Consider the following 144,179-nt stretch of genomic DNA (forward strand, 5'->3'; position numbering starts at 1 on the left):
GACTCTTTGACTTGATTTGTACCCTCGTGGGTAACTTCAAGCCTATCCCATATTTCCTTAGCGGAACTACATGTGGAGACTCTATTAAACTCATTTACATCTAAAGAACAAAATAATGAGTTCATGGCTCTCGAATTGAGTTGAGCCATCCTATCATCATTCTCATCCCAATCCTCCTCAGGTTTGGGAACTCGAATGCCATTAACCACGTGTGATGGTTCTTGTGGTCCCTTGACTATAACCCTCCACAAGGCATAGTCTTGTGCTTGAATGAAAATTCTCATTCTAGTCTTCCAATAGGTATAATTTGTCCCATTGAAGAGTGGAGGTCTATTGGTTGCTTGCCCCTCGGCAGGAACATTGTTAAAGGGTGTTGCCATCTAGATCTTTGGCTAAGACGGTTAGGTCTTTCAAGAAATACACAGAGCACCTGCTCTGATACCACTTGTTGCCCAGAGATGGTCACCCAAGAGGGGGGTGAATTGGGTGTTTTAAAACTTTTCGCCTAATTAAAAATAAAACACACAAATATATGCACTAAAGTAAAGAAGGAGGAATGAGAAAGGTCAATCGCAAACACAAGGTTTTATAGTGGTTCGGAGCTTCCACTGCTCCTACATCCACTCCCCAAATCACCTTTGGGAATTTCCACTATAATCCAAGATTACAGTACGGTAGTTTTGCGAGTTCACTACCTAACTCGTTGTTTTATACCGGGCTCACAACAAACCCTAACACCCCCAATTTCACTTAGGCTTGGGACGCCTTTCCCTTGTTCCAAGTCCCTTGACTGGAACAAGCACCACAATGAAAGAGTTTACACAGAAAAGAAAAGCTCTAGAAAAGCAAATATGGCAATGATGAACAATAGAACCCGGAAGAATCCTTTTGCCATTGGAAGCGTGGGAAATGGTGATTCTTCCGATGTGGATCACGTAGATTTGAGTGTGAGCTTTGAATGCACGAGCGGAAGAGAGTGGTTGAGCTTGAAATCACTTGGGAAGCTTGAAAGCACTTGATTTCTTCACTTGAATGCACTCACTCCCTTGAACTTCTCTCTCTTGCTTCTCTCTTAAATGATCTAGCTTTTGGGTTGGTGAAAAGTTGTTTTGAAGCACTTAAGAGCTCCCTTTTATAGCCCAAAAAGCAAATAGCCGTTAGAGATAAAGTAAAAGAGATTTGAAATTCGAACCAAACCTGTAAAAGTTGTCAGTCGCGTCCCAGGCGTTCCGTGGACGTCTCCGCTTCAACGCGAGACGTCTCGGCTACAAGATTTTACTTTTTACGTTGTCTGGGGTCGACTCGGCACTTTACGGGGACGACTCTGCTTGTTTGCACTTTTTGAATGGGGACGACTCCGCTGTCTCGGGGTCGACTCCGCTTCTTTATCTCCGAAAAACATGTCCTCTGGAATTCCCAGAGAGAGCCGACTCCGCTCTTTCAGGGGACGTCTCCGCTGCCTTATCACCGAAAAAATCATTCTTTGGAAAACCCTGAGAGAGCCGTCTCCGCTATCTTGGGGACGACTCGGGAAGTCTCCTTTTTACTTGTGGGGACGACTCTGCTTGCGGTGGGGACGTCTCGCGCATATCTCTTGAAAACTGCCTTTCTGCCGCCACTGAGAGAGTCGACTCCGCTATTGAGAGAGTCGACTCCGCTATCGTGGGGACGACTCGGCAGGTGCCGGGGACGTCTCCAAGTGTGCCAGTTCTTCCTGTTTGTGCCAGAGACGTCTCTGAGACTATCAGGAGACGTCTCGGCTGTCCCTGAACTTTTTCTTTCATCTCAAAAAATTCTTCAATAAATTCATAAAAATTATGGGAACTTGCCTAGACATTTCTTAACAATATTCTTAATAAAACACATGAATTTCTCAATTAAATTGTTAAGATAAATAGAATTATACTCTAGTGTTTTGTATTCATCAAAATCCATTAGGGGGTCAACAAATTAAATTAGAGTCCTACTTGGAATAGGATTTCTAAAGTCCTTATTGTCTTAGGGCTGAAATTTGAACAAGTTGTGATTAGATTAGGATTTTCTTAAGTCCTAATTAATTCTAAATTTAATCTAATTAATTTCATGACTCCTAATTGGATTAGGATTGAAGAGTTCAATAGAGTCATGGTTCAATTAAATCCTAATTAGATTAGGATTTGGAGGAAATTGAAATGGGTTCTGTTGCTGGGAGTCCAAACCGAGAACGATTGGCACAGCGGTGTGAACGGGGTTCCCTTGGAATTGCTTTGGTTGCGCTCCACCTTCCGCCGGAAAACCTGCAAGCAAGCCTCGCACCACCACTGGGGTAGTGGGGGCCCTCCGACGATCAAGTTAGAGGGAATCGAAGGAGAAGGAGAGGTAGCAGGTAAGATGATGCTACGGAGAATCTTGCTTACCCCCCCTTTCCCCCCAGCCCCATATATATCAGGCTGGGGGGTTTTTCTGGGGATTGGTCATCGTGTGGCACGATGGGGTTGCCACTGACGTGGCCGTTACAGGGCGTCGTGGGGCAGCGCCGGGTACGGCCATGGCAGGGCGTAGTGGAGCTCCGCTTTGTACGGTTGTTACAGGGGATCGTGGGGCAGTGCCGGATTCGGCCGTTGCAGGGAGTAGTGGAGCAGGGGGCCGCGGCGTGCCTCAGGAGAACAGTCTGTTGTTGTCAAGAGATTGCCGATCCGAGGTCGGATTGCTGGATCAAGGGGCAACCGACTCGGGGTCGGACTGCTGGATCAAGGGGCAGCCGACTCGGGGTCGGGCTGCGGAGCCGAAGATATCCGACCCGAGGTCGGATTGCTGGATCAAGGGGCAGCCGACTCGGGGTCGGACTGCGGAGCCGAAGGTATCCGACCCGAGGTCGGATTGCTGGATCAAGGGGCAGCCGACTCGGGGTCGGACTGCGGAGCCGAAGATATCCGACCCGAGGTCGGATTGCTGGATCAAGGGGCAGCTGTAGTCTTCCTAGGCGCGCGTGCCGGTCACGTGGGGCATGGTGGCTAAGTTCCCCCGTAACAGTAGCCCCCCACTTCCGAGCCTGGAACCAGGAGGGGAACGGGTGAAGGGAGTGATGCTTCGAGATTGCCGCCATCCCTCGGAAAGGCGCGCGCGCTCCGAGCTCCCCGCTCTTTTTTTTATGGCGTATGGCGGTTGTCGCTGATCTGGCGGTCTGCGGATTTCGGCGGACATCCTTCCTTAACGGCGTCGATTCGCCTTTGGGGCGAGAACGATCCTTCGGTAGCCAGGCGTCCTCTGGCGTCACCGAGGCGTCACCCGCCTTTCTGCCTATTTAACCGGGGGCTCTCCCCCGTCCGCCTTTCTCTTCACAGGCATCCTCGAGTTTCTCCCTTGTGCTGTTGCCGTTGCCGTCGGACTGTTCGTTCGCTCCTCCTTTGACGCTCTCGGAGCCGTTCTTCCTTCCCTTCCGGTGAGTTGCCCCACTCTTCAATTTAGGGCTCTCCGTACTTTCTCCTTTCGTATTAGTGTACCCCAGTCGTTCCGGTCCCTTCTCCCCTCTTGACCCCGTCCTGACCGTAGATTCTCTGGCCATTAGGGATGGACGAAGTAAGAGCGGACCGCATTCAGTCGGAGCTGGTCCCCGAAGACCTAGATAGGTTCGTGGCCCGGTACCACCTTCCCGAAGCCTGCAACGTTACGCTCCCGGGGCCTGAGGAGAGGATGTCCCATCCTCCTCCAGGGAAGGTCGCCATTAATGAGGACATCCTTCGGGCTGGGTTCCGCTTTCCCCCCTCGGACTTAGTCGTGCAGGTGCTTCGAGGTTTAAGAGTGGCGCCGACGCAACTGGTGCCGAACTCATGGCGTACCCTGACGGCCTTCCAGGTTCTCTGCCGCATGCACGAGGTTCCCGCCACCCTGAATGTCTTTTGGGAATGCTACGGCCTGAACGGCCACCCCCGGGACAGAGGGTGGTGGTGCTTTGCGGCGCGGCGAGGGTGCGGCCTCGTCAGGGAGGCTCCTTCCTCCATTCATGGCTGGAAGGAGCGTTTCTTTTTCATCGACGTAGATCCCTCTTGGGGAATCGGGACAACCTGGGAGACGCCGATGAAGTCCCCGATCGGCCTATCGAGGTTGTCAAGGGAGGAGTCTGATGGCGTCGCCGTTTTGAGGGGGTTGGTTGCCGAGGGCCGGCTCCCCCCGGTGGCTCGCCTTATTTCCGAGGATGCCTTGGTGAACGTCGGTCTAAGCTCGGTCCCCGCCGACCGTGAGCCCGCCATCACTTCTTCTTTTTTAGCTCTTTTCTCCTCTTTCGTTTCTTCTTTCCATCAGCTTCTCAGTTTCTAACCATCTCGTTCTTTTTGCAGAAATCGACGACGTCATGCAGTCGGACAGGACAATGGCTGTTAGTAGGGCGTCCCTGCTGGAAGCGGTCCGGAGGAAGAAACGGACTCCTCCGAGCGGGGTCCCACCGGCGAAGAAGCCCCGCCAGCAGGCGACTCCGACGCCGACAGACGGGTCCGGGCCCACCGATCAGGGGGACGCCGCGGGCTCGGACCGACAGTTGACGCCGTATCAGCCCTCCGGTGATGAGACTACCGCTTTTCCGGAGGTGTCATCCGGGCGCGCCCGAGACGGCCGGGTCGGACGCGGTCGGTCCCCAGCCCGGCCTTCGACTCGGTCGGCCTCGGATGATACGAGGAGGGGCGCGCCGAGGCCTCGGCCGAGCGGGACCCTGTCGATTTCTGGCGCGGGCCCCGCCCCGAGCACGGTCGGCATGACTCTCCCTCAAGCAATGGGTAAGGGTAAGGCCGCAGAACTACCGTCCGGCTCCGGGGCGAAGTCGGGGTCGGCCTTCACTTTCGCCGGCGCCCGAAATCTCATCGAGACGGTGCTGCTGGAGGGTGACCGTAGGCAGGTCCGGCAGATGAGGATCCCTGAAGTCGGAGCTGCCAGCTGCGTCTGCCTCATGTCGGTGAGTGTTCTTTTGGCTGCTTTCGCCATTTATAGGCTCTATTGATCCCCGTTTGACGCTCTCGTTTTTCCTGTCTCTTAGCTCGCCCAGTACATGATCCGTCTGGAGGAGAGCCACGAGGAACAGGCGAGGCTCCTGGCGAAGGCCGAGAGCCGACTGAAAGCTGTAGAGGAGGGAGGCCAGGCTGCGGCGGGGAGAACGACCAGGGACCTCGAGACGAGGCTCCAGGTGGCCGAAGAGCGGGCACTCGGCTTCGCCGCCCTCGAGAGGCAACTGTTGGAGGCTCAGGAGCAACTCAAGGTTGCCTCGGGTCTCGAAAGCGAGATCAGGAAGGCGGAGGAGCGAGCCGAAAAGCAGTCCCGGAAGGCTGCCGACTTCCGGGAGAGGTGGGAGAAGGCCCAGCAGTCGGCCGACAACGCCCGCAACCGAACCCGATCTCTTGAAGCCAAGATGGCCGAATTAGAGTCGGCCTTGGAGGGGACTCGTGCGAGCAACCAGGAGCTTCATTCGCGCCTGGAGGAGGCTGAGGCTGCTCGCGTCGCTGCCGAGGCGAAGCACATGGAGGCTCGGGCCGATCTGCTGAGGGTCTCCTCCGAGGCGGACGAGCGGATTGTGGCGAAGGTCATGGAAGCGAAAGCTCAGATTACGGAGCGAGCGGAGGCGGCGCTCGCCGAGAAGAGCACAGAAATCGGGCGTCAGGCGGTACAGGCCTATCGTCAGTCCGCCGAGTTCATCCGTGACATGTCGGATGCGGGGTCCGACTCCTTTGCCTTAGGCTTCGATGAAGGCCTGGCAAGGGTGTCCACTAAATACCCCGGAATTGACCTGAGTGGGGTCTCCCTCCTCGACTCCCCTCCGATGCCATTGCCTGCCGGTTCTCCAACCGTCTCCCTACCCTTCGCGGACGTGCTCGCCGTTCCCGATCCAGGGGTTCCTCCAAGCTGACCCTCTGTACTTTTTCTTTGTTCTTTTCTTTGTATGTTGGCGTTTTGCCATGTTGTATGGGTCTCGGCCCTGATGCAACGAAAGTTAATGCAAACAAAGTGTTTCCTCATTTCACTTTCGTCCTTCCTCTTTTTAACTCTTGATAGCGTCTCGCCGACTCCTGACTCTTGAAGTTCCTCCGGCACTAGGCCAGGCATCCGAGGGTTAGGCCTCAGGAAATCCTTCCGGCGCTAGGCCAGGCATCCGAGGGTTAGGCCTCAGGAAATCCTTCCGGCGCTAGGCCAGGCATCCGAGGGTTAGGCCTCAGGAAATTCTTCCGGCACTAGGCCAGGCATCCGAGGGTTAGGCCTCAGGAAATTCTTCCGGCGCTAGGCCAGGCATCCGAGGGTTAGGCCTCAGAAAATTCTTCCGGCGCTAGGCCAGGCATCCGAGGGTTAGGCCTCAGGAAATTCTTCCGGCACTAGGCCAGGCATCCGAGGGTTAGGCCTCAGGAAATTCTTCCGGCGCTAGGCCAGGCATCCGAGGGTTAGGCCTCAGAAAATTCTTCCGGCGCTAGGCCAGGCATCCGAGGGTTAGGCCTCAGGAAATTCTTCCGGCGCTAGGCCAGGCATCCGAGGGTTAGGCCTCAGGAAATTCTTCCGGCGCTAGGCCAAGCATCCGAGGGTTAGGCCTCAGGAAATTCCGCTCATTGGTCGGCCAAGGCTGGCGCAAGCCGAGGCGACCGGTCGGGGCTTCAGGCTAGTCTGCTCCCGGGATGATCATCGGGTTAGCCTGGCATCCGAGGGCCGAGCCTCGGGAAATTCCGCTCGTTGGTCGGGCATCCGAGGGTTAGGCCTCAGAAAATTCTTCCGGCGCTAGGCCAGGCATCCGAGGGTTAGGCCTCAGGAAATTCCGCTCATTGGTCGGCCAAGGCTGGCGCAAGCCGAGGCGACCGGTCGGGGCTTCAGGCTAGTCTGCTCCCGGGATGATCATCGGGTTAGCCTGGCATCCGAGGACTGAGCCTCGGGGAATTCCGCTCGTTGGTCGGCCAAGGCTGGCGCAAGCCGAGGTGACCGATCGGGGCTTCAGGCTAGTCTGCTCCCGGGATGATCATCGGGTTAGCCTGGCATCCGAGGGCCGAGCCTCGGGGAATTCCGCTCGTTGGTCGGCCAAGGCTGGCGCAAGCCGAGGCGACCGGTCGGGGCTTCAGGCTAGTCTACTCTCGAGATGATCATCGGGTTAGCCTGGCATCCGAGGGCCGAGCCTCGGGGAATTCCGCTCGTTTGTCGGCCGAGGCTGGCGCAAGCCGAGGCGACCGGTCGGGGCTTCAGGCTAGTCTGCTCCCGGGATGATCATCGGGTTAGCCTGGCATCCGAGGGCCGAGCCTCGGAAAATTCCGCTCGTTGGTCGGCCAAGGCTGGCGCAAGCCGAGGCGACCGGTCGGGGCTTCAGGCTAGTCTGCTCCCGGGATGATCATCGGGTTAGCCTGGCATCCGAGGGTTAGGCCTCAGGAAATTCCGCTCATTGGTCGGCCAAGGCTGGCGCAAGCCGAGGCGACCGGTCGAGGCTTCAGGCTAGTCTGCTCCCGGGATGATCATCGGGTTAGCCTGGCATCCGAGGGCCGAGCCTCGGAGAATTCCGCTCGTTGGTCGGCCAAGGCTGGCGCAAGCCGAGGCGTCCGGTCGGGGCTTCAGGCTAGTCTGCTCCCGGGATTATCATCGGGTTAGCCTGGCATCCGAGGGCCGAGCCTCGGGGAATTCCGCTCGTTGGTCGGGCAAGGCTGGCGCAAGCCGAGGCGACCGGTCGGGGCTTCAGGCTAGTCTGCTCTCGGGATGATCATCGGGTTAGCCTGGCATCCGAGGGCCGAGCCTCGAGGAATCCGCTCGTTGGTCGCGCGCCTATCACTTGCCGCTCGACGGGGTTTCTCCGTGGCCAGCTGCGATCGTATTTCTCCTCCTCTCGACGCGTCGCCTGGGGAACACCAGAAGGCTATTAAATGCTAATTGAGGCATTACCTGGGAAATCGGATCGGCCAGTTGCTGCTTGCGAGGAGTGCCAGTTAAGCGGCCGCGATACGCGCGTTCTTCGAGGCGGATGCGGCCTGGGCGCGTGCGGAGATACGTGTGCCGTGGGATACACGCCGCCCGGAGTGTCCTGCATGAAGAATGCAATTAAGGAGAACGACGCTTAGGAGGTCGTGGGAGGATACGCCTCGAGAGCCGGAACGGCTCCGGATTCGATGCGCCCGCATTTATTGGAGCCACCCGCATCGGAACGACCGGAGGGCCACGGTTTGGCTATAAATATAAGTGCAGGTGCGGTGGAGCCTGCCAAGCCGGAGCTGTTCAGGTTGCCATGGATCGTGGACCTCCTCTCCGGTGCGTGGCTGGGAAGCCCCTGCCGGAAGAACGGGAGGTGCGCCCCTCGCGACTTCCGCCAACTAGCCGTTTCATCTGGGATCAACGGGGAGATTCTCCCCGGTGGAACTCCGCTTTAGGCGTTTCATCCGGGATCACATCCCCCCTCTTTTCCGTCCCACCTCCCGATTGAGCTCTGCGCCAGACGCTTCATCCGGGATCGCGCCTCCTCGCGCTCTTCTCCCTTGTATTCCTTCCCTCCCCTTCTCTTGGGGAGGGCCGGAATATCATTTGGAGGTGGCGTTCCTCTAGGAGCAGTGTGAACTCCTTCTTCGTCCACTTCTTCTTCGTCCGCACCGGCTCTTCGTCTTTTGCGTAAGGCGTCGATGGCGCCTCCGGGGAGAAGCACCCACGCCCGGTGGGATTGCAGCTGCTTCGGGTGGAGGGTTTGGGATCCCGAATCTTCAACTCTACGGAGTCCCCACCTCTTCCTTACTTTCTTTACTCCCCAATCCCCCTCTGGGAATTCTTTGTAATCACACGAACACGCCATTGTGACCAGGAATTATTGAAATGAAAAGGACTATACATTTTTTGAACTGTCTTTCTGGCTTTGTCTTTCTACTGGTAATACACCCGTAGGTTAGCGGAATTCCAGCTCCTTGGAATTTCTCGACCATCTAGGGCCTCCAACTGGTAGGAGCCAGGTCGGTTTACCCAGCGAACCCTATACGGGCCTTCCCAATTTGGCGCCAGCTTTCCACCTTCCGCGGGTTGAGATGCTTTGGCTCGCCTTAGCACCAGATCTCCGATTCTGAAAAGTTTTGGTCGGACCTTGGAGTTATAATATCGGGCCACCCTCCGCTGATACATCGCCATCCGAACCTGCGCCATTTCCCTCGCTTCTTCCAAGAGGTCCAAGTTTCCTCGGAGTTGCTCCGAATTGGCCTCGGGTCGGTGCGTAGCCACCCGGGGCGAGGGGAGTCCGAGCTCCACGGGGACAACCGCCTCCGTGCCATAGGTTAGGCTGAAAGGCGTCTCCCCGGTAGGGGTCCGATTCGTGGTCCGATACGCCCAAAGGACGTTCTCGAGTTCTTCGACCCAAGCTTGCCCCGTCCGACCGATTCGCGCCTTAATTCCTTGGAAGATTGTCCGGTTTGTCACCTCGGCCTCACCGTTGGTTTGGGGATGCGACACAGATGTGAACCGATGCTCGATCCCGAATTCCTCGCAGAAGTCACGGAAATGCTTGTTGTCGAACTGTCGACCATTATCCGAGATGAGGACCCGGGGTACCCCAAATCGGACAATGATGTTTTTCTTCACGAACTTCTGGACTTGCGCCTCCGTGATAGTGGCCAGCGGCTCTGCCTCCACCCACTTGGTGAAGTAGTCGATTGCAACAATCAAGAATTTCCGCTGGGCGGAAGCGACGGAGAATGGTCCGAGGATATCCATTCCCCACTGTGCGAAGGGCCAGGGTGCGGTGATTGGTGCCAAGGGGACAGAAGGGGCTCTCTGGACGTTGGCGTGGTGCTGGCAGGCGTCGCATTTCCGTACGTGATCCTTTGAGTCCTCCAACAAGGTAGGCCAATAATAGCCTTGCCTCATGATCTTGTGCGCCAAGGACCTAGCCCCCGAGTGCGATCCGCAGACGCCCTCATGGACTTTCCCAAGGACGTAGGCCGCCTCCGAGGGGCGGAGGCACCTTAAGAGGGGGGCGGTAAACGAGGTCCGATACAGCCTCCCTTCATAGAGTACGTAGTGGGCGGACTTCCTGACAAGTCGCCGAGCTTGATCTTCGTCTTCAGGGAGGATCCCTTCGGCGAGGTAGGCGACGAGCGGGTCCGTCCAAGACGGCTCCGGATCAATCGCCATCACCGCTCCAGCCTCGCCGATGCTCGGGGCATCCAGGGTCTCCAGGTAGATTGCCCTCGACAAGTTGTGCGCCTCTGCGCCCACCAAGCGGGACAACCTGTCGGCCCTGGCATTTTCGCTTCTGGGGATCTGCTGGATGTCGACACTGCCGAGGTCGGAAATGAGTGCTTGCACCTTCCGGACGTAGTTCTGCATGGTCGGGCTCCGGGCCTCGAACTCCCCACGGACCTGCCCGACCACTAGCTGGGAGTCGGTGAAGACCTTCAAACGCCGGATGCCGAGTTCCCCAGTGAGTTTGAGTCCTGCGACTAGGGCCTCGTATTCCGCCTCGTTGTTGGTAACTGGAAATCCAAACCTCAAGGCATACTCGGCTATCACTCCATCAGGACTGGTAAGGACCAGCCCGGCTCCTCCACCCTCGGGGTTCGACGACCCATCGATGTGAAGCGTCCAGGTCGGGAGGTCGAGGCTGGGCGTTTTCGGCGGTCTAGGTTCCGCCTCCTGCACCGTGCACTCAGCGAGAAAGTCCGCGAGCACCTGGGCCTTGATGGCGGGTCGAGGCTGGTAGCGGATGTCGAATTCTCCGAGTTCTACTGCCCACTTCACCAGCCGTCCCGCATTCTCGGAGTTGCTGAGGATCTGTCGTAACGGTTGATCAGTTAAGAGGGTGACAGAATGGGCCTGGAAATAGGGGCGGAGCCTCCGGGTCGCGGTCAGCAGCGCGAAGGCGATCTTCTCAACCTTCGTATACCGCGTCTCGGCGTCCCGTAGGACCCGGCTGATGTAGTACACAGGCTTCTGGAGCTTTGCCTCTTCTCGAACTAGCACCGTACTGACCGCGGTTGGGGAGACCGCCAGATAGAGGTAGAGCATCTCCCCTTCTTGCGGCTTGGACAGTAGGGGAGGAGACGCCAGGTATTCCTTGAGCTGGTCGAATGCTGCTTGACATTCGGCAGTCCAGAGGAAGTCTTTTGGGCGTTTTAACACCTTGAAGAATGGTTGGCAGCGTTCGGCCGATTTTGCCACAAATCGTCCGAGCGCGGCGACGCTTCCAGCGAGCTCCTGAACTTCCTTTACTTTGGTCGGAGGGGACATACCTTAGATGGCCTTGATTTTGTCCGGGTTGGCTTCGATACCCCGCTGGTTGACAATGAAACCAAGGAACCTCCCGGCCGAAGCGCCAAAGGCGCACTTCGCTGGGTTCAGCTTCATGCGAAACTTCCGTAAGGTGGTGAAAGTCTCCTCCAGATCCACGATGTACTGGTCTGCCTGGCGGCTCTTCACCAGCATATCGTCCACGTACACCTCCATGTTCCGGCCAATTTGCTCTTTGAAGATTTTGTTGACGAGGCGCTGGTAAGTGGCGCCAGCGTTCTTCAGACCGAAGGGCACTACCTTGTAGCAGTACAGCCCCCGGTCCGTTATAAAGGCAGTTTTCTCCTCGTCCTATTGGGCCATCATTATCTGGTTGTAACCGGAGAAGGCGTCCATGAAAGACAGCAGCTGATATCCGGAAGTCGCGTCGACCAGTTGGTCTATCCGCGGAAGCGGGAAGCTATCCTTAGGGCACGCCTTGTTCAGGTCGGTATAGTCGACGCACATCCTCCACTTCCCGCTCGCCTTCCGGACAAGTACAACATTTGCCAGCCACTCGGGGTAACTCACCTCCCTTATGAATCCTGCCTCCAAGAGTTTGTCTACCTCCTGGTCGACCACCCGAATCCGATCCGGGGCACAGTGTCTCTTCTTCTGCTTTACTGGCCGGTGGGTCGGGTCGACGTTGAGTGCGTGAGAAATGACCTCCGGGTCGATCTCAGGTACATCGGCTGCCGACCAGGCAAATACATCGGCATTGGCTCGGAGGAATTCCACCAACCGGGCCCGAGCTCTCGGGTCGAGATTGGCGCCGACCCGGACCACCCGGTCCCGGCGGCCTTCCTCGAGGGGAACTTCGACCACACCCTCGGCCGGCTCCCCCTGCCGCAAGGCCACCTCGTCTCTGGCATCAAGGGACTCGACGCTTAGGGCTTCTGCGGGCTTCTTCCCTTTGAGGGTCGCTAGAAAACATTGCCGTGCGGTCGGTTGGTCGCCTCGGACCTCCCCGATCCCGACCGCCGTGGGGAACCGCATGAGCAAGTGGTACGTAGAGACCACCGCGCGAAGGGCGTTCAGTCCGGGTCGTCCGAGGATAGCGTTGTAGGCCGAGGGAACACGGACGACCAAGAACCCGAGTCGCACCGTGGCTTCTGCGGGTGCGACGCCCGCAGTCACAGGCAGCTCAACGACACCTTCCGCCGGGACAGCGTCACCGGTGAATCCTATGAGGGGGTGGATATTTTGTGCAACAATTGTCTGGACAAGCCCATCTTTTGGAAGGCCTCGTAAAACAAGATATCAGCTGAGCTTCCACTATCCACAAGAACACGCCTTACATCATAGTTTGCCATAGTGAGGGAGATCACCATGGCGTCATCGTGGGGGGTCTGAACCCCCTTTACATCCTCATCACAAAAGGTGATTACATTGCCGACCCTCTGCCTCTTTGCGACGGCCGCCCCTAACGCTTCCGTCGAGCCCCCTGCTTTCCTCACGGGCCGGGGGCAGCCCCCAGTGATACTGTGGATCATGCCCGCAACGGGTCGATTCTGCTCCCGAGGCTCCGGAGGGGCCGGGTCGGCCGGACGCGGGTCTGCGGGGGGACGTCGGTCGCTCACATATCGACCGAGACGCCCCCGGCGGATGAGAGCCTCGATCTCGTCCCGAAGCTGGAAGCAGTCCTCCGTGTCGTGGCCGTGGTCTCGATGGTACTCACAGTACGCCCGGGAGGGCCTCTTCCCAGGGATCCTCCGCATCTGTCTCGGGGCCGGGAGGTCCTCCCGCCCCTTGATCTCCATAAGGATCTGGGCCCGGGGAGTCAGGAGAGGGGTGTACCGGTGAAAACGTCGGGGCGGAGAGCGAGGGCGTGGGGCGCCGTGGTTCTTCGCCGGCGACGGGCTTCTGCGCCGACACTGAGGCGTCGGGCTCCTCCTCTGGCGTGCCTCTTTCCGCCTTTTCTTCCCAAGCTTTTGAGGGATCTCGGCGGCCTCCTTGCTCCGGTGGGCGGCCGCCTCCTCGGCGTCCGCATACTGGTTCGCCCGGGACAACAGCTCTGGGAAGCTCCGCGGCAGGCGTTTGTCCAGGGAGAAGGTGAGTCTGCCCTTCCGGAAGCCACGCTTCAGGGCTGAAAGAGCTACCTCCTGACTCAGGTTCCGGACCTCCAGCGTAGCCCTGTTGAAGCGGGTAAGATAATCCCGCAGGCTTTCTCCCTCGTTTCGCCGGACATCAAAGAGAGAGTCGGAGACCAGTCGCCGCCGGCTACTGACGGCGAAATGAGTGATGAAGAGGCGAGTGAACTGGTCGAAGGACCGGATTGAGTCAGCCTCCAGCCCGGCGAACCATGCCCTCGCCGGGCCACGGAGGGTTGCCGGAAAAGCCTTGCAGAGAAGGGGATCTGACGCTCCATGGAGGAATATAAGGGTCCTGAAACTCTCGACGTGATCCCGCGGATCCGCCGCCCCGTCATAGGGCTCGATCGCCAGCATTTTGAACCCCGGCGGATTCGGGGTCCGCAGGATCCTCGAGGCGAGCGCCGGCTGGGAGGAGATCTCTAAGTCAGCGAAGGGATCTTTGGAATGGCCCTTCAGGACCTGGAGTTGTCGGTGGAGATCGTCCACCCGCCGGTCCAGGGAGCGCGACCGATGGGTGGAAGACAAGGAGCGGCGAGAGGGGGACCGACTGGAGCGCGGGTTCCTCGAGGACTGGGGGGTCTGGGAATGCGCTCGGGCCCGCCTCTCGTACCCCGCGCAGCTCCGGTGGGAAGGTCCCGGCAGAATGGAGCGTGCTCGAGAATCCTCCTCGCGCCAGCGCTCCTCCCCATGGGAGAGGAAGGAGCACGGGTTGAGGAGGACAGGCGAACGCTCAGGCAGCGGCGGCTCCTGAGCCTGCTGCGGCGCCCGGGACATCGCACCATGCAGATTCTGCACCGCATCCGCGAGGGTGCGAACCTGCTGGGTTAGCTGGTCGAACTGGGCGGCTTCGACCATCTGAATGGGCGGTGGGGCGGTGGAGTGTTGCTGATAGCGTGTTGGAGATGCAGCGGCCTCCCGGCCAGTGGCGCGAGAGGCCCCGCGACCGGAAGCATTGGAAGCTCCACGACCACCTCGCCGTGCCATTACGATCGCTCTGAGATCCGGGCCCTTCCTCTAGCGCCAACTGTTGCTGGGGGTCCAAACCGAGAACGATTGGCACAGCGGTGTGAACGGGGTTCCCTTGGAATTGCTTTGGTTGCACTCCACCTTCCGCCGGAAAACCTGCAAGCAAGCCTCGCACCACCACTGGGGTAGTGGGGGCCCTCCGACGATCAAGTTAGAGGGAATCGAAGGAGAAGGAGAGGTGGCAGGTAAGATGATGCTACGGAGAATCTTGCTTACCCCCCCTTCCCCCCCAGCCCCATATATATCAGGCTGGGGGGTTTTTCTGGGGATTGGTCATCGTGTGGCACGATGGGGTTGCCACTGACGTGGCCGTTACAGGGCGTCGTGGGGCAGCGCCGGGTACGGCCATGGCAGGGCGTAGTGGAGCTCCGCTTTGTACGGTTGTTACAGGGGATTGTGGGGCAGCACCGGATTCGGCCATTGCAGGGAGTAGTGGAGCAGGGGGCCGCGGCGTGCCTCAGGAGAACAGTCTGTTGTTGTCAACAGATTGCCGACCCGAGGTCGGATTGCTGGATCAAGGGGCAACCGACTCGGGGTCGGACTGCTGGATCAAGGGGCAGCCGACTCGGGGTCGGGCTGCGGACCCGAAGATATCCGACCCGAGGTCGGATTGCTGGATCAAGGGGCAGCCGACTTGTGGTCGGACTGTGGAGCCGAAGGTATCCGACCCGAGGTCGGATTGCTGGATCAAGGGGCAGCTGACTCGGGGTCGGACTGCGGAGCCGAAGATATCCGACCCGAGGTCGGATTGCTGGATCAAGGGGCAGCCGTAGTCTTCCTGGGCGCGCGTGCCGGTCACGTGGGGCATGGTGGCTAAGTTCCCCCGTAACAGCGTCCATGAAAGACAGCAGCTGATATCCGGAAGTCGCGTCGACCAGTTGGTCTATCCGCGGAAGCGGGAAGCTATCCTTAGGGCACGCCTTGTTCAGGTCGGTATAGTCGACGCACATCCTCCACTTCCCGCTCGCCTTCCGGACAAGTACAACATTTGCCAGCCACTCGGGGTAACTCACCTCCCTTATGAATCCTGCCTCCAAGAGTTTGTCTACCTCCTGGTCGACCACCCGGATCCGATCCGGGGCACAGTGTCTCTTCTTCTGCTTTACTGGCTGGTGGGTCGGGCCGACGTTGAGGGCGTGAGAAATGACCTCCGGGTCGATCCCAGGTACATCGGCCGCCGACCAGGCAAATACATCGGCATTGGCTCGGAGGAATTCCACCAACCGGGCCCGAGCTCCCGGGTCGAGATTGGCGCCGACCCGGACCACCCGGTCCCGGCGGCCTTCCTCGAGGGGAACTTCGACCACACCCTCGGCCGGCTCCCCCTGCCGCAAGGCCACCTCGTCTCTGGCATCAAGGGACTCGACGCTTAGGGCATTTGCGGGCTTCTTCCCTTTGAGGGTCGCTAGGAAACATTGCCGTGCGGTCGGTTGGTCGCCTCAGACCTCCCCGATCCCGACCGCCGTGGGGAACTGCATGAGCAAGTGGTACGTAGAGACCACCGCGCGAAGGGCGTTCAGTCCGGGTCGTCCGAGGATAGCGTTGTAGGCCGAGGGAACACGGACGACCAAGAACCCGAGTCGCACCGTGGCTTCTGCGGGTGCGACGCCCGCAGTCACAGGCAGCTCAACGACACCTTCCGCCGGGACAGCGTCACCGGTGAATCCTATGAGCGGGGTGGATATTTTGTGCAACAATTGTCTGGACAAGCCTATCTTTTGGAAGGCCTCGTAAAACAAGATATCAGCTGAGCTTCCACTATCCACAAGAACACGCCTTACATCATAGTTTGCCATAGTGAGGAAGATCACCATGGCGTCATCGTGGGGGGTCTGAACCCCCTTTACATCCTCATCACAAAAGGTGATTACATTGCCGACCCTCTGCCTCTTTGCGACGGCCGCCCCTAACGCTTCCGTCGAGCCCCCTGCTTTCCTCACGGGCCGGGGGCAGCCCCCAGTGATAGTGTGGATCACGCACGCAACGGGTCGATTCTGCTCCCGAGGCTCCGGAGGGGCCGGGTCGGCCGGACGCGGGTCTGCGGGGGGACGTCGGTCGCTCACATATCGACCGAGACGCCCCCGGCGGATGAGAGCCTCGATCTCGTCCCGAAGCTGGAAGCAGTCCTCCGTGTCGTGGCCGTGGTCTCGATGGTACTCACAGTACGCCCGGGAAGGCCTCTTTCCAGGGATCCTCCGCATCTGTCTCGGGGCCGGGAGGTCCTCCCGCCCCTTGATCTCCATAAGGATCTGGGCCCGGGGAGTCAGGAGAGGGGTGTACCGGTGAAAACGTCGGGGCGGAGAACGAGGGCGTGGGGCGCCGTGGTTCTTCGCCGGCGACGGGCTTCTGCGCCGACGCTGAGGCGTCGGGCTCCTCCTCTGGCGTGCCTCTTTCCGCCTTTTCTTTCCAAGCTTTTGAGGGATCTCGGCGGCCTCTTTGCTCCGGTGGGTGGCCGCCTCCTCGGCGTCCGCATACTGGTTCGCCCGGGACAACAGCTCTGGGAAGCTCCGCGGCAGGCGTTTGTCCAGGGAGAAGGTGATTCTGCCCTTTCGGAAGCCACGCATCAGGGCTGAAAGAGCTACCTCCTGACTCAGGTTCCGGACCTCCAGCGTAGCCCTGTTGAAGCGGGTAAGATAATCCCGCAGGCTTTCTCCCTCGTTTTGCCGGACATCAAAGAGGGAGTCGGAGACCAGTCGCCGCCGGCTACTGACGGCGAAATGAGTGATGAAGAGGCGAGTGAACTGGTCGAAGGACCGGATTGAGTCAGCCTCCAGCCCGGCGAACCATGCCCTCGCCGGGCCACGGAGGGTTGCCGGGAAAGCCTTGCAGAGAAGGGGATCTGACGCTCCGTGGAGGAGCATAAGGGTCCTGAAACTCTCGACGTGATTCCGCGGATCCGCCACCCCATCATAGGGCTCGATCGCCGGCATTTTGAACCCCGGCGAATTCGGGGTCCGCAGGATCCTCGAGGCGAGCGCCGGCTGGGAGGAGATCTCTAAGTCAGCGAAGGAATCTTTGGAATGGCCCTTCAGGACCTGGAGTTGTCGGTGGAGATCGTCCACCCGCCGGTCCAGGGAGCGCGACCGGTGGGTGGGAGACAAGGAGCGGCGAGAGGGGGACCGACTGGAGCGCGGGTTCCTCGAGGACTGGGGGGTCTGGGAACGCGCCCGGGCCCGCCTCTCGTACCCCGCGTAGCTCCGGTGGGAAGGTCCCGGCAGAATGGAGCGTGCTCGAGAATCCTCCTCGCGCCGGCGCTCCTCCCCATGGGAGAGGAAGGAGCGCGGGTTGAGGAGGACAGGCGAACGCTCAGGCAGCGGCGGCTCCTGAGCCTGCTGCGGCGCCGGGACATCGCACCCTGCAGATTCTGCACCGCATCCGCGAGGGTGCGAACCTGCTGGGTTAGCTGGTCGAACTGGGCGGCTTCGACCATCTGAATGGGCGGTGGGGCGGTGGAGTGTTGCTGAGAGCGTGTTGGAGATGCAGCGGCCTCCCGCCCAGTGGCGCGAAAGGCCCCGCGACCGGAAGCATTGGAAGCTCCACGACCACCTCGCCGTGCCATTACGATCGCTCTGAGATCCGGGCCCTTCCTCTAGCGCCAACTGTTGCTGGGAGTCCAAACCGAGAACGATTGGCACAGCGGTGTGAACGGAGTTCCCTTGGAATTGCTTTGGTTGCGCTCCACCTTCCGCCGGGAAACCTGCAGGCAAGCCTCGCACCACCACTGGGATAGTGGGGGCCCTCCGATGATCAAGTTAGAGGAAATCGAAGGAGAAGGAGAGGTAGCAGGTAAGATGATGCTACGGAGAATCTTGCTTACCCCCCCTTCCCCCCCAGCCCCATATATATCAGGCTGGGGGGTTTTTCTGGGGATTGGTCATCGTGTGGCACGATGGGGTTGCCACTGACGTGGCCGTTACAGGGCGTCGTGGGGCAGCGCCGGGTACGGCCATGGCAGGGCGTAGTGGAGCTCCGCTTTGTACGGTTGTTACAGGGGATCGTGGGGCAGCGCCGGATTCGGCCGTTGCAGGGAGTAGTGGAGCAGGGGGCCGCGGCGTGCCTCAGGAGAACAGTCTGTTGTTGTCAAGAGATTGCCGACCCGAGGTCGGATTGCTGGATCAAGGGGCAACCGACTCGGGGTCGGACTGTTGGATCAAGGGGCAGCCGACTCGGGGTCGGGCTGCGGAGCCGAAGATATCCGACCCGAGGTCGGATTGCTGGATCAAGGGGCAGCCGACTCGGGGTCGGACTGCAGAGCCGAAGGTATCCGACCCGAGGTCGGATTGCTGGATCAAGGGGCAGCCGACTCGGGGTCGGACTGCGGAGCCGAAGATATCCGACCCGAGGTCGGATTGCTGGATCAAGGGGCAGCTGTAGTCTTCCTGGGCGCGCGTGCCGGTCACGTGGGGCATGGTGGCTAAGTTCCCCCGTAACAGGTTCATATAAATCCTATTTTGAATAGGATTAGATCCATGCATTAGACCCAAACCATCTTACCATTTAATTTGATTAAGTGGTTAATTAAAGGGGTTATGAGGGAGGGGCCCACGCCCCTTCCCTTGGGAAATGCGTGGAAGGAAAAAGGAGGGGCGTAAGCCCCTCCTTGCTGCCGAATGGAAGAGATAAGGGTGAGCTCCTAAAAAATAGGAGCTCATCCTTATCTCATGGAGAAATAAAAGGAGGAGGAGTTTGGCCCCTCCTCTCATCCTTTTCTTTTGGTTTTCACGGCAGCAAACTCCCTTCCTCCTTTCAGCCGCAAGGGAAAAGAAAAGAAAGGGAGGCGTGGGTGGCCCTTCTTCCTCCCATTTCTTGGTTCCAACAAAAACAAAAAGGAAAAGGCTGAAAGTGTTTTGTTCTTTTTCTTTTTGATCCATCCTTCTTCCTCCTCCTCCCTGGGCATTCAAGAGTTGATTGAAAGGGAGGACTTCAGCCATCAAAAGCCATCTCTGCAAGGGAGCTAGCACCCCGGGGAGATACGTAGGCTTCGATCGAATCATTACTTTGTGTGGATACCCGTAGAGGCCGGACGCGTGTGCGGCTTCCATCGAACCTTCTACAAATCCACGTGAATCAGATTTGCAGAGACCATCTTCCCGCACAAGGTGAAGATCTAATCTTCTTAATAATTTTAAAATAGTTTAAAATAATTTAATTCTAATCTATCTACAAACGAATGGTTTTAAAATACGTTCATGCGATGAACGGATCCCGCATAGTTTTTCCGCTGCAATCTGAAAATTATTTCGAATTTTCATGGCATATGTGGGATACTAACAGTGGTATCAGAGCCATGGTTATGTAGATTAAGATTAGAATTAAATTTTTCAAGGCATTTTAGATCTGAAATTTAAGGAATTATGCTTGCTGAAATTTATGTATGCAGAATTTTCAGCTTGCTGATTTTTCTGCATACTAATATTTAAATGCTTAGATTAATGATTCTAATGCTTTGATAATGTGATTACAAGTGTTTAGAGTCAAATCTTGCATGATCAGTAAGTCATGAGATGGAATAATCAATTAAATTACAGATCTGAAAATAATTTTTATGCATGTGATGCGTATGGTGATGATCATGCATGGATGGACCCTTTGAATGTGCTGAAATATTCTGCGATGTTTTGCGATGCATGTAATTTTAATTTTCAGATGCCTGCGTGCATCTTAAATTCATGTATTAGAGACCTGCGTGTCTCATGAAAAGGATTGTAATTTTATTTTTATTTTTATTTAATTTTTAAAGCAATCTGGGATGTAATCTGTGATGTGTGTTGCACGTCGATGGTTGATCAATATGTACATCAACAAGCTCAACATGCACGGATCGAGATCAAGGGTTGATTGAAGATGGATCAAGGAGTTGATCACAATTGGACCTAGAGGATCAAGATCGAGTCAAGAGTTGAAGACGATCAAACCAATTGACGTGCATGTGCTTGTAAAATGACCCCATCCTAGATCCATGATCATCACCATTTAATTTTATTTTTGATAAATGCCTGGATGTTTAATGCTTATGTTTATGCGGGTAGATTTATATTTGCATGAGATGTGAATACGCGATCGAGTGAGACCTAAATCGAAACCTCCCTAATCAGTCGAGAGTGAACCAACATAAGTTAGTCATATTAGATTAATTGATCTAATTGGTGTCTAGGCAAGCCTATAAGGTGGTTACTTAATTAGGACCTTACTCTCTGAGTAAGGGGAGCCTCCCACCTGCTTACCTGGTCAATTGTTCGATTACCTCTTATGAAGAACTCAAGTTGCAAACACTAAGACTTGATTATGCAATATTAAGTCCATAGGTCTTCCACCGTAGTAGAGCTGCTAAGGTCTTTTCGGTGTTGATTTGTCTCGGCTGGACACGGTGGGCAAGTTGCATCGGAGGACTGGACCTCTCTATTAGACATGAGATGTTGTGGGGTAAAGGTGGGGTTGGGCACCAATAACTGTTAGGTGAGGACCCAATGACGACTTTATTTCCGCGGTTATACGGTGGGTCTGACTTAACTAAGTAATGGGACCAATAACTGTTAGGTGAGGTCTTCATCACTTAGAGACCAAGTACCACTGCAATATGCTTGAGAAGCATTGTACAAGAGTTGTACACTCATCCATTTATATGTCACCAATAACTGTTAGGTGAGGCGGCATGTAAATCGGTGAGACCGCAGTACCCACTAAAAATCCTAGTCGCGTAGGGTTTTCGTTTCTCCATCAGGGGAGTATGAGGGATTCGAGAAAATAGTGGGAGCATATTTGTTTTAAAAGTCTCTAGAACAAATTAAGTTCAAGTACAAAGTCTAACTAGAATCTATACTCTCTACAGATCACAATGTCAGCTTCAAACCCTTTGACCCGAATCCTTGAGACCAACAAACTGACCGGAACCAACTATAAAGACTGGCTTAGAAACCTTAAAATTGTTCTAAATTGTGAGAAAATAGGGTATGTGCTCGAGAATGATATCCCTAGGCTACCAGCACGTCCTACTGATGATCAGCATGAGACGCATCAGAAGTGGACTGATGACGACATTAGGGTCAAGTGCTATATCATGGCATCCATGACTAACGAACTTCAATGCCAGCATGAGAACATAAAGACTGCTAGAAAAATACTGGCTCACCTGCAAGAGTTGTATAGTGAGCAGAGCCGCACTGCACGCTTTGAAGTGTCCAAGAGGCTCTTCAAGGCAAAGATGTGCGAGGGGCAGTCTGTCCACGATCACTGTTTGACTATGATCAAGGACCTCGAGGAGCTTGAGAAGCTCGGTATGTCCATGCATAAGGAACTGCAGATAGATCTGATCTTGCAATCCCTTTTTGATTCATTTGGTCAGTTTATAGTAAACTACCATATGAATAAAATTGAATGCACGAAGACCGAGTTGTTGAACATGTTGGTAACTGCTGAAGTGGCCTTGAAAGGTTCAAGGGGCTCTGTTCTGGCTGCTGAGCTGACTTCTAGTTCTAAGAGAAAGTCTACTTGGAAGAAAAAGAAGCCTGCAAAGAAGCACAAGAAAGACAAAAAGCCTAAGAAGGAAGTTCATAAGAAAAGGGCTGATGACAAAGAAAAATGTTTCCACTGCAACGTCGACGGCCACTGGAAAAGGAACTGCCCTTCATACCTCGAGAGCCTGAAGAACAAAAGGGACACACCTTCTGAAGGTATCCTAGACTTGCTCGTGATTGAAACTAACCTTACGGTTTCTTCTACTTCTAGTTGAGTTATAGATTCTGGTTCTAGTGCTCATTTGTGCACTACTATGTAGAGTCTAAAGGAAAGTAGGAGGCTGGCGGAAGGTGCAGTGACCCTTCGGGTTGGCAAGGAAAGAGGAGAAGGAGCAATAAGAAGGAAAGGAGAAGGATGAAAAGGTTATAGAGACGCAATAAGAAGAGAAGAGGAGGAAGAAGAAGAAGAAGAAGAAGAACAAGAAGGAGGCTAGGGTTTTTTCATTCAATCATCAATTGTCTCATACATGAGAGGGGTGATCTTTATATAGACCTTACATCTTAATCAAGTCAAGTAATCAATTGGCCAAATCAATCAATTGACACCGACTAAATTTGGGCCCTTACATCAATTAATCCCTTACCAAAATTGGTCCACTAAATTGACCCAATTACATAAACCCAATTAACTAGTCTAATAATAAAAGAACTAACCAAATTAATTTGACTAAGACAAAAACAAATAATGCAATAAAAAAAAATGACTCGGACTCAAATGGACTCAATCCGAGTCTGACTCAATCTAGGGGCTCAAGATCATTTGAATGAAGGGTTCCGATATCCCCATCAACTCCTTTCAAATGAGAAAAACTCGACCCTATCGAGTACAGGTCGGCCGGTTGCCATACTTCTCCAGGAGATCGGGGTCAAGGCGCTGCAACTGGGCTCTAGAAATCCACGTCATTGTTAGATGTATGCCCTAGAAGCCAATTTTGGCTGACACATTATTAATTCTAGGACATAATTTGTACTTGACTTTATTATTATTGAATAAATGAAAGGCATCTTTTTCATTCATATTGTTATTGTGTCTATGAATCGTCCAAGGAATTAATAAAATAATGATGCATATTCTCAAGAGTTGAGAATTTGAGCCATGTATCATTGATAATTAATTTCTAAAATGCTCCTGATTGATGGATCATCACGAGGACGGTGATCGACACGATGAGATCAGTGCACACATTACTTTCCCTGAGGATGGACGAGACTCGAGTCCACGGTGTTGGGACACTGAAGTAATAGTGCAGGTGCTTGTTAGAGAACAAGGGTATTGAGCGTGACCAATACAAGGTCACTTGGATGTCTATCCACTCGTCAGTGACTTGCTTGATGTTGCAGTAGTGTGACTGGTCCTTTGACCTGCGATGCTTCGGCTACTCACAGTGAGGTTATTGTAGTTTGACTGCACACATACATGGTCTCTAGCCATATGGGTCCATGCAGTGTAGATTGGCTGCAGTAGGTTCACTGTAGGAGTAGGGTATGCACCTATAAGGAATCTATCGACCTTGATAGATAAGGAGAGATCCTATGTGATTTATAAGACTGAGTTCGCAATACCTCGGCTGGGGCAGATTGCACAGTGGAGAAAGAGTTTTCCACTCTCGGACTTAAGTCGAATAAATCTTCACATATGACAGACGATGGGGTTTGACAAGTTGTCCATGACCTCCGTACTGTAGGGATCCACGATAGAAGGACTGTATCACATGATAACTGCACATAGAGGTTCATCATTTTATTTTGTTGGGTAACCACTACATGCTGCTAGGTGTCACTGGTGGATGGTGGGACTCACAGGGATTATCTCGATGATCGATTAACCCTAATGAGTAGAGTTGGAATCGTTCCAATTCATTGAAAGGAGTTTTCAATGATATTGTGATAGAGATCACAATATATCTCACTACCAGTCAGAATAGAACCTATGGGGTCACACACACTAGAGGCATTGACCGATCCGATGGTTGAATCGTGATTAGGAATCACAAGTAATCAATTCGATTGATAATAAGTTGAAGAAGGAACGGAGGCAAATAATTAATTGGACTTAAAACAAGAATCCTACTTGAACTGGGATTCCTGCTTGGACTGGAAATCCTATTTGGAGTAGGACTAGGATTCCTACTTGGAGTAGGATTCCTACAATCCTAATTAGATTAGGAGTTTTTGAATCAAATTTGGATTCCTACTTGGAGTAGGATTCCTAGAGTCCTAATCGGATTAGGACTTCAGATTCAATTAGAGTCCTAATTGGATTAGGACTAAAATTAAATAAGTCCTAATTGGATTAGGGTTTCTTAATTTCTAATTAATCATTAATCTAATGAATCAACATGACTCCTAATTGTGTTAGGATTGAAGAGTTCAATTGAGTCATGGTTCATTCAAGTTCTAATTGGATTAGGACTAGCATAGATTGAACCCAATTGATTCATGATTTGGACTAAACCAAATAGGAGCCCTAGATGCCTTTAAAAGGCTTTGAAAGGAGGTGCCCTAATGATGTGTGAAGCCCTCCTCCTCTCCAACTCGTGGCCACCCTTCTCCCCTCTTGGTTTCAGCCGCCAACAGCAAGAAAAGAAGAGGAGGCGTCTCCCTCCTCTTGGGCTTCCTCCTTGGCTTCAACGCATGAGAAGAGAAGAAGGCTGCCAAGGGCTTTGATCCTCTTCATCTCTTCATCCTTCTTCTTCCTCCTCCTAAGCACAATCAAGGGTTGATTAAGAGGGAGGACATCAGCCATCAAAAGTTATCTCTGCAAGGGAGCTAGCACCCCGGGGAGATAGAGAGCTTGGATCGGTTCCTGCTTCGTGTGGATACCCGTAGAGGCCGGGCACTTGAACGGCTTCAAGCGAACCTTCATCCAAAAACCATGATCATCAGTTTGCGGTGATCATCTACCCGCACAAGGTGAAGATCTGATCTTCTAATGTTTTTAAAAATATTTAATCCTTACCCATCTACGAACGGTTCATGAAACAACATTCATGAGATGAACGTCGATCCCGCTTATGTCGATTCCGCTGCCATCTGAATTTTTTTTGAATTTTGTGCGGCATGGGCGGGTTCCCAACAGTGGTATCAGAGCCTAGGCTTCGTAGATTAAGGTAAGAATTAATTATCTAAAGGCATATTAGATCTGAAAATTGAAGGATTATGTGTGCTGAAAATTTCTGCATGCAGATTTTTCAGGGTTGCTGAATTTTTGCATGCTGATTTTTATGTGATAAGATGATGATTCTAATTGCATTGTTAATGAGATTACAAAGTTTAGAATCATGATTAGCATGATCAGCAACCTATGTCATAACATAATCAATTAATTATCAGATCTGAAAATTATAATTGCTGCATATGGTGATGATCATAGGATTCAAATCCTTTTGGTACTAAATGTAAAGACCTGCGATGTGATCTGCAATCTCATGTAATTTTTCAGATGCTTGCATGCATCTTATTTGATGTTTTGAGAGGCCTGCGTGTCTCCTAAAAGAAGATGTAATTTATTATTATTTTTATTTTATATCTGGTTGTATTTCTGTGATATGATGTACGTCAACGATCAAGTTGAAGACAAGGCATGAGATGAACAGGGGTCTAAGCGGTTGATGGCGATTGGATCAAGAGTTGTGTTGCCCAGAGATGGTCACCCAAGAGGGGGGTGAATTGGGTGTTTTAAAACTTTTTGTCTAATTAAACAAAAACACACAAGTGTATGTGCAAAAGTGAAACTAAAGTTGTAACCACAGTCAATCGCAAACACAAAGGTTTATAGTGGTTCGGAGCTTCCACTGCTCCTACATCCACTCTCCAAACACCTTTGGAAATTTTCCATTATAATCAGCGATTACAGTCCGGTAGTTTTTCGAGTGAACTACCCAACTCGTTGTTTTACCCCGGGCTAACAACGAACCCTACAATCCCCCAATTTAACTTAGGCTTGGGACGCCTAACCCTTGTTCCAAGTCCCTTGACTGGAACAAGCACAATATTTGAGAGTTTTACAAGGATTTAAAAGCTCTTAAGAAAGCAAATATAACAATGAGAAACAACAAAACCGGAAGAACCCTTTTAGCCGTTGAAACGTGGATGATGGTGGTTCTTCCGATGTGGATCACGTTGGCTTGAATGCGAGCTTTGATTGCCGAGTGGGAGTGAGTAGATGAAGAAGACTTGAATGCACTTGATTTCTCCTCTTTAAAGCACCAACTCCCTTGAACCTCTTTTTCTTTCTTCTCTCTTGAATGATCTTGTGTTTGGTTGGTGAGAAGTCGTTTTAAAGGCACTTAAAAGCTCCTTTTTATAGTCATATGAGCAATAGATCCGTTAGACACAAAAATATAACCGTTTGAAATTCAAACAAACCTGCAAAAGTGTGTCAGTCGCGTCCCAGGCGCTCCGGAGACGTCTCCGCTTGAACGAGAGACGTCTCGGCTGTATAGAAATTCTTTTGACGATGTTGGAGTCGACTCGGTGCTTTCTGGGGACGTCTCGGGATGTTTGTGCTTTATGCGTGGGGACGACTCCGCGACGTCGGGGACGACTCCGACGTTTTCTCAATGAAAAAAGCAAGTCCTCTGGAATCCCTGAGAGAGTCGACTTGCATGCTTCGGGGGACGTCTCGGGATATTTGTGCTTTATGCGTGGGGACGACTCCGCGACGTCGGGGACGACTCCGATGTTTTCACAATGAAAAAGCAAGTCCTCTGGAATCCCTGAGAGAGTCGACTCCGCATCCTTCGGAGACGACTCGCGCGCATCCCTTGAAATCGGCCTTTCTGCCGTCTCTGAGAGAGTCGACTCCGGAAAGCCGGGAGTCGACTCCGACCCTGCGAGACGCCTCGGCAGGTGCCGGGGACATCTCCAGACGTGCCAGTTTCTCCTCTACGTGCCAGAGACGTCTCTGGAACAAACCGGAGACGTCTCGGCTGCCCCTGATCCGTTTTCTTTATCTCAAAAAATTTTCAATAAATCCTCAAAAAATATGGCAACATGCCTTGACAATTCTTAACAATATTCTTAGTTAAACACCTGAAATGCTCAAGTAAATTGTTAATATAAAGAGAATTATACTCTAGTATTTTATATTCATCAAAATCCATTAGGAGGTCAACAATCTTCCCCTTTTTGATGATGACAAAACACTGAGTATATACAAAATTTAAAATTTAAACATATACACAGTATTTGATCAGATGTACAAATATTGTATTTTGGTTAGAGCTAGATACTGAAAGTGAATCCTAGGTTCTTCGGTGTTAAGCATGCTGATTTCTTTTTTTTTTAAACCATGGCTGAACCTGATCGGGTTGCCTACGTACCCCTTCATAAGGGGGATCAAGCCATACGTAGTTCTTTTTAAGTTTCAAAAACGCAGTGGAAAAATGAATCAAACAATTTAATTCAAGCATGCTTACAAGATTAAATCTAGAAATCAGCACATTAAGAACACATAGGATTATGCCGGAATCGTTTAAACAATTATGCTAAAACTTTCATGCATGATTAACTATCAGATCTGAAACTTAAGAACTCTATTCCGATTAATCTCCGAATATCCATTGAATGGATTCAGGAGATATCTCCGTGAGGAGCCCCAAAAGAGGGTAAAACCTCGGAGAATCAGACCTAGATCTTGACACCATAATAAAAGATTAATGTAGGATTAATACCTTTTATGATGGATGAAACTTGTGGATCTGATCCTCGACTTCGCAGCCACGCACACGAATGGCCTCTACGAGAAGTCCACGCGAAGTTCCTGAAGAGATCCAATCCTGCGGAAGTGCTAGCTTGCGCAGAATTTCTTGAGGCTGAAATTTGATCTTCCAAATGCTATCAACTTTTGATCCGCCTTCTTGGAAGAACTGTTGGGAACCCGCCCATGCCGCTGATATTTCAAAAATTTTTCAGATGGCAGCGGAATCGGCATGCACGAGTTCGACGTTCATCTCATGAACGTTGTTTCGAGACCTTTCGTAATTAGGTAAGAATTAAATCCTTTTAAAACTAATAGGAAGATCAAATCTTCACCTTGCGCGGGTAGATGATCACCGCGAATCTGAATTCGTGGTTTTGGAAGAGGGTTCGTTTGAAGCCGTTCAGACGTCCGGCCTCTACGGGTATCCACACGAAGTAGAGAACCGATCAAAGCTTTCTTGTCTTCCCGGGGTGCTAGCTCCCTTGCAAAGACTCCTTTGATGGCTGATCTCTTCTCTTTCTTTCAACTCTTGAAAGTGCTTGAGAGGAGGAAGAAGAAGAAGGAACTCAAGGAAGAAGAACACAGCTTCTGCAGCCTTCTTTCTTTTCCCTGCGTTGGAAGAAGGATTGGAGGAAGAGGATGAAGCCAACGCTTGGACTTTGCTCTCCCTTTGCTTGCGGCTGAACCAAGAGAGGAGAGGGGCTGGTGGCGGCAGCAAGAGGAGGAAGAGAGCTCTTGGCTAGGGCGCCGGCCTCATGCCTCCTTATAAAGCCATCTAGGACTCCTACAATCTAGGAGCCCTAGACATATTGCCTAAGAGGGAAGGGGGGCGCCGGCCCTTCTCTTCATGCCGCACTCAAGGAGAGGAGGAGGGGCGTGAACCCTCCTTCTTGTGATGCCCTAATCCTCTTCCAAAGAGGATTGGGTGCCTCTCTTATGGTTTAATCCCAATCCAATTAGGATTAGCCAAATTGGGTTCAATCTATGCTAGTCCTAATCCAATTAGGATTTGAATGAACCATGACTCAATTGAACTCTTCAATCCTAATCCAATTAGGAGTCATGTTGATTCATTAGATTAATCATTAATTTAGACTTAAGGAATCCTAATCTAATTAGGATGTATTTAATTTTAGTCCTAATCCAATTAGGACTCTATTTGAATCCGAAGTCCTAATCCAATTAGGATTTCTAGGAATCCTACTCCAAGTAGGAATCCAATTTTAATTCAAAATTCCTAATCTCATTAGGATTGTAGGAATCCTATTCCAAGTAGGAATTCCAGTCCTACTCCAACTAGGATTCCCAGCCCTAATCCAATTAGGACTCTAGGAATCCCTCCCGAAGTAGGATTTGTGTTTAAGTCTAATTAATTAATTCCCTTTGTTTCTTCTTCAACTTCTTATCAATCAAATTGATTTCTTGTGATTCCTAATCACGATTTCAACCATCGGATCGGTCAATACTTCTAGTGTGTGTGACCCCATAGGTTCTATTCTGACTGGTAGTGAGATATATTGTGATCTCTATCACTATATCATTGAAAACTCCTTTCAATGGGTTGGAACGATTCCAACTCAACTCATTAGGGTTTATCGATCATCAAGATAATCCCTATGAGTCCCACCATCCACCAGTGACACCTAGCAGCATGTAGTGGCTACCCAGCAGAATGGAATGATGAACCTCTAGGTGCAGTTAACATGTGATACAGTCCTACTATCGTGGATCCCTACAGGACGGAGGTCATGGACAACTCGTCAAACCCCATCGTCTGTCATATGTCAAGATTTATTCGACTCGAGTTCGATAGTGAAAAAACTCTTTCTCCACTGTGCATACTGCCCCGGCCGAGGTCTTACGAACTCAGTCTTATAAATCACATAGGATCTCTCCTTATCTATCAAGGTCGATAGATTCCATATAGGTGCATACCCTACTCCTACAGTGAACTTACTGCAGCCAATCTACACTGCATGGACCCATATGGCTAGAGACCATGTATGTGTGCAGTCAAACTACAATAACCTCACTGTGAGTAGCCGAAGCGCCGCAGGTCAAAGGACCAGTCACACTACTGCAACATCAAGCAAGTCACTGACGAGTGGATAGACATCCAAGTGACTTCTTGTATTGGTCACGCTCAGTACCCTTGTTCTCTAACAAGCACCTGCACTATCACTTCAGTGTCCCTACACTGTGGACTCAAGTCTCGTCCATCCAGAAGGAGAGTGATCTGTGCACTGATCGGATCGATCACCGTCCTCGTGATGATCCTTTGATCAGGAGCATTTAGAAATTAATCACCAATGATACATGGCTCAAATTCTCAACTCTTGAGAATATGTATCATCATCTTATTAATTTCTTGGACGATTCATAGACACATAAACAATATGAATGAAAAAGATACCTTTTATTTATTCAATAATAAATAGTCAAGTACAAAATTATGTCCCTAGAATCAACAATGTGTCAGCCAAATTGGCTTCTAGGGCATACATCTAACAAGAACTTGGAGGAAAGGTTTAAAGGAATTGAGGAGGACTTAGATCTGATCTAAAGACTCTTATCAGGGACCCCTAACACTAATGGCGCGATGGACTTAGAGGAGGAAGAAGTCGGCTAGATTGAATGCAGAATTTTTCCATGCATGAACTAGGATTCCTCTCTTTTCTTTTCCCTTTTTTCTTCTTCTTTTTCTCTCTTTTTTCCTTGAATTCGACCATCAGATGATGGAGGTCCTTTTAATGTTGCTCTCCTACCTAACTTCATGCCAACCATCCCATATTTGTGGAGGATTTTGTGGGGTTTTGAATTTTGAATTCAAAATTCAAGTTCATGTGCCATTACATGATGAAGCTTGATCTAATCTAAACCATTCATCATGTTGCCACTTTCCTCTTTCAATTTCGAAATTCCCATGCCCCCAAATAGATTAGAGGGTCACATGGTGATTTTGTGATGATTAAATTCGAAATTCAACCTTAATTAGAAGTGAGATAAAGATAAGGATGACATATGTCATGAAGAGAGAGAATTTGATCTTATCTAATTCTTTTCATGAATTTATCTCTCCATTTCGACCCATCTAATGATGAAAGAGGTCCCTGATGTTGCCAAGTGTCCTATGGCACCATTAAATAAATTAAATTAATTTTTAATCATATTAAAAATTAATTTATGGCGCCATGCATGGATATGTGACAAGTGGATTTCAAGATCCGAACAGTTTCAGATCAAACTCATTTAATTTAATTAAATCCTAACAATTAGAATGATCCAATTACCATGGGTTGAACCTAATCCAATTAGGTCAATCCCTAATTAAGCACAAATTTAATCTAATTTAATTTGGTCAACCTAAGTCCTCTTGATTCAGACCTAATCCAATCAGGTCAAAAACCCTGATTGAGCCCAGAATTGAATCTAATTCAATTTGGCTCATCCTTAGTCTAATTATTCAATCCAGTTGAGTTCATTAGCAATCTAATTACTAATTAATCCTCCGATAATTACTTTAATTATTTTATAAGATAATTTGCTAATCGAAATGACCAAATTACCCCAGAATGATTCTTAATCATTCATCAGCCTTCTTGATCAATCAGGAATCTTCTATGCGTGTGACCTCATAGGTTCGAACCTAAGCCGGTAGTATAGGAACGACTTCCTACACTAATCGATGTGACCATCTAGCAATGGTACCCGACGTCCGGATAGGCCGAATATATGCGAAGCAAATATTCTGGAACCTTGAACTATGGTTACTGTATAATTCAATCCCTTTGACTCCTAATGCCAGGATGACTTAGAGCTCACTGTCAACCCTATAATTAGTACATCCATTATGTGATTAACTTTAGATATCCCGTGACTCCTCACTGGGATTACCCTGGCCAAGGTTTTGCTAAATTAATCACAAGACATTATCTCCTGTTTCCAGGAGGGGTCAATTCCATCTCGACTCACAACTGACTACGCAAGTACTTGACTGCACCCAGTGACCTTCCGTCACTGAATTAGAAATCCAGGTAGTCTGGTACCAAAGTACAATGAGTTGCTTGCTAGTCACAAGTTGCGGTCTCAGGTCAGAGGGCCAAACTTATACCCATATCCACTTGGAACATCTCTTGACAGTAGAGCGTTCCGGAATTGGTCACGTTCAGTGAAATATACTCCTACACTTCACTTGTGTGGCATACCAGTGTCTCCACACTCTTTGGTTAAGAGGACAACCAACGTATATGTCACACAATGACCTAATCTTGATAATGCTGTTTTCCTTGTAACAACATATCATTTGGTCGCGAACTAGTTTAAGGACTCGAAGATAAATCCTCCTTTATCATTAATAAGTCCTAAGGACTTCATCATATAAGAGTTCATTTGAAGATGTAAAATGATGAATAATGCCAAAAAATACTTTATTGATTTGTCAATTCATTTAATCATCAACATGTTGACGATTGACATTTAGGATACAATTCCCAACAACTCCCACTTAGCCTAAAGCCAATCGGCACAGTATCTAATACCCATCTTCGACTTGTGTTCGTTGAACTCTTTAATGCCGAGGACTTTGGTAAATGGGTTAGCCAGATTTTCTTTTGTGTCAATCTTCTGAAGATCAATATCACCTCGTTCCATAATCTCTCGAACCAGGTGATAGCGTCGCAGAATATGCTTGGTCCGCTGATGTGCTTTAGGTTCCTTTGCCTGAGCTATGGCTCCAATGTTATCACAAAATATAGGAACTGGACCATCAATGGAAGGTGCCACTCCCAGCTCGGTGATGAACTTGCGCAACCATACGGCTTCCTTGGCTGCATCAGATGCTGCAATGTATTCTGCTTCACATGTAGAATCTGCCACTGTATGCTGCTTGGAACTCTTCCAGCAGATGGCCCCACCCTTAAAAGTGAAGATATATCCCGACACGCTCTTGCTATCATCTTAATCTGACTGAAAACTTGAATCGGTATATCCCTCAAGTTTTAAGTCAGAATCACCGTAGACAAGCCACTGATCTTTAGTATTTCTCAAATACTTAAGGATGATTTTTACAACCTTCCAGTGGTTGCTACCTGGATCAGACTGGTATCTACTCACTACTCCTAGTGAGTATGCCACGTCTGGTCTAGTACATGTCATGGCATACATTATAGATCCCACTGCCGAAGCATATGGAATTCTATCCATACTCTCTCTTTCTTGAGAGGTTGTCGGACAATCCCTTTTAGAGAGGTTAATTCCATGGCCCATTGGAAGATAGCCTTTCTTGGAATTAATCATACTGAACCTTTTCAGTATAGTATCAATGTATGTGGATTGGGATAATCCAAGCAATCTTCTAGATCTATCTCTATAGATCTTCATCCCTAGGATGTAAGATGCTTCTCCCAAATCCTTCATGGCAAATTGAGATGATAGCCAAATCTTTATTCCTTGTAATGCAGGAATGTCATTCCCGATTAAAAGAATGTCATCCACATACAAAACAAGAAATATAATAACTGAACCATTAGCCCATTTATAAATGCAAGGTTTCTCTTCATTCTTAATGAAGCCATATGATTTGATCACCTTATCAAATCGTATGTTCCAACTCCGTGAAGCTTGCTTTAATCCATAAATGGATTTTTGAAGCTTGCACACCTTAGACTCATCTGCAGATATAAAACCTTCAGGTTGCATCATATACACCTCCTCTTCTAAATCTCCATTTAGAAAAGCGGTTTTAACATCCATCTGCCAGATCTCATAATCTAAGTGTGCTGCTATCGCAAGCATAATCCGAATGGATTTGAGCATTGCCACAGGAGAAAACGTCTCGTCATAGTCAATACCATAACGTTGACGATATCCCTTGGCAACCAGACGGGCTTTATAGGTCTCTACTTTTCCGTCTGCGCCCCGTTTTCTTTTGAAAATCCACTTACACCCTATGGATTTAATCCCTTCGGGTGGGTCAACTAATGTCCATACATCATTGACCTTCATGGATTCCATTTCGGATTGCATGGCTCCAAGCCATGCATCAGAGTCATGCCTCTGCATAGCTCCATATATGTGATCGGATCCTCATCATTTTCATCAAGTTCGATAGGATCCCTGTCCCGAACTAAGAAACCGTAGTATCTGTCCGGCTGACGTGGTACTCTATCTGATCGCCTTAATGGTGCATCTAATATGGGTTCTGGATCTGATCTAATCAAATCCGACTCAACTAGTTCAGTAGATGGTGTCGAATCTTCTACATGTTGAACTTCCCTAAGCTCAACATTAGAGCTTTTAGTTCCTTCACTAAGGAATTCCTTCTCTAAGAAAACAGCTCTATTGCTTATGAACAACTTTTGTTCTTTAGCAAAGTAGAAGTAATATCCTTTAGTTTCTTTAGGATAACCAACAAAGAAATATTTGTCAGACTTTAGTTCAAGTTTGTCTGTCTTCAAACGTTTGACGTACGCCGGACACCCCCAAACCCTAAGGTGAGAGAGCATCGGCTTACGTCCAGTCCACATCTCATGTGGTGTTTTATTTACAGACTTACTTGAAACCTTATTTAGAATGTAGCAGGCTGACTCAAGAGCATATCCCCAAAAGGATATGGGCAGATCAGCAAACCCCATCATGGATCGAACCATGTCTAACAGAGTTCGATTTCCCCTTTCTGATACACCGTTATACTGTGGTGTACCAGGAGGAGTTCATTGAGAGAGAATCCCATTTTCTCCTAGATATGTCAAAAACTCACTGGTGAGGTATTCACCTCCTCGATCTGATCGAAGAGTTTTAATACTCTTTTCAGTTTGTTTTTCTACTTCATTACGATATAATTTGAACATTTCAAATGATTCAGATTTATGTCTCATTAAATAGACATAACCATACCTAGAAAGGTCGTCTGTAAACGTAATGAAATATGAATACCCACCTCTAGCATTTGTGCTCATTGGCCCACATACATCAGAATGTACAAGGGTCAATAAGTCACTGGCTCGTTCACCTTTTCCGGTAAAAGGTGATTTGGTCATCTTACCAAGAAGACATGACTCACAGATTGTCAATGATTCACAATCATTAACATTGAGGATTCCCTCTTTACTTAACCTGTTCATCCTGTTCTTGTTAATATGACCTAGCCTATGATGCCAAAGGTAGACATCCGTGACATTATCTATTCTAGGATGCTTACTTGACGTGTACATTACATTAACAGGTTGTGATAACAAGTAGATGCCATTGCTCAATTGTCCATTCATTACAGTAACACCATTCATAATGATATCACAAGAACATTTCTTTATTGAAATTTCATAATCGTTCATGGCCAAAAGGCCTTCGGAAATTACATTCAATAAGAATGTAGGATAATAGTGACAATCACTTAAAACAACTAAATGAGAATTGAAAATAAGTTTGAGATTTCCTAAAGCTAGAACTGGAACAGATCTTCCATCTCCAACATTCAGAAATCTCTCGCTGTTTTCAAATCTCTCATTGACCTGAAGTCCTTGCAACGAATTGCATATATTAAACGGACTTTCAGTATCTAATACCCAGGTCGAATTATCACATATAGAGAAATTACAAGGTGTTATCATATAAATACCTTGATCAGCAACTGATTGCCCTTTTCTCTTGCTTAGCCTGTTCGGGTCAAGTGAGGTAAGGTACTGAGAACAATTCCTCTTCCAATGCCTCTGCTTCTTACAATAGAAGCATTCTGCCTGACTTTGGTCATCCTTAATCCTTTTGGTTTGACTATGCTGAGTTTTCAGCTTTCTATACCAATTATTGAAGTTAGGACCAGTCAACTTGTCATTATCCAATAATGAGCGAAGTGACAAACTTGTGGCCATTTCTACATAAAAGAAAATTTGGCTATTAGTATATGAATTGACTAAATACAGTAGACTTGGACTTTAGTCTAAAGATACTCCCACTATTTTATACAAATTGGTAGCCTCTACCTCCAATTCGAAAAATTACTCCTAATTATTTAGTAGGCACTAGAACCCAATAGATCGCATATAGGCCCGAGTGTGGCTCGGCTAACCCATATGCACCTATTGGTAGGTTCTAAACCAGTTGCTTCACCAAGCAACTTCTAGTGATAATTTTGCCTTAGGTTCTTCGGCAAGCGTGTGGCGCCTCCATCGAATACCCTAGTCAGGTCCAACCATTAAATGATAGGGTTAAGTCTAATCAACTAATAGACGATCAAGCCCGAGTGTGGCTTGGCTCACCTGATCGCCTATTGAAGGTATACTTAACTCATCATATATTGAATGACAATTTCAATGCTTGATAAGTACCAGGCGTGTCGCGCCTCCAATAATTATCAAAACATTGGACCCATTATCACCCAACTTAATGGGAGGCTATGACCTAGTTATCCCCATAACCATTTCATTTTAAGGACCTAATAATTTTAGAGGATTTCTTAATTAGGATAGATAAGAAGATCCGGTTAGTCTAATTTCTCCCACTGACTTCACCAAATCAGATTAGACTCAAACCGGTTAAGGAGGCACCTAAATCAGTCAAACTGATTTTCCTTATAGGCATGGGCTAACTCGAATCATTAAGTTATCCAATCAAAATGTGATTGACCATGTCGGCCAGGTAAGTGAGATCGGTGGAAGGGATATGCCATTAACTCGACAAAGACGAATCAGTGCGAGTAGCTCCCAATTAAAAACCACCGGTCAAAACTGCCAAACTTACCTTAGACACCGACTGGTTAATCAATTTCGATTTGATTACTCAAATGACTCGGGCTACACTTCTGAGCCTAAATCAAGTTCCATCTTGGTCTAATCAAAGACATGGACTTGATCCATCTACAACTATTGTAAATTGACCTAGAATTTTCTTCACCTAATCTAATTACTACTTAATTAGATTTGATCAATTAATTCTATTTGTCCATGTATGATTCTAACCTTAGGTCTAACTCAATCCTAGAAACTTGATTCAAGCTAACCCATATGCCCAAATAATTATGCAATGTCAATTAATTGAGTTACAATTCTATTTCATAACACTTAATTCTCAATTAAGTTTAGACTTATGAAAGTTTTGATCATTGCATATTTATTTTTAATTACATATTAATTACAATCTTTCAGTTCTTAAAACATATTTTCAGATCTGATTTTTTATAATTAATCACATGTAATTAGATTTAATTCATGTTTAAGTCATTATGTTTTATGTTCATGCATCACATATACACAACAACATGAATTAATACAAACAACATACATCTTATGTATTTGTTTTTTTACTTTTATTTTCAGATCTGATTTGTTCATTAAAATCAGAGATCATATGAATCATAAATTTTATTTAGATCTAATCTAAACAATATTATGATTTCAGATTTATTTATGTTACAAATTTTAACACAAACATGCATCATATGCATCCAAAATTTCAGATCTACTTAATCATGCATAATCAGCAATTAAATCAATACTTTAGATCTAATCTAAATATGTTAATGATTTCAGATTTAATTACAAGAATTAAAACATAAAAGTTTAAACATGAACCTGGCTCTGATACCACTGTTAGGGGGAGTCTCCACTCCTATATGGGTTCGGTCCTATTAAAAATAGGGTGACACCCATGTATACCTATCAGAGCACGCATCTCTATACGCCTCCGGATGGAGAGCCACGCTTCGTCACACGATCACGCGTGAGAGTTTCCGAAGATCGGTCACAACTCTTGGACCTTTGCTCTGATACCACTGAAAGTGAATCCTAGGTTCTTCGGTGTTAAGCATGCTGATTTTTTTTTTTTAAACCATGGCTGAACCTGATCGGGTTGCCTACGTACCCCTTCATAAGGGGGATCAAGCCATACGTAGTTCTTTTTAAGTTTCAAAAACGCAGCGGAAAAATGAATCAAACAATTTAATTCATGCATGCTTATAAGATCAAATCTAGAAATCAGCACATTAAGAACACATAGGATTATGCCGGAATCGTTTAAACAATTATGCTAAAACTTTCATGCATGTTTAACTATCAGATCTGAAACTTAAGAACTCTATTCCGATTAATCTCCGAATATCCATTGAATGGATTCTGGAGATATCTCCGTGAGGAGCCCCAAAAGAGGGTAAAACCTCGGAGAATCAGACCTAGATCTTGACACCATAATAAAAGATTAATGTAGGATTAATACCTTTTATGATGGATGAAACTTGCGGATCTGATCCTCGACTTCGCAGCCACGTACACGAATGGCCTCTACGAGAAGTCCACGCGAAGTTCCTGAAGACATCCAATCCTGCGAAAGTGCTAGCTTGCGCAGAATTTTTTGAGGCTGAAATTTGATCTTCCAAATGCTATCAACTTTTGATCCGCCTTCTTGGAAGAACTTGGAGGAAAGGTTTAAAGGGATTGAAGAGGACTCAGATCTGATCTAAAGACTCATATCAGGGACCCCCAACACTAATGGCGCGATGGACTTAGAGGAGGAAGAAGTCGGCTAGATTGAATGCAGAATTTTTCCATGCATGAACTAGGGTTCCTCTCTTTTCTTTTCCCTTTTTTCTTCTTCTTTTTCTCTCTTTTTTCCTTGAATTCGACCACCAGATGATGGAGGTCCTTTTAATGTTGCTCTCCTACCTAACTTCATGCCAACCATCCCATATTTGTGGAGGATTTTGTGGGGTTTTGAATTTTGAATTCAAAATTCAAGTTCATGTGCCATTACATGATGAAGCTTGATCTAATCTAAACCATTCATCATGTTGCCACTTTCCTCTTTCAATTTCGAAATTCCCATGCCCCCAAATAGATTAGAGGGTCACATGGTGATTTTGTGATGATTAAATTTGAAATTCAACCTTAATTAGAAGTGAGATAAAGATAAGGATGACATATGTCATGAAGAGAGAGAATTTGATCTTATCCAATTCTTTTCATGAATTTATCTCTCCATTTCGACCCTTCTAATGATGAAAGAGGTCCCTGATGTTGCCAAGTGTCCTATGGCACCATTAAATAAATTAAATTAATTTTTAATCATATTAAAAATCAATTTATGGCGCCATGCATGGATATGTGACAAGTGGATTTCAAGATCCGAACAGTTTCAGATCAAACCCATTTAATTTAATTAAATCCTAACAATTAAAATGATCCAATTACCATGGGTTGAACCTAATCCAATTAGGTCAATCCCTAATTAAGCACAAATTTAATCTAATTTAATTTGGTCAACCTAAATTCTCTTGATTCAGACCTAATCCAATCAGGTCAAAAACCCTGATTGAGCCCAGAATTGAATCTTATTCAATTTGGCTCATCCTTAGTCTAATTACTCAATCCAATTGAGTTCATTAGCAATCTAATTACTAATTAATCCTTCGATAATTACTTTAATTATTTTATAAGATAATTTGCCAATCAAAATGACCAAATTACCCCTGAATGATTCTTAATCATTCATTAGCCTTCTTGATCAATCAGGAATCTTCTATGCGTGTGACCTCATAGGTTCGAACCTAAGCCGGTAGTATAGGAACGACTTCCTACACTAATCGATGTGACCATCTAGCAATGGTACCCGACGTCCGGATAGGCCGAATATATGCGAAGCAAATATTCTGGAACCTTGAACTATGGTTACTGTATAATTCAATCCCTTTGACTCCTAATGCCAGGATGACTTAGAGCTCACTGTCAACCCTATAATTAGTACATCCATTATGTGATTAACTTTAAATATCCCGTGACTCCTCACTAGGATTACCCTGGCCAAGGTTTTGCTAAATTAATCACAAGACATTATCTCCTGTTTGCAGGAGGGGTCAATTCCATCTCGACTCACAACTGACTACGCAAGTACTTGACTGCACCCAGTGACCTTCCGTCACTAAATTAGAAATTCAGGTAGTCCGGTACCAAAGTACAATGAGTTGCTTGCTAGTCACAAGTTGCGGTCTCAGGTTAGAGGGCCAAACTTATACCCATATCCACTCGGAACATCTCTTGACAGTAGAGCGTTCCGGAATTGGTCACGTTCAGTGAAATATACTCCTACACTTCACCTGTGTGGCATACCAGTGTCTCCACACTCCTTGGTTAAGAGGACAACCAACGTATATGTCACACAACGACCTAATCTTGATAATGCTGTCGTCCTTGTAACAACATATCATTTGGTCGCGAACTAGTTTAAGAACTCGAAGATAAATCCTCCTTTATCATTAATAAGTCCTAAGGACTTCATCATATAAGAGTTCATTTGAAGATGTAAAATGATGAATAATGCCAAAAAATACTTTATTGATTTGTCAATTCATTTAATCATCAACATGCTGACGATTGACATTTAGGATACAATTTCCAACAGATACAGTATGCATAATTCAATATAGTCAACTGTCAGTTCTATCCTTATGCATAAGTATTGATCTTAGTAGCTCTTGAGCAATTTTGGCATATCAACTATCACTTTTAGATTTGAATTAAGTTAAAATGTAAATTAATGAAATATTGATGCTAAAGACAATTAAAAGCTAAATACTTTTGACTCCCCCTTTCTTTTCCAGAAGGACAATTGTCTTAAAGCCAATATTCTTCAATTTTATTTTTTCTAATTCAACTTTCAAGTATGAGTGTAAATTTTGCATATTTTGCATTTTGCATTCCATATTAAAGCTTCTACTCCCCCTTTTTGTCATCAACAATGAAGGGGACAAATTTTTCTTAGGTGCCTAAAAACGCGATGCTTATTAGAATTCAGCATTCATTTTACTCCCCCTTTGTTTTGGAATTCATTTCAGACCTTTTAAATACAATTATTACAAGTTGTGCTCCCCCTGTTTCATATGCATTGTCAAGTTGGCAAAATAGTAAAATGGTTGCACATTGTCAAATTTGAACATTCAAAGTATGTTATGACATTTTCATGGCACATCACAGAATTAGAAACATACACCAAGATTCAAAAAGAAGGGTTATGTCATTCATGTAGTATTACAATCATTTGAAGCCATTATAAGGATAAAAAGCCATTACAAGGATTGATTGCTAATACAAAAGAAGGAGTTTCAAATAAGCCTAGAGTTTTACAAAAAAAATGAACCCAAGATGTCCACAAAATGTGCTTCACCGGGGACCACGCTCAATAGCCCCAGCAGCAGCCTCTATAAATCTATTTATTGCATCCATTAGACTTCTAAAGTGATCTCCCTGAGATTGATTGAGGGCTGTCACTAGTGCTTCAAACTCATGGGTTGCCCTGTCAATCCTTCCTCTAAGCTGGGCAGCCACACTGCCCACATTGCCTTCAGGGCTCGTCAACTCTTGAAGACCATCCGATATGATCTTCAATTCAGCCTGTATCTCACATGATCTTCTAGTTTGGTTTGATGCCACACAAACCAATTCTGACCCGATAGCTTCATGTGAGGTGCGGATGGGAGTTAACTCAGCAGAGATTATTGATCTCATCTCTTCCCTCATCTGCTGGCACATCATAGATGCTAGGGTGTGCATCTGCTCATCTGATAAGGACAACGATTCACTAGCTGGAGGAGGAGGCATGGAAGTGGATGGTCCAGCCGAGCTGGAAGGTACATCAGGAAAGGTCATAGGGCTATGTGGAGGAGAGAGGTGGACAGGCTCCTGATGATGGATCTCAGGCTCTATATTTTGGGATTTTCTTTTAGAGACCTTAACCCAAGACCCATCTTTCTTGTGAAACTCCATCCTATGTAGTGTGCTCTCATTGTAGTAATCAGTGTTTCTCAAGGGTTTCTCTGGCTCATTTTCAGGGATAGGAACCTTAAAGTGCTTGAAAAGTAGGGTGAAGACCATCCCATATGGTATGCTAAATCTGGAATACCTATGACATATGGAGATGTAGTTCAACATGAGCCTAGGGAGGTTTAGGGGAATCCCTAGCAAGATGTGGTGCATAATGGCTAAGTCTCGCTCCGAAATGAAATCGAAGCGACCGGTTTTTGGGAACAAGACCCTGTTTATTATGCTCAAGAGTAATCTCATTTCAGCATTGAGGTCTTGGGACTTAACTATGTCAAGAGGACCGCAGTCCTCTCTACCTAAAATTAGGTTTAAGGCAATCTCCCTTTGGGGATGTGAGGTCGGAGCCTCACCGTACTTGGGTATTTGTAACAAACTAGATAAAATGTCCTCATTGATTTCTACCAATGTGCCTCGGACATATCCGGTGTACCCCGAGCTCCCTAAGGCCAAATTGCTAAAGATTTCTCTCATTAGGCTGGGATAGGTTGACATGTTTAGGGAATATAGGTGTTCCCAACCTTGGGCACGGAGTCTCTCTCCAATAGAGAACCCTTCACTAGCTAGGAAATGAAAATCGATGTATCTACCTGTGGTTACTGTGCGATTCGCACAGGAGGGGGTCACGGTTGGCGGAGCAACCGGAGGAGACGGCGCGGAGGACTCTTCCCTCCGTTCCTCGTCGTTTGCCACCCTAGGACGCCTTCCACCACTACGCCTAGCTTTCTTAGGGGCCATTGATTGGAAATCTAGGGAAATGGGGAGAGATTTCGGTTCGATTTGTGGTGGAGAGAAGATGGATGCTAGGGTTTAGGGTTTCGTTGGGGACGAAGGAAAGCAGCTCGGGACGACTCGAGCTATTTCGACCTATTTAAAAAAAAAACATTCATTCTGTCCCCGAGACGTCTCCACGACTAATGCGAGACGTCTCGCCGGGGGGACGTCTCTGTGATTTGCCAGAGACGTCTCCGGCACTGAAAAATTTCAGAACGATTCCTTTCTTTTCCCAATTTGTTTTATTTAACCTCAATGATTCGTTTAATTTCTTTTGGCGAATATAAAGTGAGCTTGCTTGTGATCCTTCCCCTTAATAATACATCCTATAAAAGCTTGACATTGATTTTTGAGTTATCAATATTGAAATGAGGAATATTTGACCAAATTTTGAATGCCTATGGAATAGGCTCTGAAAATATCTCTATGAAGAGTCCAAGGGAGGGTAACCATCCTCCGGAAAGTCAAATAATTCGTTATCTAACTTTGATAGATTCATGTTTTTACTTATTAGGCACTAGGTTTGCTATATGTGACCTCGAAGTGTATTATTAGTTTGAGTAGCATTCACATGTATCTCTAGAGCATTTAAAGCATTGCATATGCTTGACAAGTTAAATCATTTAAGCTATAGTGTTGAAATCAAAAACATGCTTGCATTACAAATTCAATCTACTTGCTAGGATCATACAAGCACAAAGCATTCCTTAAAAAGTTGAACCTATCTTTACAAAGGGGCTTTGTAAAGATATGGGCCAATTGATTTTCAGTGCATACATACTCAATCAATACATCATTTTTCAGCACATGATCCCTTATAAAGTGATGCCTAATCTCTATGTGTTTTGATTTAGAGTGTTGGACAGGATTTTTTGTTAAATAAATTACACTTGTATTATCACATCTAATTGGAATGTTGTCCATTTTGATACCAAAATCTTCAAGTTGTTGCTTAATCCAAAGAACTTGGGCACAACAGCTTCCGGCTGCAATGTACTCAGCCTCAGCTGCGGACAAGGCAACTGAATTCTGTTTCTTGCTAAACCAAGAAACCAAGTTAGCACCCAAGAATTGACAAGTGCCACTTGTGCTTTTTCTGTCGAGTTTGCACCCGCCAAAATCAGCATCGGAATAAGCAATTAAATTTAAATCAGATTGTTTAGAATACCATAAACCTGCATTAGATGTCCCTACTAGATATTTGAATATTCTTTTAACAGCTTGCAAGTGTGATTCCTTAGGACATGCTTGGTATCTAGCACACATGCAAACACTGAATAATATGTCTGGTCTACTAGCAGTAAGGTAAAGTAAAGACCCTATCATACCTCTGTACAATTTGCAGTCTACACTTTTACCTTTTTCATCTTTGTCAAGCTTGCAACTTGAGCCCATGGGTGTGCTGATTTCCTTTGCATCCTTCATCGTGAACTTTTCCAACATTTCCTTGATATATTTGGACTGACTGATGAAGATGCCTTCCTCTGATTATTTTATTTGCAGCCCAAGGAAGAAGTTGAGCTCACCCATCATGCTCATTTCAAATTCCCCCTGCATAAGCTTAGCAAACTCTTGACAAAGACTATCATTAGTAGCACCAAAAATTATATCATCCACATAAATTTGCACAAGCAATAAGTCATTCCCTTTTCTTTTAATGAAGAGTGTTTTGTCCACATTTCCTCTTTTAAACTTATTTTCAATTAGGAAATTACTTAATCTTTCATACCACGCCCTAGGGGCTTGCTTAAGTCCATACAATGCTTTATGCAATTTAAAAACATAAACTGGATGTAAGTGGTTTTCAAAACCTGGAGGTTGTTCTACATAAACTTCCTCCATTATATAACCATTTAAAAAGGCACTTTTTACATCCATTTGATAGAGTTTGAAATCCATGAAGCATGCATATGCCAAAAGTAGTCTAATAGCCTCTAACCTGGCAACAGGAGCAAAAGTTTCATCAAAATCTATGCCTTCCTCCTGATTGTAGCCTTTGGCTACTAGCCTAGCTTTGTTTCTTATTACTATTCCATCTTCATCTAGTTTATTTCTATATACCCACTTGGTGCCTATAATTGAAACATTTGGAGGTCTTTTCATTAGAGTCCAAACTTGATTTCTTTCAAATTGGTTTAATTCCTCTTGCATAGCATTTATCCAATTTTCATCTTTTTCGGCTTCTTCTAGTGATTTAGGCTCTATCTGTGAAACGAATGCAAGATAATTACTAGTGTTTCTTAAAGAGGATCTTGTCCATACCCCTTGTGAAGGGTCACCAAGGATTAGATCCCTTGGATGACCATGTGCATACCTCCATTCCCTAGGAAGATCTTGATTTCTCACTGGAGGTTGATCTTCCTCATCTTGCTGAATTGTATCTTCTTTGATTTCATCCTCATGTTGTTTGTCTTGTATGGAGAATTCCTTCATTCTGTCTTCAAGTATACCTGCATCACCATCTTCTTCTTTTCTAGAAGAATCTCCATTAGCTTCATCAAAAACAACATGAATGGATTCTTCAACAACGAGAGTTCTCTTGTTGAAGACCCTGTATGCTTTACTAGATGAGGAATAATCTAAGAAGATCCCCTCATCTGATTTAGCACTAAACTTACTTAGATTGTCCTTTCCATTGTTTAAAATAAAGCAACGACAACCGAAAACATGAAAATAACTTATATTGGGCTTCTTATTTTTCAACAACTCATAAGGTGTTTTCTTTAAGATAGATCTAACTAAAGCATGGTTTAAAATATGACAGGCAGTATTTATTGCTTCAGCCCAAAAGTACTTTGGTAGATCCGATTCGCACAACATGGTACGAGCCATATCTGCTAGTGTGCGATTCTTCCTTTCTACTACCCCATTTTGTTGGGGTGTCCTAAGGGCCGAAAAATTGTGATTGATACCGTTTTCTTCACAAAATTTTTCAAAATGCTGATTTTCAAACTCGGTACCATGATCACTCCTAATTGCTTTTAGTTTAAGATTAAGTTCATTCGAAATTCTATTATGAAACTTGATAAAAGCGGAAAAGGATTCATCTTTGTGGGCAAGAAATGAAACCCATGTAAAACGTGAAAAGTCATCAACAATTACAAGACCAAACTTCTTACCCCCTAGACTAGCAGTTCTAGTGGGTCCAAATAAATCCATGTGAATTAGTTCTAAGGGTTTTGATGTTGAGACTATGTTCTTAGACTTGAAAGAACTTCTTGTTTGTTTTCCTAGTTGACATGCAGCATAAATTTTGTTCTTTTCAAAGTCTATTTTTGGTAGTCCTTTGACTAGATCTTTTGTAATCAATTTAGAAATTAAATCCATGCTAGCATGCCCTAACCTACGATGCCATAACCAGCTAGTCTCATTGACTTTGGCATCCATGGCTACAAGACATTGGCCATCCTTCATGGTGAGATCATCAAGATTTACCATGTAAATATTTCCAAGCCTATGTCCCATAAGTATGATCTCATTGTCAATTGGACTACTAATTATGCATAGGAAAGATTCAAATGATACTTTAAAGCCCTTGTCACAAAATTGACTTATACTTAATAAATTATGTTTTAATCCATTAACTAACAATACATTGTCAATAAATGAGGAGGGTGATATGGAGATTTTACCAACGCCAATGATTTGACCTTTAGCATTGTCTCCAAATATGACTACTCCTCCTTCTTTTGATTTCAAGGTGACGAAAAGACTCTTGTCACTGGTCATATGCCTTGAGCAACCGCTATCTAGATACCACATTCTCTTTTTGCTTCCGGCTGCAAGGCATACCTGCAAAATAATCATGTGAGGCTCTTAGGTACCCAAGTTTTCTTGGGTCCTTCTTGGTTAGTGTAGTTGGTTCCCTTAGGCACCCACATTTTGGTTGTGTTTTTATCCTTTACAAATGTATTCATATTAGTTTGAATCTTTCTTTGAATGCAAGAATAGGCTTTATGTCTACTTTTTCCACAATAAAAGCATGTAGGTTTTTCAGTTTTGACATCTTTTGCTTTTACAAAAAAGTTCTTTAGATATTTTTGTTGTTTGCTAGTTTTGTATCCTAATCCGGCTTTATTAAAAACAGCTCTTTGATTGGATAGAATAAGATTTAATTTTTTAGAGCTATGTGTAAATTTCTGCACAATTGGTTTGTACTTGTGTAGCTCATTTTTAAGGTCCAAATTTTCTTTAGCCAATTTTTCCTTATCATTTTTAAAGGATTCAACATTTTGTGCAAGTGAAGTATTACTATTGAGTATGAATTTGACTTTTAGATTTAATTCCTTAATGAGTGTTTTTGCCGTTTCATTTCAATGTTAAGTTTTGAATTTTTATTCTTTAGGTCAATGATGTTATCATTTTCATAGCTCTCCTTTTCAATCAATAAGTTTTTAATATCATCCTTTAGTTTTTGATTGGAGGCCTTAAGTTCTTTATTTTTTACTCCTAACATACTACAATCATTCATGAGTTCTTGGAAAGCTTCATATAATTCTTCTAAGGTAAAATCTGTAGTTGAGCTTTGATGTACCTCATCGTCGTCGAATGCCATGAAACACAAGTTGGCGGTCTCTTCCTTTTCTTCCTCGGAGGAGGATGTGTCACTATCATCCCAAGTCGCTTTCAACGCCTTCTTCTTCTTCTTTCCATAGTGCTTCTTCTGTTGAGGGCATTCGGAGCGGATGTGTCCCGGTCTTTTGCAATCATAACATATGATTGGGTCTCTTTCTTTTTCTTTTTCCTTTTTCCAATCATTTTTCCCTCCAAACTTCTTTCTTGGGAAGGTCTTCTTTCTTCTTATGAATTTTTTGAACTTCCTTACTATTAAGCCCAAGTCTTCATCTTCACTTCCTTCTTCACTTTCACTGCTTTCTTCTTCACAAGCACTTGAAGTAGCCTTGAGGGCGATTGTCTTCTTCTTTGGCACATCTTCTTCATGTTGCTTCATTGTGAGCTCATGCGTCATCAATGAGCCCAATAGTTCTTCAAGTGCCAAAGTGTTGAGGTCTTTGGCTTCTACGATCGCCGTGACCTTTGCTTCCCAAACTTTCGGCAAGGACCTGAGAATTTTCCTCACAAGTTCTGAGTTAGTATAAGATTTACCCAAATTCTTTAGACCATTTATTACATCAGTGAAGCGTGTGAACATGCATGAAATAGTTTCGTTGGGTTCCATCTTAAATAACTCATATTTATGAACTAGAATGTTCATTTTAGACTCTTTGACTTGATTAGTACCCTCGTGGGTAACTTCAAGCCTATTCCATATTTCTTTGGCGGAACTACAGGTGGAGACTCTATTAAACTCATTTACATCTAGAGCACAAAACAATGAATTCATGGCTCTAGCATTGAGTTGAACCATCTTACTATCATTCTCATCCCAATCCTCCTCAGGTTTGGGAACCTGAACACCATTAACTATGTGGGATGGTTCGTGTGGTCCTTTGATTATAACCCTCCACAAGGCATAATCTTGTGCTTGAATAAAAATTCTCATTCTTGTCTTCCAATAGGAATAATTTGTCCCATTGAAGAGTGGAGGTCTATTGGTAGCCTGCCCCTCAGCAGGAACGTTGTTGAAGGGTGTTGCCATCTTGATCTTTAGCAAAGACGGTTAGGTCTTCAAGAATATACAGAGCACCTGCTCTGATACCACTTGTTGCCCAGAGATGGTCACCCGAGAGGGGGGTAAATTGGGTGTTTTAAAACTTTTTGTCTAATTAAACAAAAACACACAAGTGTATGTGCAAAAGTGAAACTAAAGTTGTAACCACAGTCAATCGCAAACACAAAGGTTTATAGTGGTTCGGAGCTTCCACTGCTCCTACATCCACTCCCCAAACACCTTTGGGAATTTTCCACTATAATCAGCGATTACAGTCCGGTAGTTTTTCGAGTGAACTACCCAACTCGTTGTTTTACCCCGGGCTAACAACGAACCCTACAATCCCCCAATTTAACCTAGGCTTGGGACGCCTAACCCTTGTTCCAAGTCTCTTGACTGGAACAAGCATAATATTTGAGAGTTTTACAAGGATTTAAAAGCTCTTAAGAAAGCAAATATAACAATGAGAAACAACAAAACCGGAAGAACCCTTTTTGCCGTTGAAACGTGGATGATGGTGGTTCTTCCGATGTGGATCACGTTGGCTTGAATGCGAGCTTTGATTGCCGAGTGGGAGTGAGTAGATGAAGAAGACTTGAATGCACTTGATTTCTCCTCTTTAAAGCACCAACTCCCTTGAACCTCTTTTTCTTTCTTCTCTCTTGAATGATCTTGTGTTTGGTTGGTGAGAAGTTGTTTTAAAGGCACTTAAAAGCTCCTTTTTATAGTCATACGAGCAATAGATCCATTAGACACAAAAATATAACCGTTTGAAATTCAAACAAACCTGCAAAAGTGTGTCAGTCGCGTCCCAGGCGCTCCGGAGATGTCTCCGCTTGAACGAGAGACGTCTCGGCTGTATAGAAATTCTTTTGACGATGTTGGAGTCGACTCGGTGCTTTCTGGGGACGTCTCGAGATGTTTGTGCTTTATGCATGGGGACGACTCCGCGACGTTGGGGACGACTCCGACATTTTCTCAATGAAAAAAGCAAGTCCTCTAGAATCCCTGAGAGAGTCGACTCGCGTGCTTCGGGGGACATCTCGGGATATTTGTGCTTTATGCGTGGGGACGACTCCGCGACGTCGGGGACGACTCCGACGTTTTCACAATGAAAAAGCAAGTCCTCTGGAATCCTTGAGAGAGTCGACTCCGCATCCTTCGGAGACGACTCGCGCGCATCCCTTGAAATCGGCCTTTCTGCCGTCTCTGAGAGAGTCGACTCCGGAAAGCCAGGAGTCGACTCCGACCCTGCGAGACGCCTCAGCAGGTGCCGGGGACGTCTCCAGACGTGCCAGTTTCTCCTCTACGTGCCAGAGACGTCTCTGGAACAAACCGGAGACGTCTCGGCTGCCCCTGATCCGTTTTCTTCATCTCAAAAAATCTTCAATAAATCCTCGAAAAATATGGGAACATGCCTTGACAATTCTTAACAATATTCTTAGTTAAACACCTAAAATGCTCAAGTAAATTGTTAATATAAAGGGAATTATACTCTAGTGTTTTGTATTCATCAAAATCCATTAGGGGGTCAACAAGTTGGTCAAGGATCGAATCAAGGAGGCTTGGAACCAATTCAAGAGTTGAAGACCAGTTGATCGATTGATGTGCATGTGCTTGTAATATGACCTAATTAGAATCCATGATCATCACCTATTTAAAGTTTAGTTTTACTTAATGCTGTATTATAACTGCCTGCAATGTGCCGTTTGCATGTGATGTGAATGAGAGTCGGGTAGATAGGTTTACATGTGATGTAGCAAACCCAGTGAGACCTAAACTAAAACCTCCTCAATCAAGTCGAGAGTGAACCGACATGAGCAAGTCATATTAGATTAATTGATCTAATTGGTGTCTAGGAAAGCATGAAAGGTGGTTACTTAATTAGGACCTTACTCTCTGAGTAAGGGGAGCCTCCCACCTGCTTACCTGGCCAATTGTTCGATTACCTCTTATGAAGAGCTCAAGTTGCAAACACTAAGACCTGATTAACCAATATTAAGTCAATAGGCCTTCCACTGTAGTAGAGCTGCTAAGGTCTTTCTGATGTTGATTTGTCTCGGCTGGATACAGTGGTCAAGTTGCATCGAGGGGCTGGACCTCTCTATAGACATGAGATGTTGTAAGGTAAAGGTGGGGTTGGGCACCAATAACTGTTAGGTGAGGGCCCAATGACGACTTTATTCCTACGGTTATACGGTGGGTCTGACTTAACTAAGAAATGGGACCAATAACTGTTAGGTGAGGTCTTCATGGCTTAGAGACCAAGAAGCACTGCAACATGCTTGAGAAGCATTGTACAAGAGTTGTACACTCATCTGTTTATGTGTCACCAATAACTGTTAGGTGAGGTGGCATGTAAATCGGTGGGACCGCAGTACCCACTAGAAATTCTAGTCGTGTAGGATTTCCGTTTTCTTACCAGGGAAGTGTAAGGGTTTCGAAAAAATAATGGGAGGTACATTTGTTCTAAAAGACCTTAGAACAGATTAAGGATCAAGTACAAAAGTCTAACTAGAATCTTTACTCTCTGCAGATCATAATGTCAGCCTCAAACCCTTTGACCCGTATTCTTGAGACCAACCAATTGACTGGAACCAATTACAAGGACTGGCTGAGAAACCTCAAAATTATTTTGAACTGTGAGAAACTGGGCTACATACTCGAAAATGATATCCCTAGACTACCAGCACGTCCTACTGATGATCAGCGTATAACGCATCAAAAGTGGACGGATGATGACATCAGAGTCAAGTGCTATATCATGGTATCCATGTCCAATGAACTACAATGCCAGCATGAAAATATGAAGACTGCTAGGGACATACTGGCACACCTACAAGAGCTGTATGGTGAGCAGAGTCGCACAGCTCGTTTTGAAGTGTCCAAGAGGCTCTTCAAAATAAAGATGCGCGAGGGGCAGTCCGTCCATGATCACGGTCTGACTATGATCAAGGACCTTGAGGAGCTTGAGAAGCTCGGTATGAACATGCACAAGGAATTGCAAGTAGATCTGATCCTTCAATCCCTTCCTGATTCATTTGGACAGTTTATAGTAAACTACCACATGAATAAGATTGAATGCACTAAGACTGAACTAATAAATATGTTGGTAACTGCTGAGGGAGCCTTGAAAGGTTCAAGGGGCAATGTCCTTGCTGCTGAGTTGACTTCTGGTTCCAAGAGAAAATCTACTTGGAAGAAAAAGAAGCCTGCGAAGAAGCAGAAGAAAGACAAGAAGCCAAAGAAGGAAGTTCAAAAGAAAAAGGCCAATGATAAAGGAAAATGTTTCCACTGCAATGTCGAAGGCCACTGGAAGAGGAACTATCCTTCATACCTCGAGAGCCTGAAGAACAAGAAAGGTGACACACCTTCAGAAGGTATAGACTTGCTCATAATTGAAACTAATCTAATGGTTTCTTCTACTTCTAGTTGGGTTATAGATTCTGGTTCTAGTGCTCATCTATGCACTACCATGCAGGGTCTAAAGGAAAGTAGAAGGCTGGCGGAAGGTGCGGTAACCCTTCGAGTTGGCAACGGGGCAAAAGTTGCTGTTGTGGCTGTGGGCACCTACCATCTGCGACTACCGTCTGGTTTTAGTTTATTACTTAGAGACTGCTATTATGTACCTGCTGCTAGCAGAAATTTGATTTCTGTTTCATGTCTAGCACAGGAAGGTCATGTTTTTACATTTGACAAAGACTGCTGTTCTATTTATTTCAGAAATAAAATAGTCGCACGTGGTTTTATGATTGACAGTCTCTATCATTTGCATATGGATGTATCTATAAATGTGTCTGAGCAAGAAGTGAGTGCCAAAGGATCCAAAAGATCCAGGGATGAGATAAACCAAAAATATTTGTGGCACCTCAGGCTTGGCCATATTGGAGAGGACAGAATGAACAAAATGGATAAAAATGGGCTTCTCGGCTCATTGACTTCCGAGTCATATCCAGTTTGCGAGTCCTGTCTTCAAGAAAAAATGGCCAGATTGCCCTTTGTACGACATGGGGAGAGGACCACTGAAATACTTACCCTGATACACTCAGATGTGTGTGGCCCATTCGATGTGCAAGCCAGGGGACGTTATTCGTACTTCATTACCTTTACCGATGATTATTCACGGTATGGGTATGTGTATCTTATGAGACAAATCTGAATCTTTCGAAAAGTACAAAGAGTTCAGAAATGAAGTAGAAAAACAAACTGAAAAACCTCTTAAGGCTCTTCGATCAGATCGAGGAGGAGAATACCTTAGTGGAGAATTCCGGGACTATCTCAAAGACAATGGCATAGTCTCACAATGGACTCCTTCGGGTACACCTCAACTCAACGGGGTGTCAGAGAGGAGAAATCGGACTCTATTGGATATAGTCCGGTCCATGATGAGCTTCATTGATCTACCGATGTTTCTTTGGGGAGATGCCTTACTTACCGCAGTATATCTACTTAATAGAGTTCCCTCTAAATCCGTTCCTACCACACCGTATGAGATATGGCATGGTAAGAAACCAAGTCTTGGTCATCTCAAGATTTGGGAATGTCCAGCCCGCGTCAAAAGACTACAGGCGGACAAACTAGAGGCTAGGACCATAAGTGCTCGTTTTATAGGATATCCTAAAGAGTCATTAGGATACAATTTTTACGTCTCAGAGGAGCACAATGTGTTTGTGAGCCGTCATGCCATCTTCTTGGAAAACCAGTTTATCCTTGATAGAGGCAGTGGGAGGAAAATTGAGCTTGAAGAGAAAGTCTCTGAAAAGCAACGAGTCATGGATCCTATCGAACCCATTAATACAGAGCCAGTACACGATGTTCCTCAACCACCTCGCAGATCTAGTAGGGGCTCCCATCCTTGCGATAGATACTTAGGTATACTAGAAGAGGATACCGAGAAAATGTTCCTAGTGGGAGATAGGGATCACATACAGGATCCCAAAACCTACAATGAGGCGATATCTGATATCGATTCCGAGAAATGGTTGGAAGCCATGAAATCAGAGTTAGACTTCATGCGTTCCAACCAAGTCTGGACCTTAGTAGATCCACCAGAAGGTATTGTACCTATTGGATGCAAATGGATCTACAAAAGGAAAATAGGTTCGGATGGAAAGGTAGAGACCTTTAAGGCAAGGCTGGTGGCGAAAGGGTATAGTCAACGCGAAGGCATTGACTATCAGGAGACCTTTTCACCTGTAGCCATGCTGAAATCCATCCGAACATTGCTTGCCATTGCAGCATTTCATGATTATGAAATCTGGCAGATGGATGTGAAAACTAAAAGTTATTCTTAGGTTCTTCGGTGTTTAGCATGCTGAATTTTTTTTTTTTGAAAACCATGGCTGAACCTGATCGGGTTGCCTACGTACCCCTTCACAAGGAAAATCAAGCCACACGTAGTTCTTTTAAAATTTCAAAAATACAGCAGAAAAATGAATCAAACAATTTAATTCATGCATGCTTACAAGATCAAATCTAGAAATCAGCACATTAAGAACACATAGGATTATGCCGGAATCGTTTAAACAATTATGCTAAAACTTTTATGCATGATTAACTATCAGATCTGAAACTTAAGAACTCTATTCCAATTAATTTCCGAATATCCATCGAATGGATTCTGGAGATATCTCCATGAGGAGCCCCAAAAGAGGGTAAAACCTCGGAGAATCGGACCTAGACCTTGATACCATAATAAATGATTAATGCTAGATTAATACCTTTTATGATGGATGAAAGTTGTGAATCTGATTCTTGACTTCGCAGCCACGCACACGAATGGCCTCTACGAGAAGTACACGCGAAGTCCTGAAAGATCTTCTTCCGCAACAGTGCTAGCAGTTGCAGAATACTTGAAAGCTGAAATCTGCCCGTCGGGATTCAATCAACTCTTGATCAATCGTCTTGAAGCAGATGGAGATGAGGTTTGTAAGAAAAGTAGAGGACTCAGATCTGATCTTGAATCTTCTAGATATTCACCCTGAAAACCCTATCTAAAATGGAGAAGAAGAGGAAGAGGAGGCGGGTGAGGAAGAAGGCTGCAATGGATGTGTTTTTGGTGCCCATGTTTGACCCCTTTTAATGGCCTCCGAATTTTCATTCAAAATTCGAAATTTATTTTCAGAAAACCTCTTTTAGTTGGCACATGCAAAGGAATAGGAACAACCCAAATCAGATCTCAACCAAATCTGATTTAAATTCAAATTTTAAACACATGTGCAAGAGGGAAGGAATTTGAAATCCATGCGGCAAGGTAAAACACTTCATAATTTCGAAATCACCTCTTAAAATTCGAATTTAATCCATTCAAAAACTCATATGCCACCTTGGCTGATGGTTTGAGTGATTAAAATCATTTAACACATTGCTTAATGTTTGAATTTAAATTCAAATAACAAACAATGTCGCCATGTGTCAAGCAATGGGTCCATGTGCCATGCAATAATTTTGGTTTATTTAAAATTCATGAAATCCAATTCCATGTCACCAATAATTGCCACATCATCTGAGCCTAATCTCCTTGGGTTGCACCTAATCAAATTTGGTCAAACCCGAATTAAAACAAAGCAATTTGGTTGAACCCAATCTAATCAGGTCAGACCCTGATTGAGCTCAAATTGAATCCAATTCAATTTTGGCTCATGCAAACTCAATCAAATTGAATTAATTACTTTGTGTTGGACCTAATCCAATTAGGTCAATCTTCAATTAAGAACAAATTAATTTAAAATTAATTTGATCAGCTTAAGTCCTTTTTGGTTCTAACCTAATCCAATCAGGTCAAAATCCTGATTGAGCCCAAACTTGAATCCAATTCAATTTGGCTCATCCTTAGCACAATTACTCAATCAAATTGAGTTTATTAGTAATTTAATTACTAATTAATCCTTCAATAATTACTTTAATTATTTTATAAGATAATTTGCCAATCAAATTGACCAAATTATCCCTGAATGATTCTTAATCATTCATCAGCTTTCTTGATCAATCAGGAATCTTCTATGCGTGTGACCTCATAGGTTCGAACCTAAGCCGGTAGTATAGGAACAATTTCCTACACTAATTGATGTGACCATCTAGCAATGGTACCCAACGTCCGGATAGGCCGAATATATGCGAAGCAAATATTCTGGAACCCTGAACTATGGTTACTGTATAATTCAATCCCTTTGACTCCTAATTCCAGGATGACTTAGAGCTCACAGTCAACCCTATAATTAGTACATCCATTATGTGATTAACTTTAGATATCCCGTGACACCTCACTGGGATTACCCTGGCCAAGGTTTTGCTAAATTAATCACAAGACATTATCTCCTGTTTTCAGGAGGGGTCAATTCCATCTTGACTCACAACTGACTACGCAAGTACTTGACTGCACCCAGTGACCTTTCGTCACTGAATTAGAAATTTAGGTAGTCCGGTACCAAAGTACAGTGAGTTGCTTGCTAGTCACAGATTGCGGTCTCAGGTCAGAGGGCCAAACTTATACCCATATCCACTCGGAACATCTCTCGGCAGTAGAGCGTTCCGGAATTGGTCACGTTCAGTGAAATGTACTCCTACACTTCACCTGTGTGGCGTACCAGTGTCTCCACACTCTTTGGTTAAGAGGACAACCAACGTATATGTCACACGATGACCTAATCTCGATAATACTGTCGTCCTAGTAACAACATATCATTTGGTCGCGAACAAGTTTAAGGACTCAAAGATAAATCCTCCTTTATCATAACATAAGTCCTAAGGACTTCATCATATAAGAGTTCATTTGAAGATGAAATGATGAATAATGCCAAATAACACTTTATTAATTTGTCAATTCATTTACAAAATTTAATCATCAATATACTGACGATTGACATTTAGGATACAAATCTCAACAACTCCCACTTAGCCTAATGCCAATCGGCACAGTATCTAATACCCATCTTCGACTTGTGTTCGTCGAACTCTTTGATGCCGAGGACTTTGGTAAATGGGTCAGCCAGATTTTCTTTTGTGTCAATCTTCTGAAGATCAATATCACCTCGATCGATGATCTCTCGAACCAGGTGGTAGCGACGTAGAATATGCTTGGTCCGCTGATGTGCTTTAGGTTCCCTTGCTTGAGCTATGGCCCCAGTATTATCACAAAATATAGGCACTGGACCATCAATGGAGGGTGTCACTCCAAGCTCGGTGATGAACTTCCGCAACCATACAGCTTCCTTGGCGGCATCAGATGTTGCGATATATTCTGCTTCACATGTAGAATCTGCCACTGTATGCTGCTTGGAACTCTTCCAGCAGATGGCCCCACCCTTAAGAGTGAAGATATATCCTGACACGCTCTTGCTATCATCTTGATCTGACTGAAAACTTGAATTAGTATATCCCTCAAGTTTTAAGTCAGAATCACCATAGACAAGCCACTGATCTTTAGTATTTCTCAAATACTTAAGGATGGTTTTTACAACCTTCCAGTGGTTGCTACCTGGATCAGACTGGTATCTGCTCACTACTCCTAGTGAGTATGCTACGTCTGGTCTAGTACATGTCATGGCATACATTATAGATCTCACTGCCGAAGCATATGGAATTCTATCCATACTCTCTCTTTCTTGAGGGGTTGTCGGACAATCCCTTTTAGAGAGGTTAATTCCATGGCCCATTGGAAGATAGCCTTTCTTGGAATTAATCATATTGAAACTCTTCAGTATAGTATCAATGTATGCGGATTGGGATAATCCAAGCAATCTTCTAGATCTATCTCTATAGATCTTCATCCCTAGGATGTAAGATGCTTCTCCCAAATCCTTCATAGCAAATTGAGATGATAGCCAAACCTTTATTCCTTGTAATGCAGGAATGTCATCCCGATTAAAAGAATGTCATCCACATACAAAATAAGGAATATAATAACTGAACCATTTGCCCATTTATAAATGCAAGGTTCCTCTTCATTCTTAATGAAGCCATATGTTTTGATTACCTTATCAAAACGTATATTCCAACTCCGTGAAGCTTGCTTTAATCCATAAATGGATTTTTGAAGCTTGCACACTTTAGACTCATCTGCAGATGTAAAACCTTTAGGTTGTATCATATACACTTCTTCTTCTAAATCTCCATTTAGAAATGCGGTCTTTACATCCATTTGCCAGATTTCATAGTCTAAATGTGCTGCTATCGCAAGCACAATCCGAATGGACTTGAGCATTGCCACAGGAGAAAACGTCTCATCATAGTCAATACCATAACGTTGACGATAACCCTTGGCAACCAGACGGGCTTTATAGGTCTCTACCTTTTCGTCTGCGCCTCGTTTCCTTTTGAATATCCACTTACACCCTATGGGTTTAATTCCTTCGGATGGGTCAACTAATGTCCAAACATCATTGACCTTCATGGATTCCATTTCGGATTGCATGGCTCCAAGCCATTTATCAGAGTCATACCTCTGCATTGCATCCATATATGTGATCGGATCCTCATCGTTTTCATCAAGTTCGATTGGATCCCCATCCCGGACCAAGAAACTGTAGTATCTGTCCGGCTGACGTGGTACTCTATCCGATCGCCTTAATGGTGCATCTAATATGGGTTCTGGATCTGATCTAATCAAATCCGACTCAACTGGTTCAGTAGATGGTGTCGGATCTTCTACATGTTGAACTTCTCTAAGCTCAACATTAGAGCTATTTGTTCCTTCACCAAGGAATTCCTTTTCTAAGAAAATTGCTCTATTGCTTACGAACAATTTTTGTTCTTTAGCAAAGTAGAAGTAATATCCTTTAGTTTCTTTAGGGTAACCAACAAAGAAACATTTGTCAGACTTGGGTTCAAGTTTGTCTGTCTTCAAACGTTTGACGTACGCTGGACACCCCCAAATCCTAAGGTGAGAGAGCATCGGCTTGCGTCCTGTCCACATCTCATGTGGTGTTTTATTTACAGACTTACTTAGAACTTTATTTAGAATATAGCAGGCTGACTCAAGAGCATATCCCCAAAAGGATATGGGCAGATTAGCAAACCCCATCATGGATCGAACCATGTCTAACAGAGTTCGATTTCTCCTTTCTGACACACCATTATATTGTGGTGTACCAGGAGGAGTCCATTGAGAGAGAATCCCATTTTCTCCTAGATATGTCAAAAATTCACTAGAGAGGTATTTACCTCCTCGATCTGATCGAAGAGTTTTAATACTCTTTCCAGTTTGTTTTTCTACTTCATTACGATATAATTTGAACATTTCAAATGATTCAGATTTATGTCTCATTAAATAGACATAACCATACCTTGAAAGGTCGTCTGTAAACGTAATGAAATATGAATACCCACCTCTAGCATCTGTGCTCATTGGCCCGCATACATCAGAATGTACAAGGGTTAATAAATCACTGGCTCGTTCACCTTTTCCGGTAAAAGGTGATTTGGTCATTTTACCAAGAAGACATGATTCACAGGTTGTCAATGATTCACAATCATTAACATCAAGGATTCCTTCTTTACTTAACCTGTTCATCCTGTTCTTGTTAATATGACCTAGCCTATGATGCCAAAGGTAGACATCCGTGACATTATCTATTCTAGGGCGCTTATTGGATTTATACATTACATGAACAGGCTGTGACAAAATGTAAATGCAATTACTCAGAATTCCATTCATTACAACAACACCATTCCAAATGACATTGCGATATTCAATAGAAAACTTGGACAATAGTGACAATCACTAAGGATATTTACATGAGAGCTGAATTTAAGTTTAAGAATTCCTAAAGCTAGAACTGGAACTGGTCTTCCATCTCCAACATTCAGGAACCTTTCTCCTTCTTCAAATCTCTTACTGACTTGTAGCCCCTGCAACAAATTGCAAATATTAAAAGGACTACCGGTATCCAATACCCAGGTCGAATTATCACAAATAGAAAAATTGCAAGGTGTTATCATATAAGTACCTTGATTGGCAACTGATTGCCCACTTTTCTTAGGCCGGTTCGGATCGAGAGATGCAATGTAAAGAGGACAGTTCCTCTTCCAATGTCCTTGCTTCTTGCAGAAGAAGCACTCCGCGTTTCTCTGATCAGCCTTTTTATTATTTTTCTGACTAGGCTGAGCATGGTGCACCTGTTTCTTTTGGATTTTATTTTTCTTTTTCCCTTTTTTAAAGGAGCGACCCTTGGATGAACCTCCCACTAAGTTCACCGTCTTCTTAAGAAGTTGGTGATCATTCTCAAACGTCTGTAGTAACCCCAACAATTGGTGATAATTTACTACAGGTTTCGTCATACGAAAATGAGTGAGAAAAGGACGGTATGATCCAGGCAATGAGTTTAGTATGGCATCCTTCCCCAATTGATCATGAAGGGAAAAGCCAAGAGAGCTTAGACGCTCGATCAACTCAATCATGTACAGTACATGATCAGTTACCGAGGTCCCATCTTTCATTCGGGCGCTGAAGATGGCACAACTAGTTTTGTGCCTCTCAACGTCGTCAGGAACGCCGAATGATTCATTCAACACTTGAATGATATCTTCCGGCTGCGTATTCTCAAAACACCTACTAAACTCATCACTCATTGCTACCAACATGATGCATCGAATAGTGATCCGGTCACTGAGCCACTTCTGATAAGTATCTCTGGCCGATCTTGATACATTAGCAGCGGGCTGCTCAGGTGCTTGATCCGTTATCACATAAAGGATCCTCTCATGCTCTAGCACTATTTTCAGTTTCCTATGCCAATTATTAAAATTTGGACCAGTCAACTTGTCATTGTCCAACAATGAGCCAAGTGACAAATTAGTGGCCATTTCTGCATAAAAAAAAATTTGGCTATTAGTATATGAATTGACTAAACTCAATAGACTTGGACTTTAGTCTAAAGGTATTCTCAATATTTTATACAAATTGGTAGCCTCTACCTCTAATTCGAAAAATTACTCCTAATTCTTTAGTGGGCACTAGAACCCAATAGATCACATATAGGCCCGAGTGTGGCTCGGCCAACCCATATGCACCTATTGGTAGGTTCTTAACCAATTGCTTCACCAAGCAACTTCTAGTGATGATTTTGCCCTAGGTTTTCCGGCAGGCGTGTGGCGCCTCCACCGAATACCCTAGTCAGGTCCAACCATTAAATGATAGGGTTAAGTCTAATCAACTAATAGACGACCAAGCCCGAGTGTGGCTCGGCTCACCTGACCGTCTATTGAAGGTACACTTAACTCATCATATATTAAATGACAATTCCAATGCTTGATAAGTACCAGGCGTGTGGCGCCTCCAATAATTATCAAAATATTGGACCCATTATCACCCAACTTAATGGGAGGCTATGACCTAGTTATCCCCATAACCATTTCATTTTAAGGACCTAATAATTTTAGGGGATTTCATAATTAGGATAGATGAGAAGATCCGGTTAGTCTAATTTTTCCCACTGACTTCACCAAATCAGATTAGACTCAAACCGGTTAAGGAGACACCTAAATCAGTCATACTGATTTTTCTTAAGGCATGGGCTAACTCGAATCATTAAGTGATCCAATCAAAATGTGATTGACCATGTCGGCCAGGTAAGTGAGATCGGTGGAAGGGATATGCCATTAACTCGACAAAGACGAATCAGTGCGAGTAGCTCCCAATTAAAAACCACCAGTCAAAACTGCCAAACTTACCTTAGACACCGACTGGTTAATCAATTTCGATTTGATTACTCAAATGACTCGGGCTACACCTCTGAGCCTAAATCAAGTTCCATCTTGGTCTAATCAAAGACATGGAATTGATCAATCTACAACTATTGTATTTAACCTAGAGTTTCCTTGACCTAATCTAGTTACTACTTAATTAGATTTGTTCAATTAACTCTAATTAGACCATGTTTGATTCTAACCTTAGGTCTAACCCAATCCTAAGAACTTGATTCAAGCTAACCCATATGCCCAAAGAATTATGCAATGTCAATTAATTGAGTTACAATTCTATTTCATAATACTTAATTCTTAAAATATATTTTCAGATCTGAGTTTTTGTAATTAATCACATGTAATTAGATTTAATTCATGTTTAAGTCATTATGTTTTATGTTCATGCATCACATATACAAAACAACATACATCTTATGTATTTGTTTTTTTACTTTTGTTTTCAGATCTGATTTGTTCATTAAAATCAGAGATCATATGAATCATAAACTTTATTAAGATCTAATCTAAACAATATTACGATTTCAGATTTATTCATGTTACTAATCCTAACACAAACATGCATCATATGCATACAAAATTTTAGATCTACTTAATCATGCATAATCAGCAATTAAATCAATCATAAAAAGCACTTTAGATCTAATCTAAACATGTTAATGATTTCAGATTTAATTGCAAGAATTAAAACATAAAAGTTTAAACATAAACCTGGCTCTGATACCAATGAAAGTTATTCCTAGGTTCTTCAGTGTTTAGCATGCTGAATTTTTTTTTTTTTGAAAACCATAGCTGAACCTGATCGGGTTGCCTACGTACCCCTTCACAAGGGGAATCAAGCCACACGTAGTTCTTTTAAAATTTCAAAAATACAGCGGAAAAATGAATCAAACAATTTAATTCATGCATGCTTACAAGATCAAATCTAGAAATCAGCACATTAAGAACACATAGGATTATGCCGGAATCGTTTAAACAATTATGCTAAAACTTTTATGCATGATTAACTATCAGATCTGAAACTTAAGAACTCTATTCCAATTAATCTCCGAATATCCATCGAATGGATTCTGGAGATATCTCCATGAGGAGCCCCAAAAGAGGATAAAACCTCAAAAAATCGGACCTAGACCTTGACACCATAATAAATGATTAATGCTAGATTAATACCTTTTATGATGGATGAAAGTTGTGAATCTGATTTTTGACTTTGCAGCCACGCACACGAATGGCCTCTACGAGAAGTACACGCGAAGTCCTGAAGGATCTTCTTCTGCAACAGTGCTAGCAGTTGCAGAACACTTGAAAGCTGAAATCTGCCCGTCGGGATTCAATCAACTCTTGATCAATCGTCTTGAAGCAGATAGAGATGAGGTTTGTAAGGAAAGTAGAGGACTCAGATCTGATCTTGAATCTTCTAGATATTCACCCTGAAAACCCTATCTAAAATGGAGAAGAAGAGGAAGAGGAGGCGGGTGAGGAAGAAGGCTGCAATGGATGTGTTTTTGGTGCCCATGTTTGACCCCTTTTAATGGCCTCCGAATTTTCATTCAAAATTCGAAATTTATTTTCAGAAAACCTCTTTTAGTTGGCACATGCAAAGGAATAGGAACAACCCAAATCAGATCTCAACCAAATCTGATTTAAATTCAAATTTTAAACACATGTGCAAGAGGGAAGGAATTTGAAATCCATGCGGCAAGGTAAAACACTTCATAATTTCGAAATCACCTCTTCAAATTCGAATTTAATCCATTAAAAAACTCATACGCCACCTTGGCTGATGGTTTGAGCGATTAAAATCATTTAACACATTGCTTAATGTTTGAATTTAAATTCAAATAGCAAACAATGTCGCCATGTGTCAAGCAATGGGTCCATATGCCATGCAATAATTTTGGTTTATTTAAAATTCATGAAATCCAATTCCATGTCACCAATAATTGCCACATCATCTGAGCCTAATCCCCTTGGGTTGCACCTAATCAAATTTGGTCAAACCCGAATTAAAACAAAGCAATTTGGTTGAACCCAATCTAATCAGGTCAGACCCTGATTGAGCTCAAATTGAATCCAATTCAATTTTGGCTCATGCAAACTCAATCAAATTGAATTAATTACTTTGTGTTGGACCTAATCCAATTAGGTCAATCCCCAATTAAGAATAAATTAATTTAAAATTAATTTGATCAGCTTAAGTCCTTTTTTGTTCTAACCTAATCCAATCAGGTCAAAATTCTGATTGAGCCCAAACTTGAATCCAATTCAATTTGGCTCATCCTTAGCACAATTACTCAATCAAATTGAGTTTATTAGTAATTTAATTACTAATTAATCCTTCAATAATTACTTTAATTATTTTATAAGATAATTTGCCCATCAAATTGACCAAATTATCCCTGAATGATTCTTAATCATTCATCAGCATTCTTGATCAATCAGGAATCTTCTATGCATGTGACCTCATAGGTTCGAACCTAAGCCGGTAGTATAGGAACAATTTCCTACACTAATTGATGTGACCATCTAGCAATGGTACCCAACGTCCGGATAAGCCGAATATATGCGAAGCAAATATTCTGGAATCCTGAACTATGGTTACTGTATAATTCAATCCCTTTGACTCCTAATGCCAGGATGACTTAGAGCTCACTGTCAACCCTATAATTAGTACATCCATTATGTAATTAACTTTAGATATCCCGTGACACCTCACTAGGATTACCCTGGCCAAGGTTTTGCTAAATTAATCACAAGACATTATCTCCTGTTTTCAGGAGGGGTCAATTCCATCTTGACTCACAACTGACTACGCAAGTACTTGACTGCACCCAGTGACCTTCCGTCACTGAATTAGAAATTCAGGTAGTCCGGTACCAAAGTACAGTGAGTTGCTTGCTAGTCATAGGTTGCGGTCTCAGGTCAGAGGGCCAAACTTATACCCATATCCACTCGGAACATCTCTTGACAGTAGAGCGTTCCAGAATTGGTCACGTTCAGTGAAATGTACTCCTACACTTCACCTGTATGGCATACCAGTGTCTCCACACTCCTTGGTTAAGAGGACAGCCAACGTATATGTCACACAACGACCTAATCTCGATAATGCTTGTTAGATGTATGCCCTAGAAGCCAATTTTGGCTGATACATTATTAATTCTAGGACATAATTTGTACTTGACTTTATTATTATTGAATAAATGAAAGGTATCTTTTTCATTCATATTATTATTGTGTCTATGAATCGTCCAAAGAATTAATAAGATGATGATGCATATTCTCAAGAGTTGAGAATTTGAGCCATGTATCATTAGTGATTAATTTCTGAATGCTCCTGATCGATGGATCATCACGAGGACGGTGATCGATCCGATGAGATCAGTGCACAGATTACTTTCCTTATGGATGGACGAGACTCGAGTCCACGGTGTGGCGACACTGAAGTAATAGTGCAGGTGCTTGTTAAGAACAAGGGTACTAAGCGTGACCAATACAAGAAGTCATTTGGATGTCTATCCACTCGTCAGTGACTTGCTTGATGTTGCAGTAGTGTGACTGGTCCTTTGACCTGCCGTGCTTCGGCTACTCACAGTGAGGCTATTGTAGTTTGACTGCACACATACATGGTCTCTAGCCATATGGGTCCATGCAGTGTAGATTGGCTGCAGTAAGTTCACTGTAGGAGTAGGGTATGCACCTATAAGAAATCTATCGACCTTGATAGATAAGGAGAGATCCTATGTGATTTATAAGACTGAGTTCGTAAGACCTCGGCCAGGGCAGTATGCACAGTGGAGAAAGAGTTTTCCACTCTCGAACTTAAGTCGAATAAATCTTCACATATGACAGACGATGGGGTTTGACGAGTTGTCCATGACCTCCGTCTTGTAGGGATCCACGATAGTAGGACTGTATCACATGATAACTGCACCTAGAGGTTCATCATTCTATTCTACTGGGTAGCCACTACATGCTGCTAGGTGTCACTGGTGGATGGTGAGACTCACAGGGATTATCTCGATGATCGATAAAACCTAATGAGTAGAGTTGGAATCGTTCCAATCCATTGAAAGGAGTTTTCAATGATATTATGATAGAGATCATAATATATCTCACTACCAGTCAGAGTAGAACCTATGGGGTCACACACACTAGAAGTATTGACCGATCCGATGGTTGAATCGTGATTAGGAATCACAAGTAATCAATTCGATTGATATTCAGTTGAAGAAGGAACAAAGAAAATTAATTAATTGGACTTGAAACAAGAGTCCTACTTCGAGTAGGATTCCTAGAGTCCTAATTGGATTGAGACTGAGAATCCTAGTTGGAGTAGGACTGGGATTCCTACTTGGAATAGGATTCCTACAATCCTAATGAGATTAGGAGTTTTGAATTAAAATCGGATTCCTATTTGGAGTAGGATTCCTAGAGTCCTAATCGGATTAGGATTTCGGATTCAAATAGTGTCCTAATTGGATTAGGACTAAAATTAAATATGTCCTAATTTGGATTAGGGTTTCTTAAGTCACAATTAATTATTAATCTAATAAATCAATAAGTCTCCTAATTGGATTAGGATTGAAGAGTTCAATTGAGTCAAAATTGATTTAAGTTCTAATTAGATTAGGACCTACCTAGATTGGATCCAAATCAGTTCACCCTTGGGCTAAGCCTAATTAGATTAGGGCTTGACCACATTAGGGCATTCCAAACCCTACCTAATGTGGGTTAGGGTTTACCATGAGGAGGGGGATATGCCCCTCCCTTTTCCATGTGGAGAAGGGTGAAGAGAGGGGGCCGGCACCCCCTCTTTGGAAACTTGTCTAGGGCTCCTAATTTGTAGGAGCCCTAGATGGCTATAAAAGAGGACAAGGGGCCGGCGCCCTAGAAGGTGTGATTCCTCCTCCTCCAAGCCATGGCCACCCCTCTTCCTCCCTTGGTTCAGCCGCAAGCAAGAAGAGGAAGAAAAAGAACCTTGGCGGCCTCCTCCTTCTTCTTTCTTCCTTCCAACGCAGGGAAAAGAAAAGAAGGCTGCGTGGGGTTCGTTCCTCCTTCTCTTCTTCATCCTTCTTCTTCCTCCTCTCAAGTACATTCAAGAGTTGAAAGAAAGAGAGAAAATCAGCCATTAAAAGAGGTCTTTGCAAGGGAGCTAGCACCCCGGAAAGACAAGAGAGCTTTGATCGGATCACTGCTTCGTGTGGATACCTGTAGAGGCCGGACACTTGAACGGCTTCAAGCGAACCCTCTTCCTAAAACCACGAACTCAGATTTGCGATGATCATCTACCCGCACAAGGTGAAGATCTGATCTTCAAATTAGTTTAAAAGTTTTTAATCCTTACCTATCTACGAACGGTTATGAAACAACGTTCATGCGATGAACGTCGATCCCGCACATGCCTTTTCCGCTGCCATCTGATTTTATTTTTGAAATATCAGCGGCATGGGCGGGTTCCCAACAGTGGTATCAGAGCCTAGGCATCGTAGATTAAGGTAAGAATTAATTATCTAAAGGCTTATTAGATCTGAAAATTGAATGATCATGCATGCTGAAAATTTCTGCATGCAGATTTTTCTAGGGTGCTGAATTTTATATGCTGATTTTTATGTGATAAAAAGATGATTCTAATTGCATTGTTAATGGGATTAGAAAGTTTAGAATCATGATTAGCATGATCAGCAACCTATGTCATGAGATAATCAGTTAGTTTTCAGATCTGAAAATTATAATTGCTGCATATGGTGATGATCATAGGATTCAAACCCTTTTGGTATCAAATGTAATGACCTGCGATGAGATCTGTAATGTCATATAATTTTTCAGGTGCTTGCATGCAGCTTGTTTAATGTTTTGAGAGGCCTGCGTGCCTCCTAAAAGGGAGATGTAATTTATTTTTATTTTTATTTTATATCTAGTTGTATTTCTGTGATGTGATGTACGTCGACGATCAAGTCGAAGATGATGCATAAGATGAGCAGGGGTCTAAGAGGTTGATGGCGATTGGATCAAGAGTTGGTCAAGGATCGAATCAAGGAGGCTTGGAACCAATTCAAGAGTTGAAGACTAGTTGATCGATTGACGTGCATGTGCTTGTAATACGACCTAACTAGAATCCATGATCATCATCTATTTAAAGTTTAGCTTTAATTATTGCTGTGATTATAACTGCCTGCAATGTGCCGTTTGCATGTGATGTGAATGAGAGTCGGGTAGATAGGTTTACATGTGATGTAGCAAACCCAATTAAGACCTAAATTAAAACCTCCTCAATCAAGTCGAGAGTGAACCGACATGAGCAAGTCATATTAGATTAATTGATCTAATTGGTGTCTAGAAAAGCATGAAAGGTGGTTACATAATTAGGACCTTACTCTCTGAGTAAGGGGAGCCTCCCACCTGCTTACTTGGCCAATTGTTCGATTACCTCTTATGAAGAGCTCAAGTTGCAAACACTAAGACCTGATTAACCAATATTAAGTCAATAGGTCTTCCACTGTAGTAGAGCTGCTAAGGTCTTTCTGATGTTGATTTGTCTCGGCTGGACACAGTGGGCAAGTTGCATCGGGGGGCTGGACCTCTCTATAGACATGAGATGTTGTAGGGTAAAGGTAGGGTTGGGCACCAATAACTGTTAGGTGAGGACCCAATGACGACTTTATTCCTACGGTTATACGGTGGGTCTGACTTAATTAAGAAATGGGACCAATAACTGTTAGGTGAGGTTTTCATAGCTTAGAGACCAAGTTGCACTGCAACATGCTTAAGAAGCATTGTACAAGAGTTGTACATTCATCAATCTATGTGTCACCAATAACTGTTAGGTGAGGTGGCATGTAAATCGGTGGAACCGTAGTACCCACTAGAAACCCTAGTCGTGTAGGATTTCCATTTTCCTACCAGGGGAGTGTGAGGAATTCGAGAAAATAGTGGGAGGTACATTTGTTCTAAAAGACCTTAGAATAGATTAAGGATCAAGTACAAAAGTCTAACTAGAATCTTTACTCTCTGCAGATACAATGTCAGCTTCAAACCCTTTGACCCGTATTCTTGAGACCAACCGACTGACCGGAACCAATTACAAGGACTAGCTTAGAAACCTCAAAATTGTTTTGGACTGTGAGAAAATAGGCTACATACTCGATTCAGATAGCCCCACACTACCAACACGTCCTACTGATGTTCAGCGTCAGGTGCATCAAAAGTGGATGGATGATGACATTAGAGTTAAATGCTATATGATGGCATCCATGTCCAATGAACTCCAATGCCAGTATGAGAATCTCAAGACTGCTAGGGACATACTAGCACACCTGCAAGAGTTGTATAGTGAGCAGAGTCGCACAGCTCGTTTTAAAGTGTCCAAGAGGCTCTTCAAGACAAAGATGCGCGAAGGGCAGTCCGTCCATGATCACGGTCTGACTATGATCAAGGACCTAGAGGAGCTTGAGAAGCTCGGAATGAACATGCACAAGGAATTGCAAGTGGATTTGATCCTACAGTCACTTCCTGATTCATTTGGTCAGTTTATAGTAAACTACCACATGAATAAGATTGAATGCACTAAGACTGAACTGATCAACATGTTGGTAACTGCTGAGGGAGCCTTGAAAAATTCAAGGAGCAATGTCCTTGCTGCTGAGTTGACTTCTGGTTCCAAGAGAAAGTCTACTTGGAAGAAAAAGAAGCCTGCGAAGAAGCAGAAGAAAGACAAGAAGCCAAAGAAGGAAGTTCAAAAGAAAAAGGCTAATGACAAAGAAAAATGTTTCCACTGCAATGTCGACGGCCACTGGAAGAGAAACTGTCCTTCATACCTCGAGAGCCTGAAGAACAAGAAGACTGACACACCTTCAGAAGGTATAGACTTGCTCATAATTGAAACTAATCTAACGGTTTCTTCTACTTCTAGTTAGGTTATAGATTCTGGTTCTAGTGCTCATTTGTGCACTACCATGCAGGGTCTAAAGGAAAGTAGAAGGCTGGCGGAAGGTGCGGTAACCCTTCGGGTTGGCAACGGGGCAAAAGTTGCTGCTGTGGCTGTCGGCACCTACCATCTGCGACTACCGTCTGGTTTTAGTTTATTACTTAGAGACTGCTATTATGTACCTGCTGCTAGCAGAAATTTGATTTCTGTTTCATGTCTAGCACAGGAAGGTCATGTTTTTACATTTGACAAAGACTGCTGTTCTATTTATTTAAGAAATAAAATAGTCGCACGTGGTTTTATGATTGACAGTCTCTATCATTTGCATATGGATGTATCTATAAATGTGTCTGAGCAAGTAGTGAATGCCAAAGGATCCAAAAGATCCAGGGATGAGATAAACCAAAAATATTTGTGGCACCTCAGGCTTGGCCATATTGGAGAGGATAGGATGAACAAAATGGATAAAGATGGGCTTCTCGGCTCATTGACTTTCGAGTCATATCCAGTTTGCGAGTCCAGTCTTCAAGAAAAAATGGCCAGATTGCCCTTTGTAGGACATGGGGAGAGGACCACTGAAATACTTACCCTAGTATATACAGATGTATGTGGCCCATTCGATGTGCTAGCCAGGGGACGTTATTCGTACTTCTTTACCTTTACCGATGATTATTCACGGTATGGTATGTGTATCTTATGAGACACAAGTCTGAATCTTTTGAAAAGTTCAAAGAGTTCAAGAATGAAGTAGAAAAACAAACTGGAAAAATCCTTAAGGCTCTTCGATCAGATCGAGGAGGAGAATACCTTAGTGGAGAATTCCGGGACTATCTCAAGGACAATGGCATAGTCTCACAATAGACTCCCGGGTACACCTCAACTCAACGAGGTATCAGAGAGGAGGATCGGACCCTATTGGATATGGTCAGGTCCATGATGAGCTTCACTGATTTACCTATGTTTCTTTGGGGAGATGCCTTACTTACCGCAGTATATCTACTGAATAGAGTTCCCTCTAAATCCGTTCCTACCACACCGTATGAGATATGGCATGGTAAGAAACCAAGTCTTGGTCATCTCAAGATTTGGGGATGTCCGGCCCACGTCAAGAGACTACAGGCGGACAAACTAGAGGCTAGGACCATAAGTGCTCGTTTTATAGGATATCCTAAAGAGTCATTAGGATACAATTTTTACGTCTCAGAGGATCACAATGTGTTTGTGAGCCGTCATGCCATCTTCTTGGAAAACCAGTTTATCCTTGATAGAGGCAGTGGGAGAAAAATTGAGCTTGAAGAGAAAGTCTCTGAAAAGCAACGAGTCATGGATCCTATTGAACCCATTCATACAGAGCCAGTACACAATGTCCCTCGACCACCTCGTAGATCTAGTAGGGTCTCCCATCCTTCCGATAGATACTTAGGTATACTAGAAGAGGATACCGAGGAAATGTTCCTAGTGGGAGATAGGGATCATACACAAGATCCCAAAACCTACGATGAGGCAATATCTGATATCGATTCCGAGAAATGGCTGGAAGCCATGAAGTCAGAGTTAGACTCCATGCATTCCAACCAAGTCTGGACCTTAGTAGATCCACCAGAAGGTATTGTACCTATTGGATGTAAATGGATCTACAACAGAAAAATAGGTTCGGATGGAAAGGTAGAGACCTTTAAGGCAAGGCTAGTGGCGAAAGGGTATAGTCAACGCAAAGGCATTGACTATCAGGAGACCTTTTCACCTGTAGCCATGCTGAAATCCATCCGAACATTGCATGCCATTGCAGCATTTCATGATTATGAAATCTGGCAGATGGATGTGAAAACTGCTTTCCCGAATGGATATCTTGATGAAGATATCTATATGAAACAGCCTCTGGGTTTCACTTCCAGTGATGGAGATCACAAGGTCTGCAAGCTGCAAAGGTCCATTTATGGACTAAAACAAGCATCTCGGAGTTGGAACACTCGTTTCGATGACGCAATCAAAACATTTGATTTTATCAAAAACGAAGAGGAACCGTGTGTTTACAAAAAGATTAGTGGGAGCGCTGTCGTTTTTCTCGTACTGTACGTGGACGACATCCTCCTGATAGGGAATGATATTCCCATGCTAACCTCGGTCAAGGTCTGGTTGTCAAAAGAATTCTCCATGAAAGACCTTGGAGAAGCAGCCTATATTTTGAGAATAAAGGTCTATAGAGATAGATCTAAAAGGATGCTTGGCCTATCACAGAAAATGTATATAGAGGAAGTGCTGAAAAGGTTCAGCATGGAAAACTCCAAAAGGGGACTTTTACCCCTTAGGCATGGAATTCATCTCTCCAAGAAGATGTGCCCCAACACATCTGAAGAGATTCAACGCATGAGCAAGATTCCCTATGCATCGGCAATAGGGAGCCTCATGTATGCCATGCTATGTACACGACCTGATATAGCTCTTGCTATGAGTGTCACAAGCAGATATCAGTCGAATCCAGGTGAAGAACACTGGACAGCTGTGAAGAATATTCTTAAGTACTTGAGAAGAACTAAAGATTTATTCTTAGTCTTTGGAGGATCATCAGAGTTGAAGGTAGAAGGATACACAGATTCAGACTTCATGACTGATGTCGATGATAGGAAGTCAACATCTGGATATGTGTTCTTGTGCAATGATGGTACGGTAAATTGGAAGAGTTCCAAACAACCGATCATTGCTGATTCTACTATGGAAGCTGAATACATCACCGCCTCTGAAGCTGCTAAGGAAGGCTTCTAGTTCAAGAAATTCATTGCGGAATTGGATGTAATGTCATCAGATGCCATAACACTCTACTGCGATAATAATGGCGCCATAGCCCTTGCTAAGGAGCCAAGGTCTCATCAGAAGTCCAAGCATATAGAGCGGCGCTTCCATCTCATACGCGACTATGTTGAGAAGAAGTATGTCGAAGTGCAGAGAGTAGACTCCGCGGATAACGTGGCAGACCCGTTCACTAAACAGCTAAGTCAGCAAAAGACTGAAGCCCACCTTGAGAAGATGGGACTAAGATATATGACTGATTGGCTTTAGTGCAAGTGGGAGATTGTTAGATGTATGCCCTAGAAGCCAATTTTGGCTGACACATTATTAATTCTAGGACATAATTTGTACTTGACTTTATTATTATTGAATAAATGAAAGGCATCTTTTTCATTCATATTATTATTGTGTCTATGAATCGTCCAAAGAATTAATAAGATGATGATGCATATTCTCAAGAGTTGAGAATTTGAGCCATGTATCATTAGTGATTAATTTCTGAACGCTCCTGATCGATGGATCATCACGAGGACGGTGATCGATCCGATGAGATCAGTGCACAGATTACTTTCCTTATGGATGGACGAGACTCGAGTCCACGGTGTGGCGACACTGAAGTAATAGTGCAGGTGCTTGTTAAGAACAAGGGTACTGAGCGTGACCAATGCAAGAAGTCACTTGGATGTCTATCCACTCGTCAGTGACTTGCTTGATGTTGCAGTAGTGTGACAGGTCCTTTGACCTGCGGTGCTTCGGCTACTCACAGTGAGGCTATTGTAGTTTGACTGCACACATACATGGTCTCTAGCCATATGGGTCCATGCAGTGTAGATTGGCTGCAGTAAGTTCACTGTAGGAGTAGGGTATGCACCTATAAGGAATCTATCGACCTTGATAGATAAGGAGAGATCCTATGTGATTTATAAGACTGAGTTCGTAAGACCTCGGCCGGGGCAGTATGCATAGTGGAGAAAGAGTTTTCCACTCTCGAACTTAAGTCGAATAAATCTTCACATATGACCGACGATGGGGTTTGACGAGTTGTCCATGACCTCCGTCTTGTAGGAATCCACGATAGTAGGACTGTATCACATGATAACTGCACCTAGAGGTTCATCATTCTATTCTACTGGGTAGCCACTACATGCTGCTAGGTGTCACTGGTGGATGGTGGGACTCACAGGGATTATCTCGATGATCGATAAACCCTAATGAGTAGAGTTGGAATCGTTCCAATCCATTGAAAGGAGTTTTCAATGATATTATGATAGAGATCATAATATATCTCACTACCAGTCAGAGTAGAACCTATGTGGTCATACACACTAGAAGTATTGACCGATCCGATGATTGAATCGTGATTAGGAATCACAAGTAATCAATTCGATTGATATTTAGTTGAAGAAGGAACAAAGGGAATTAATTAATTGAACTTGAAACAAGAGTCCTACTTCGAGTAGGATTCCTAGAGTCCTAATTGGATTAGGACTGGGAATTCTAGTTGGAGTAGGACTGGAATTCCTACTTGGAATAGGATTCCTACAATCCTAATGAGATTAGGAGTTTTGAATTAAAATCGGATTCCTATTTGGAGTAGGATTCCTAGAGTCCTAATCGGATTAGGATTTCGGATTCAAATAGAGTCCTAATTGGATTAGGACTAAAATTAAATATGTCCTAATTTGGATTAGGGTTTCTTAAGTCACAATTAATTATTAATCTAATAAATCAATAAGACTCCTAATTGGATTAGGATTGAAGAGTTCAATTGAGTCAAAATTGATTTAAGTTCTAATTGGATTAGGACCTACCTAGATTGGATCCAAATCGGTTCACCCTTGGGCTAAGCCTAATTGGATTAGGGCTTGACCACATTAGGGCATTCCAAACCCTACCTAATGTGGATTAGGGTTTACCATGAGGAGGGGGATATGCCCCTCCCTTTTCCATGTGGAGAAGGGTGAAGAGAGGGGGCCGGCGCCCCCTCTTTGGAAACTTGTCTAGGGCTCCTAATTTGTAGGAGCCCTAGATGGCTATAAAAGAGGACAAGGGGCCGGCGCGCTAGAAGGTGTGATTCCTCCTCCTCCAAGCCGTGGCCACCCCTCTTCCTCCCTTGGTTCAGCCGCAAGCAAGAAGAGGAAGAAAAAGAACCTTGGCGGCCTCCTCCTTCTCCTTTCTTCCTTCCAACGCAGGGAAAAGAAAAGAAGGCTGCGTGGGGTTCGTTCCTCCTTCTCTTCTTCCTCCTCTCAAGTACATTCAAGAGTTGAAAGAAAGAGAGGAAATCAGCCATCAAAAGAAGTCTTTGCAAGGGAGCTAGCACCCCGGGAAGACAAGAGAGCTTTGATCGGATCACTGCTTCGTGTGGATACCTGTAGAGGCCGGACACTTGAACGGCTTCAAGCGAACCCTCTTCCTAAAACCACGAACTTAGATTTGCGGTGATCATCTACCCGCATAAGGTGAAGATCTGATCTTCAAATTAGTTTAAAAGTTTTTAATCCTTACCTATCTACGAACGGTCATGAAACAACGTTCATGCGATGAATGTCGATCCTACACATGCCTCTTCCGCTGCCATCTGAATTTATTTTTGAAATATCAGCGGCATGGGTGGGTTCCCAACAATGCTGTCGTCCTAGTAACAACATATCATTTGGTCGCGAACAAGTTTAAGGACTCAAAGATAAATCCTCCTTTATCATAACATAAGTCCTAAGGACTTCATCATATAAGAGTTCATTTGAAGATGAAATGATGAATAATGCCAAATAACACTTTATTAATTTGTCAATTCATTTACAAAATTCAATCATCAATATGCTGACGATTGACATTTAGGATACAAATCCCAACAACTCCCACTTAGCCTAATGCCAATCGGCACAGTATCTAATACCCATCTTCGACTTGTGTTCGTCGAACTCTTTGATGCCGAGGACTTTGGTAAATGGGTCAGCCAGATTTTCTTTTGTGTCAATCTTCTGAAGATCAATATCACCTCGATCGATGATCTTTCGAACCAGGTGGTAGCGACGTAGAATATGCTTGGTCCGCTGATGTGCTTTAGGTTCCCTTGCTTGAGCTATGGCCCCAGTATTGTCACAAAATACAGGCACTGGACCATCAATGGAGGGTGTCACTCCAAGCTCGGTGATGAACTTCCGCAACCATACAGCTTCCTTGGCGGCATCAGATGCTGCGATATATTCTACTTCACATGTAGAATCTGCCACTGTATGCTGCTTGGAACTCTTCCAGCAGATGGCCCCACCCTTAAGAGTGAAGATATATCCTGACACGCTCTTGCTATCATCTTGATCTGACTGAAAATTTGAATCAGTATATCCCTCAAGTTTTAAGTCAGAATCACCATAGACAAGCCACTGATCTTTAGTATTTCTCAAATACTTAAGGATGGTTTTTACAACCTTCTAGTGGTTGCTACCTGGATCAGACTGGTATCTGCTCACTACTCCTAGTGAGTATGCCACGTCTGGTCTAGTACATGTCATGGCATACATTATAGATCCCACTGCCGAAGCATATGGAATTCTATCCATACTCTCTTTTTCTTGAGGGGTTGTCGGACAATCCCTTTTAGAGAGGTTAATTCCATGGCCCATCGGAAGATAGCCTTTCTTGGAATTAATCATACTGAACCTCTTCAGTATAGTATCAATGTATGTGGATTGGGATAATCCAAGCAATCTTCTAGATCTATCTCTATAGATCTTCATCCCTAGGATGTAAGATGCTTCTCCCAAATCCTTCATAGCAAATTGAGATGATAGCCAAACCTTTATTCCTTGTAATGCAGGAATGTCATTTCCGATTAAAAGAATGTCATCCACATACAAAATAAGGAATATAATAACTAAACCATTTGCCCATTTCTAAATGCAAGGTTCCTCTTCATTCTTAATGAAGCCATATGTTTTGACTACCTTATCAAAACGTATATTCCAACTCCGTGAAGCTTGCTTTAATCCATAAATGGATTTTTGAAGCTTGCACACTTTAGACTCATCTGCAGATGTAAAACCTTCAGGTTGTATCATATACACTTCTTCTTCTAAATCTCCATTTAGAAATGCGGTCTTTACATCCATTTGCCAGATTTCATAGTCTAAATGTGCTGCTATCGCAAGCACAATCCGAATGGACTTGAACATTGCCACAGGAGAAAACGTCTCATCATAGTCAATACCATAACGTTGACGATAACCCTTGGCAACCAGACGGGCTTTATAGGTCTCTACCTTTCCGTCTGCGCCTCGTTTCCTTTTGAATATCCACTTACACCCTATGGGTTTAATTCCTTCGGATGGGTCAACTAATGTCCAAACATCATTGACCTTCATAGATTCCATTTCGGATTGCATGGCTCCAAGCCATTTATCAAAGTCATACCTCTAGATTGTATCCATATATGTGATCGGATCCTCATCGTTTTCATCAAGTTCGATAGGATCCCCATCCCGGACCAAGAAACCATAGTATCTGTCCGGCTGACGTGGTACTCTACCCGATCGCCTTAATGGTGCATCTAATATGGGTTCTGGATCTGATCTAATCAAATCCGACTCAACTGGTTCAGTAGATGGTGTCGGATCTTCTACATGTTGAACTTCTCTAAGCTCAACATTAGAGCTATTTGTTCCTTCACCAAGGAATTCCTTTTCTAAGAAAATTGCTCTATTGCTTACGAACAATTTTTGTTCTTCAGCAAAGTAGAAGTAATATCCTTTAGTTTCTTTAGGGTAACCAACAAAGAAACATTTGTCAGACTTGGGTTCAAGTTTGTCTGTCTTCAAACGTTTGACGTACGCCGGACACCCCCAAATCCTAAGGTGAGAGAGCATCGGCTTGCGTCCAGTCCACATCTCATGTGGTGTTTTATTTACAGACTTACTTGGAACCTTATTTAGAATATAGCAGGCTGACTCAAGAGCATATCCCCAAAAGGATATGGGCAGATTAGCAAACCCCATCATGGATCGAACCATGTCTAACAGAGTTCGATTTCTCCTTTCTGACACACCATTATATTATGGTGTACCAGGAGGAGTCCATTGAGAGAGAATCCCATTTTCTCCTAGATATGTCAAAAATTCACTGGAGAGGTATTCACCTCCTCGATCTGATCGAAGAGTTTTAATACTCTTTCTAGTTTGTTTTTCTACTTCATTACGATATAATTTGAACATTTCAAATGATTCAGATTTATGTCTCATTAAATAGACATAACCATACCTTGAAAGGTCGTCTGTAAACATAATGAAATATGAATACCCACCTCTAGCATCTGTGCTCATTGGCCCGCATACATCAGAATGTACAAGGGTCAATAAATCACTGGCTCGTTCACCTTTTCCGGTAAAAGGTGATTTGGTCATTTTACCAAGAAGACATGATTCACAGGTTGTCAATGATTCACAATCATTAACATCAAGGATTCCTTCTTTACTTAACCTGTTCATCCTGTTTTTGTTAATATGACCTAGCCTATGATGCCAAAGGTAGACATCCGTGACATTATCTATTCTAGGGCGCTTATTGGATCTATATATTACATGAACAGGCTGTGACAAAATATAAATGCCATTACTCAGAATTCCATTCATTACAATAACACCATTCCAAATGACATTGCAATAATCCTTTTTTATTGATATTTCATAACCATTTTTGGCCAAAAGGCCTACAGAAATGATATTCAATAGAAAACTTGGACAATAGTGACAATCACTAAGGACATTTACATGAGAGCTGAATTTAAGTTTAAGAATTCCTAAAGCTAGAACTGGAACTGGTCTTCCATCTCTAACATTCAGGAACCTTTCTCCTTCTTCAAATCTCTTACTGACTTGGAGCCCCTGCAACAAATTGCAAATATTAAAAGGACTACCAGTATCCAATACCCAGGTCGAATTATCACAAATAGAAAAATTGCAAGGTGTTATCATATAAGTACCTTGATTGGCAACTGATTGCCCACTTTTCTTAGGCCGGTTCGGATCGAGAGATGCAATGTAAAGAGGACAGTTCCTCTTCCAATGTCCTTGCTTCTTGCAGAAGAAGCACTCCGCCTTTCTCTGATCAGCCTTTTTATTATTTTTCTGACTAGGCTGAGCATGGTGCACCTATTTTTTTTGGATTTTATTTTTCTTTTTCCCATTTTTAAAGGAGCAATCCTTGGATGAACCTCCCACTAAGTTCACCGTCTTCTTAAGAAGTTGGTGATCATTCTCAAATGTCTGTAATAACCCCAACAATTGGTGATAATTCACTATAGGTTTCGTCATACGAAAATGAGTGAGAAAAGGACGGTATGATCCAGGTAATGAGTTTAGTATGGCATCCTTCCCCAATTGATCATGAAGGAAAAAGCCAAGAGAGCTTAGACGCTCGATCAACTCAATCATGTACAGTACATGATCAGTTACCGAGGTCCCATCTTTCATTCGGGCGCTGAAGATGGCACAACTAGTTTTGTGCCTCTCAACGTCGTCAGGAACGCCGAATGATTCATTCAACACTTGAATGATATCTTTCGGCTGCATATTCTCAAAACACCTACTAAACTCATCACTCATTGCTGCCAACATGATGCATCGAACAGTGATCCGGTCACTGAGCCACTTCTGATAAGTATCTCTGGCCGATCTTGATACATTAGCAGCGGGCTGCTCAGGTGCTTGATCCGTTATCACATAAAAGATCCTCTCATGCTCTAGCACTATTTTCAGTTTTCTATGCCAATTATTGAAATTTGGACCAGTCAACTTGTCATTGTCCAACAATGAGCGAAGTGACAAATTAGTGGTCATTTCTGCATAAAAAGAAAATTTGGCTATTAGTATATGAATTGACTAAACTCAATAGACTTAGACTTTAGTCTAAAGGTATTTCCAATATTTTATACAAATTGGTAGCCTCTACCTCTAATTCGAAAAATTACTCCTAATTCTTTAGTGGGCACTAGAACCCAATAGATCACATATAGGCCCGAGTGTGGCTCGGCCAACCCATATGCACCTATTGGTAGGTTCTTAACCAATTGCTTCACCAAGCAACTTCTAGTGATGATTTTGCCCTAGGTTTTCCGGCAGGCGTGTGGCGCCTCCACTGAATACCCTAGTCAGGTCCAACCATTAAATGATAGGGTTAAGTCTAATCAACTAATAGACGACCAAGCCCGAGTGTGGCTCGGCTCACCTGACCGCCTATTGAAGGTACACTTAACTCATCATATATTGAATGACAATTCCAATGCTTGATAAGTACCAGGCGTGTGGCGCCTCCAATAATTATCAAAACATTGGACCCATTATCACCCAACTTAATGGGAGGCTATGACCTAGTTATCCCCATAACCATTTCATTTTAAGGACCTAATAATTTTAGAGGATTTCATAATTAGGATAGATGAGAAGATCCGGTTAGTCTAATTTCTCCCACTGACTTCACCAAATCAGATTAGACTCAAACCGGTTAAGGAGACACCTAAATCAGTCATACTGATTTTTCTTAAGGCATGGGCTAACTCGGATCATTAAGTGATCCAATCAAAATGTGATTGACCATGTCGGCCAGGTAAGTGAGATCGGTGGAAGGGATATGCCATTAACTCGACAAAGACGAATCAGTGCGAGTAGCTCCCAATTAAAAACCACCGGTCAAAACTGCCAAACTTACCTTAGACACCGACTGGTTAATCAATTTCGATTTGATTACTCAAATGACTCGGGCTACACCTCTGAGCCTAAATCAAGTTCCATCTTGGTCTAATCAAAGACATGGAATTGATCAATCTACAACTATTGTATTTAACCTAGAGTTTTCTTGACCTAATCTAGTTACTACTTAATTAGATTTGATCAATTAACTCTAATTAGACCATGTTTGATTCTAACCTTAGGTCTAACCCAATCCTAAGAACTTGATTCAAGCTAACCCATATGCCCAAAGAATTATGCAATGTCAATTAATTGAGTTATAATTCTATTTCATAACACTTAATTCTCAATTAAGTTTAGACTTATGAAAGTTTTGATTATTGCATATTTCTTTTTAATTACATATTAGTTACAATCTTTCAGTTCTTAAAATATATTTTCAGATCTGAGTTTTTGTAATTAATCACATGTAATCAGATTTAATTCATGTTTAAGTCATTATGTTTTATGTTCATGCATCACATATACATAACAACATACATCTTATGTATTTGTTTTTTCACTTTTATTTTCAGATCTGATTTGTTCATTAAAATCAGAGATCATATGAATCATAAACTTTATTAAGATCTAATCTAAACAATATTATGATTTCAGATTTATTCATGTTACTAATCCTAACACAAACATGCATCATATGCATCCAAAATTTCAGATCTACTTAATCATGCATAATCAGCAATTAAATCAATCATAAAAAGCACTTTAGATCTAATCTAAACATGTTAATGATTTCAGATTTAATTGCAAGAATTAAAACATAAAAGTTTAAACATAAACCTGGCTCTGATACCAATGAAAGTTATTCTTAGGTTCTTCAGTGTTTAGCATGCTGAATTTTTTTTTTTGAAAACCATGGCTGAACCTGATCGGGTTGCCTACGTATCCCTTCACAAGGGGAATCAAGCCACACGTAGTTCTTTTAAAATTTCAAAAATACAGCAGAAAAATGAATCAAACAATTTAATTCATGCATGCTTACAAGATCAAATCTAGAAATCAGCACATTAAGAACACATAGGATTATGCCGGAATCGTTTAAACAATTATGCTAAAACTTTTATGCATGATTAACTATCAGATCTGAAACTTAAGAACTCTATTCCAATTAATCTCCGAATATCCGTCGAATGGATTCTAGAGATATCTCCGTGAGGAGCCCCAAAAGAGGGTAAAACCTCGGGGAATCGGACCTAGACCTTGACACCATAATAAATGATTAATGCTAGATTAATACCTTTTATGATGGATAAAAGTTGTGAATCTGATTCTTGACTTCGCAGCCACGCACACGAATGGCCTCTACGAGAAGTACACGCGAAGTCCTGAAGGATCTTCTTCCGCAACAGTGCTAGCAGTTCAGAACACTTGAAAGCTAAAATCTGCCCGTCGGGATTCAATCAACTCTTGATCAATTGTCTTGAAGCAGATGGAGATGAGGTCTGTAAGGAAAGTAGAGGACTCAGATATGATCTTGAATCTTCTAGATATTCACCCTGAAAACCCTATCTAAAATGGAGAAGAAGAGGAAGAGGAGGCGGGTGAGGAAGAAGGCTGCAATGGATGTATTTTTGGTGCCCATGTTTGACCCCTTTTAATGGCCTCCAAATTTTCATTCAAAATTCGAAATTTATTTTCAGAAAATCTCTTTTAGTTAGCACATGCAAAGGAATAGGAACAACCCAAATCAGATCTCAACCAAATCTGATTTAAATTCAAATTTTAAACACATGTGCAAGAGGGAAGGAATTTGAAATCCATGCGGCAAGGTAAAACACTTCATAATTTCGAAATCACCTCTTGAAATTCGAATTTAATCCATTCAAAAACTCATACGCCACTTTGGCTGATGGTTTGAGTGATTAAAATCATTTAACACATTGCTTAATGTTTGAATTTAAATTCAAATAGCAAACAATGTCGCCATGTGTCAAGCAATGGGTCCATGTGCCATGCAATAATTTTGGTTTATTTAAAATTCATGAAATCCAATTCCATGTCACCAATAATTGCCACATCATCTGAGCCTAATCCCCTTGGGTTGCACCTAATCAAATTTGGTTAAATCCAAATTAAAACAAAGCAATTTGGTTGAACCCAATCTAATCAGGTCAGACCCTGATTTAGCTCAAATTGAATCCAATTCAATTTTGGCTCATGCAAACTCAATCAAATTGAATTAATTACTTTGTGTTGGACCTAATCCAATTAGGTCAATCCCCAATTAAGAATAAATTAATTTAAAATTAATTTGATCAGCTTAAGTCCTTTTTGGTTCTAACCTAATCCAATCAGGTCAAAATCCTGATTGAGCCCAAACTTGAATCCAATTCAATTTAGCTCATCCTTAGCACAATTACTCAATCAAATTGAGTTTATTAGTAATTTAATTACTAATTAATCCTTCAATAATTACTTTAATTATTTTATAAGATAATTTGCCAATCAAATTGACCAAATTATCCCTGAATGATTCTTAATCATTCATCAGCTTTCTTGATCAATCAGGAATCTTCTATGCGTGTGGCCTCATAGGTTCGAACCTAAGCCGGTAGTATAGGAACAATTTCCTACACCAGTTGATGTGACCATCTAGCAATGGTACCCAATGTCCGGATAGGCCGAATATATGCGAAGCAAATATTCTGGAATCCTGAACTATGGTTACTGTATAATTCAATTCCTTTGACTCCTAATGCCAGGATGACTTAGAGCTCACTGTCAACCCTATAATTAGTACATCCATTATGTGATTAACTTTAGATATCCCGTGACTCCTCACTGGGATTACCCTGGCCAAGATTTTGCTAAATTAATCACAAGACATTATCTCCTGTTTTCAGAAGGGGTCAATTCCATCTTGACTCACAACTGACTACGCAAGTACTTGACTGCACCCAGTGACCTTCCGTCACTGAATTAGAAATTCAGGTAGTCCGGTACCAAAGTACAGTGAGTTGCTTGCTAGTCACAGGTTGCGGTCTCAGGTCAGAGGGTCAAACTTATACCCATATCCACTCGGAACATCTCTCGACAGTAGAGCATTCCGAAATTGGTCACGTTCAGTAAAATGTACTCCTACACTTCACCTGTGTGGCATACCAGTGTCTCCACACTCCTTGGTTAAGAGGACAACCAACGTATATGTCACACAATGACCTAATCGCAATAATGCTGTCGTCCTAGTAACAACATATCATTTGGTCGCGAACAAGTTTAAGGACTCAAAGATAAATCCTCCTTTATCATAACATAAGTCCTAAGGACTTCATCATATAAGAGTTCATTTGAAGATGAAATGATGAATAATGCCAAATAACACTTTATTAATTTGTCAATTCATTTACAAAATTCAATCATCAATATGCTGACGATTGACATTTAGGATACAAATTCCAACAAAAACTGCTTCCCTAAATGGATATCTTGAAGAAGATATCTATATGGAACAGCCACTGGGTTTCACTTCCAGTGATGGAGATCACAAGGTCTACAAGCTGCAAAGGTCCATTTATGGACTAAAGCAAGCATCTCGGAGTTGGAACACTCGTTTCGATGACGTAATCAAAATGTTTGATTTCATCAAAAACGAAGAGGAACCGTGTGTTTACAAAAAAGTTAGTGGGAGCGCTGTCGTATTTCTCGTACTGTACGTGGACGACATCCTCCTGATAGCGAATGATATTCCCATGCTAACCTCGGTCAAGGTCTGGTTGTCAAAAGAGTTCTCCATAAAAGACCTTGGGGAAGCATCCTATATTTTGGGAATAAAGGTCTATAGAGATAGATCTAAAAGGATGCTTGGCCTATCACAGAAAATGTATATAGAGGAAGTGCTGAAAAGGTTCAGCATGGAAAACTCTAAAAGGGGTCTCTTACCCCTAAGACATGGAATTCATCTCTCCAAAAAGATGTGCCCCAACACATCTGAAGAGATTCAACGCATGAGCAAGATCCCTTATGCATCGGCAATAGGGAGCCTCATGTATGCCATGCTATGTACACGACCTGATATAGCCCTTGATGTGAGTGTCACAAGTAGATATCAGTCGAATCCAGGTGAAGAACACCGGACAGCTGTGAAGAATATCCTTAAGTACTTGAGAAGAACTAAAGATTTATTCTTGATTTTTGGAGGATCATCTGAGTTGAAGGTAGAAGGGTACACAGATTCAGACTTCATGACTGATGTCGATGATAGAAAGTCAACATCTGGATATGTGTTCTTGTGCAATAGTGGTACGGTAAATTGGAAGAGTTCTAAACAAGCGATCATTGCTGATTCTACTATGGAAGCTGAATACATCGCCGCCTCTGAAGCTGCTAAGGAAGGCTTCTGGTTCAAGAAATTTATTGCGGAATTGGATGTAATATCATCAGATGCCATAACACTCTACTGCGATAATAATGGCGCTATAGCTCTTCCTAAGGAGCCAAGGTCTTATCAGAAGTCCAAGCATATAGAGCGGCGCTTCCACCTCATACGCGACTATGTTGAGAAGAAGTATGTCGAAGTGCAGAGGGTAGACTCCGCGAACAACGTGGCAGACCCATTCACTAAGCAGCTAAGTCAACAAAAGACTGAAGCCCACCTTGAGAAGATGGGACTAAGATATATGACTGATTGGCTTTAGTGCAAGTGGGAGATTGCTAGATGTATGCCCTAGAAGCCAATTTTGGCTGACACATTATTAATTCTAGGACATAATTTGTACTTGACTTTATTATTATTGAATAAATGAAAGGCATCTTTTTCATTCATATTGTTATTGTGTCTATGAATCGTCCAAAGAATTAATAAGATGATGATGCATATTCTCAAGAGTTGAGAATTTGAGCCATGTATCATTGATAATTAATTTCTAAAATGCTCCTGATCGATGGATCATCACGAGGACGGTGATCGATCTGATGAGATCAGTGCACACATTACTTTTCCTGAGGATGGATGAGACTCGAGTCCACGGTGTAGGGACACTGAAGTAATAGTGCAGGTGCTTGTTAGAGAACAAGGGTACTGAGCATGACCAATACAAGAAGTCACTTGGATGTCTATCCACTCGTCAGTGACATGCTTGATGTTGCAGTAGTGTGACTGGTCCTTTGACCTGCGATGCTTCGGCTACTGACAGTGAGGTTATTGTAGTTTGACTGCACACATACATGGTCTCTAGCCATATGGGTCCATACAGTGTAGATTGGCTGCAGTAGGTTTACTGTAGGAGTAGGGTATGCACCTATAAGGAATCTATCGACCTTGATAGATAAGGAGAGATCCTATGTGATTTATAAGACTGAGTTCGTAAGACCTCGGCCGGGGCAGATTGCACAGTGGAGAAAGAGTTTTCTACTCTCGAACTTAAGTTGAATAAATCTTCACATATGACAGACGATGGGGTTTGACGAGTTGTCCATGACCTCCGTACTGTAGGGATCCACGATAGAAGGACTGTATCACATGATAACTGCACCTAGAGGTTCATCATTCTATTCTGCTGGGTAGCCACTACATGCTGCTAGGTGTCACTGGTGGATGGTGGGACTCACAGGGATTATCTCGATGATCGATTAACCCTAATGAGTAGAGTTGGAATCGTTCCAATTCATTGAAAGGAGTTTTCAATGATATTGTGATAGAGATCACAATATATCTCACTACCAGTCAGAATAGAACCTATGGGGTCACACACACTAGAGGCATTGACCGATCCGATGGTTGAATCGTGATTAGGAATCACAAGTAATCAATTCGATTGATAATAAGTTGAAGAAGGAATAGAGGCAAATAATTAATTGGACTTAAAACAAGAATCCTGTTACGGGGGAACTTAGCCACCATGCCCCACGTGACCGGCACGCGCGCCCAGGAAGACTACGGCTGCCCCTTGATCCAGCAATCCGACCTCGGGTCGGATATCTTCGGCTCCGCAGTCCGACCCCGAGTCGGCTGCCCTTTGATCCAGCAATCCGACCTCGGGTCGGATACCTTCGGCTCCGCAGTCCGACCCCGAGTCGGCTGCCCCTTGATCCAGCAATCCGACCTCGGGTCGGATATCTTCGGCTCCGCAGCCCGACCCCGAGTCGGCTGCCCCTTGATCCAGCAGTCCGACCCCGAGTCGGTTGCCCCTTGATCCAGCAATCCGACCTCGGGTCGGCAATCTCTTGACAACAACAGACTGTTCTCCTGAGGCACGCCGCGGCCCCCTGCTCCACTACTCCCTGCAACGGCCGAATCCGGCGCTGCCCCACGATCCCCTGTAACAACCGTACAAAGCGGAGCTCCACTACGCCCTGCCATGGCCGTACCCGGCGCTGCCCCACGACGCCCTGTAACGGCCACGTCAGTGGCAACCCCATCGTGCCACACGATGACCAATCCCCAGAAAAACCCCCCAGCCTGATATATATGGGGCTGGGGGGGAAGGGGGGGTAAACAAGATTCTCCGTAGCATCATCTTACCTGCTACCTCTCCTTCTCCTTCGATTCCCTCTAACTTGATCGTCGGAGGGCCCCCACTATCCCAGTGGTGGTGCGAGGCTTGCTTGCAGGTTTCCCGGCGGAAGGTGGAGCGCAACCAAAGCAATTCCAAGGGAACCCCGTTCACACCGCTGTGCCAATCGTTCTCGGTTTGGACCCCCAGCAACAGTTGGCGCTAGAGGAAGGGACCGGATCTCAGAGCGATCGTAATGGCACGGCGAGGTGGTCGTGGAGCTTCCAATGCTTCCGGTCGCGGGGCCTCTCGCGCCACTGGCCGGGAGGCCGCTGCATCTCCAACACGCTCTCAGCAACACTCCACCGCCCCACCGCCCATTCAGATGGTCGAAGCCGCCCAGTTCGACCAGCTAACCCAGCAGGTTCGCACCCTCGCGGATGCGGTACAGAATCTGCAGGGTGCGATGTCCCGGGCGCCGCAGCAGGCTCATGAGCCGCCGCTGCCTGAGCGTTCGCCTGTCCTCCTCAACCCGCGCTCCTTCCTCTCCCATGGGGAGGAGCGCCGGCGCGAGGAGGATTCTCGAGCACGCTCCATTCTGCCGGGACCTTCCCACCGGAGCTGCGCGGGGTACGAGAGGCGGGCCCGGGCGCATTCCCAGACCCCCCAGTCCTCGAGGAACCCGCGCTCCAGTCGGTCCCCCTCTCGCCGCTCCTTGTCTCCCACCCACCGGTCGCGCTCCCTGGACCGGCGGGTGGACGATCTCCACCGACAACTCCAGGTCCTGAAGGGCCATTCCAAAGATCCCTTCGCTGACTTAGAGATCTCCTCCCAGCCGGCGCTCGCCTCGAGGATCCTGCGGACCCCGAATCCGTCGGGGTTCAAAATGCCAGCGATCGAGCCCTATGACGGGGCGGCGGATCTGCGGGATCACGTCGAGAGTTTCAGGACCCTTATGCTCCTCCACGGAGCGTCAGATCCCCTTCTCTGCAAGGCTTTCCCGGCAACCCTCCGTGGCCCGGCGAGGGCATGGTTCGCCGGGCTGGAGGCTGACTCAATCCGGTCCTTCGACCAGTTCACTCGCCTCTTCATCACTCATTTCGCCGTCAGTAGCCGGCGGCGACTGGTCTCCGACTCCCTCTTTGATGTCCGGCAAAACGAGGGAGAAAGCCTGCGGGATTATCTTACCCGCTTCAACAGGGCTACGCTGGAGGTCCGGAACCTGAGTCAGGAGGTAGCTCTTTCAGCCCTGAAGCGTGGCTTTCGGAAGGGCAGACTCACCTTCTCCCTGGACAAACGCCTGCCGCGGAGCTTCCCAGAGCTGTTGTCCCGGGCGAACCAGTATGCGGACGCCGAGGAGGCGGCCGCCCACCGGAGCAAGGAGGCCGCCGAGATCCCTCAAAAGCTTGGGAAGAAAAGGCGGAAAGAGGCACGCCAGAGGAGGAGCCCGACGCCTCAGCGTCGGCGCAGAAGCCCGTCGCCGGCGAAGAACTACGGCGCCCCACGCCCTCGTTCTCCGCCCGACGTTTTCACCGGTACACCCCTCTCCTGACTCCCCGGGCCCAGATCCTTATGGAGATCAAGGGGCGGGAGGACCTCCCGGCCCCGAGACAGATGCGGAGGATCCCTGGGAAGAGGCCCTCCCGGGCGTACTGTGAGTACCATCGAGACCACGGCCACGACACGGAGGACTGCTTCCAGCTTCGGGACGAGATCGAGGCTCTCATCCGCCGGGGGCGTCTCGGTCGATATGTGAGCGACCGACGTCCCCCCGCAGACCCGCGTCCGGCCGACCCGGCCCCTCCGGAGCCTCGGGAGCAGAATCGACCCGTTGCGGGCGTGATCCACACTATCACTGGGGGCTACCCCCGGCCCGTGAGGAAAGCAGGGGGCTCGACGGAAGCGTTAGGGGCGGCCGTCGCAAAGAGGCAGAGGGTCGGCAATGTAATCACCTTTTGTGATGAGGATGTAAAGGGGGTTCAGACCCCCCACGATGACGCCATGGTGATCTCCCTCACTATGGCAAACTATGATGTAAGGCGTGTTCTTGTGGATAGTGGAAGCTCAGCTGATATCTTGTTTTACGAGGCCTTCCAAAAGATGGGCTTGTCCAGACAATTGTTGCACAAAATATCCACCCCCCTCATAAGATTCACCGGTGACGCTGTCCCGGCGGAAGGTGTCGTTGAGCTGCCTGTAACTGCGGGCGTCGCACCCGCAGAAGCCACGGTGCGACTCGGGTTCTTGGTCGTCCGTGTTCGCTCGGCCTACAACGCTATCCTCGGACGACCCGGACTGAACGCCCTTCACGCGGTGGTCTCTACGTACCACTTGCTCATGCGGTTCCCCACAGCGGTCGGGATCGGGGAGGTCCGAGGCGACCAACCGACCGCACGGCAATGTTTCCTAGCGACCCTCAAAGGGAAGAAGCCCGCAGAAGCCCTAAGCGTCGAGTCCCTTGATGCCAGAGACGAGGTGGCCTTGCGGCAGGGGGAGCCGGCCGAGGGTGTGGTCGAAGTTCCCCTCGAGGAAGGCCGCCGGGACCGGGTGGTCCGGGTCGGCGCCAATCTCGACCCGGGAGCTCGGGCCCGGTTGGTGGAATTCCTCCGAGCCAATGCCGATGTATTTGCCTGGTCGGCGGCCGATGTACCTGGGATCGACCCGGAGGTCATTTCTCACGCCCTCAACGTCGACCCGACCCACCGGCCAGTAAAGCAGAAGAAGAGACACTGTGCCCCGGATCGGATCCGGGTGGTCGACCAGGAGGTAGATAAACTCTTGGAGGCAGGATTCATAAGGGAGGTGAGTTACCCCGAGTGGCTGGCAAATGTTGTACTTGTCCGGAAGGCGAGCGGGAAGTGGAGGATGTGCGTCGACTATACCGACCTGAACAAGGCGTGCCCTAAGGATAGCTTCCCGCTTCCGCGGATAGACCAACTGGTCGACGCGACTTTCGGATATCAGCTGCTGTCTTTCATGGACGCCTTCTCCGGTTACAACCAGATAATGATGGCCCCACAGGACGAGGAGAAAACTGCCTTTATAACGGACCGGGGGCTGTACTGCTACAAGGTAATGCCCTTCGGTCTGAAGAACGCTGGCGCCACTTACCAGCGCCTCGTCAACAAAATCTTCAAAGAGCAAATCGGCCGGAACATGGAGGTGTACGTGGACGATATGCTGGTGAAGAGCCGCCAGGCAGACCAGCACATCGTGGATCTGGAGGAGACTTTCACTACCTTACGGAAGTTTCGCATGAAGCTGAACCCAGCGAAGTGCGCCTTTGGCGCTTCGGCTGGGAGGTTCCTTGGTTTCATTGTCAACCAGCGGGGTATCGAAGCCAACCCGGACAAAATCAAGGCCATCCAAGGTATGTCCCCTCCGACCAAAGTAAAGAAAGTTCAGGAGCTCGCTGGAAGGGTCGCCGCGCTCGGACGATTTGTGGCAAAATCGGCCGAACGCTGCCAACCATTCTTCAAGGTGTTAAAACGCCCAAAAGACTTCCTCTGGACTGCCGAATGTCAAGCAGCATTCGACCAGCTCAAGGAATACCTGGCGTCTCCTCCCCTACTGTCCAAGCTGCAAGAAGGGGAGATGCTCTACCTCTATCTGGCGGTCTCCCCAACCGCGGTCAGTGCGGTGCTGGTTCGGGAAGAGGCAAAGCTCCAGAAGCCTGTGTACTATATCAGCCGGGTCCTACGGGACGCCGAGACGCGGTATACGAAGGCTGAGAAGATCGCCTTCGCGCTGCTGACCGCGACCAGGAGGCTCCGCCCCTATTTCCAGGCCCATTCTGTCACCCTCTTAACTGATCAACCGTTACGACAGATCCTCAGCAACCCCGAGAATGCGGGACGGCTGGTGAAGTGGGCAGTAGAACTCGGAGAATTCGACATCCGCTACCAGCCTCGACCCGCCATCAAGGCCCAGGTGCTCGCGGACTTCCTCGCTGAGTGCACGGTGCAGGAGGCGGAACCTAGACCGCCGGAAACGCCCAGCCTCGACCTGGACGCTTCACATCGATGGGTCGTCGAACCCCGAAGGTGGAGGAGCCGGGCTGGTCCTTACCAGTCCTGATGGAGTGATAGCCGAGTATGCCTTGAGGTTTGGATTTCCAGTTACCAACAACGAGGCAGAATACGAGGCCCTAGTCGCAGGACTCAAACTCACTGGGGAGCTCGGCATCCGGCGTTTGAAGGTCTTCACCGACTCCCAGCTGGTGGTCGGGCAGGTCCGTGGGGAGTTCGAGGCCCGGAGCCCGACCATGCAGAACTACGTCCGGAAGGTGCAAGCACTCATTCCCGACCTCGGCAGTGTCGACATCCAGCAGGTCCCCAGAAGCGAAAATGCCAGGGCCGACAGGTTGTCCCGCTTGGTGGGCGCAGAGGCGCACAACTTGTCGAGGGCAATCTACTTGGAGACCCTGGATGCCCCGAGCATCGGCGAGGCTGGAGCAGTGATGGCGATTGATCCGGAGCCGTCTTGGATGGACCCGCTCGTCGCCTACCTCGCCGAAGGGATCCTCCTTGAAGACGAAGATCAAGCTCGGCGACTTGTCAGGAAGTCCGCCCACTACGTACTCTATGAAGGGAGGCTGTATCGGACCTCGTTTACCGCCCCCCTCTTAAGGTGCCTCCGCCCCTCGGAGGCGGCCTACGTCCTCGGCGAAGTCCATGAGGGCGTCTGCGGATCGCACTCGGGGGCTAGGTCCTTGGCGCACAAGATCATGAGGCAAGGCTATTATTGGCCTACCTTGTTGGAGGACTCAAAGGATCACGTACGGAAATGTGACGCCTGCCAGCGCCACGCCAACGTCCAGAGAGCCCCTTCTGTCCCCTTGGCACCAATCACCGCACCCTGGCCCTTCGCACAGTGGGGAATGGATATCCTCGGACCATTTCCCGTCGCTTCCGCCCAGCGGAAATTCTTGATTGTTGCAATCGACTACTTCACCAAGTGGGTGGAGGCAGAGCCGCTGGCCACTATCACGGAGGCGCAAGTCCGGAAGTTCGTGAAGAAAAACATCATTGTCCGATTTGGGGTACCCCGGGTCCTCATCTCGGATAATGGTCGATAGTTCGACAACAAGCATTTCCGTGACTTCTGCGAGGAATTCGGGATCGAGCATCGGTTCACATCTGTGTCGCATCCCCAAACCAACGGTGAGGCCGAGGTGACAAACCGGACAATCCTCCAAGGAATTAAGGCGCGAATCGGTCGGACGGGGCAAGCTTGGGTCGGAGAACTCGAGAACGTCCTTTGGGCGTATCGGACCACGCATCGGACCCCTACCGGGGAGACGCCTTTCAGCCTAACCTATGGCACGGAGGCGGTTATTGTTGGGAATTGTATCCTAAATGTCAATCGTCAGCATATTGATGATTGAATATTGTAAATAAATTGACAAATTAATAAAGTATTATTTGGCATTATTCATCATTTCATCTTCAAATGAACTCTTATATGATGAAGTCCTTAGGACTTATGTTATGATAAAGGAGGATTTATCTTTGAGTCCTTAAACTTGTTCGCGACCAAATGATATGTTGTTACTAGGACGACAACATTATCGAGATTAGGTCGTTGTGTGACATATACGTTGGTTGTCCTCTTAACCAAGGAGTGTGGAGACACTGGTATGCCATACAGGTGAAGTGTAGGAGTACATTTTACTGAACGTGACCAATTCCGGAACGCTCTACTGTCGAGAGATGTTCCGAGTGGATATGGGTATAAGTTTGGCCCTCTGACCTGAGACCGCAACCTGTGACTAGCAAGCAACTCACTGTACTTTGGTACCGGACTACCTGAATTTCTAATTCAGTGACGGAAGGTCACTGGGTGCAGTCAAGTACTTGCGTAGTCAGTTGTGAGTCAAGATGGAATTGACCCCTCCTGCAAACAGGAGATAATGTCTTGTGACTAATTTAGCAAAACCTTGGCCAGGGTAATCTCAGTGAGGAGTCACGGGATATCTAAAGTTAATCACATAATGGATGTACTAATTATAGGGTTGACAGTGAGCTCTAAGTCATCCTGGCATTAAGAGTCAAAGGGATTGAATTATACAGTAACCATAGTTCAGGGTTCCAGAATATTTGCTTCGCATATATTCGGCCTATTCGGACGTCGGGTACCATTGCTAGATGGTCACATCGATTAGTGTAGGAAGTCGTTCCTATACTACCGGCTTAGGTTCGAACCTATGAGGTCACACGCATAGAAGATTCCTGATTGATCAAGAAGGCTGATGAATGATTAAGAATCATTCAGGGGTAATTTGGTCAATTCGATTGGCAAATTATCTTATAAAATAATTAAAGTAATTATCGGAGGATTAATTAGTAATTAGATTGCTAATGAACTCAATTGGATTGAGTAATTAGACTAAGGATGAGCCAAATTGAATTAGATTCAATTCTGGGCTCAATCAGGGTTTTTGACCTGATTGGATTAGGTCTGAATCAAGAGGATTTAGGTTGACCAAATTAAATTAGATTAAATTTGTGCTTAATTAGGGATTGACCTAATTGGATTAGGTTCAACCCATGGTAATTGAATCATTCTAATTGTTAGGATTTAATTAAATTAAATGGGTTTGATCTGAAACTATTCGGATCTTGAAATCCACTTGTCACATATCCATGCATGGCGCCATAAATTGATTTTTAATATGATTAAAAATTAATTTAATTTATTTAATGGTGCCATGGGACACTTGGCAACATCAGGGACCTCTTTCATCATTAGATGGGTCGAAATGGAGAGATAAATTCATGAAAAGAATTGGATAAGATCAAATTCTCTCTCTTCATGACATATGCCATCCTTATCTTTATCTCACTTCTAATTAAGGTTGAATTTCGAATTTAATCACCACAAAATCACCACGTGACCCTCTAATCTGATTAGGGGCATGGGAATTTCGAAATTGAAAGAGGGAAGTGGCAACATGATGAATGGTTTAGATTAGATCAAGCTTCATCATGTAATGGCACATGAACTTGAATTTTGAATTCAAAATTCAAAACCCCACAACATCCTCCACAAATATGGGATGGTTGGCATGAAGTTAGGTAGGAGAGCAACATTAAAAGGACCTCCATCATCTGGTGGTCGAATTCAAGGAAAAAAGAGAGAAAAAGAAGAAGAAAAAAGGGAAAAGAAAAGAGAGGAACCCTAGTTCATGCATGGAAAAATTCTGCATTCAATCTAGCTGACTTCTTCCTCCTCTAAGTCCATCGCGCCATTAGTGTTAGGGGTCCCTGATAAGAGTCTTTAGATCAGATCTAAGTCCTCTTCAATCCTTTTAAACCTTTCCTCCAAGTTCTTCCAAGAAGGCGGATCAAAAGTTGATAGTGTTTGGAAGATCAAATTTCAGCCTCAAGAAATTCTGCGCAAGCTAGCACTTCCGCAAGATTGGATCTCTTCAGGAACTTCGTGTGGACTTCTCGTAGAGGCCATTCGTGTGCGTGGCTGCGAAGTCGAGGATCAGATCCACAAGTTTCATCCATCATAAAAGGTATTAATCCTACATTAATCTTTTATTATGGTGTCAAGATCTAGGTCTGATTTCCCGAGGTTTTACCCTATTTTGGGGCTCCTCACGGAGATATCTCCAGAATCCATTCAATGGATATTCGGAAATTAATCGGAATAGAGTTCTTAAGTTTCAGATCTGATAGTTAATCATGCATGAAAGTTTTAGCATAATTGTTTAAACGATTCCGGCATAATCCTATGTGTTCTTAAGGTGCTGATTTCTAGATTTGATCTTGTAAGCATGCATGAATTAAATTGTTTGATTCGATTTTTCCGCTGCGTTTTAAAACTTAAAAAGAACTACGTATGGCTTGATCCCCCTTATGAAGGGGTACGTAGGCAACCCGATCAGGTTCAGCCATGGTTTTAAAAAAAAAAAAAATCCGCATGCTTAACACCGAAGAACCTAGGATTCACTTTCAGTGGTATCAGAGCAAAGGTCCAAGAGTTGTGACCGATCTCCGGAAACTCTCACGCGTGATCGTGTGACGAAGCGTGGCTCTCCGTCCGGAGGCGTATAGAGATGCGTGCTCTGATAGGTATACATGGGTGTCACCCTATTTTTAATAGGACCGAACCCATGTAGGAGTGGAGACCCCCCCTTCAGTGGTATCAGAGCCAGGTTCATGTTTAAATTTTTATGTTTTAATTCTTGTAATTAAATCTAAAATCATGAGCATGCTTAGATTAGATCTAAAGTATTTTTTATGATTGATTTAATTGCTGATTATGCATGATTAACTAGATCTGAAATTTTGAATGCATATGATGCATGTTTGTGTTAAGATTTGTAACATAAATAAATCTGAAATCATAATATTGTTTAGATTAGATCTAAATAAAATTTATGATTCATATGATCTCTGATTTTAATGAACAAATCAGATCTGAAAATAAAAGTAAAAAAACAAATACATAAGATGTATGTTGTTTGTATTAATTCATGTTGTTATGTATATGTGATGCATGAACATTAAATATAATGACTTAAACATGAATTTAATCTGATTACATGTGATTAATTACAAAAACTCAGATCTGAAAATATGTTTTAAGAACTGAAAGATTGTAATTAATATGTAATTAAAAAGAAATATGCAATGATCAAAACTTTCATAAGTCTAAACTTAATTGAGAATTAAGTGTTATGAAATAGAATTGTAACTCAATTAATTGACATTGCATAATTCTTTGGGCATATGGGTTAGCTTGAATCAAGTTCCTAGGATTGGGTTAGACCTAAGGTTAGAATCATACATGGACAAATAGAATTAATTGATCAAATCTAATTAAGTAGTAACTAGATTAGGTCAAGAAAATTCTAGATCAATTTACAATAGTTGTAGATGGATCAAGTCCATGTCTTTGATTAGACCAAGATGGAACTTGATTTAGGCTCAGAGGTGTAGCCCGAGTCATTTGAGTAATCAAATCGAAATTGATTAACCAGTCGGTGTCTAAGGTAAGTTTGGCAGTTTTGACCGGTGGTTTTTAATTGGGAGCTACTAGCACTGATTCGTCTTTGCCGAGTTAATGGCATATCCCTTCCACCGATCTCACTTACCTGGCCGACATGGTCAATCACATTTTGATTGGATCACTTAATGATTCGAGTTAGCCCATGCCTATAAGGAAAATCAGTTTGACTGATTTAGGTGTCTCCTTAATCGGTTTGAGTCTAATCTGATTTGGTGAAGTCAGTGGGAGAAATTAGACTAACCGGATCTTCTCATCTATCCTAATTATGAAATCCTCTAAAATTATTAGGTCCTTAAAATGAAATGGTTATGGGGATAACTAGGTCATAGCCTCCCATTAAGTTGGGTGATAATGGGTCCAATGTTTTGATAATTATTGGAGGCGCGACACGCCTGGTACTTATCAAGCATTGGAATTGTCATTCAATATATGATGAGTTAAGTGTACCTTCAATAGGCGGTCAGGTGAGCCGAGCCACACTCGGGCTTGGTCGTCTATTAGTTGATTAGACTTAACCCTATCATTTAATGGTTGGACCTGACTAGGGTATTCGGTGGAGGCGCCACACGCCTGCCGAAGAACCTAGGGCAAAATTATCACTAGAAGTTGCTTGGTGAAGCAACTGGTTTAGAACCTACCAATAGGTGCATATGGGTTAGCCGAGCCACACTCGGGCCTATATGCGATCTATTGGGTTCTAGTGCCCACTAAAGAATTAGGAGTAATTTTTCGAATTGGAGGTAGAGGCTACCAATTTGTATAAAATAGTGGGAGTATCTTTAGACTAAAGTCCAAGTCTACTGTGTTTAGTCAATTCATATACTAATAGCCAAGTTTTCTTTTATGTAGAAATGGCCACAAGTTTGTCACTTCGCTCATTATTGGATAATGACAAGTTGACTAGTCCCAACTTCAATAATTGGTATAGAAAGCTGAAAACTCAGCATAGTCAGACCAAAAGGATTAAGGATGACCAAAGTCAGGCAGAATGCTTCTATTGTAAGAAGCAGGGGCATTGGAAGAGGAATTGTCCTCAGTACCTTACCTCACTTGACCCGAACAGGCTAAGCAAGAGAAAAGGGCAATCAGTTGCTGATCAAGGTATTTATATGATAACACCTTGTAATTTCTCTATATGTGATAATTCAACCTGGGTATTAGATACTGGAAGTCCGTTTAATATATGCAATTCATTGCAAGGACTTCAAGTCAATGAGAGATTTGAAAACAGCGAGAGATTCCTGAATGTTGGAGATGGAAGATCTGTTCCAATTCTAGCTTTAGGAAATCTCAAACTTGTTTTCAATTCTCATGTAGTTGTCTTGAGTGATTGTCACTATTGTCCTGCATTCTTATTGAATGTAATTTCCGTAGGCCTTTTGGCCATGAACGGTTATGAAATTTCAATAAAGAAATATTCTTGTGATATCATTATGAATGGTGTTACTGTAATGGATGGACAATTGAGCAATGGCATCTACTTGTTATCACAACCTGTTAATGTAATGTACACGTCAAGTAAGCGTCCTAGAATAGATAATGTCACGGATGTCTACCTTTGGCATCATAGGCTAGGTCATATTAACAAGAACAGGATGAACAGGTTAAGTAAAGAGGGAATCCTCAATGTTAATGATTGTGAATCATTGACAACCTGTGAGTCATGTCTTCTTGGTAAGATGACCAAATCACCTTTTACCGGAAAAGGTGAACGAGCCAGTGATTTATTGACCCTTGTACATTCTGATGTATGTGGGCCAATAAGCACAGATGCTAGAGGTGGGTATTCATATTTCATTACGTTTACAGACGACCTTTCTAGGTATGGTTATGTCTATTTAATGAGACATAAATCTGAAGCATTTGAAATGTTCAAATTGTATCATAATGAAGTAGAAAAACAAACTGGAAAGAGTATTAAAACTCTTCGATCAGATCGAGGAGGCGAATACCTTTCCAATGAGTTTTTGACATATTTAGGAGAGAATGGGATTCTCTCCTAATGGACTCCTCCTGGTACACCACAGTATAACGGTGTATCAGAAAGAAGAAATCGAACTCTGTTAGACATGGTTCGATCCATGATGGGGTTTGCAAGTCTGCCCATATCCTTTTGGAGATATGCACTTGAGTCAGCCTGCTACATTCTAAATAAGGTTCCAAGTAAGTCTGTAAATAAAACACCACATGAGATGTGGACTGGACGTAAGCCAATGCTGTCTCACCTTAGGGTTTGGGGGTGTCCAGCATATGTCAAACGTTTGAAGACAGACAAACTTGAACCCAAGTCTGACAAATGTTTCTTTGTTGGTTATCCTAAAGAAACTAAAGGATATTACTTCTACTTTGCTGAAGAACAAAAGTTATTCGTAAGCAATAGAGCTGTTTTTTTAGAGAAAGAATTCCTTAGTGAAGGAACTAAAAGCTCTAATGTTGAGCTTAGGGAAGTTCAACATGTAGAAGATCCGACACCATCTACTGAACTAGTTGAGTCAGATTTGATTAGATCAGATCCAGAACCCATCTTAGATGCACCATTAAGGCGATCAGGTAGAGTACCACGTCAGCCGGACAGATACTACGGTTTCTTGGTCCAGGACGGGGATCCTGTCGAACTTGATGAAAACAATGAGGATCCGATCACCTATATGGATGCTATGCAGAGGTATGACTCTGATGCATGGCTTGGAGCCATGCAATCCGAAATGGAATCCATGAAGGTCAATGATGTATGGACATTAGTTGACCCACCCGAAGGGATTAAACCCATAGGGTGTAAGTGGATTTTCAAAAGAAAACGGGGCGCAGACGGAAAAGTAGAGACCTATAAAGCCCGTCTGGTTGCCAAGGGATATCGTCAACGTTATGGTATTGACTATGACGAGACGTTTTCTCCTGTGGCAATGCTCAAATCCATTCGGATTATGCTTGCGATAGCAGCACACTTAGATTATGAAATCTGGCAGATGGATGTTAAAACCGCTTTTCTAAATGGAGATTTAGAAGAAGAGGTGTATATGATGCAACCTGAAGGTTTTATATCTGCAGATGAGTCTAAGGTGTGCAAGCTTCAAAAATCCATTTATGGATTAAAGCAAGCTTCACGGAGTTGGAACATACGATTTGATAAGGTGATCAAATCATATGGCTTCATTAAGAATGAAGAGGAACCTTGCATTTATAAATGGGCAAATGGTTCAGTTATTATATTTCTTGTTTTGTATGTGGATGACATTCTTTTAATCGAGAATGACATTCCTGCATTACAAGGAATAAAGGTTTGGCTATCATCTCAATTTGCCATGAAGGATTTGGGAGAAGCATCTTACATCCTAGGGATGAAGATCTACAGAGATAGATCTAGAAGATTGCTTGGATTATCCCAATCCACATACATTGATACTATACTGAAAAGGTTCAGTATGATTAATTCCAAGAAAGGCTATCTTCCAATGGGCCATGGAATTAACCTCTCTAAAAGGGATTGTCCGACAACCTCTCAAGAAAGAGAGACTATGGATAGAATTCCATATGCTTCGGCAGTGGGATCTATAATGTATGCCATGACATGTACTAGACCAGACGTGGCATACTCACTAGGAGTAGTGAGTAGATACCAGTCTGATCCAGGTAGCAACCACTGGAAGGTTGTCAAAACCATCCTTAAGTATTTGAGAAATACTAAAGATCAGTGGCTTGTCTACGGTGATTCTGACTTAAAACTTGAGGGATATACCGATTCAAGTTTTTAGTCAGATCAAGATGATAGCAAGAGCGTGTCGGGATATATCTTCACTCTTAAGGGTGGGGCCATCTGCTGGAAGAGTTCCAAGCAGCATACAGTGGCAGATTCTACATGTGAAGCAGAATACATTGCAGCATCTGATGCAGCCAAGGAAGCCGTATGGTTGCGCAAGTTCATCACCGAGCTGGGAGTGGCACCTTCCATTGATGGTCTAGTTCCTATATTTTGTGATAACACTGGAGCCATAGCTCAGGCAAAGGAACCTAAAGCACATCAGCGGACCAAGCATATTCTGCGACGTTATCACCTGGTTCGAGAGATTATAGAACGAGGTGATATTGATCTTCAGAAGATTGACACAAAAGAAAATCTGGCTGACCCATTTACCAAAGTCCTCGGCATCAAAGAGTTCAACGAACACAAGTCGAAGATGGGTATTAGATACTGTGCCGATTGGCTTCAGGCTAAGTGGGAGTTGTTGGGAATTGTATCCTAAATGTCAATCGTCAGCATATTGATGATTGAATATTGTAAATAAATTGACAAATTAATAAAGTATTATTTGGCATTATTCATCATTTCATCTTCAAATGAACTCTTATATGATGAAGTCCTTAGGACTTATGTTATGATAAAGGAGGATTTATCTTTGAGTCCTTAAACTTGTTCGCGACCAAATGATATGTTGTTACTAGGACGACAACATTATCGAGATTAGGTCGTTGTGTGACATATACGTTGGTTGTCCTCTTAACCAAGGAGTGTGGAGACACTGGTATGCCATACAGGTGAAGTGTAGGAGTACATTTTACTGAACGTGACCAATTCCGGAATGCTCTACTGTCGAGAGATGTTCCGAGTGGATATGGGTATAAGTTTGGCCCTCTGACCTGAGACCGCAACCTGTGACTAGCAAGCAACTCACTGTACTTTGGTACCGGACTACCTGAATTTCTAATTCAGTGACGGAAGGTCACTGGGTGCAGTCAAGTACTTGCGTAGTCAGTTGTGAGTCAAGATGGAATTGACCCCTCCTGCAAACAGGAGATAATGTCTTGTGACTAATTTAGCAAAACCTTGGCCAGGGTAATCTCAGTGAGGAGTCACGGAATATCTAAAGTTAATCACATAATGGATGTACTAATTATAGGGTTGACAGTGAGCTCTAAGTCATCCTGGCATTAAGAGTCAAAGGGATTGAATTATACAGTAACCATAGTTCAGGGTTCCAGAATATTTGCTTCGCATATATTCGGCCTATTCGGACGTCGGGTACCATTGCTAGATGGTCACATCGATTAGTGTAGGAAGTCGTTCCTATACTACCGGCTTAGGTTCGAACCTATGAGGTCACACGCATAGAAGATTCCTGATTGATCAAGAAGGCTGATGAATGATTAAGAATCATTCAGGGGTAATTTGGTCAATTCGATTGGCAAATTATCTTATAAAATAATTAAAGTAATTATCGGAGGATTAATTAGTAATTAGATTGCTAATGAACTCAATTGGATTGAGTAATTAGACTAAGGATGAGCCAAATTGAATTAGATTCAATTCTGGGCTCAATCAGGGTTTTTGACCTAATTGGATTAGGTCTGAATCAAGAGGATTTAGGTTGACCAAATTAAATTAGATTAAATTTGTGCTTAATTAGGGATTGACCTAATTGGATTAGGTTCAACCCATGGTAATTGAATCATTCTAATTGTTAGGATTTAATTAAATTAAATGGGTTTGATCTGAAACTATTCGGATCTTGAAATCCACTTGTCACATATCCATGCATGGCGCCATAAATTGATTTTTAATATGATTAAAAATTAATTTAATTTATTTAATGGTGCCATGGGACACTTGGCAACATCAGGGACCTCTTTCATCATTAGATGGGTCGAAATGGAGAGATAAATTCATGAAAAGAATTGGATAAGATCAAATTCTCTCTCTTCATGACATATGCCATCCTTATCTTTATCTCACTTCTAATTAAGGTTGAATTTCGAATTTAATCACCACAAAATCACCACGTGACCCTCTAATCTGATTAGGGGCATGGGAATTTCGAAATTGAAAGAGGGAAGTGGCAACATGATGAATGGTTTAGATTAGATCAAGCTTCATCATGTAATGGCACATGAACTTGAATTTTGAATTCAAAATTCAAAACCCCACAACATCCTCCACAAATATGGGATGGTTGGCATGAAGTTAGGTAGGAGAGCAACATTAAAAGGACCTCCATCATCTGGTGGTCGAATTCAAGGAAAAAAGAGAGAAAAAGAAGAAGAAAAAAGGGAAAAGAAAAGAGAGGAACCCTAGTTCATGCATAGAAAAATTCTGCATTCAATCTAGCTGACTTCTTCCTCCTCTAAGTCCATCGCGCCATTAGTGTTAGGGGTCCCTGATAAGAGTCTTTAGATCAGATCTAAGTCCTCTTCAATCCCTTTAAACCTTTCCTCCAAGTTCTTCCAAGAAGGCGGATCAAAAGTTGATAGTGTTTGGAAGATCAAATTTCAGCCTCAAGAAATTCTGCGCAAGCTAGCACTTCCGCAGGATTGGATCTCTTCAGGAACTTCGTGTGGACTTCTCGTAGAGGCCATTCGTGTGCGTGGCTGCGAAGTCGAGGATCAGATCCACAAGTTTCATCCATCATAAAAGGTATTAATCCTACATTAATCTTTTATTATGGTGTCAAGATCTAGGTCTGATTCCCCGAGGTTTTACCCTATTTTGGGGCTCCTCACGGAGATATCTCCAGAATCCATTCAATGGATATTCGGAGATTAATCGGAATAGAGTTCTTAAGTTTCAGATCTGATAGTTAATCATGCATGAAAGTTTTAGCATAATTGTTTAAACGATTCCGGCATAATCCTATGTGTTCTTAAGGTGCTGATTTCTAGATTTGATCTTGTAAGCATGCATGAATTAAATTGTTTGATTCGATTTTTTCGCTGCGTTTTAAAACTTAAAAAGAACTACGTATGGCTTGATCCCCCTTATGAAGGGGTACGTAGGCAACCCGATCAGGTTCAGCCATGGTTTTAAAAAAAAAAAAAAATCCGCATGCTTAACACCGAAGAACCTAGGATTCACTTTCAGTTGTCCCCGTGGAGCTCGGACTCCCCTCGCCCCGGGTGGCTACGCACCGACCCGAGGCCAATTCGGAGCAACTCCGAGGAAACTTGGACCTCTTGGAAGAAGCGAGGGAAATGGCGCAGGTTCGGATGGCGATGTATCAGCGGAGGGTGGCCCGATATTATAACTCCAAGGTCCGACCAAAACTTTTCAGAATCGGAGATCTGGTGCTAAGGCGAGCCAAAGCATCTCAACCCGCAGAAGGTGGGAAGCTGGCGCCAAATTGGGAAGGCCCGTATAGGGTTCGCTGGGTAAACCGACCTGGCTCCTACCAGTTGGAGGCCCTAGATGGTCGAGAAATTCCAAGGAGCTGGAATTCCGCTAACCTACGGGTGTATTACCAGTAGAAAGACAAAGCCAGAAAGACAGTTCAAAAAATGTATAGTCCTTTTCATTTCAATAATTCCTGGTCACAATGGCGTGTTCGTGTGATTACAAAGAATTCCCAGAGGGGGATTGGGGAGTAAAGAAAGTAAGGAAGAGGTGGGGACTCCATAGAGTTGAAGATCCGGGATCCCGAACCCTCCACCCGAAGCAGCTGCAATCCCACCGGGCGTGGGTGCTTCTCCCCGGAGGCGCCATCGACGCCTCACGCAAAAGACGAAGAGCCGGCGCGGACGAAGAAGAAGTGGACGAAGAAGGAGTTCACACTGCTCCTAGAGGAACGCCACCTCCAAAGGATATTCCGGCCCTCCCCAAGAGAAGGGGAGGGAAGGAATACAAGGGAGAAGAGCGCGAGGAGGCGCGATCCCGGATGAAGCGTCTGGCGCAGAGCTCAATCAGGAGGTGGGACGGAAAAGAGGGGGGATGTGATCCCGGATGAAACGCCTAGAGCGGAGTTCCACCGGGGAGAATCTTCCCGTTGATCCCAGATGAAACGGCTAGTTGGCGGAAGTCGCGAGGGGCGCACCTCCCGTTCTTCCGGCAGGGGCTTCCCAGCCACGCACCGGAGAGGAGGTCCACGATCCATGGCAACCTGAACAGCTCCGGCTTGGCAGGCTCCACCGCACCTGCACTTATATTTATAGCCAAACCGTGGCCCCCCGGTCGTTCCGATGCGGGTGGCTCCAATAAATGCGGGGGCATCGAATCCGGAGCCGTTCCGGCTCTCGAGGCGTATCCTCCCACGACCTCCTAAGCGTCGTTCTCCTTAATTGCATTCTTCATGCAGGACACTCCGGGCAGCGTGTATCCCACGGCACACGTATCTCCGCACGCGCCCAGGCCGCATCCGCCTCGAAGAACGCGCGTATCGCGGCCGCTTAACTGGCACTCCTCGCAAGCAGCAACTGGCCGATCCGATTTCCCAGGTAACGCCTCAATTAGCATTTAATAGCCTTCTGGTGTTCCCCAGGCGACGCGTCGAGAGGAGGAGAAATACGATCGCAGCTGGCCACGGAGAAACCCCGTCGAGCGGCAAGTGATAGGCGCGCGACCAACGAGCGGAATTTCCTGAGGCCTAACCCTCGAATGCCTGGCCTAGCGCCGGAAGAATTTTCTGAGGCCTAACCCTCGGATGCCTGGCCTAGCGCCGGAAGAATTTCCTGAGGCCTAACCCTCGGATGCCTGGCCTAGCGCCGGAAGAATTTCCTGAGGCCTAACCCTCGGATGCCTGGCCTAGCGCCGGAAAAATTTTCTGAGGCCTAACCCTCGGATGCCTGGCCTAGCGCCGGAAGAATTTCCTGAGGCCTAACCCTCGGATGCCTGGCCTAGCGCCGGAAGGATTTCCTGAGGCCTAACCCTCGGATGCCTGGCCTAGTGCCGGAAGAATTTTCTGAGGCCTAACCATCGGATGCCTGGCCTAGCGCCGGAAGAATTTCCTGAGGCCTAACCCTCGGATGCCTGGCCTAGTGCCGGAAGAATTTCCTGAGGCCTAACCCTCGGATGCCTGGCCTAGCGCCGGAAGGATTTCCTGAGGCCTAACCCTCGGATGCCTGGCCTAGTGCCGGAGGAACTTCAAGAGTCAGGAGTCGGCGAGACGCTATCAAGAGTTAAAAAGAGGAAGGACGAAAGTGAAATGAGGAAACACTTTGTTTGCATTAACTTTCGTTGCATCAGGGCCGAGACCCATACAACATGGCAAAACGCCAACATACAAAGAAAAGAACAAAGAAAAAGTACAGAGGGTCAGCTTGGAGGAACCCCTGGATCGGGAACGGCGAGCACGTCCGCGAAGGGTAGGGAGACGGTTGGAGAACCGGCAGGCAATGGCATCGGAGGGGAGTCGAGGAGGGAGACCCCACTCAGGTCAATTTCGGGGTATTTAGTGGACACCCTTGCCAGGCCTTCATCGAAGCCTAAGGCAAAGGAGTCGGACCCCGCATCTGACATGTCACGGATGAACTCGGCGGACTGACGATAGGCCTGTACCGCCTGACGCCCGATTTCTGCGCTCTTCTCGGCCAGCGCCGCCTCCGCTCGCTCCGTAATCTGAGCTTTCGCTTCCATGACCTTCGCCACAATCCGCTCGTCCGCCTCGGAGGAGACCCTCAGCAGATCGGCCCGAGCCTCCATGTGCTTTGCCTCGGCAGCGACGCGAGCAGCCTCAGCCTCCTTCAGGCGCGAATGAAGCTCCTGGTTGCTCGCACGAGTCCCCTCCAAGGCCGACTCCAATTCGGCCATCTTGGCTTCAAGAGATCGGGTTCGGTTGCGGGCGTTGTCAGCCGACTGCTGGGCCTTCTCCCACCTCTCCCGGAAGTCGGCAGCCTTCCGGGACTGCTTTTCGGCTCGCTCCTCCGCCTTCCTGATCTCGCTTTCGAGACCCGAGGCAACCTTGAGTTGCTCCTGAGCCTCCAACAGTTGCCTCTCGAGGGCGGCGAAGCCGAGTGCCCGCTCTTTGGCCACCTGGAGCCTCGTCTCGAGGTCCCTGGTCGTTCTCCCCGCCGCAGCCTGGCCTCCCTCCTCTACAGCTTTCAGTCGGCTCTCGGCCTTCGCCAGGAGCCTCGCCTGTTCCTCGTGGCTCTCCTCCAGACGGATCATGTACTGGGCGAGCTAAGAGATAGGAAAAACGAGAGCGTCAGACGGGGATCAATAGAGCCTATAAATGGCGAAAGCGGCCAAAAGAACACTCACCGACATGAGGCAGACGCAGCTGGCAGCTCCGACTTCAGGGATCCTCATCTGCCGGACCTGCCTACGGTCACCCTCCAGCAGCACCGTCTCGATGAGGTTTCGGGCGCCGGCGAAAGTGAAGGCCGACCCCAACTTCGCCCCGGAGCCGGACGGTAGTTCTGCGGCCTTACCCTTACCCATTGCTTGAGGGAGAGTCATGCCGACCGTGCTCGGGGCGGGGCCCGCGCCAGAAATCGACAGGGTCCCGCTCGGCCGAGGCCTCGGCGCGCCCCTCCTCGTATCATCCGAGGCCGACCGAGTCGAAGGCCGGGCTGGGGATCGACCGCGTCCGACCCGGCCGTCTCGGGCGCGCCCGGATGACACCTCCGGAAAAGCGGTAGTCTCATCACCGGAGGGCTGATACGGCGTCAACTGTCGGTCCGAGCCCGCGGCGTCCCTCTGATCGGTGGGCCCAGACCCGTCTGTCGGCGTCGGAGTCGCCTGCTGGCGGGGCTTCTTCGCCGGTGGGACCCCGCTCGGAGGAGTCCGTTTCTTCCTCCGGACCGCTTCCAGCAGGGACGCCCTACTAACAGCCATTGCCCTGTCCGACTGCATGACGTCGTCGATTTCTGCAAAAAGAACGAGATGGTTAGAAACTGAGAAGCTGATGGAAAGAAGAAACGAAAGAGGAGAAAAGAGCTAAAAAAGAAGAAGTGATGGCGGGCTCACGGTCGGCGGGGACCGAGCTCAGACCGACGTTCACCAAGGCATCCTCGGAAATAAGGCGAGCCACCGGGGGGAGCCGGCCCTCGGCAACCAACCCCCTCAAAACGGCGACGCCATCAGACTCCTCCCTTGACAACCTCGATAGGCCGATCGGGGACTTCATCGGCGTCTCCCAGGTTGTCCCGATTTCCCAAGAGGGATCTACGTCGATGAAAAAGAAACGCTCCTTCCAGCCATGAATGGAGGAAGGAGCCTCCTTGACGAGGCCGCACCCTCGCCGCGCCGCAAAGCACCACCACCCTCTGTCCCGGGGGTGGCCGTTCAGGCCGTAGCATTCCCAAAAGACATTCAGGGTGGCGGGAACCTCGTGCATGCGGCAGAGAACCTGGAAGGCCGTCAGGGTACGCCATGAGTTCGGCACCAGTTGCATCGGCGCCACTCTTAAACCTCGAAGCACCTGCACGACTAAGTCCGAGGGGGGAAAGCGGAACCCAGCCCGAAGGATGTCCTCATTAATGGCGACCTTTCCTGGAGGAGGATGGGACATCCTCTCCTCAGGCCCCGGGAGCGTAACGTTGCAGGCTTCGGGAAGGTGGTACCGGGCCACGAACCTATCTAGGTCTTCGGGGACCAGCTCCGACTGAATGCGGTCCGCTCTTACTTCGTCCATCCCTAACGGCCAGAGAATCTACGGTCAGGACGGGATCAAGAGGGGAGAAGGAACCGGAACGACTGGGGTACACTAATACGAAAGGAGAAAGTACGGAGAGCCCTAAATTGAAGAGTGGGGCAACTCACCGGAAGGGAAGGAAGAACGGCTCCGAGAGCGTCAAAGGAGGAGCGAACGAACAGTCCGACGGCAACGGCAACAGCACAAGGGAGAAACTCGAGGATGCCTGTGAAGAGAAAGGCGGACGGGGGAGAGCCCCCGGTTAAATAGGCAGAAAGGCGGGTGACGCCTCGGTGACGCCAGAGGACGCCTGGCTACCGAAGGATCGTTCTCGCCCCAAAGGCGAATCGACGCCATTAAGGAAGGATGTCCGCCGAAATCTGCAGACCGCCAGATCAGCGACAACCGCCATACGCCATAAAAAAAAGAGCGGGGAGCTCGGAGCACGCGCGCCTTTCCGAGGGATGGCGGCAATCTCGAAGCATCACTCCCTTCACCCGTTCCCCTCCTGGTTCCAGGCTCGGAAGTGGGGGGCTACCGTTACGGGAGAACTTAGCCACCATGCCCCACGTGACCGGCACGCGCGCCCAGGAAGACTACGGCTGCCCCTTGATCCAGCAATCCGACCTCGGGTCGGATATCTTCGGCTCCGCAGTCCGACCCCGAGTCGGCTGCCCCTTGATCCAGCAATCCGACCTCGGGTCGGATACCTTCGGCTCCGCAGTCCGACCCCGAGTCGGCTGCCCCTTGATCCAGCAATCCGACCTCGGGACGGATATCTTCGGCTCCGCAGCCCGACCCCGAGTCGGCTGCCCCTTGATCCAGCAGTCCGACCCCGAGTCGGTTGCCCCTTGATCCAGCAATCCGACCTCGGGTCGGCAATCTCTTGACAACAACAGACTGTTCTCCTGAGGCACGCCGCGGCCCCCTGCTCCACTACTCCCTGTAACGGCCGAATCCGGCGCTGCCCCACGATCCCTTGTAACAACCGTACAAAGCGGAGCTCCACTACGCCCTGCCATGGCCGTACCCGGCGCTGCCCCACGACGCCCTGTAACAGCCACGTCAGTGGCAACCCCATCGTGCCACACGATGACCAATCCCCAGAAAAACCCCCCAGCCTGATATATATGGGGCTGGGGGGGAAGGGGGGGTAAGCAAGATTCTCTGTAGCATCATCTTACCTGCTACCTCTCCTTCTCCTTCGATTCCCTCTAACTTGATCGTCGGAGGGCCCCCACTACCCCAGTGGTGGTGCGAGGCTTGCTTGCAGGTTTCCCGGCGGAAGGTGGAGCGCAACCAAAGCAATTCCAAGGGAACCCCGTTCACACCGCTGTGCCAATTGTTCTCGGTTTGGACCCCCAGCAACAAATCCTACTTGAACTAGGATTCCTACTTGGACTGGGAATCCTATTTGGAGTAGGACTAGGATTCCTACTTGGAGTAGGATTCCTACAATCCTAATTAGATTAGGAGTTTTTGAATCAAATTTGGATTCCTACTTGGAGTAGGATTCCTAGAGTCCTAATCGGATTAGGACTTCAGATTCAATTAGAGTCCTAATTAGATTAGGACTAAAATTAAATAAGTCCTAATTGGATTAGGGTTTCTTAAGTCCTAATTAATTATTAATCTAATGAATCGACATGACTCCTAATTGTGTTAGGATTGAAGAGTTCAATTGAGTCATGGTTCATTCAAGTTCTAATTAGATTAGGACTAGCATAGATTGAACCCAATTGATTCATGATTTGGACTAAACCAAATAGGAGCCCTAGATGCCTTTAAAAGGCTTTGAAAGGAGGTGCCCTAATGATGTGTGAAGCCCTCCTCCTCTCCAACTCGTGGCCACCCTTCTCCCCTCTTGGTTTCAGCCGCCAACAGCAAGAAAAGAAGAGGAGGCGTCTCCCTCCTCTTGGGCTTCTTCCTTGGCTTCAACGCATGAGAAGAGAAGAAGGCTGCCAAGGGCTTTGATCCTCTTCATCTCTTCATCCTTCTTCTTCCTCCTCCCAAGCACAATCAAGGGTTAATTAAGAGGGAGAACATCAGCCATCAAAAGTTATCTCTGCAAGGGAGCTAGCACCCCGGGGAGATAGAGAGCTTGGATCGGTTTCTGCTTCGTGTGGATACCCGTAGAGGCCGGGCACTTGAACGGCTTCAAGCAAACCTTCATCCAAAAACCACGATCATCAGTTTGCGGTGATCATCTACCCGCATAAGGTGAAGATCTGATCTTCTAATATTTTTAAAAATATTTAATCCTTACCCATTTACGAACGGTTCATGAAACAACGTTCATGAGATGAACGTCGATCCCGCTTATGTCGATTCCGCTGCCATCTGATTTTTTTTTGAAATTTCTGCGGCATGGGCGGGTTCCCAACAGTCATGTCAGACTTTGGTCGACTTTTCCACCAAACAAGGTAATATTGGTAACCACCATTTCTGGTTGACATAATCTGCTCATCCAATATATGTTCTATTTGTTCTCTACGTGCATGAAATTTGGAAAGTGGTAGTTCAACAACAGGTAATAGGTCAGGGTGTTCAACATGGGCAGGTATATCAACAAAGGGGTCGAAAGGGATAAATGTTGTCTTTTTGTAGAAGATTAAATCTTTAATATTAAATGTCGCACTAATTCCATGGTCATCAGGAAGATCCACAATATATGCATTCGAACTGATTTTCTTTAAAACTTTGAACGATTTCGCACTACAAGCTTGCAATTTTTTGAACATTTCCGAAGAAAGTCGTTCAAGCCTAACTCTTATCATGACGTAACCTCTTTCACTTAACTCTTTATAAGGTTTGTGTAAATCAACAAGAAATTTATATTTTAAGTTATCAAAGTGAACGTATTTGCTGATTTCTTGATGCAATGAATGTGAATGCGATGCGAATGACTGTGCAGACTCAGACACGCTATACTGATGAGACATAAAAATTAGGTCTATGGGTTGCTTAGGTTTGTAATCATGCACCATTTTGAATGGACTCACGCCTATGGATTTGTTGATCGAACTATTATAAGCAAACTCAACTGTCGGTCACATTAAATCCCAAGTCCTAGCATATGTATTCGGGTTGAGCCTATAATGTGGAAGATTGGGCAGAGATGCTCCAAAAACTAGATTAATTGCGTGTTGGATATCACGCATTGGAGGAAGTGCATCCGGAAGATCAGCAAGGACTACAGAATGAAACTCCTCTAGAAGAAAAACTACTACAGAGGAATGTTCAAGGTTGTGTTGGAAGAACAAGCGGTATGCCCCGATACCGCTCGATCTAAGATGAACAAATCAAGAAGAGCCCGAAATCCCCAGCAACTTCGATAACCTGTTGGGGAGGACAATCCTAATGTAGAACCGCAGGATCTTACACCTTGCACGAGACGAAAAATAATACGAAATAAATCACTATGGAAGACAGTTAACACGACACACCATAATTTACCGAGGTTCGGCAAAACTTGAATACTTCCTCAAGACCGCTCGATTATATTGCGGTAGAACAATTACAATGGGGAACACAATCCCGAGTCAATCACAAACTGATTACTCGAACAAAGGAGAAACAATCTTCTTCCTTTTTACAAGAGAAAAAAACTCTTCTCCTCAATCTCTCACGTTCTTAGGGCTTTCTCTCTATCTCGTTGTAACCCTAGCCATCACAACCTTCTGTTATCCCCAGAGTCTTTGGCCATGAATTTATATCCTTGAGATTTTCCAAAAATAGCACTCTTTTCATCCGTTTCAGTAAATTTTCGTAAATTTCGTCCGAGCTGGAGTGGACTTCTAGAGTGCTCAAGTTGACTCTCCGACATCGAGTCGACTCCATCACAACACGAGTCAACTCGCTCTCAGACGAAACAGAAACGTCCGAAAAACTGGACAAAGCTCGAGTCGAATTTGGCAAAGCGCGAGTCGACTCCGGAATAGTGCGAGTTGACTCCAGATTGCACGAGTCAACTCTCTCTCAGTTGAGACAAAAATATCCGAAATCTGGACAAAATGCGAGTCGATTCCGGCACGGTGCGAGTCGACTCCGGGACTGCTGCGGTCGACTTCACTGCTGTTGAAAAAATCTGTAGAAGCTTTCTACATCCAAGATTTCGATCCGGAATACATCCATGTGCAATCTGAAACACCTTGGGTCTCCACACACTCCAACAATCTCCCACTTGGAGACCTTAGGTGTGCCTTCTCGTAGACTCTAGTTTCTTCGCTCTCATTGCAACTGAATCGAAATGGTACCTCCTCAATGCCTTCAAAAAAGACCAGCAGAAGCTGAATTCGCTTTCAGCTTCTTCACCGTGACAACCTTCGTCAACATGTCCGCAGGATTCTTACTGGTGTGGATCTTCTCCAGCCTGACAAGCTTCTGTTCAAGCATCGACCTTACGAAGTGATACCGTATATCAATATGCTTTGTCCTCGCATGAAAGGCTGAATTCTTCGCTAGATGAATTGCGCTTTGATGTCAGAGTACAACTTGCAATCCTTCTACTCCTTCCCAATTTCTTTCATCAAGTTCTAAATCTATATCAATTCCTTGCACACCTCTATGGCTGCCATGTATTCAGCTTCTGTCGTCGATAGTGCAATAACCGGCTGTAACCTAGAGATCCAATTGACAGCCTCGCCGCCTAAGGTGAACAAGTACAAAGTCGTGCTTCTCCTGCTATCCAAGTCTCCTGCCATGTCTGTGTCTACAAATTTCTGCAGCTGAAACTCAGACCCTCCATAGCATAGTGCCATGCTTTCCGTTCCCTTCAGATACCTGGGTATCCACTTGACTGCTCTCCAATGCTCCAAACCTAGGCAGCTCATGAAGCGACTCACTACTCCCACTGCTTGAGCAATGTCTGGTCGTGCACACACCATTGCGTACATCAAGCTTCCTACCGCCGATGCATACGGGATTCTAGACATGTCCTCTGCTTCCTTCCGTATCTTCGGACTTTCACCCTTTGAAAGCTTGAAATGGATACCTATCGGTGTGCTAACTGGTTTAGCACCCTCCATGCTGAACCTTCTGAGTACTCGACGAATGTACTCTGCCTGAGATAGTCTGAGGATGTGCTTGGACCTATCTCTAGTGATCCACATGCCAAGGATCTGCTTTGCTGCTCCTAGATCCTTCATTGCAAACTTTTTGGATAGCTTCGTTTTCAATTTTGCAATCTCACATATGCTAAAACCTGCAACTAGCATATCATCAACATATAATAGCAAGATAATATAAGACGACCCGAAGTCCTGGAAGTAGCAACAATGATCTTCACTGCATCTCTTGTAACCAATCTGAAGCATGAAGCTATCAAACTTGAGATACTACTGTCTGGGTGCTTGCTTCAATCCATACAAGCTCTTCTTGAGCTTACATACTAAGTCACCCTTAACGTATCTCTCAGGCTGCTGCATGTAGATCTCTTCCTCGAGATCACCACGAAGAAAGGCTGTCTTCACATCAAGCTGCTTGATGAGAGCACAAAAGTGCGACCTACATGTTACCTAAATTAGTATTATTGCTAACCGATAATGATAAATTCACTGGATTAATATTATATTTGGGTTTGGCACAGATTTTCATAAATTAGAGATAAAATGCACATTAAGTACAAATTTGACTAAAAAAGGATCCCTTCCCAGATCTGACCCGGTTGAAGATCGGGTCGGGTCCGAGTCGGGTTTGGGTCCGAATCGGGTCCATTTCTTTTGTGTTTTTTTTGAAAATAATTTTGGGCAAATCTAAATTGGCTATATCATAACTATAAGGTGCTGGGTGACCCATGACTTAAAAGATTTGCAATTGACCTCCAGTGAGAATAGATGACCCGTGACGAATCCGTCTACAATCCAAATTTCATATCACATTATTTATTTTATCTATATGACTGATTGGACGGAACTTGGTAATTCCCACTCACTTCATCACAAAGAAAAAGAACTTTTTAACCTCCAATCCCATGAACAAAAGCTGAAATTACTATTTATTCCCAAAATTTCTATTCATGGCTGAAAACACTGTTCATATGAACAGTGTTCGAGATGACACTGTTCATATGAACAGTGTTACGAGAAAACACTGTTCATATGAACAGTGTTACGAAAAATATACTAATGTTCTTCTTCCTCCCGCAGTGTTCCCGCCGGATCAGCCTTCACGCGTCCCTGCTTCGTCCGCAACGCCCGCGTCTCCTTCCTTCCCGTGATCCAAGCAAGGCCACATCCTTCCTCTTCAGCCCGCGTCCCCACCTTCCATCCGCGTCGCTGCCAGCTCGTCCCCAACGCGCAATCAGCGCACCTCAACGGCACAGCACCCAGCTTCATCCCGTGCGAAAGAAGGGGAGAAGAAAGGATTCATCCCATCCGTGTTCCTCTTCCGGATTCCCAACTCCTTCCAATCCTGTCCGCTTGCACCTTCCAAAGCCGTGATCTCCTTCCTCTATGCCATCAAAATCCCAGCACCTCCTCCGTCGATCACCCTCCCGTGATGCTAGCGGTGGTCCCACGGCAGCCTCCGCCTCTGCACCCACGGATCCACGTCCTCCCGTTGATTCTGTGCCAGCCACCGTGCCAGCTCCCGTCGGATCCCCAGCATCACGCAGCCATCTCCCTCCTTCCGCGTTCAAGATCCACCGCATCCGTGACACACCTCTGCACCCACGGATCCATGTCCTTCCCGTGGTCCCGTTCTTCAACGCCTCATGTGGAGTGATTGATTAAAACCCCGTTTGATTTTGATGAGCTCAAAGCATTTGAGTATATCGTGTGATTACTAATGAATTCAATTGAGTGTTTCAGTGAAAATCCTGCTCAAGTGTTTCTAGACATGGTTTACAGTATTTTGGATAAGTTAAGAAGTCTGCTGAACCAATGTCTGAGACTCGAGTCGACTCCCGAGTTTCACGAGTCGACTCCAAGCGTATCAAGGTCACTGGCACGAGCTCGAGTCGACTCCTAATCAGTATGAGTCGACTCCGACTGAAAACAGACAGAAGGATAGAAGAGCAGTCTTTCAGATCTGAGATTCGAGTCGACTCCAGTGGAACGCGAGTCGACTCCCAGCGGTGCACAAAGAAAAAGTCAGAGAGTGTTTTATGGACTCTGAGATTCGAGTCGACTCCAGTGGAACGCGAGTCGACTCCCAGCGGTACACAAAGAAAGAGTCAGAGAGTATTTTATGGACTCTGAGATTCGAGTCGACTCCAGTGGAACGCGAGTCGACTCCCACCGGTGCACAAAGAAAAAGTCAGAGAGTGTTTTATGGACTCTGAGATTCGAGTCGACTCCCGCATTACGCGAGTCGACTCCAAGATTGTGCGACCATCAACAGAGAAAACCATGTCACTGCCACTGAGATTCGAGTCGACTCCCAGACAGCTCGAGTCGACACCAAGACAAGCTTCACGTCAAAAGGCAGAAGACCAACTTTCGGAAACTGAGAGCCGAGTCGACTCCAAGGAAGTTCGAGTCGACTCCAAGACTGGATGAGCCAAAAGACAGAGAATCGGGAGTTCGGGCTCTGAGATTCGAGTCGACTCCCAGGACAGTCGAGTCGACTCGAGAGGGCAAAATTCAAATTTGTATCCACGGTCTACAGAGGAAAAGCCGACTCCAAAATTGCCAGGTCAGCGCCAGAAGTTGGCGAGTCGACTCCGGGCCAAGACGAGTCGACTCCCAGTCGTGACGGCAACTTTAATTCAAACTTGGAACAGTTGCCGAGTCGACTCCTGAAAAGCTTGAGTCGACTCCCGCTACAGCCGAGTCGACTCCTGATCGCGCGAGTCGACTCCAACCCACCAACGGTCACATTGTCAGGCTGCGCAGAGTGTGCAGAACGGCCAGAAAAAGTGGAGTAACGGCTAGTTTCCGTGGGGGTTGGCTTAAATAGCCACAGAAGACTGTAGCAAAATAGAGAACATACATTCCACTCCAAGCATTCAAGTCTTCAAGCTTTGCAAGTGCTCTTCAACGAGAAAAAGGGGAGATCAGCATTTACTGCGCCACCAACTTCTCCCCAGCATTCAAAGCTTCCTCCTCCTACATTCAAGTCGATCACTCATCCAAGAGGAGACCAGAGTCAAGAAGCCATTCCTCTACTTAAGCTTAAAAGCGTTTGAGGGCTTCTAAACTCATCCTTGAATATATTGTTTCATACCTGCTTTTGAGAAGCTTATTTTCTGTTTTCTTTCTACTACGTGTATTTACTTGGTTCAATTGGGGGATTGAATCAAGGGGATAAAGGTTAGTTGGTGAGCCAGTTTTAAAACCAACGTGTGAAAGGGTTTGATTGTGAGCCCGGGAAAACAATCGGGGTTGGTTCTAGTCGGTGAGCCTGGGAAAACCGACCGAGTTCGTTGTTAGCTCGTAAAACAACAAGTTTGGTTGTGAGCTTGCAAAACAACTGGCTGTAATCCAAGGGGGTTATAGTGTATTCCCAAGAGAAACTTGGGGAGTGGACGTAGGAGCAAGGGATAGCTCCGAACCACTATAAAACTTGTGTTTGTGATTGATTGTCTCTTCCTCTTCTCATTTCATATTGCTCACAGCACATAGTAATTAATTAAATAACTTGGCATAGTTTTTAATTAATCATCCATAACGTTTTAAATTATCCAAATTGTTTTAAAACCCAATTCACCCCCCCCCTCTTGGGTTGTCTATCTGGGCAACAGGTGGTATCAGAGCCAAAAACTCTTCCACTCAAGAGTTAAAAGATCAAAATGACAACCCCATTTGGATCTTCTCACATTGAGGGTCAGTCCACCCAAAGACCCCCTTTCTTCAATGGATCCGACTACTCATACTGGAAGGCTAGGATGAAAATATTCATCCAAGCCCAAGACTATGAGATGTGGACCATTGTTGTAAATGGCCCATACATCCCATCCATATATATAGATGGTGTCAAGGTACCCAAACTAGAAACGGATTGGGATGAACATGACATGAGGAAGGCACAATTAAACTCTAAAGCAATGAATGTCTTCTATTGTGCCTTAGACCGTAATGAATTCAATAGGATTTCAACTTGTAATTCAGCAAAAGAAATTTGGGACAGACTTGAAGTGACCCATGAGGGCACGAATCAAGTCAAGGAATCCAAAATAAACATCTTGGTTCATAAATATGAACTATTTAAAATGGATTCAAATGAAACTATCACATCCATGTTCACTAGGTTTACTGATATTGTCAATGGCCTAAAAAGCCTTGGCAAGAACTATACTAACAGTGAGCTTGTCAGGAAAATCCTTCGATGTCTACCGAGGTTGTGGGAAGCTAAAGTGACAGCGATCCAAGAAGCTAAAGACTTGAACAAGCTTCCACTTGAGGAGCTCCTTGGATCCCTGATGACTCACGAACTCACCATGAAACAACACGAGGAAGAGTCTTCCCATAAGAAAAAGGTAATAGCTTTAAAATCTACTTCTTCTAACAAGGACTTATCTTGCAGCAGCAGCAGTGAAGAAGAAGAAGATGAGGAAGATGGTGGTGAGGCTCTTCTTGTGCGCAAATTCAAGAAATTCATCAACCACAAGAAGTCCTATCATCAAAGGAGAGGGCCCTCAAATTTCTACCGGAAGGACAAAGGTAAGGAAAGAGAAAACGAGGGGATTGGATGTTACGAGTGCAAGAAGCCGGGTCACATAAGAGCTGAATGCCCCTTACTGAAGAAGGGGAGTAAGTACAAGAAGAAGAAAGCTCTTGTCACTACACTATCCGACTCCGACTCATCATCCTCCTCTTCTGACGAGGAACAAGAAGAAAAGGCCAATTTCTGCTTCATGGCCAACGAAGACGAGGTAACTTCCGATACGCATCCTGATTTTTCTTTTGATGAACTTTATGATGCGTTCAATGAATTAATGATTGAGTATAAGAATATAAATGTTAAAAACAGAGAACTAAAAGTAACTAATCAAACTTATATTCATAAGCATGATTCATTAATTAAGGATAAAGATAATCTTACCAAAGAAAATCTAGAACTTAAGACAAGCAATCAACTTTTAATTAAGAAGACTAACACCTTAACTAAAGATAATGAAAAACTAACTAAGGAACTTTCAAACCATAAACAAGTCTTAAACAAGGATCTAACAAAAGAACTAAATGATTTAAAAACAGAAAATCAAACATTAACTAAAGAACTTAACAAATACAAACCCTTAGTTGAAAAATTTACATATAGTTCAGAAAAGTTAAACATGATACTAAATAGTCAACGTGCAGTATTTAATAAAGCAGGCTTAGGGTACAAACCAAGGAATAAGCAAAAACTTCTTAGTAATTTCTTTGTTAAAGCTGGGGAAACAAAAACTAAGAAAATCACCTGTTTCTGTTGTGGAAATATAGGACATAAAGCAAATACATGTGACTATAGGAAAAGGAAAACTAAAAGAAAAATTAAAAGGGTATGGGTTCCAAAAGGAACCAACTTGACTAACCATGAAGGACCCAAGAAAACTTGGGTACCTAAGATGACATGATTTGCTTGTGTAGGAGTGTCTTGCAGCCAAGGTCAACAAAAATTGCTGGTATTTGGATAGTGGCTGCTCAAGGCACATGACGGGTGATAAAGACCAATTTTTCACCCTTGAAGCTAAGAAGGGAGGTGTTGTGACGTTTGGAGACAACAACCAAGGTCACATCATTGGCATTGGTAAAGTTCAAATCACCCCTTCTACTTTTATAGATAATGTTAGATATGTTGATGGTCTTAAACATAACTTGTTAAGCATTAGTCAATTATGTGATAAAGGATATGATGTTATGTTTAAACCATCACTATGTATTGTAACAAATCCTAATGATAATAGTTTGGTCTTTAAAGGGATTAGACGTGGAAATGTATATGTTGTAGACCTAGAAGATCTTGCAAAACATAACCAATGTCTAGTTGTAAATGAAACCAAAGAAAATGATGCTAGTTGGTTATGGCACCGTAAGTTAGGTCATGCAAGCATGGACACAATAACTAAACTAGTTAAAAGAGACTCCGTGATAGGTTTGCCAAAATTAAAATTTGAAAAGAACAAAATCTGTGAAGCATGTCAATTTGGCAAACAATCTAGGAATTCTTTTAAATCCATAAAATGTGTCTCTACCTCTAGGCCTCTAGAATTATTACATATGGACTTATTTGGTCCTACTAGAACAACAAGCCTAGGTGGAAATAAATATGGTCTAGTTATAGTAGATGATTACTCTAGGTACACATGGGTCATGTTTCTAGCGCATAAGGATCAAGCATTTTCTATGTTTAAGAAGTTCCACAAGGAAGTAACAAATGCTAGAGAATCCTCAGTTATAGCTATTAGAAGTGACCATGGTACCGAATTCGAAAATCAATTATTTGATGAATTTTGTAGCAAAAAGGGGATAACCCATAATTTCTCAGCACCTAGGACACCACAGCAAAATGGAGTTGTTGAAAGGAAAAATAGAACACTAGAGGAAATGGCTAGAACGATGTTATGTGAAAGTAACCTCCCTAAGTATTTTTGGGGAGAAGCCATTAATACTTCTTGCCATATATTAAATAGAGTTCTATTAAGACCCATCATAAAGAAAACACCATATGAACTGTGGAAAAACAGAAAACCAAAGGTTAACTATTTTCATGTTTTTGGATGTAGGTGTTTTGTACATAATAATGGGAAAGATAATCTAGGGAAATTTGACCCTAAATCTGATGAAGGAATATTCCTAGGTTATTCTACAACTAGTAAAGCCTATAGAATCTTTAATAAAAGAACTCTAGTTATAGAAGAATCCATACATGTTGTTTTTGATGACTCTAGTGACATCTCATCTAGTAAGAAGGTTAATTTTGATGATGATATTGAAATACTTGAAGAAAAGATAGATGAGATGGGATTACGAGATGATAATCAAAAGTTGATTGAAGGAGAATCATCAAACCAAGAGCCTATAGTGGATCATGGGCTAACTAAAGCTTGGAGGTATGCTCACGGGCATCCTAAGGAACTAATTCTAGATGATCCATCACAACCGGTTAGGACTAGAGCATCCCTTAGGAATATGAATAATCATCTAGCCTTTGTTTCACACTTTGAGCCCAAACATATAGAAGAAGCCGAAAATGATGTAAATTGGATAAATGCAATGCAAGAAGAACTAAACCAATTTACTAGAAACAAAGTGTGGGATCTAGTAGAGAGACCTTCTGAATATCCAATTATTGGTACAAAATGGATATATAAAAATAAGCTAGATGAAAATGGAATTGTTATACGGAATAAGGCTAGACTAGTAGCAAAGGGTTATAATCAAGAAGAAGGTATAGACTTTGATGAAACCTTTGCTCCCGTAGCTAGACTTGAGGCTATTAGACTATTATTAGCATATGCATGCTCTAAAGATTTCAAACTATTTCAAATGGATGTAAAGAGTGCATTTTTAAATGGGTATATTAATGAGGAGGTGTATGTAGAACAACCTCCTGGTTTCGAAAATCATCAATACCCTAATCATGTGTATAAACTAAACAAAGCACTTTATGGGTTAAAACAAGCACCTAGAGCATGGTATGAGAGACTTAGTAAATTCCTATTAGAACATGAATTCTCTAGGGGAAATGTAGACACAACATTATTTCTGAAAAGACAAAATAAGGATATGTTGTTAGTACAGATTTATGTTGATGATATCATTTTCGGTGCCACTAACAATCGCCTCTGCGAAGAATTTGCTGATTTGATGCAGAGTGAGTTTGAAATGAGCATGATGGGAGAACTGAACTACTTCCTCGGGCTTCAAATCAAACAATCTGAAGAAGGCATCTTCATCAATCAAGTAAAATATATCAAGGAGATGCTCAAGAAGTTTGATATGGAGGGAAACAAATCAATCAGCACCCCCATGAGCTCATCATGTAAGTTAGACCAAGATGAATCAGGTAAATCCGTCGATCAAAAACTTTATAGAGGTATGATAGGTTCTTTACTGTATCTTACTGCAAGTAGACCTGATATTATGTTTAGTGTGTGCATGTGTGCTAGATATCAGGCTAATCCTAAAGAATCACACCTAGCTGCAGTTAAAAGAATCTTTAAATACTTAATAGGAACTAAGAACATAGGACTGTGGTACTCTAAAGAATCTAGCCTAAACTTAATAGGGTACACAGATTCAGACTTCGCTGGATGTAAACTTGATAGAAAAAGTACCAGCGGGTCTTGTCAATTTCTAGGAGAAAACCTAATCTCATGGTTTAGCAAGAAACAAAACTCGGTTGCATTATCCACTGCAGAAGCTGAATATGTTGCAGCCGGGAGTTGTTGTGCTCAAATCTTATGGATTAAACAACAATTAGAAGATTATGGCATTAAACAAGATGAAATCCCCATTAATTGTGATAACACAAGTGCCATAAATCTAACTAAAAATCCAATTCAACACTCAAGAACTAAACACATTGAGATAAGACATCACTTCATAAGAGATCATGTATTGAATGGTGATGTGTCACTCCACTTTGTGTGTACTGATAATCAATTAGCAGATATTTTCACAAAACCCCTAAGTGAAGAGGGATTTAGTGTGCTTAGAAGGGGATTAGGAGTGATTGATCCATCCTAGTGGGAGTTACCACTAGATTAATTGATTTTGATGATGAGAATGAGGTTAAAAGAGAGTTTCTATTCAATGATCATCATATCAGTCCTTAATTAGGTGATTTTCCCTCATTTGGCGCGATTATAGCAAGAGTTTTAAGTGCGTGCCAAGGTTAGAGACGACTCGAGTAAGTTTCAGAGCCGGCTCCTAAGGGGGAGTCGACTCGCGCATTTGCGGGAGTCGACTCGCAAAGCTGGCAGCAAAAGGGGAGTCGACTCGCGCATATTCTGGAGTCGACTCGAGGTCGAGTCGACTCGCGACTCAGGGGAGTCGACTCGCAGTCGGGATCCGACTTTTTAACCCTAGGTTTGTCGTTTCGCAAACACTTTTCCTCAAGCCGCCACTGTTCACAAAGCCCTAGAGCCGACTCCTAGGTCATCCCCGATCGTCTCCAAGCCTTTTTCCCGTCGATTCTTCGCCGGACATTGAGTTTCCATCCGTTCCTAGGTCATTTCCGGTCCGTCCCGAGCTTCCTCTGTCCGTCCTTCATCGTCCTCAAGGTATTTTTATTCCCGTTTAGGTCAAGATGCCTCGTAAGGCCGTCGTTAGGAAGAGGTCCCGTCCCGCGGCCGTTCCCGAGCGGCGCTCCAAGGCGCGGCATGATCCCGCGAGGCAACCACCTCCGGATCGTTCCCCGCCTAGGGAGGTTCATGTTAGGCCATTGGCCGGGAAGGCCGTCTCCACCGGGAGGTATGTCGATTTTGACTTCCTCTCCCGGGAAGGGTTCACCATAGGCGATAGGCTTAGAGCCCAGGGTCTAGAGTACTTCCTCACCTTGGACCTTCCCACCTATCCTGGCCTAGTTCAAGAGTTCTATAGTACCGTCCATCGGGGAGATGGAGGTATTGAGGGCACGGTATTAGGTGTCCCATTACGTGTCACGGAGGATCTCGTTGCCCATATCCTCCACCTCCCACTGGTAGGGGTAGCTCCTGCACATCCTGAGGATAGATTTGAGGCCCTTACGATCGTCTTAGGGCAGCCACCTCAGTCCCCCCTAGATGAGGTATCTGCTAGCTCACTTCCTATTGAAGTGAGAATCCTCTTGAGCATTCTATCCAGGTCCATCTTCCCTAAGACAGGAAGATTTGATTTTGTGAATGAGAGGGACCTAGCTATTATGTCTTACATTCTTCAGGACACCCCGGTCAACTTCCCCAAGCTGATTTATAGGTATATGTGTGAGCCTTTAGATAGACCTAGGCTCTCCCTCCCATACGGGATGATATTCACTCTCCTGTTTAGGCAGTACGAAATTTCCATTCCTGAGAGGGAACCCTCTCGTGCCTTGCGATGGACTGATCGCTTGGGTACGGGGACCATGCACAGGATGGAATTTCGGAAGAAAGACGGGATCTGGGTTAGGAAGTCCACTCTCACTGCTCAGACCACCAGACCATCACCCAGTCCTGAGCCAGACTCTGATTACCCAGACTCTCCACATCATCCAGACCTTCCATCCACTCCTCCTGCTCCTACCACCTCTGCCGGACCTTCCTCCTCAGCTCCACCATCTATGGAGGTCCGTATTGATCCAGAGCAGCTCCGAGAGCTGCGGCAGGAGATCGTCCGAGATTTGAGGGACGAGCTGCTCCGGGAGCTCCGAGGTTCCGTGCCAGCTGCCACTCCTGCACCCACTCCTGCACCCACTCCATCCTCCGCATTGGTGCCATCCTTGACAGCCGTGACAGACATGACGGCTAAAGTGCGGGAAGAGATATATAATATCAGGGATTTGATGCAGGCCCAGTTCCGCAACATGAGGGAGATCAAGAGCACCACTCGACAGTTTCGAGAGGAGATAGGCCGTGACATGCACACCACTACCGAGGGGGCCGAGCGCTTGTCGAATGTGATTGTCGGCAAGCTGGACGCACTTCAGACCTCAGTGACTGGGCTTCAGACGTCGGTGACTGAGCTCTCCACTATGCACAGCAGAGCCACCTCGTCTATCATCACACAGCTTAGCCATGTCACAGAGGCAGTCGCCCTCCTCATGGAGCGGAGCAGATTGGGAGGAGGAGCCACATCCTCCAGAGGAGGAGACGCATCCTCGAGAGGAGGAGCTACATCCTCGAGAGGAGGAGCTACATCCTCGAGAGGGGGAGCTACATCCTCGAGGAGGACATAGATGATTTTGAGTTGTGTTTTATCTTCTTTTGTATTGTTTTTGCCTTACTTATAGTATGCTCAAATGTATTCACCTTCATATCAATACAATGAGTAGACATCTTATCTTTATTTCTGTGCCAATTGACTGTGCCATTTGATGTTTGATTGTGCCATTTGTGCCATTGATTGTGTGTGTGATTACCTCCTTTTTGATATGATGACAAAAAGGGGGAGAAATATGTATAAAATATGTAATAAGGGGAGAAATATGGTTAAAATATGTAAAAGAACTCTTAAAAACACACACAAATTTGTTCTAAGTGGATTCGGTACCTCGAGGCTCATTATCTCTCTTTTGGGGCTCCTAATGGAGTAATCTCCAGAATCTATTCAAGGGATATTCGGAGATTAGCTTAATCGTACTCAAGAACAAATTGACAGATTTTCCCTCTAAAAACAAAAAATTCAGTTCAAAAATTTCAAAGCATTAAAAGGAAATTCAGAAAACTAAAACTAGTTGAATGCATATGTTGAGGGGGAGAATCTGAATTTTAATCAAGATAAATCATTGATAACATATAAGCCAAACAATTGATTGCATAATATGGAGGCTTATATAATTCCAAATGAAAGGGGGAGCTTTAACTCCGAAATTTAAATGTTTCACACCTTTCAAACTTGGATAAATTAAATTTTCAGACATTTGAATTCACTTGTGAATTTTATTTCATTATTTATTGAGCAATTCATTTTACGTATACTCAAAGTTTTGTCATCATCAAAAAGGGGGAGATTGTGGAGTGATTGATTAAAACCCCGTTTGATTTTGATGAGCTCAAAGCATTTGAGTATATCGTGTGATTACTAATGAATTCAATTGAGTGTTTCAGTGAAAATCCTGCTCAAGTGTTTCTAGACATGGTTTACAGTATTTTGGATAAGTTAAGAAGTCTGCTGAACCAATGTCTGAGACTCGAGTCGACTCCCGAGTTTCACGAGTCGACTCCAAGCGTATCAAGGTCACTGGCACGAGCTCGAGTCGACTCCTAATCAGTATGAGTCGACTCCGACTGAAAACAGACAGAAGGATAGAAGAGCAGTCTTTCAGATCTGAGATTCGAGTCGACTCCAGTGGAACGCGAGTCGACTCCCAGCGGTGCACAAAGAAAAAGTCAGAGAGTGTTTTATGGACTCTGAGATTCGAGTCGACTCCAGTGGAACGCGAGTCGACTCCCAGCGGTACACAAAGAAAGAGTCAGAGAGTATTTTATGGACTCTGAGATTCGAGTCGACTCCAGTGGAACGCGAGTCGACTCCCACCGGTGCACAAAGAAAAAGTCAGAGAGTGTTTTATGGACTCTGAGATTCGAGTCGACTCCCGCATTACGCGAGTCGACTCCAAGATTGTGCGACCATCAACAGAGAAAACCATGTCACTGCCACTGAGATTCGAGTCGACTCCCAGACAGCTCGAGTCGACACCAAGACAAGCTTCACGTCAAAAGGCAGAAGACCAACTTTCGGAAACTGAGAGCCGAGTCGACTCCAAGGAAGTTCGAGTCGACTCCAAGACTGGATGAGCCAAAAGACAGAGAATCGGGAGTTCGGGCTCTGAGATTCGAGTCGACTCCCAGGACAGTCGAGTCGACTCGAGAGGGCAAAATTCAAATTTGTATCCACGGTCTACAGAGGAAAAGCCGACTCCAAAATTGCCAGGTCAGCGCCAGAAGTTGGCGAGTCGACTCCGGGCCAAGACGAGTCGACTCCCAGTCGTGACGGCAACTTTAATTCAAACTTGGAACAGTTGCCGAGTCGACTCCTGAAAAGCTTGAGTCGACTCCCGCTACAGCCGAGTCGACTCCTGATCGCGCGAGTCGACTCCAACCCACCAACGGTCACATTGTCAGGCTGCGCAGAGTGTGCAGAACGGCCAGAAAAAGTGGAGTAACGGCTAGTTTCCGTGGGGGTTGGCTTAAATAGCCACAGAAGACTGTAGCAAAATAGAGAACATACATTCCACTCCAAGCATTCAAGTCTTCAAGCTTTGCAAGTGCTCTTCAACGAGAAAAAGGGGAGATCAGCATTTACTGCGCCACCAACTTCTCCCCAGCATTCAAAGCTTCCTCCTCCTACATTCAAGTCGATCACTCATCCAAGAGGAGACCAGAGTCAAGAAGCCATTCCTCTACTTAAGCTTAAAAGCGTTTGAGGGCTTCTAAACTCATCCTTGAATATATTGTTTCATACCTGCTTTTGAGAAGCTTATTTTCTGTTTTCTTTCTACTACGTGTATTTACTTGGTTCAATTGGGGGATTGAATCAAGGGGATAAAGGTTAGTTGGTGAGCCAGTTTTAAAACCAACGTGTGAAAGGGTTTGATTGTGAGCCCGGGAAAACAATCGGGGTTGGTTCTAGTCGGTGAGCCTGGGAAAACCGACCGAGTTCGTTGTTAGCTCGTAAAACAACAAGTTTGGTTGTGAGCTTGCAAAACAACTGGCTGTAATCCAAGGGGGTTATAGTGTATTCCCAAGAGAAACTTGGGGAGTGGACGTAGGAGCAAGGGATAGCTCCGAACCACTATAAAACTTGTGTTTGTGATTGATTGTCTCTTCCTCTTCTCATTTCATATTGCTCACAGCACATAGTAATTAATTAAATAACTTGGCATAGTTTTTAATTAATCATCCATAACGTTTTAAATTATCCAAATTGTTTTAAAACCCAATTCACCCCCCCCCTCTTGGGTTGTCTATCTGGGCAACACCTCAGCTCGCCAGCCAGCCACACCTTCCGCTCCTTCCCAGCAGCCAAAGAAGGAAGTCCTTCCGCGTGCCAGCCACCGTGCCAGCAACGCCCGGAATCCCATCATCCACGGATCCTCCTCCCCGTCGATCCAGCTTCCAATCCGGCACCCAAAGAAGGAAGCCCCAGCATCCTTCCTCTTCCGCGTACGATCCCGGATGATCCGCCTCCCATCAACGCCACAGCAATGGATTCCCAGCATCCACGTGAGCCTCCTTCCTTCCGCGACAGCATCCCGCGTCCGTCCTCCCCTTCCTTCCGCAATCACCGGCGATCTCGCATCCGTGGCCCAAAGAAGCAAGACCGCACCCACCTTCCGCTTCCATGCCGTCATCCCGTCGATCTCGCAGCATCCCTAGCCTCCCGCGCTCGATTTCAGCGCCCTGATCCGCTTCTCCCAGCCTTCGTCCAACTATAAGAAGGAAGGAGGTCGGCAAGGAGAGGAGGGGGGGAGTCGAAGGAGAAAGAGAGCTGGGTGGAGGCCAAGAAACAGAGAGAAGGGAAGGCTCTGTTTGTGAGAGAAGAGAGAAAGAAAAAAAAGAAACAGAGCCATGCTCTGTTTCGGGTTGAAAAGAAAGAATAAAAAATTAGGGGAGAGAAGAAAGGGGAGTTTTCTTGTTTTTCTTCCTTGGTTTTTATGTTTTATTTTGTAAAAGGAGGAAGCATTAGACTTCCAATCTTCATTTTATTTTTGTAATTGCCCTTTCATGCAATCCATACATTTATCTTTTATGCAATCTATGTTTTAAGTTTCAGTTTAATTTCTGCAATTTATTTTATGCATTTTGGAATTCTTAGTTTTAAGGTAACTCTGAAATTTTTCTTTGCTATTCGATCTGCAGTTTTTATTTATATTATGTCTTCAGGAATCGACCCTTACTCTGCATTAGAATTCAATTGCAAGTTTTTTTTTCTTTACTTTGTTTAGTTTCAATTAGAAAATCAAATCAACATCCCCGACATAATGTTTTTCTTTTGTTATTCAAAAATCGCTTTTGAATCCGAGTGAACGTTTTTATTTTTAAGCAACTCCAATCGCCTCCCTGTGGATCGACCTCTTACAACCACTATTCTTCAAGTAGGAAAGGTAAGAGTAAAATATAATTTAACTTTTGTTCGTCGGTTCTAACAACGATCTGTCTAGCATATTTTTAGATAGACAGGAATCGGACGAACAGAATTTTGGCGCCGTTGCCGGGGAGGCAAATCGAGAAGCAAGAACGATCACGAAGATCAAATCAGATTTTGGATGCCCGGAGTGAACGCACTCCGGTAGTAAGTTTTTATTTTTATTATTTTGATTATTTTCAGTTAATAATTTCGTAGTTATTAAATTCTGAAATTTGAAATTCGAAAAAAAAAATTCAAAAAAAATAAAAAATAAAAAATAAAAAATAAAAAAATAAAATATAAAAAATATTTCAAAATTCAAAAATTTAAATTCAAAATTTGAATTCTGAAATTCGAAATTTGAAATTTAAATTTAAATTTAAAAAATATATTCAAAAAAATTCAAAAAAAAAAATTAAAAAAAAATTAAAAAAAAATCTATATTATTTTTGCTAGTAATTGATAAGGCGCAATCCCCCGAGGTGATCATACCTCTATTGGGACTCCTCACGGAGTAATCTCCAGAGCTTATTCAACGGGCATTCGGAGATTGACTGACGCATAAGAATTGTGTTTAGTTTACATTCAAGTTATTGCTATATATAAAAAAAATAATAAAAAAATAAAAAATAAAAAAAAAATTATATAAAAAAATGAAAAAAAAAATTGCTTGCTCATTTAATCAGTACAACCTAATGACATTGCATAAACTTTAAAAAAATATTAATTATTTGCTGCATTTAGTATTAAGCATTTGCATAAAGTAATTAAGGGCAAAACCCATTAAAAAGATAAGGTCGGGAAGTCATTACCTGTCCTTAGCCCAAAAATCACCACCTTGCATACTTATCCTAAGCCAAATTAAATTAAAATCAAATTAGACGTTGGCCTTAGGGTTTTCGAGCTCAATTAGGCTCTTGGAAAGAAGCGGCTGAAAGCCACTCCAGTGAGGATTTAGTAATTGGTGATGTCTAGGAAAGTTTTACAACAGTGAGAACTGTTACGGGTATTGTGGTATCGGTGTATCCCTTCTGGCACCACTGCACACCCCGGGACTTTCCTGGTCACTGGTTACTGGATCACTTAACTGGTAAGCTCAAGCTTAATCTGAAAGGGAGATTAGGAGCTGTCTAATCTAGAGAGAATTTCAGGAACTTTTTTAACTTGATAAGTCTCTGTGCAACTAGATTTAAGAAGCTACTAAACCTCACTTAGCTCTAAGACTAATAGGGTCAAATTGTTGTGTGGTGTTGATTGTGGTCATCTTGGTCTAGCCCTTCTTCTTATCTCTTAGGATTTCGTTTAAAAAAATTGAGTCTAATTAAGTTGTGGAAAATGTATGCATGGTAGAAGGTCATTAAGGGATAAGTTAATCCCATTTGATCCTGAGATTGACAGAACTTTTCATCACAACCTGCGAACTGTAAACCAACCGTCGATCTCTACAATGGGTGAACATATTAGAACCCTGAATGAATTGTTTGCACCCGCATCCGCTAGTCCCCCTACCTGCATAGTATTACCAATTAATAATGCAGCCCAATTCGAGATTCGGGCTGCAACAATAAACATGTTACCCAAGTTTCATGGGTTCGAGAGTGAACAACCCTACATTCATCTGAACAAATTTTTGACAATCTGTCAAACGTTTAGAAATCAAAACTTAGATGAAGAGGGTATTAAATTAAGATTGTTTCCCATGACTTTAGAGGATCGTGCCGCTGCATGGCTATATTCCCTTGCTTCAAATTCCATCACATCATGGGAACAACTATCTAGAAAGTTCATGGCTAAGTTCTATCCCATGGTAAAAACTGAAAAAATTAAGGATGCTATAAGAACTTTTAGAGGAAAATCTGAGGAGGAATTTCCCCAACTTTGGGAAAGATTCCATGACTTGTTGGTCAAATGCCCACACCATGGGCTTGATAAGGCTGATCTGGTCCACTTCTTTTATAAAGGACTACCTCCAGCACATAGAAACATGATTGAGTCCATGCACAAGGGTAGGTTCATGAACCAAACCCCGGATCAAGCCTATGAATTTCTTGTTGACTTAGCTGAAAATGCCCAAAATTGGAGTAGCTATGGTGAGGAAGTAATTAGAGATGAGTTTGGGTCTAGAAAACCAGGTAATTATGAAATGAAAGCAGACCCAGAACTCAAAAATGTCATGTCCAATCTGGTGGCTGGAATGAACAACTTGAGTAAAAAGTTTGATGCTTTCACTGTTTCCACTAGTTCGAGTTCATACAAAGAGTCAAATCCCGTCATGAAAGTGGATCACGAGTCATATAGTTTGTGTGTTTTGTGTAACAGTCCTGAGCATCTAGTGGAGTGCTGCCCTAGTCTGCCTAACATAAAGGCCGAGCAAGCAAATGCTCTAAATTCATATAGTGCCTTTAAGAAGCCCACTCCCAACTCGTTCAGCCCAGTTTACCACCCTGATAATAGGTTCCATCCAAATTTCTCATACAAGCAAAATGAACCTATTCAGCATCAAGGTGGTCCACCAGGTTTTCAGAAGAATTTTTCCAGGATAGGTCCATCACAAATAAACCAATCATTGGCTCCACCTATCCCTACTTATAGTACCCCTATCCCTCAGCAAACTACATCATTGGAAGCCATGATGGCTAACATGATGAAGCAGCAACAAGACTTCATCCAACAACAACAACAGACCAACATGGCTCAAACCCAGACTAACCAATTCCATGCGCAAGCGATTGCAAAACTTGAGGTTAGTCTGAGCCAAATAGCCAACTCTCTAGGGGATAGGAAGAAAGGTGAATTGCCCAGTCAGCCAGTGCCTAACCCTAGTAGGCAACAGAATCAAGGGCCGAGAGGCCAGTTTCATATTGATTCTAATGGAAACCCTACCCATGAAGTCCAGGCAATTACCACCTTACGGTCTGGCAAGCAAGTGGACAACAAGGTCCAACTTCCTGTGCAAGAAAAAGAAGAAAAGCATGAGCCAAACCCCACCCAGAAAAAGACACAAGAACAGGGAACACAAGGAATAGAGGAGAAACCAATAGAAAATTACACACCTAAGGCTCCCTTTCCTAGTAGACTACAAGACTCAAAGAAAAAATCTCAGTACGATGAAATCATGGAAGTCTTTAAAAATGTCCAGATAAATTTACCCTTCCTAGATGCCATCAGACAGATCCCCTCCTATACAAAATTTTTAAAAGACCTAACCACGGTAAAAAGGAAAACTAGTATTCCTAGGCAAGCTGTGATGGCTGCACAAGCCTCATCTTTTATTCAACAGCAGATTGCCCCAAAATACAAGGACCCTGGTTGCCCCACTGTTGAAATTAAAATAGGAGAAACCATCATTCGGAGAGCCCTATTAGACTTAGGAGCAAGTGTAAACCTATTACCCTATTCTGTCTACACCGAACTAGGTTTGGGGGAATTAAAGTCCACAAATATTACCTTGTCATTAGCAGATAGGACTGTGAAGTATCCCAAAGGAATTGTGGAGGATGTGATTGTAAAAGTTAATGAATTCTACTACCCTGTGGATTTTGTAGTCCTTGAAACTGAACCAGTAAAAAATCCAGAAAGTCACATCCCGGTGATCCTAGGTAGACCATTTTTGGCCACTTCAAATGCTGTGATTAGTTGCCGAAATGGAATAATGACTCTAGCTTTTGGGAACATGACTGTCCAGCTCAATGTTTTTCATAGTAGTAGTCAGTCAACTGAGATGGACGATTTGGAAGAAATTCACATGATTGAGAATATAATTAGCAGTTCTTTTGAAGAGTCGAGTTATTCTGACCCATTAGAAAGATGTTTGGCTAATTTTGGTCAAGATTGTGAGTCAAGTCAAGAGGTTAATGCATTGTTATATTCCATTCCTGTGATGGATACTAGCAGATGGGCCACCAAGTTTGAATCATTGCCTATTTCGGAATCTCAGCTAGTGTCATCCAATGTCAAACCTCCACAACTAGAACTCAAAGACCTTCCAGAAAACTTGAAGTATGCATTTCTTGGAGAAAACAAGACCTTACCTGTTATAATTGCATCGAATCTAACTAAAGAACAGGAAGAGAAGCTGTTAAGTATCCTTAGGAAGAATCAGGAAGCTATCGGTTGGTCTATAGCTGATATTAAGGGGATTAGTCCTTCTGTGGTCCAACATAAAATCCATCTAGAAGAAGATGCAAAAATTTCTAGAGAACCACAAAGGCGACTTAATCCAATCATGAAGGACGTAGTTCGAGCCGAGGTCATCAAGCTTTTAGATGCAGGGATTATATACCCTATTTCTGATAGTCAATGGGTAAGCCCAGTTCAAGTCGTACCTAAAAAGTCTGGCATCACTGTGGTGAAAAATGATCACAATGAGTTAGTCCCTACTCGAGTCCAAACGGGATGGCGAGTATGCATCGACTATAGGAAGCTTAATGCCATGACTAGGAAAGACCACTTTCCTCTACCCTTCATCGATCAAATGCTAGAACGGCTAGCTGGCCACTCCCATTACTGTTTCCTCGATGGTTATTCTGGATATAACCAAGTCCCTATCGCACGTGAGGATCAAGAGAAAACCACATTCACCTGTCCTTATGGCACTTTTGCCTATCGTCGCATGCCTTTTGGGCTATGCAATGCACCAGCTACATTCCAACGGTGTGTGATGAGTATTTTCTCCGACATGGTGGAGAAATTTTTAGAAGTTTTCATGGATGATTTTTCTGTATTTAGATCAAATTTTGAGGAATGTCTACACCACTTGACACTTGTTGTAGAACGCTGTAAACAGAAAAACTTAGTTCTTAACTGGGAGAAGTGTCATTTCATGGTAGAATCAGGTATTGTTTTAGGACACATTGTGTCACAAAGGGGAATTGAGGTAGATAAGGCCAAAGTAGAATTAATTGCTAAATTGCCACCTCCCAAAACTGTTAGGGAAGTCAGATCCTTTTTAGGGCATGCGGGTTTTTACCGCCGCTTTATCAAGGATTTCAGTAAATTGTCAAAACCCTTATGCGATTTGTTGGCGAAAGATGCTACTTTTAATTTTTCGCCAATTTGTATAACTGCTTTCGAAAGACTAAAGTCTGAACTAACTTCAGCACCCATCATAAGGAGTCCTGATTGGAGTCGTCCTTTTGAAATCATGTGTGATGCATCCGATTATGCCATAGGTGCTGTCTTAGGTCAGCGAGTAGAGAAGCTTCCCCATGTTATTCATTATGCAAGCAAAACTCTAAATGACGCCCAACTCAACTATTCCACCACTGAAAAAGAATTGTTGGCAGTTGTTTTTGCTCTAGATAAATTTCGCCCCTACCTGATAGGATCTAAGGTTCTTATTTATTCTGATCATGCCGCCCTTAAGTACCTTCTCACAAAGAAGGATGCTAAGGCAAGGCTCATTCGTTGGATCCTATTGCTCCAGGAATTTGATCTCGAAATTCGAGATAAAAAGGGATCTGAAAATGTTGTAGCTGACCACTTGTCCAGATTAATTGTTGAATCATCTGGAGAATCCATGCCTGTGTCCGAGACCTTCCCTGATGAACAATTAATGATGATTTCCCATACCAATGTTCCATGGTATGCTGATGTAGTCAACTACCTTGTTACTGAACAAATGCCCAGCTCTTGGACCAAACAAGAGAAATTTCGCTTCCTAGCTCGTGTAAAATGGTATTTTTGGGATGAACCATACCTGTTCAAATACTGTCCTGATCAAATCATCAGACGATGCATCCCTGAACACGATCAAAGGAATGTCCTTTCCTTTTGTCATGACCACGCTTGTGGTGGTCATTTCAGTGGTAAAAAGACGGCTGCAAAGGTCTTGCAGTGCGGATTCTATTGGCCCACACTATTTCACGACTCACACGAGTATTGCAAATCATGTGACCGATGTCAAAGACTAGGAAAAATTTCAAGAAAAAATGAGATGCCCCTGAACCCAATCTTAATTGTAGAAATCTTTGATGTTTGGGGTATTGATTTTATGGGTCCTTTTCCTATGTCATTTGGGCACCAGTACATACTCCTAGCTGTTGACTATGTATCTAAGTGGATTGAGGCTATCGCGTGTAAGACCAATGATCACAAAGTAGTGATCAAGTTTCTTAAGGAGTCTGTCTTCGCTCGCTTTGGCACCCCTCGTGCTATCATTAGTGATGGGGGGAAACATTTTTGCAATAGAATTTTTAAAGCCCTTGCTAGGAAGTACAACATCACCCATAAGGTCGGTACACCATATCATCCACAAACGAGTGGACAAGTTGAGATTTCCAACAGAGAAATCAAGACCATCCTTGAGAAAACTGTCAATCCATCTCGAAAGGATTGGTCCCTTAGGTTAACAGATGCATTGTGGGCATATCGTACGGCCTACAAAACACCAATTGGAATGTCCCCATACAGGATTGTCTATGGCAAGGCTTGCCATTTACCTGTCGAGTTAGAACACAAGGCCTATTGGGCAATCAAACGCTTAAATTTCGATCTCGACAAGGCGGGAGAACATAGAAAGCTTCAGCTTGACGAGCTTGAAGAAATTAGGAACGATGCTTACGAGTGTGTTAAGAAGTACAAGGATCGTATGAAAGTCATGCATGATAAAATGATTACTCGTAAAGAGTTTTACCAAGGACAAAAAGTTCTCTTATATGATTCTCGATTACATCTATTCCCTGGAAAACTTAAATCCCGCTGGACTGGCCCATACACGGTAGAGAAAGTACATCCGCATGGTGCGGTAGTAATATGCAATACTAAAGATGGTAGGTCATTTCAAGTTAATGGACATCGTTTAAAACCATACCTTGAGTATTTGAGTCCAGAAGTCGAGGAGACACTTCTGACCGACCCTGTGTATCATGAATGAATTATAATTGTCTGGCTGAAGACATAAAACTTAGCGCTCTTGGGAGGCAACCCAACATATGAATATCTTCTATAAAAAAAAAAAAAAAATTACTAACATGCAGGTTTGGAGAATTTTACCCCAATTTTCAATTTACCTACCCATATCAGGTAACTTCTCCTCTGTCCTCTTACTGCTTTAAATTTTCTTTAACATTGAGGACAATGTTAGATTTAGGTTTGGGGGTATTTTTAAGCATTTAAAATTTTATAAAAATTAAAAAAAAAGAGTTTTTATAAAAATTTAAAAAAAAAGAGTTTTTAGGTAAAATTTTTGAAAAAAAAAAAAATTTACAACACACAAGGTATATAAAATCTAAGAGCCTAATGACTAGTTGGAAGTAGTGCGAAGTGAGTTCTTTTTATTAAGTTCCTTTTAGTGAGTTGTAAGCTAATTAGTGCTTTGAATTTCACAACACATCTGGCCTGCACTTTCTGAGGTATAGGTTCGACATTGTGTTGAGAATATGGTAGCAATCTCGAATCCTGATGAACCATCTTTTTCTGATCCAAAAAAAAAAAGAAAAAAAAGAAAAAAAAAAGGATTTAGTCAGGTACATCGAAAAGGGCTACCTATTGTCAAAGGTCAGCGGGCTTGTGATGAGGAACCCGAGCATAGGTCCGTAGGGGAGTCTTGATGCCCGACACCTCATGCCAACTGGTGTGAGAATTGTCGACTAATTGCTCGCTACATGGAGGAATCATCACAGGAGTAAAAGTGCACAATATATACATTATCATTTCTCTTTCAAAAAAAAAAAAAAAAAGAGAGAAGAAAAAAAAATGAAAAACAAAAAAATGTATATTGACCTTAAAAAAGACAATAGTGTGAAAGCCGTCGTTGTAAAAATTCGAGTAAACTGGAATATTACAGATAAAGCCCATGAGGTATTAAAGTAAACATCCACAGCTCTCGAAATCCTGCAGAAAAGATGATTTTGAATCAGCAAATAGGTCTTGTCCGACCAATTCTTGGAAACTACTGATATTAGCGATATTTTGGAGATCCAAAACCTTAGCTTGTGCATGGTCCAAACTTCACTGAGCACTCAAGTATAAATAAGTTTTACAACTCCCTAACGGAAAACTTAATGACTTCAACTTAAATTGCATACTAACCTAGAATTTGGGCTACTTAGTAATTAAAACCTTGTGTGCTTTTGAAATTCTTATCAGTTATGAACTTGAAATTAGACTTTCATTTCATAAAATAAATTTTATTTTGGGATTGAAGTTTGTGGGTAACTTCACTGCAAACCCTCACGAGACAACACTCGTCCACTAGGGTAACCTAGGGGTTTAAAGGCTTGTTGCACGTGCTAAGTGCAATCGTAATGCTCTACGAAAATGAGTATTTATCTTACTATTTTTAAATAATAAATTATACTTTTGCACTCTCATTTTATCATTTTTACACTAAATTGCTAGAGACTAGCAATAAGCTAGTTGGGGGGTGTGATGAGAGCACAAAAGTGCGACCTACATGTTACCTAAATTAGTATTATTGCTAACCGATAATGATAAATTCACTGGATTAATATTATATTTGGGTTTGGCACAGATTTTCATAAATTAGAGATAAAATGCACATTAAGTACAAATTTGACTAAAAAAGGATCCCTTCCCAGATCTGACCCGGTTGAAGATCGGGTCGGGTCCGAGTCGGGTTTGGGTCCGAATCGGGTCCATTTCTTTTGTGTTTTTTTTGAAAATAATTTTGGGCAAATCTAAATTGGCTATATCATAACTATAAGGTGCTGGGTGACCCATGACTTAAAAGATTTGCAATTGACCTCCAGTGAGAATAGATGACCCGTGACGAATCCGTCTACAACCCAAATTTCATATCACATTATTTATTTTATCTATATGACTGATTGGACGGAACTTGGTAATTCCCACTCACTTCATCACAAAGAAAAAGAACTTTTTAACCTCCAATCCCATGAACAAAAGCTGAAATTACTATTTATTCCCAAAATTTCTATTCATGGCTGAAAACACTGTTCATATGAACAGTGTTCGAGATGACACTGTTCATATGAACAGTGTTACGTGAAAACACTGTTCATATGAACAGTGTTACGAGAAAACACTGTTCATATGAACAGTGTTACGAAAAATATACTAATGTTCTTCTTCCTCCCGCAGTGTTCCCGCCGGATCAGCCTTCACGCGTCCCTGCTTCGTCCGCAACGCCCGCGTCTCCTTCCTTCCCGTGATCCAAGCAAGGCCACATCCTTCCTCTTCAGCCCGCGTCCCCACCTTCCATCTGCGTCGCTGCCAGCTCGTCCCCAACGCGCAATCAGCGCACCTCAACGGCACAGCACCCAGCTTCATCCCGTGCGAAAGAAGGGGAGAAGAAAGGATTCATCCCATCCGTGTTCCTCTTCCGGATTCCCAACTCCTTCCAATCCTGTCCGCTTGCACCTTCCAAAGCCGTGATCTCCTTCCTCTATGCCATCAAAATCCCAGCACCTCCTCCGTCGATCACCCTCCCGTGATGCTAGCGGTGGTCCCACGGCAGCCTCCGCCTCTGCACCCACGGATCCACGTCCTCCCGTTGATTCTGTGCCAGCCACCGTGCCAGCTCCCGTCGGATCCCCAGCATCACGCAGCCATCTCCCTCCTTCCGCGTTCAAGATCCACCGCATCCGTGACACACCTCTGCACCCACGGATCCATGTCCTTCCCGTGGTCCCGTTCTTCAACGCCTCAGCTCGCCAGCCAGCCACACCTTCCGCTCCTTCCCAGCAGCCAAAGAAGGAAGTCCTTCCGCGTGCCAGCAACGCCCGGAATCCCATCATCCACGGATCCTCCTCCCCGTCGATCCAGCTTCCAATCCGGCACCCAAAGAAGGAAGCCCCAGCATCCTTCCTCTTCCGCGTACGATCCCGGATGATCCGCCTCCCATCAACGCCACAGCAATGGATTCCCAGCATCCACGTGAGCCTCCTTCCTTCCGCGACAGCATCCCGCGTCCGTCCTCCCCTTCCTTCCGCAATCACCGGCGATCTCGCATCCGTGGCCCAAAGAAGCAAGACCGCGCCCACCTTCCGCTTCCATGCCGTCATCCCGTCGATCTCGCAGCATCCCTAGCCTCCCGCGCTCGATTTCAGCGCCCTGATCCGCTTCTCCCAGCCTTCGTCCAACTATAAGAAGGAAGGAGGTCGGCAAGGAGAGGAGGGGGGGAGTCGAAGGAGAAAGAGAGCTGGGTGGAGGCCAAGAAACAGAGAGAAGGGAAGGCTCTGTTTGTGAGAGAAGAGAGAAAGAAAAAAAAGAAACAGAGCCATGCTCTGTTTCGGGTTGAAAAGAAAGAATAAAAAATTAGGGGAGAGAAGAAAGGGGAGTTTTCTTGTTTTTCTTCCTTGGTTTTTATGTTTTATTTTGTAAAAGGAGGAAGCATTAGACTTCCAATCTTCATTTTATTTTTGTAATTGCCCTTTCATGCAATCCATACATTTATCTTTTATGCAATCTATGTTTTAAGTTTCAGTTTAATTTCTGCAATTTATTTTATGCATTTTGGAATTCTTAGTTTTAAGGTAACTCTGAAATTTTTCTTTGCTATTCGATCTGCAGTTTTTATTTATATTATGTCTTCAGGAATCGACCCTTACTCTGCATTAGAATTCAATTGCAAGTTTTTTTTTCTTTACTTTGTTTAGTTTCAATTAGAAAATCAAATCAACATTCCCGACATAATGTTTTTCTTTTGTTATTCAAAAATCGCTTTTGAATCCGAGTGAACGTTTTTATTTTTAAGCAACTCCAATCGCCTCCCTGTGGATCGACCTCTTACAACCACTATTCTTCAAGTAGGAAAGGTAAGAGTAAAATATAATTTAACTTTTGTTCGTCGGTTCTAACAACGATCTGTCTAGCATATTTTTAGGTAGACAGGAATCGGACGAACACTGCTCCAAGTATAGATCTTCTGTAGCTACCATGCTCAGCATCGTTCGAATAGTGCTCATCTTCACTACAGGAGAAAATATTTCTGTGAAGGCGACACTGGCTCTCTGCTGAAAACCTTTGACAACCAATCTGGCCTTGTATCTTTTCTTACCGTCATACTCTTTTTTTAGCCTGTAAACCCACTTGTTTGACAGTGCTTTCTTACCTTTGGGTAGATCCACCAGATCCCATGTCTGATTTTGCTCCAATGACTTCATCTCGTCATCCATGGCAAACTCCCACTCCTTCTTGGTGTCAACCTGCAATACTTCCTGATAGCATTCAGGTTCACCACTATCTGTGAGCAGCAAATAGCTAAGAGTCTTGTCATATCGCTAAGGAGGCTTTCCATGTGTGGAACGGATGGATCTTCTTAGGTGTGGAGGGGATGCCATAACAGTAGTTTCCATCTCTTGCCCGGACTGAACCTTCTTATCAGAATTCGTAGACTCCTCTTCAGGATCTACAAAATTTGGCTCCTTAGGTTTTTCTTCTGAAACTGGGTTCTTCTGCATCTCATTCTCGTTGAAGATCACATTTTTGCTTTTGATGATTTTTCTATTTTCTGGATCCCAAGGCCTGTATCCAAACTGATGACCACCATGTTCAACGAAGATGCATCTTTTTGATTTGGCATCTAGTTTACCTCTTTCGGTGGAATCCACATGGACTTATGCGGTACAGCCAAAAATCCGTAGGTGTGCCAAGTCAATCTTCTTCCCTGTCCATGCTTCTTCAGGAATCCCAAGTTGTAGTTTCTTAGATGGCCCTCTGTTGATCAAATAGGCAGCAGTACTAACCGTCTCTACCCAGAATTGCTGTAGCAATCCAGCATGTATCCTCATGCTCCTGGCACACTCGTTGATTGTCCTGTTCATCCTTTCAGCAACTCCATTTTTCTGTGGTGCTCCTGGAAGAGGAAGAAAAAGAGAAGGAGAAGGAAGAAGAGGTTATAGAGATGCAGGAAGAAGAGAAGAGGAGGAGGAAGAACAAGAAGAACAAGAAGGAGGCTAGGGATTTTTCATTCAATCATCAATTGCCTCATACATGAGAGGGGTGATCTTTATATAGACCTTACATCTTAATCAAGTCAAGTAATCAATTGGCCAAATCAATCAATTGACACCGACTAAATTTGGGCCCTTACATCAATTAATCCCTTACCAAAATTGGTCCACTAAATTGATCCAATTACATAAATCCAATTAACTAGTCTAATAATAAAAGAACTAACCAAATTAATTTGACTAAGACAAAAACAAATAATGCAATAAAAAAAATGACTCGGACTCAAATGGACTCAATCCGAGTCTGACTCAATCTAGGGGCTCAAGATCATTTGAATGAAGGGTTCTGATGTCCCCATCAACTCCTTTCAAATGAGAAAGACTCGACCCTATCGAGTACAGGTCGGCCGGTTGCCGTACTGCTCCAGGAGATCGGGGTCAAGGCGCTGCAACTGGGCTCTGGAAATCCACGTCATGTCAGATTTTGGTCGACTTTTCCACCAAACAAGGTAATGTTGGTAACCACCATTCCTGATTGATATAATCTGCTCATCCAATATATGTTCTATTTGTTCTCTACGTGCATGAAATTTGGAAAGTGGTGGTTCAACAACAGGTAATTGGTTAGGGTGTTCAACATGGGCAGGTATATCAACAAAGGGATCGAAAGGGATAAATGTTGTCTTTTTGTAGGAGATTAAATCTTTAATATTAAATGTCGCACTAATTCCATGGTCATCAGGAAGATCCACAACATATGCATTCGAACTGATTTTCTTTAAAACTTTGAACGATTTCGCACTACAAGCTTGCAATTTTTTGAACATTTCCGAAGAAAGTCGTTCAAGCCTAACTCTTATCATGACGTAACCTCTTTCACTTAACTCTTTATAAGGTTTGTGTAAATCAACAAGAAATTTATATTTTAAGTTATCAAAGTGAACGTATTTGCTGATTTCTTGATGCAATGAATGTGGATGCGATGCGAATGACTGTGCAGACTCAGACAAGCTATACTGATGAGACATAAAAATTAGGTCTATGGGTTGCTTAGGTTTGTAATCATGCACCATTTTGAATGGACTCACGCCTATGGATTTGTTGATCGAACTATTATAAGCAAACTCAACTGTCGGTAACATTAAATCCCAAGTCCTAGCATATGTGTTCGGGTTGAGCCTATGATGTGGAAGATTGGGCAGAGATGCTCCAAAAACTAGATCAATTGCGTGTTGGATATCACGCATTGGAGGAAGTGCATCCGGAAGATCAGCAAGGACTACAGAATGAAACTCCTCTAGAAGGAAAACTACTACAGAGGAATGTTCAAGGTTATGTTGGAAGAACAAGCGGTATGCCCCGATACCGCTCGTTCTAAGATGAACAAATCAAGAAGAGCCCGGAATCCCCAGCAACTTCGATAACCTGTTGGGGAGGACAATCCTAATGTAGAACCGCAGGATCTTACACCTTGCACGAGACGAAAAACAATACGAAACAAATCACTATGGAAGACAGTTAACACGACACACCATAATTTACCAAGGTTCGGCAAAACTTGAATACTTCCTCAAGACCGCTCGATTATATTGCGGTAGAACAATTACAATGGGGAACACAATTCCGAGTCAATCACAAACTGATTACTCGAACAAAGGAGAAACAACCTTCTTCCTTTTTACAAGAGAAAAAAAACTCTTCCCCTCAATCTCTCACGTTCTTAGGGCTTTCTCTCTATCTCGTTGTAACCCTAGCCATCACAACCTTCTGTTATCCCCAGAGTCTTTGGCTATGAATTTATATCCTTGAGATTTTCCAAAAATAGCACTCTTTTCGCCCGTTTCAGTAAATTTTCGTAAATTTCGTCCGAGCTGGAGTGGACTTCTAGAGTGCTCAAGTTGACTCTCCGACATCGAGTCGACTCCATCACAACATGAGTCGACTCGCTCTCAGACGAAACAGAAATGTCCGAAAAACTGGACAAAGCTCGAGTCGACTTCGGCAAAGCGCGAGTCGACTCCCGCACAGTGTGAGTCGACTCCAGATTGCACGAGTCGACTCTCTCTCAGATGAGACAAAAATATCCAAAATCTGGATAAAATGCGAGTCGATTCTGGCACGGTGCGAGTCGACTCCGGGACTGCTGGGGTCGACTTCACTGCTGTTGGAAAAAATCTGTAGAAGCTTTCTACATCCAAGATTTCGATCCGGAATACATCCATGTGCAATCTGAAACACCTTGGGTCTCCACACACTCCAACAATCTCCCACTTGGAGACCTTAGGTGTGCCTTCTCGTAGACTCTGGTTTCTTCGCTCTCACTGCAACTGAATCGAAATGGTACCTCCTCAATGCCTTCAAAAAAGACCAGCAGAAGCTGAATTCGCTTTCAGCTTCTTCACCGTGACAACCTTCGTCAACATGTCCGCATGATTCTTACTGGTGTGGATCTTCTCCAGCCTGACAAGCTTCTGTTCAAGCATCGACCTTACGAAGTGATACCGTATATCAATATGCTTTGTCCTCGCGTGAAAGGCTGAATATTCCACGCCCTTTTTTTGAGACCTCGAAAAATAATGAAATGGACAAATTCCTTTTCTTAGGAACACATACAAGAAAAAGGATAATGGTAACCCCACCATTAACTACTTCATTTTCATTTATTAATTTAATAGTAATAGAAATACATGTCCTACCGAGACAGAATTTTCGCTAGATGAATTGCACTTTGACTGTCAGAGTACAACTTGCAATCCTTCTACTCCTTCCCAATTTCTTTCATCAAGTTCTAAATCTATATCAATTCCTTGCACACCTCTATGGCTGCCATGTATTCAGCTTCTGTCGTCGATAGTGCAATAACCGGCTGTAACCTAGAGATCCAATTGACAGCCCCGCCGCCTAAGGTGAACAAGTACCCCGTCGTGCTTCTCCTGCTGTCCAAGTCTCCTGCCATGTCTGAGTCTACAAATTTCTGCAGCTGAAACTCAGACCCTCCGTAGCATAGTGCCATGCTTTCCGTTCCCTTCAGATACCTGGGTATCCACTTGACTACTCTCCAATGCTCCAAACCTAGGCAGCTCATGAAGCGACTCACTACTTCCACTGCTTGAGCAATGTCTGGTCGTGCACACACCATTGCGTACATCAAGCTTCCCACCGCCGATGCATACAGGATTCTAGACATGTCCTCTGCTTCCTTCCGTATCTTCGGACTTCCCCCTTTGAAAGCTTGAAATGGATACCTATCGGTGTGCTAACTGGTTTAGCACCCTCCATGCTGAACCTTCTGAGTACTCGATGAATGTACTCTGCCTGAGATAGTCTGAGGATGTACTTGGACCTATCTCTGGTGATCCACATGCCAAGGATCTGCTTTGCTGCTCCTAGATCCTTCATTGCAAACTTTTTGGATAGCTTCGTTTTCAATTTTGCAATCTCATATATGCTAAAACCTGCAACTAGCATATCATCAACATATAATAGCAAGATAATATAAGACGACCCGAAATCCTGGAAGTAGCAACAATGATCTTCACTGCATCTCTTGTAACCAATCTGAAGCATGAAGCTATCAAACTTGAGATACTACTGTCTGGGTGCTTGCTTCAATCCATACAAGCTCTTCTTGAGCTTACATACTAAGTCACCCTTAACGTATCTCTCAAGCTGCTGCATGTAGATCTCTTCCTCGAGATCACCATGAAGAAAGGCTGTCTTCACATCAAGCTGCTCCAAGTATAGATCTTCTGTAGCTACCATGCTCAGCATCGTTCGAATAGTGCTCATCTTCACTACAGGAGAAAATATTTTTGTAAAGTCGACACCGGCTCTCTGCTGAAAACCTTTGACAACCAATCTGGCCTTGTATCTTTTCTTACCGTCATACTCTTTCTTTAGCCTGTAAACCCACTTGTTTGACAGTGCTTTCTTACCTTTGGATAGATCCACCAGATCCCATGTCTGATTTTGCTCCAATGACTTCATCTCGTCATCCATGGCAAACTCCCACTCCTTCTTGGTGTCAACCTGCAATGCTTCCTGATAGCATTCAATCATCAATTGCCTCATACATGAGAGGTTATAGAGACGCAGGAAGAAGAGAAGAGGAGGAGGAAGAACAAAAAGAACAAGAAGGAGGCTAGGAATTTTTCATTCAATCATCAATTGCCTCATACATGAGAGGGGTGATCTTTATATAGACCTTACATCTTAATCAAGTCAAGTAATCAATTGGCCAAATCGATCAATTGACACCGACTAAATTTGGGCCCTTACATCAATTAATCCCTTACCAAAATTGATCCACTAAATTGATCCAATTACATAAATCCAATTAACTAGTCTAATAATAAAAGAACTAACCAAATTAATTTGACTAAGATAAAAACAAATAATGCAATAAAAAAAATGACTCGGACTCAAATGGACTCAATCCGAGTCTGACTCAATCTAGGGGCTCAAGATCATTTGAATGAAGGGTTCTGATGTCCCCATCAACTCCTTTCAAATGAGAAAAACTCGACCCTATCGAGTACAGGTCGGCCGGTTGCCGTACTGCTCCAGGAGATCGGGGTCAAGGCGCTGCAACTGGGCTCTGGAAATCCACGTCATGTCAGACTTTGGTCGACTTTTCCACCAAACAAGGTAATATTGGTAACCACCATTCCTGATTGATATAATCTGCTCATCCAATATATGTTCTATTTGTTCTCTACGTGCATGAAATTTGGAAAGTGGTGGTTCAACAACAGGTAATTGGTTAGGGTGTTCAACATGGGCAGGTATATCAACAAAGGGATCGAAAGGGATAAATGTTGTCTTTTTGTAGGAGATTAAATCTTTAATATTAAATGTCGCACTAATTCCATGGTCATCAGGAAGATCCACAACATATGCATTCGAACTGATTTTCTTTAAAACTTTGAACGATTTCGCACTACAAGCTTGCAATTTTTTGAACATTTCCGAAGAAAGTCGTTCAAGCCTAACTCTTATCATGACGTAACCTCTTTCACTTAACTCTTTATAAGGTTTTTCTAAATCAACAAGAAATTTATATTTTAAGTTATCAAAGTGAACGTATTTGCTGATTTCTTGATGCAATGAATGTGGATGCGATGCGAATGACTGTGCAGATTCAGACACTCTATACTGATGAGACATAAAAATTAGGTCTATGGGTTGCTTAGGTTTGTAATCATGCATCATTTCGAATGGACTCATGCCTATGGATTTGTTGATCGAACTATTATAAGCAAACTCAACTGTCGGTAACATTAAATCCCAAGTCCTAGCATATGCATTCGGGTTGAGCCTATGATGTGGAAGGTTAGGCATAGATGCTCCGGAAATTAGATCAATTGCGTATTGGATATCATGCATTGGAGGAAGTGCATCCGGAAGATCAGCAAGGACTACAGAGTGAAACTCCTCTAGAAGGAAAACTACTACAGAGGAATGTTCAAGGTTGTGTTGGGAGAACAAGCGGTATGCCCCGATACCGCTCGTTCTAAGATGAACAAATCAAGAAGAGCCCGAAATCCCCAGCAACTTCGATAACCTGTTGGGGAGGACAATCCTAACGTAGAACCGCAGGATCTTACACCTTGCACGAGATGAAAAATAATATGAAACAAATCACTATGGAAGACAGTTAACACGACACACCATAATTTACCGAGGTTCGGCAAAACTTGCATACTTCCTCAAGACCGCTCGATTATATTGCGGTAGAACAATTACAACGGGGAACACAATCCTGAGTCAATCACAAACTGATTACTCGAACAAAGGAGAAACAACCTTCTTCCTTTTTACAAGAGAAAAAAAACTCTTCCCCTCAATCTCTCACATTCTTAGGGCTTTCTCTCTATCTCGTTGTAACCCTAGCCATCACAACCTTCTGTTATCCCCAGAGTCTTTGGCCATGAATTTATATCCTTGAGATTTTCCAAAAATAGCACTCTTTTCGCCCGTTTCAGTAAATTTTCATAAATTTCGTCCGAGCTGGAGTGGACTTCTAGAGTGCTCAAGTTGACTCTCCGACATCGAGTCGACTCCATCACAACACGAGTCGACTCGCTCTCAGACGAAACAGAAACGTCCAAAAAACTGGACAAAGCTCGAGTCGACTTCGGCAAAGCGCGAGTCGACTCCCGCACAGTACGAGTCGACTCCAGATTGCACGAGTCGACTCTCTCTCAGATGAGACAAAAATATCCGAAATTTGGACAAAACGAGAGTCGATTCCGGCACGGTGCGAGTCGACTCCCGAACTACTGGGGTCGACTCCACTGCTATTGAAAAAATCTGTAGCATGCTTTCCGTTCCCTTCAGATACCTGAGTATCCACTTGACTGCTCTCCAATGCTCCAAGCCTAAGCAGCTCATGAAGCAACTCACTACTCCCACTGCTTGAGCAATGTCTGGTCGTGCACACACCATTGCGTCCATCAAGCTTTCTACCGCCGATGCTTACGGGATTTTAGACATGTCCTCTGCTTCCTTCCGTGTCTTCGGACTTTCCCCCTTTGAAAGTTTGAAATGGATACCTATCGGTGTGCTAACTGGTTTAGCACCCTCCATGCTGAACCTTCTGAGTACTCGACGAATGTACTCTGCCTGAGATAGTCTGAGGATGTGCTTGGACCTATCTCTGGTGATCCGCATGCCAAGGATCTGCTTTGCTGCTCCTAGATCCTTCATTGCAAACTTTTTGGATAGCTTCGTTTTCAATTTTGCAATCTCACATATGCTAAAACCTGCAACTAGCATATCATCAACATATAATAGCAAGATAATATAAGACGACCCGAAGTCCTGGAAGTAGCAACAATGATCTTCACTGCATCTCTTGTAACCAATCTAAAGCATGAAGCTATCAAACTTGAGATACTACTGTCTGGGTGCTAGCTTCAATCCATACAAGCTCTTCTTGTGCTTACATACTAAGTCC

General features: G+C 44.5%; 2 protein-coding genes across 2 annotated transcripts; one reads left to right on the plus strand and one right to left on the minus strand.

The window, feature by feature from the left end:
* The first annotated feature begins 4,203 nt into the window (after nucleotides 1-4,203).
* On the plus strand, nucleotides 4,204-40,377 carry LOC149753675 (uncharacterized). The gene is made up of 3 exons (XM_089930361.1): nucleotides 4,204-4,924; nucleotides 5,006-5,626; nucleotides 40,369-40,377. Exons 1-3 carry the CDS (start codon nucleotides 4,331-4,333, stop codon nucleotides 40,375-40,377), a joined length of 1,224 nt encoding a protein of 407 aa, XP_089786487.1. The 5' UTR covers nucleotides 4,204-4,330.
* Nucleotides 40,378-40,386: 9 nt separating this feature from the next.
* LOC149753676 (uncharacterized) lies at nucleotides 40,387-104,474 on the minus strand. The gene is made up of 3 exons (XM_089930362.1): nucleotides 104,295-104,474; nucleotides 103,746-104,213; nucleotides 40,387-40,404 (listed from the first exon to the last, which is right to left on the minus strand). The coding sequence occupies exons 1-3, from the start codon at nucleotides 104,472-104,474 to the stop codon at nucleotides 40,387-40,389; spliced, it is 666 nt and encodes a 221-aa protein (XP_089786488.1).
* Between the last annotated feature and the right edge of the window lie 39,705 nt (nucleotides 104,475-144,179).

The sequence above is a fragment of the Phoenix dactylifera genome, chromosome 4, assembly GCF_051530095.1.
Source record: "Phoenix dactylifera cultivar Ajwa chromosome 4, Ajwa_hap1_PhDact_Kaust_v1.1, whole genome shotgun sequence".
NCBI lineage: Eukaryota > Viridiplantae > Streptophyta > Magnoliopsida > Arecales > Arecaceae > Phoenix > Phoenix dactylifera.

Coding starts and splice junctions, on each gene's coding strand:
- LOC149753675 (XM_089930361.1), top strand. CDS start 4,331: ATGCAGTCGGACAGGACAATGGCTGTTAGTAGGGCGTCCCTGCTGGAA. Junction 4,925..5,005: donor GCTGCGTCTGCCTCATGTCG/GTGAGTGTTCTT, acceptor CCTGTCTCTTAG/CTCGCCCAGTACATGATCCG.
- LOC149753676 (XM_089930362.1), bottom strand. CDS start 104,474: ATGGGTAAGGGTAAGGCCGCAGAACTACCGTCCGGCTCCGGGGCGAAG. Junction 104,214..104,294: donor GCTGCGTCTGCCTCATGTCG/GTGAGTGTTCTT, acceptor CCTATCTCTTAG/CTCGCCCAGTACATGATCCG.